Source organism: Nipponia nippon, unplaced genomic scaffold, assembly GCF_047370975.1.
Source record: "Nipponia nippon isolate SJK-2023a ecotype South Korea unplaced genomic scaffold, ASM4737097v1 scaffold_1, whole genome shotgun sequence".
Lineage (NCBI taxonomy): Eukaryota > Metazoa > Chordata > Aves > Pelecaniformes > Threskiornithidae > Nipponia > Nipponia nippon.
In genome coordinates this window covers 4192101-4329748 of record NW_028262290.1, presented here as the reverse complement: position 1 = coordinate 4329748, position 137648 = coordinate 4192101, and the positions used below count along the sequence as shown (strand labels likewise).

Below are 137648 nucleotides of genomic sequence, written 5' to 3'. Positions count from 1 at the left end.
TTCGGCTTCCTAAATATGAGTTTGAGCCATGCTGTCACACATTAAGTCTCTCCTGCAGACAGTCCAAAGGTCTGTGCTGACCTTATCTCACTTTTCCTTTGCCGGTAGACAGCCGACCACTGGGGCAGAGGAGCTGATTTATCCTGATGTAAATCAAAGCACAAACATATCCTGAACCTATTTTTATTTGGCCAGGAGAGATTATTGAGTACAGCTGCGATTACGTGAATGCAGTGGGTGACCCTTGTGAAATCTGGGCTGCTAAGAGGCACAGATAATCCGTGTGATGCTGTTATGACTATCACGATCACAGCATGACCTGTGTGGCGGGCACAAAGCCTGTGCAGGCACTGAGGAGGGGTAGGTGTGCAAATACACTTGAGCATTCAGAGCTCTGGTATTCCCTGATAGCTTTCTGTGCTAAATCCAGAAAAGGTCTGGGTGTGGAAATGCAGTTGCTGCCCACGTTACCGTGTTTCTGCCTTTGCCTTGTGGACTTGCATCCCTGTGGCTTGCAGTCTCCCCAGGTTCATGCGGCTGAGTCCTGCCCTCCAGCAAGCCGCATTGCGTTTCTCAACGTCCTCCTCACCGTCTGGGGAGCCAGGGCGCATCCTGACTAAAAGCTAAGAGCATCACACTGTGCCAGACAACTGCAACTTCTGCCTCAAGTAGGTGGATGCAATCCAGATTTGCCCCATGTTAAAGCCTGACCTTTTGTCATACATTCAGCACCCTCGGCTAAGCCTTTGATTTTATTTTTTTTTAAATTTTATTTATTGCTGTTTTGAAAACCTGAGAATACCCATGGATCTGCTGTTGTTTTCTCCAACAGCACCTGCCACAGAGGGAGCTGGCTGCCAAGACAAATAAAAATACTAATCCCTCAAAGCCTCTGGCTCTGCTGGCTTTCAGTCTTTGGCCTGCTATAGATGCCTTGCATCTACCCCATCGTGGTGCAGGAGACGTACTTAAGAGGGAGAAGTCCCCCATTCCCAGCTTTTGAATAACTCTTGTGGAGCACTCTGAAAGCTTACTCTGCACCCACTCTTATCTAAACATGCCTAAGCCCCAGCATGCTGCTTCAGCTGTGCTGGCTTTATACTTCAAGCTGTTTTGAAAGTGAATTTGTAAAGCCATTAACGTTATTTAAACAGTTTAGCCACAGAATTACCCGGTGGTGCAATCCAGCTGCCAGAAACGAGACACGAGGCTCCTTTGCGCTGCGGATCAAACGAAAGTCGGCCAAAGCACGTGGGCTCCGGAGGGTGCCAAAACCAGGGGTGATGGGGGGAGTCCGCTTTCCGCTTAGTGGGAAATGTTATCAAGTGTGGGTTGTAATTTTTTTTTTATGAGCTGGTTTGGTTCCAAATCGGACCAAACCCAGACTTTTTTTCCCCTGAAGTTTCTGGAGGACTGGAAGGCATCAGGCCCCTGGATCTCCTGATGCCGTTGGCTTTCCAGGAAGCCCATTTCAGCTGGTGGCTCCAGGGCTCAGGTTAGGGATATGTGGGGAGCTCAGGGCTTGCAGACAGAGCTTTCCATGTCCTGAATCTCATGGCAGACCTCACCAACATCACCTCCCATAGGGCAACATCCCCCCAGCTCCTGGTTTCCTCCACGCTGAGGCAAAGTCCTTTTACAGTGCAGAAAACGTTCAGGGGAAAGATGCCCAAGAATTTTGGGAAAGACTCTGGAAACAGCTTTTTCAGGCAGTTGCAGATGATTAATTCCTCCAAGCTGAACCTGTGACAAGGTTAATGTATAGTGGTAAAGTCTGGGCCAGTCTGGGTCACATTAGCTGGGGCTTTCTCTAACCACCACAAAAAGCATAGAGAAATGGAGAAACTGAGGCACAGAGAGCTCAGATGATGTCTCCAAGGCTTAAACGGGCTTTCTAGCAAAAGTCAAGCTATGATCCTGCAGACCCCAATGGTATGTGGTATTCAAGGCAGGATCTTTCATGCTCTGATAAACAGGTGAGAGCAACATGCCAAGGTCAAGGCATCATTCTGAATCAGGATTTTTTTGCCTTGCTTGTCTTGTTCTCTTGGCTGGTGTCTTAGGACAAGGCATGAAATCTGCCTTTGTTCAGAATAAAATATTATCTTAAGTACCAGTATTCTTCCTTTTGAGTGCATTGCCTTAATTGGCTATTTGATTGTATTCCTCTGAAACTTTCAGACATGCAGCTGGGAGAAACAATGGGTATTGTTTTATATTTAGACTGAGCGTTAAAAGCTGAAACACGCAAAGAGACATAAGCTGCTGGAAGGGCTCAGACCATCAGCTCCCTCTGCTGACCTGCTCGGGAGAGAAGCAGTGCTGCCAAATTTTAGGACTCCTTGGGCTGGAAAAGTGAGGACTGAAGGGGCATATGACAATATTACTCCTGAGCAGCACAGAGGTGGAGACTGGGGGATGACTCTTCACAATCTCTGCCAATGCAAGATCTAGAGGACACCAAAATAAGCTACTGAGAGACAAGTTCAAGCCAAAAGAGGTGGTTGTTCCCATAGTGTGTCATAAAACTGTGAAGCACCTTGCTGCAGGAGGTTGTGGATCTGGAAGGTTTGCGTATGCTCAGAAAGAGACTGGAAAAGTCTGGGAGAAAAAGTCACTGAAGACTACCAAATGCAGAGATCCCTTTTCTTACCTGGGAAATTCCCGACCCACAGGCTGCTGAATGCTGGGAAGTGTTTTAAGGAAATATTGTTATATATTTGTTCTAAGCCTATGTTCTTTCTTGGGCGTCCACTGTTGGAGGCAGGATGCTGACTCACCCAGCTTGTTCTCCCATTCGTCCCAGGGGATGGTTGAAGTGTCCAGAAGAGGTGGTGTACGCACAGTTTGGTGCACTGGAGCCGGAGAACGAAAGCATTTTGGATGAGGTCAAAGAAATTCTTATTTTAGTGGGAAAATGGATGTTGTTAGATTTTGTTATTGTCTCAGCCTCATGCTGAAGGAACAGTGTGGAGACATCTACATCAAATAAGCTGTTGCAGTAGCACTGAGGATATACTGACCTTGGGTTCAGACATAGCTAGGCAGCCTGGTGACTCAGTTTTTTTTTCTTGACTCCTTCTTTTTGAGCTAGCGTGGACAAGGCTGACATGGCTGACATTCAAATGTAGCCTTCTAGGACCAAGAAACCTGTATCAAACATGATGATCGTGATTTGAATGGAGGTTCCACCAACACTAGTGAAGCCACTGCAAGAATTAGGTGGGAAATGGTGCCTAAATAGCAGGAAGATCAAGATACAATGAATGTTTCTGAAGTCTGGAAATGAAGGGGTTGCATTAATATAGCATGGCACTGAGCTGGAGAATGGTGATTCTTTTGAGGTGCCTCCTCAGAGAGTTAACAGACTAGCCGGGCTGCTTCAAACAGAAAATCATAGGAATGGAAGACTATACAGGGACCCTTTTCTGGCTAAATGATGAATCTTTTCTAATCTGCAATGTTAAACGAGTTTTGTGGAGGTCTTCTCACCATGGTTTGATATGTTCTGGAAGTCTCTGGATTATTGCTTTTCTGCTAGGCGGGTGCCTTGCTTGCTGGACAGCACAGAGATCAGAGCAGAAGGCATTATTAGGGGAGGGGATATCCAGAGTCTGAACAGCCAGTGGCACTCAATTTGTCCAGACAAGGTGACATTTTAATTGTTAACACTTTTCTTTAGCATCAACAAGAATTTTAGATCATTTTTGAAGACCAGTTGCTGAGGGCAGCATTCAGGAGACATGCTGGTCTGGCACCCTTGTGAGCCAAAGGCACAGGTTTCTGTCAGACCCTGCAGAAAAGACTGCACAATTGCCTATCATTATTTCCAAAGTTTGTGGAATGATTTAAGTAAACAGAGCATTCAGGTTTCCTGAGGACATATCTGGGTACCTGATTTGTCAATGTCATTGACCCCCATGGGGTAGCTGCGGGTAGGATTCAGTTGTTGAAACACTCCTCATTTGAAATAGATCCTGTGTCTTATCTACCAGCCTCACGCGGATGTCTTAGATACCCTTGTGCACCTCAGATGTTTCTAAGAAGTGTCTCCTTTTAGGCAGATGAATCCAGCCCAAGCTGGGTATCTACTGTAGGATGGGCTGGATCAAGCTCTAAACTCCACTGACTTGATTTCCAGTGACTGTGGTGGAAACCTAAAGCTGGGTGTCCTAATCTGGAGAGAGTCTCAATCTGCACTGCCTCCTAGGTAGGTGAATCAGGAGGATGGCGGTGAGAGCATGACGTGAATGCAAACTATTTCATCCTATTTTCATTCCTCTCAGACAAATTCAGGAGGAGAGAACACATTTGTTTGTTATTCAGAATAATGCCCCTATCCTCCACTTGTGACCCCACGGCCACACCACATCATAGATTTCTTTTGTACCCTGCACTTTGTAAAGTGAGGGATGATAAGGGAGAGCTGGCCTCGTACAATTGTCTTGAGGCTTTTCTGTGCCATTGAGGAACATGGTAGTACTCATGACAATGTGGGTCAGCAATTAGGTCTCTGTGGCTTTTTCAGGGTCTATTCCACTTTCCAAAGAGCCCTCTGGCCTCTGGCAGGAGCTTGCTTTGCTCTCACATCAGGCAAGGTAGCTCTCGGTGTAACTGCTTAAGGAAGAATTTGCAATTTTCCACGTGGTTGGCCCCAGAATTGCTTTGTTTATCCGTGGTGACATCAGCCATGAGGACGGCTTAAAGCAAGTTGTCCAGCTCTGGGGCTACATTCTTTTCCTTTGAAGAGCACTCAAGAAAAATGTTAAATTCCCTGGGAGATAAAGCCTTTCCTTGATGGTTTAGACTTCTGTTTATACAAGAGCTGGAGATGAATGCCTGAGAATCCAATGCCCTAATACTTCTGCTGACGGCCACAGTTCAGTAAGATCAGAGCTCATGTTGCACCTGCCTCCCTCTTTCATCTTAAAAAATATTTCTTTCTCTTTCCCCCAAAAGGTTGTCAAGATTTCCCCTGAAAAAAAAAAAAAAAAGAAAGAAAAAAAAATTGTCATATCTCCAAGAAAATAGTTGTATCTCTATCGTGCTAATTTACTCTGTAGGATTTTCAAGAGAGAGGTTTTGTGAATAGACAAAGTGAGAAGCCATTTCTGCCCCACCAGGCTAACTGCCTATGTAAGGAGCCAGGCAAATGAAGAATAATTACCCTTATGGTGGGAGTATAGTCCAGACTCTCCCGTACCTTGGTGTATTCCATGGTACTGGCATGCCAGCAGACCCAATTGGGTTGATAAAGCTTCTAGCAAAATAGACTGTAGTGCATGTCCACCTGGTTCCTGCCATGTTTCTCTACTGCTTAGTGTGGAGGCTGCTGAGCAGACCAGGCTTTCTGTGGACCTTCAGAATGCCTCATCAGGTGAACTGCCCAGAGCTGGAGATTTCAGGATCCTTGCCTGGCAAGCTTCCTTGGCGCCTGGGCTCTGTTCCTTTTCCTGGGCAATAAGGAATCCAGAGCAAAGCTGTATTTTGAAACAATACCCAGATGCCACACTCCTGGTACTATCGCTTTCCTCTGCACAGTGTCAGCAGCATGGCATAATGATGACATACATGGGCTCTGAAATCAATAGAGAAAGAGCAAACATTGAAAGACGATGCTGTATGGCAATGCTGGGAAGCTCCCAGCCCCACGCCTGACTTCCCTCATCTGTCTCCTTGGTCTGGCATGATGGATTGGCACAATCCACATGTCTCCTGAGCATTACCTAACATGGGCAATCTCAGCACGTGGGACCTCCCCTCTGAGCAGAGCAGAGTTCTGGTACTCAGCAGCTCATTGATATACGTCTGCCCTGCCGTGAATGCTGCTCTGACCACCCACACGCAGGCTGATGGCTTGTGGTGATGGGGATGAGGTTAGCTCACACAAAGCCTTTGCAGATAGAAAGGTGACGTGCAAGCACATTTATGGCAACGGTGAATTTGCTGCCCTTCTTCTTTACCCTTTTTTTCACAAGGCTTTTTTCTGCTGCCACTGAAATTGCTGGGCATTTTGTCATTGACTGAGATAGGAGCATGTTCTTCCTTTGAAGAGGAGTAGTCTCCATTCATGGCTAGAGGTTCAGAAGCATGAATCTAGCAGGCACAGAGTAGCCCTAATTCCTTCTACCCTTGCTGCCTATTCACTGTCCTCTGCTCCTCTCAGGGGTCAGAGAAATGGATATCAGTTTCTCCCCCTTGGAACCAGGCATTGCATGGACTGGAGTGAAGACATGACTAACATCACTGCCATTGTGGACAGCAGGTATATGTCTTGGCTTGGGAGGGCTGGGTAGCACTGTATGCTTCCTGTGATAGCTTTCCCAGAACTGTGTTGAGAAGTCTATGCTGGTGGGAGCTTTCTATAGCCAGCTCCATTGGAGAGGTGCAGAGACCACAGCACTGTCATCTCCATCCCTGGCAATAGGTCCAGTCATCCCTCAGCTCAGTGCCTGCCTGGTGGCATGGTGGTCTGCCTGCCTTTCACCTCAGTGGGGGAAAAATCCCATGAGAAGGAGCATGCAGTCATCTCTTCCTTACACGGAATCATTCCCCAGTGTGGCCCTAGCCTTTCCCACAAATGCATTTCTCATTATCACTGATTATTGATCTGATTATTACAGATTATCTCTGTAACAGAAGGGCTGCCAACTCCCAAAGCCCACTCAGGCTGGGTGGAAGCCCAGGACATGGTCCAGCTGTGAAGTGCTGAGACCATCTGCACATGGAAAGAAAATGCCTTGCTCTTCCACCAGGAAGAACTCAGCACCTTCCAGACACAGGCCTTGGGTGGAGGGGTAGGGATGATGAATATAAGCACACCAGGGCATGGAGGACATTCTCTTTTTTGCCTTGTCTTCAGATGCATGGTGTGGTTCTGTCCAAGATGGACACAACTCAGTCCATATCGAAAAGGGTACAGAAAGCCAGGAATGTCCCCAGGTCTTTTCCATCTGTCAGGACACTAGGTCTACATTTTATTCATTCAACTTGGACATCTTCAGTTCTGATCCTCTTTTTGCTCAGTGGCCTTTCCAGGCAGCCACACACTGGGTCCATCCATCACCTCCACCATGGACGGTGGCCCTGTGGAAAGTGGACAGGACTCGGTAAATGGAAACCAGTGGATGGACCAGAAAGAGAAAATCACCCATCTGTACACCAAAAGCCTCCTTTATATCTCATGCTGAGGTGACAAGGAGTGTTTTTCTGGACTGAAATTGGGCTGCATTGAGGTGTTCATTATTGGCTCGTGGAGGACTGTAAAAAGTGACATGAGGCAACACTCCTGTACCCATTTTTATGGAACAGATGTAGGGAGTCCTGGCTTCAAACCTCTGTGTGGGTGGGAAAAGTCCTGGAAAAATCCTCTAGCCACTCTTGCTGCAGAAATTATAATATGCATTCATGCTGGTGAACATAACTTGGAAGCTCTTGTCTTTGTCAGATGCCATCTTTTTTGTTCAGCATGATTTTTCCACAGTTGATACCTTGATAGCACCTGACCCAGTAGGGCATGAAGGAGAAGGAATCCAGGGCATTGAGGGGTAACCCTGATGATGGCATATTCTTGTAGCTGCTTGTCACAGGACACAGCAGGTTGGCATCAACACTGCTGCTGATCCTGTTAGCAGTGCCAGCATATAGGAAAGATATTTTGATGTGCTAGAAGGCCACCTTCTGCCCCTAGACGTGCATGTGAAAAAAAGGACATTTTCTTTAAACATCATGCATGTTTAAAATTCTATTTAAAATATTTAAAATGCATATTTAAAATTCTATTTTTTCCATGTTTGAAAGCTGAGTGCAAAGAATTTTCAAATTCTCAGCAACTCTCTCTGGACTTAATTGCTAACTTCCATTAGATTGACTAAAATGTCTGTCCCAGGGCATTTTTGCTGGCTAAAATGATTACATGAAAAATGGAAACTTCTTGTGCAAACTCCCAGTTTGACAGAAAATGGTGGATTTCATACAAATAAGTAGTTTCCCACCAAAAATTTCGAACAGCTCTAAAATGTTGTCAAATGCTTTCCCCAGATTAGAAGGCACATATGAAAAAACTGAAATGAAGGCTGAGAATGTAATTCAGTTAAATAACACATGCCAGGAATTTAGCCTCCTTTTCTGTTTTTAATTTATCCCCTGGGGGAATGAAGGTTTTCTTGATTGTGCACATTATTGGATACTATTTTTCATCTAGTTGTAGTAAATATTTCTCAGCTAGTGACATTTTCATGTCTGGTTAACTTTTTTTAGGGTACACAGATTAAACAGTAATGTTTTTGATCTTTGATGAGATTAATGACATTTAGGATGAGGGCTGTGCAATGAAAATTAACCCTCCTGAAATATTTTCGAGCGTTCACTTAATGTGTGCTCTTTACGCCAGTTTTCCTGCCAGAAAAGTCATCTGTTGGCATACTCATTATAAACTCAGCAAGAGGGTAGACACATGAGAGGCAGATTCATTTTTTCCTTTGCGCAAATATTTGCAAAATTAGGGTGTGGGATTTTTTTTTTTCTTTTTAACATCTTTGCCCATCTCTCTAGTATTGGCACCCTAGATTTAACCAAGTCAGCCCACATTTCTGAGCCAGACAGCTGGGAAAAACATGGAAGTGAGAGCAATCCATATATTGCTGGAAAAATCACATCATTAAATGCCAAGAGGGTCTGACTTAAAGGACTGAGAAAGAGGCAAATGCCAGTAATTGGCCCCGACACAAACTTATTTATAGTAAGCCTAAGTAGGGTGAAGTCTAGTCCGCTGGGTTCACCTCTCAGGATCAGGCCCTGTGTCTCCTGGGATTTAATTTCTCAGAGAACCACAGGGATGGCAGATGGGAAAGACTTGTTAGGTCATCCTGTCCACATGCCCCGGCAGGAGCAGAACGAGATTGTCTCTTTGCTTCGTTCTCAAGTGCCTCATCTAGATTTAAACAACTCCAGCAATAAGACTGTTATTGCAAGAAAATTCCACTGCCTACATGTACTTTTGCAAAACTGCTTTTTAAAAGCTCTTGACGTCCGTTCGTTAATTTTGCCTGAATTGCATAACGAAAGAGAAAAGTGGAAGTATCAACCGTGACCTTGGGCAGCTCAATCTGTCTGATGACTTAAAAACAGAATTAGAGCACTTACCATAATGAAATGGGTTTTGTGTGGACTTGCTACAGGGCAGAGTTAATATTTTTGGCTATCCTAACTTCCCACTTCTTTGTATTAACGTGCTTGGACTTCTTTAATTTTAAACATAAAGTGAATTTCCAGTGTTTGTAATGCTTTATTTTGTCACCTATGCTCTGTAACTTGCTTACCTGAAAATTGCTGATACACTTTCAATCTTGACTTCATCTGGGTATAAATTATTTTTAATCTTAGTTTTATCTCCTGTTTCCAGGCTGCCTCTAACATGAACTACTTTTATTAGCTATGTGGTTATATTATGCATGCTTGGCCCTTGCTTGGGTAGGAGAGGTGCACAGATGTCCGTGTAAAATCAAGGATAGGCATAGGAAAGAGCTACTGTAGCAACCAGAATTATTCATTTTTTTTTTGCTAAAGTAAAAGGGTCATGGGAAAATACTAATTCAGCAAACACAAAATTCTTCATTTGAAAAAACTTGGGTTTAAAGTGATTTTACTGCGTCCGAGGTTAGGCTTCAGTGGAACCTGGCCAGGATTATGGGCCAGGAACTCTTGAACCTGTTGGTTTTCGAGCCCTGGGTGAGTTCACATAGTGATTAACCCCAGGAGCAGGGCAATGTGGGTGCTGCCTGCGGCAATGCAGTGCAATTGGTATCAGTTTCTATTTTGCTGCTACTGGCTGTGGAACTAATAAAATGCCAGTTCTGTTGGGTGTTGTGCACCATCTTTGGAAAGCTTCCAGTTTCTAGGAAACTAAAAATTATACATATACTGGTTTGAATCCAATTTGGACAGGAAATTTTTTTCCTGTCAACTTGGAAGCTCTGCTTTCCTGCCAATTATAGTCACAATTGTGTCATTTTGTCTGTGATACTCTCTGTCTAATTAATGCAAATGAAAAAACCTGTGCAACTTTAGTAACTTTGTTTAGTTTGTAATATAAATGCAATTCATATCCCTGGAGATGAGCTGCTGCATTATCCAGGCGTTTATGAGCTGCTGTACCACATTCCCTTCCATGCTTGTGAAAAAGCACTGAGAAATTCTTTCTCAGTGTCATTTTCAAAAGAAAATTTTCAGCCTCTAAAGCAAGTCTTTCTTTCCCTGCAATGAATTGATTTCTATGACAAATTCAGCCCTCGCTTGCTGTAACCCATATTATCTGGCACATATTCGTAGATTTAAAGGAGAATCTTCCGTCTTCATAAGAAGATATTTTTATCAGGAATAGTTAACATCTGAAAAGACTCAGCTACAATACGCATAGGATGGTCCATTCGGATACTAACCAGAGAAAGAGCTTAAATGATGGACTCAGATTTAATGCCTAACTATTGGGTGCCTGCAGTAAAGTGAAATGAATTTTGCTTGCTCTCTTCTTGGAGCAGCAGCATTCGGGTTGCTCTTTAGAGTTGGCTTCTGTTCTATCAGAAAATGGCAGTCTACTGAAAGAGAAACTTTTTGTAGAAATCTATGCCTCCATGACCAAGGTGGGCACTGAGATCTCAGCATGGCTAATGGGACGCTGCTATCTCCTTTGCCACTCTGGGGAGGCCAGACTGGATTTGAGACTGGTGCCCCATGCGTGGTGGTGGTCTGGCAGGTCTTGCCTCCTGAGCTGCTCTCCTCCAGAGCAGTGTGCTGGACATGCATGGTGCAACGCGGCTGAAACCTTGGGAAGCATTGCTCAGGTGAATCCCCACTAACCCTTGTGAGTTGCCATGTGAAGGGCAGTCAATCCTGCCTTGGAAAGAGAAAGAGCTAAAACAGTAGCCCACATCTGTGGTTTGTGGAGAAGAAAAGTGCCCAATTATGCCCACTCTTTGCTGGCTGAGAACCAACCAAAGAAGGTCTGTTGTGGAAAGGTTAAAAGGAAGGTCTTTTGGGGAGTATGAACAGCAAGAGAGGCAGAAGGTAGAAGCACAGAAAGGCGCAGGTGGGAGGTGGTGTCTTGGAGCTGCTAACACCAGGGCCAGGGTGTTGGCCTGGGTTGTGGGTAGAAAGCCAGGAGAACAGCTTTGAGCAAGGAGGACAAACAGGGGGATGGAGCTTTCTTGGACACAGACGCCAGCAGAGAGCAGATCTGCTGGTTCACAGCAGGTGGGAACTGCTGTGAAGGATGAGTTACGGTAGATTTTTTTGTAAGTAAACATGAACACTAGCAAAGTCCCTGGCTGTAACAGTGACTTCTGGTCCCATAAGGAATAGTCCTACAAAGCTCTACGGTTTGAGTAATGCTCAGGCCAGAAGGGCAGCAGCTGCAATGCCAGCTCAGCTGCACTTGCCACCTATGTCTACAATAGTAAATTTGCCAGCGTCAGGGAATTTTCTGCTACCTTGAGCTCAATGGGAATGATCTAGGCACATACATACTGCTAAACACTCCTTCCATTCAAAGCGAATTGGCTGTATGCAAGTTGCCTGGTGGGAAAAGCCCAGCGCTAACTCCTGATTTTTGTGCTGGAGGATCATTTAGGAGGGTGCTAGCTGTCCCCAGCCAAAGTCATGCCAAGTGCTGCGCCAACAGAAGCAGGATCAACTCTATTTGGCTGAATTCTCGTGGGTTTTATGAACATCTGCAAAAGGGAGTCCCTTTCTAGTTATTCAGTGGTGGTAGAGAACCAGCATTAGTTGCTCTGAGTGTGTAATTAGGGATTATTCTGATTTCTTTTCTGCAAATCTCACAAGGTGCAGCAAACACTGACTGAGCCAAAGAGAACCAGCTGCCTTTCCTGGCTCTGGAGGTTTTTCTGTTCCTAATGAAACCCTGCTGGTACTGGTATGGGGCTGTGAGGGAAGACCGTCCTGCCCTGGGTCTGTGAAATTCTCCAGGGAATGGATAAGCTTCCCTCTGGATTTAACTTCTTTACATCAGTTGCTGGGGATTGCCTGGGAGAGAGGCTGGTGAGTCCCATGGTTGTGGGGGAGAAGGACAGAGCAGAGCTCTGATGGGAACAGGGTCTCACTGGGGAATTACAGCAGTATCTGTTTGCTCTCAGCTCAGGCTGGGGTGGGCTATGAGAGGCTCTCTAACGAACACCCAGTCACTCTCTGGCCAGAAGAAGAGGACCTCAATGAAGAATAGAACAGCATTTCAATTAAATAGTAAGTTACAATGCACCATGCTCTTCACCCAGCATATTATTATTAGCAACTGCTTCTCCTGACGGGTAGCCTTGTTATTCAATGTAATTTTCCCCTTGTTCCCTTCAGGTTTTCCTAAGCACAGAGACCAGCTTATGAAACCCAGCCTTTCTTGTTATTTTTATCCAGGAGCAGCTGACAGTAAAAGTGACAAAAGAATTGATGGGGGAAGTGGTCCAGAGCGTGAAAAATCCGGTCGTAAAAGCCAGAGTGTTTGCAATAAAATATCTATACATAAAGGGAGAGGAGGGAGGGAGAAGCAGGGCTGGACACAAAGCAGAGCAATGAGCTGTGAAAAGTGGCGTCTGGACCAGATGAAGGAAGTGTAAATCCAGCTGTCAGTGCAATAATATCCCTTGGCATCTTGGTCTTGTTTCCCTCGGGGGAGCTCACGCCCGCACTGGTGGCTATCATGGGACAGTGGTTGGACCCACAGAGATGATAAGGTGCCATAGCGTGAAGAAATGTGTTTGGAGCCTCCCAGGGTCATGGGCAGAGCTGACAAAACCTTCTGCTGCTGGCTATGACCACTACAAAGGCCTTTTCCTCTGTGGTGATGAAGAACAGGGGTTGCTGCAGGGATCTGGGTTTGGGAAGACGGTCTGGGCTGCAGCGTGACCCATGGGCTGCCAGGGCAGGGTAGCAAACTGCATCGTAGGGTCAGCAAAAGCAGGTCAGGAAGAAAAGGCTAAGTTAGTTAAATGCATGAAACAAGTGTATTGTTGAACTGCCCCCAGCTTTTTGGGGCTGCTCTGAACCCTTTGCTGGGCATAAGGCTCGGGAGAAACAACGTTTTTCTCCAGTTCTGTTTGAGGATAGGGAAGAGACCAACAGCTGGGAGCAGAAGTAGACAGAGAAGATACCAGCCCAGAGGGAGGTGAAGCACTTTTTTATATACATCCAAGAACAAACCGAATGGCATTAGAGAGCAGTGGGCAACCTCCTGGTGAGGTTTCTTTGGGTGCAAGGAAGCATATTGATGCTGAAAACAAAACTGAGTGCCAGGACACCTGAGATCTCTCCCTAGGCTTGACCCAGTGCCTTCCTCTTCTGTCTCAGAGATGGATGAGAGCTCCAAAGCATGCCTAGGAAAGGAGGTGCTCTCACAGGGCATCGTGGTGCTGTCCTGAGGTACCAAAATGGGAGTGAAATCTTCCATAATCGCACAGCAATGGACATCAGAGCTGGCACTGGGGACAAAGGATGATGATTCCTGGTGTCAGGCACTGCTGAAGGCTTGTACCCCTGGCCTGTACTAGATCACAGATGCATCCATCCAGTGGGGACAAGGGAGAGAAGACTAATGAACAACAGCAAGATCCTGGGATGTCTCCAGCTGTAAAAAGCCTGAAAAATATGAAGCAAGGAGGGAAACTATTTCTTTCCTTTGTCAGCCTCTTCTGAACTGCAGGATGTTTAACTCTGAAATATGTCTCTGTTACACTCGAGCTCATGGAGTAGCCTTGGCCGGCTGCTGGGTGATGAGAGTGTGTGAGGGACAGGAGGAGTGTTTATGGTGTCTATGGTATTGATGTCTGCATTTGGGCTCTGCAGGCTGGTGCATGTGGCCAGGTGGGGTGGGATTCACTACTCTGGAGGCAGAAGGAAAGCTGAAATACAGGACAGTGTAGACCATGCTCTTGAGGTTGCTACTATGTTTGCTGCTATGCCTCATGTAATTGTGGTGCTTTGGGGCATTCTCCTGCAGGTATTACCCTGCAGTGCAGATGGGCCGTCTCTGGCTCAGCCCTCCTCATGTACCTGGAGTGATGCCCAGCATCACCTCCAGGCAGACAAGACACCCAGAAGACCTTACTGCATGTCAGCCTCCAGGCTAAAATGAGTGTGATGAGTGCTGGGCATGCACCAGGCTTGATCCGCCTCTGGACCTGGCCACCCCTGTGCAGCAGAGACATAGCTCTGCACCCTGCATCTGCTTTAGGGTGAGGTGGTCCGTGCCCCGAACCCCACTGACTCGCTCTGGGAAAGCCACTGGCTCAGGGGTGGACATTGCCATTGTAGGACCCACATTTAGTCAATCATAAACAAGTGGGAATGTGATACTTTAATTCACTGTTTCCCATCTTCCAGGGCACTGCTCATCACTGGTATCTTAATGTGCTCTCTCCTCAGCTTTGCCGGAGCATCCTCAGTCTTACCCAGGTCACAGCATCCACAACAGATGCTGGCAAAAAATTGTGGAAACCCAGAGGACATCAGATAGGGAGAGAAGATATTCTCCAGAACCAGAGATTGTAATCTGCTGTTCAAGGACCTTTCTGGGGCTCCATACAATGAGAGACGGAGCATGGATGTGTCACTCTCTGCATAAATGCATGTGCATGTGTAAACATGGGATTTGCTTGGTGGCTTTTGGCAGCACAGAAAATGCATAAAACTAACACCATTTCCAAATCAAGGGCTGGGAGACCTCTGCTTCTGGAACCAGTAGGAACTGCTTCATATTTAAACTGGTCCTGGTTGCAGCTGCTTTCTCACCAAGTGTGTAGCTCAGTGTGGATCTCCTGATCACAAAGTCTTGTGAATGTAGAAAAGGATTCCTATGCCTGACAAATTCATGGAAGAAAAATACAATGAGGTTTATTAGGGAGAAATACAATTCTTCTGACTGAAGTGGGGATATTTTGGGGAAGTTTTACTGCAGTCCAGCCTTGTTTGCATGCTCTTTCCTAGGCAAGTGCTTGCTCTGGTGTGAGACAGAAGACTGATGAAGCCAGATCTTTGGCTGTCCTGTGCAGGACAGACCCCTGAGAAGGCTCCTATGAGACCAATTGATAGGCTGCAGCTAATAAACGGAAGAAGGAAGTCTCACATGAAGCTTGCTGGGATGTAACGAGGACCAGGTGATCAGTTTTACCTTGTCACACAGGTACATTTTATTATTGTAGGCAAAAATACAGCCCTGACAGCTACAGCTGCACATAATATCTTCTTCATAACGTCTTCATACCACCCTGCCAATGCACAGCCTTTAGCAGCAACATGGTATTTTGGTCTCAGAGGACAATTAATCCCAAGCCTCTCATCCCAAATAGCTTGGTAGCTGATGTCAGTTCTGCAGGGCGCCTATGGTAATCAAACCAGCAGAGAAAGGGCTGAGGTCACCTGTTCTCCATGGGCTGCCACCACCCCAGGCTGAGTCTGTGTCAACCAGCAGGAACCCCAAAACTTGCCAGACACATTACTACCATTTGGAGGCAACGTTTCTTCCCAGCTGCCTACAGAAACTCAGTCAGCTGGCATAAATCCTTCAGAGCAGGAGCAGATCTCCTCTCTGCGTATCATTTCCAGCCTCTGAGCTGTTGGCTGAGGATTGCTAATTATTATTCTTGTGAAATATGGTATCATAAGGGGTGAGAAGCAGGGAAGGCAAAGCTCTTGAGTGTTATGTCAGTATCTGATACTGATCTGCGATATAGACATCCGTCTTTGGAGCAGCTGGGATCAGTTCACATTATGGGTATGAGAAAAGTTATTTAGGGACTTACAGGGAAAGAAACCTTACAATGGTTTGAGATGGTGGCAAATCCTGTAGGACCAGATAGAGTGGTCCCATGGGAATGGGTGGGGGCTGCCAAGCAGCTGCCCACTCTGTGCTAAGTATGCACGTTATTTTTCTGCAGGCAAGAGAGTGTTTCTGCCTTTGTTTTTGAGAAGGACAGGCTTTCCTTATCATGGTTAGTTTAGCAGACATGTTGTATACCTTTCCCCAGCCACTCAAAGTTCAAGTGTCTGGTAGATCCCAGGATGTGTGCATTGCTCATTGCTAAGTAAAGTCCATCCTGCACTGAAAACCTCCCAAAGTAGCTGGTCTTGGGGCACTTCTAAGAAATCCTCCCCTCCTTGCTGAAGGCAGTTCTGAAAGGAGAGAAAAAGGCTCAAAGAACAGGGGAGGAGAGGAAGAGGCATGGCTTAGCGCTGGAGAAAGGCCCCTTGGTTTGCTCCCTGATTGCCCCCTGCATTTGGCTGGTGCTGAAGTGTCTGAATATCTCCATCATACATCTGCATGGCCTGTATGGACACAGTACTGCAGTGAGGGTCTTGTGAAGGTCCAAAGGGTGAAGGGACATGAGGAAACTGTGCACTGCCAGCAAGTCTCAAGGGCTTTGCTAGGACCCTTTGTAATGCAAGGGGAGCTCTTGAGGGTATGCTGGAAACTAATGTCCTGTTGGTCTGGAAAAAACAAAGAGGGACAGATCCTTGGGAAGGGTAAACCTCCAGAGCCTCATGGAAAACTAGGAACCTAAACTGATTTAGAGCAGCTGAAAATCTGCCCTCCACATCCTATTAAATAAAGAATTATGTCCTTAATCCCCAGTCTTTCCTTGCCACCCTGGCCAATAAATACCTGCTAAACTCTGTCAGTGCATCTCAATACGCTGCTTCTGACAGTGGAACAGATGTTTGAAAAATGACTGCAAGAAACACAGATACCTAGAGCAATGCACTTGGCAGACTCTCTGCCTTTGTTAATCAGCATTTTAGGGACTTCCTGCAGCAGAAGTTGCAGCCAGATCACTGTGCTAAGTTGTTCCAATGAAATCCTCCACAATTTTGAATAAATCCTTTGTGATCTCATGCATAATGTTGGCCTCCATGACCTCTTGTGGCAACAAGTCCCACAAGTTAATTACATGTACCATGTAGAAGGAAAGCCCTTTCCTTCTGTTGGTATCAAACCCTTTGCCTGACTGTCTCTTTGGATAGTGATTGGGTTCTAGCATGGTCAGCAGTCAGAAACCATTCCTTTTTTACCATGTATGGCATGCTTTGCCCTAGCTGGTCCCTAATTTAAGGAGCTCCACCTCAGAAAGTGCAAAGCATGCAGTGCCTTGGGATCTGAATGTGGATGCGCCAGAGGAAATGCATAGTCTTTTCTCATTTATTCTCTTTCAAAAGTGGAATGATGTTCACATGCTTTTTTGTGTTTTTATCAGGTGATCTGTTTTTCCAAAGACTAAGCACATAAGCAGCTTCAACAGGAGGTGTTTTTGCCAGTAACTGCTCAAGTGGCCACAAGTTGAACTCTTCCCTTTTAGTTTTCCTACCACTTTGGACTGAACAGCAGGTGCCTCTGCCATAAAACAAACTAATCAAAGTTTTGCCATAAACCCATGTGCAGAAGTGCTTCATGCCTGTTTAAAGAATTGAGCTCCATGCTCTGTCCTCCTCAGGGAAGGACTGGGACAACCCTGAAGGCAACATGGGCTGTCAGCTTTGTTCCACTCATAATCATCAAGCTTTCCCCAAAGAGGGACATTTCTTCTGCATGGGAGTTGTTGTGAGAACCTTTCAATGGGGCACAGAGAAGAGAAAAATGTTTGAAATAGGAACAGGGCTGGACAATGTATGCAACTATTGCAATATGACAAGAGGTCAGGCAGACGAAACCTTATCTGACCAAGACTCTGATGAACTGCAGATCTACAAGTTGGGGAGATCAGAGGGACCATCCATGCATTTCAGGATATTTTATTTCCAAAAATCTGAAACCTTCATTCGTAGAATCATAGAATCATAGAATTGTTTAGGTTGGAAAAGACCCATATAATCATTGAGTCCAACCGTTAATCCAGCACTGCCAAGTCCAGCACTAAACCATGTCCCTAAGCACGAGGTCTACACACCTTTTAAATACCGCCAGGGATGGGGACTCCACCACTTCCCTGGGCAGCCTCTTCCAATGCTTGATTACCCTTTCAGTGAAGACATTTTTCCTAATATCCAAACTAAACCTCCCCTGCTGCAACTTGAGGCCATTTCCTCTCATCCTATCGCTTGTTACTTGGGAGAAGAGACCGACCCCCACCTCGCTACAGCCGCCTTTCAGGTAGTGGTAGAGAGCAATAAGGTCTCCCCTCAGCCTCCTTTTCTCCATGCTAAACAACCCCAGATCCCTCAGCTGCTCCTCACCAGACCTGTGATCCAGACTCTTCATCAGCTCCATTACTCTTCTTTGGACATTCTCCAGCACCTCGATGTCCTTCTTAGAGTGAGGGGCCCAACAATGAACACAGTACTCAAGGTGCGGCCTCACCAGTGCCCGGTACAGGGGCACTATCACCTCCCTGGTCCTGCTGGCCACACTATTCCTGATACAAGCCAGGATGCCATTGGCCCTCTTGGCCACCTGAGCACACTGCTGGCTCATGTTCAGGTGGCTGTCAACCAACACCCCCAGGTCCTTTTCTGCCAGGCAGCTCTCCAGCCACTCCTCCCCCAGCCTGTAGTGTTGCATGGGGTTGTTGTGACCCAAGTGCAGGACCCGGCACTGAGCCTTGTTGAACTTCATACAATTGGCCTTGGCCCATTGATCCAGCCTGTCCAGGTCCCTCTGTAGAGCCTTATTCATGATAAAGACTGGTTTTGTCTGCCATCTGAGGTCATTTAGGCTGAATTTGAGAAAATCAGAAAGAGTATCCTAAGAATCAAGGAATTTCTGTGGCGCATTGACAGGAGAATGATGCTTTAATCACTGAAGTTTTTAAGTCTTTACCAGTAATTTATGTTTATTTTTGTCTATCTTTATCCAACGAATAAATAACCCTGGGAGGAAGGAAGTCTTTATTAAGGATTCAACCTCCTTTCCCCGTTCAGCTGAAGAATTTAGAGATGGCAATAAATATGCTTTGAATCCAGAAAAGGTTTTTCAACAGAACTAAGGCAGGCCAACACTAACACTCCTAATCAAGTAAAGACAGACATATTAATATCATCAAGCCAAAACCTTCCATGCCATGTTTCTAAATGAGAAAGAAGATTGCTGGGTGTAACCTGAAAGCCCAGAGCCTTACCCAAACATCTTGCTACTGAAACATCTACCAGTCTACCATGAGGGTCTCTTTTGGGGTAGGTATTAGTAAATTCATCTGGAACTGACCAGAATGCTTTCTGATTATTTTTTTCCATCAAAAAATGCTGATTTAATTGAAACTGAAACTTTCCATGGGAACATAACAATTTCAATGAAACCGTAGTTGAGAAAAGTTTCTCAGGTCCCAGACTGAATTTGTGATCAAAACCAGACAGGAAGGGAGTTTGTGTGAAGTTTTATCTGAGCCTGGTGGCTATGGAAATCCCATAGCACAGGGATGACAGAGGTTCAAATCCCTGCTGCAGTGAATACTGGATTTTACAAAGAAAAGCAACTCAACACAGATGTGACAGCAATGTCCCCTTGCAGTGATGAAGACTAACCATGTACTGGGCTATATTAGTTTGACTGGGCAAGGCTCTGAGCAACCTGCTGTGGCTCAGCTCACCTTTGGGCATGGTTGGTAGCCTTCCAGCCTGCATGAGTCTGCAATAACAGGAGTAAATACAGGCTTGCTTGTGGCAGTGGTTGGAAGTTGTATAGCTGAGTTGGATGAGGGTGAAACAGAGATGTGAACTATGGTAGGCCATTTAAGTGCTGCATCAGCCCCATTCTCTCTGATTTTCTGTGAAAAACTTGATGACTTAATTTTTTTTTCTCAGTCAGAAGTTCTTCAGAACTTCTGAGAATAAGGAAACCATTTTATTACCCACCCCATTGAATAGAGGGGGAGAGATGACCCTGGACAGGTACATAACTCCATGCTGCCTGCAACCCACTCTGTGGTCCTTCCCTGAACTCTTCCCTGGTCAGACGGTGCTCATCCTGTCATGCAGGGGATTGGCACCACCTGCAAACACATCTGCCTGACTGGCTGAAGAGATCAGCAGGGTCATTAGGCATGTCATGCCTAAATTCCTTGAGGGTTTCCAGAAGAGAAAGGTGGATGAATTCCCAGCATACTCTGTCACCGATTTATGTAGCTTGGATCCATAACTGCTAAACAATGACTGATCAGGATTTGTTTGACAGCCTGGTCTAAACCTTTGCACATGTTAATGTTAGAACATATTTTCATTCTGATGCAGAATTCCCCTGGGATCAGGCTGTGCTTGCAGGGGTAAATGAGGGATAGAAATTTCTGCCAGCTGCAACCAGGGCTTTCAAACCACCATGGCATAGAGCAGGTGCTTATTATTGCAGCAGGCAACGGCAAATGCCATGTCCCAGTGAGGCCAGACTGGTTTTTCTTAACCCACCCATCTTCTCCTTGCCTCCTCCCAGAGCCATCCTTCAACTCTAGGTAGGGGGAAGGCCAGTCTCCTATCTGACCACGTAAATCACGTTCCCGGTCTTTTTCAGGTAGAAATAATAAGCCTAAAATGCTGGACAGAGAAGGGTGAGGCTGGGAAGTTGCGTATTTCAACCAACACGGTTCAATCTGTGTGTCCCCAGTGTGATAATGGGGCCAGCCCCACCTCACTGGCTGCTGCTTTTCAGGCCAGCATGTCAGAGGCTTGTACAGAGAAAGTTTAGTTTTCTCAGCTAATGTCTTGACAGGCCTGTTTTGTGTCCAGCTCTGCTCATCACACCGCCTGTGTCCACCCAGGAGGTGTTTCCACACACAGCCCACAGCCCTGCTCATGCTGCATCGCAATCCAAGCCAATGCATGGGCAGGACGTGAGTTAGGGCGCAGGACGTGAGTTAGGGCTCATGACGTGAGCTCTACCTCCCACCCACTGCAACAGGACAAGCCCTTTGGGTTGCATGGTTGTGATTCCATGCGGTCAGATGTAACCTGGTATCTGCAGGATCTGGCCTATCAACCCGCCGGCACTTCCAGTCCAGGAACGAGCTCTGTAAATCCAATTGCTGTTTATTGAGAAGCTCCCTGACGGGTTCTGGGAGCACTGGGAACATACATCAGGGTGATGAAAATGACTGTGGTGGCTGCAGCCTGTCTCCCAGAGCCGGGCCCCTGGGAGCTGCTGGAGGGGAACATGAAAAGACTCAGAGACAACAAAACTTGTTTAGCATCACCGCAAGGTCGGTGCCACAGCATGTGGGGGCAGAGATCAGGGACCAGAGACACGTGCATTTATCAGGGCTCTGTACAAGCTGCTTTTAGCCCACTGAGGTGGGGAATATCTACAAGGCCAATGGACAGGACAGTTTCTTGATGGCTTGTGCTGTTCATCCCTGATCTTGCTCTTGGCACCTTCCATGCCCACTCTGTTCTGACCCCTTATATTCAGCCATGCTTTCACCTCTATAAATGATTCCTTGTCCTGAACGTAATGATGGCTGTTTTCTCTCCTATCTATCTGTTCCTCTCAGGATATTAGCAAGATACAGCAGAGGGTGCCTAAGGAGGCACACCTTAGCATGGACCATTGCACTGGGACACCATCATGGCTCAGGCGCTCCAGCAGGTATCAGCCATTAACAGAAAAAAAACCCCAAACCCCAATTCAGGGATGCTTCAGAGCTTGCATTTTCAGTTATTTTAGAGATGAAGCTGGAGATGGGCTGGCACTGCCATCTGGTGCAAGTTTCCAGGAATTAACTGTCCGTGAGCAGCTCCAGCATGAAAATACTTGCCTGGGATTTTATAGCTGGCCAGAGCAATGCTGGTATTGCTGGTCCCAGCCCAGCACTGCTGGACTGAACGGCTCAAGGAGAGACTGCCTTGATCCTTGGCATTTTCCAGCCTGATTCTCCCCTCAGAAATATTTGGGTCATCAAACAGCAAGTTGCTGAGTGCAGGGATGAAGGAAAGAAAAAAAAGCAATCAGCAGTGGAGGCCAGACCCCTGATTTTCATAGGGAGCATCTGAGTCTATGGAGTTGCTAAAATTTGGCTAACTCTTGTCTTTAAGGCAGATGATCTTTTAACTCGTATTTAAGACAGAGAGCTGAGTGTCACCCTGGAAAAAGCAGTTTCATTTCCTATTTATGGGGCCAAAAGACTATAGAAGTCCCTATATAAGACTCAATAGCCAAATTTTTATTTATCTGCTTTTTGTCTGCCTAAGAAGGGGAGCTATTTTCACAAGCATCACCAGCACAGCTGAGCTGAAACAAGAAGTTTGCTGGGGCTCTGTGTGTCATGGCACAAATTTAAAAGCAAATGTCTGGCACTGAACTGATCCAAATGAAGATATTTGATTTGAGTTTTCCGGGAAGAAAAACAAACAAACAAAAAAAATGGAATTACTTGAGTAAAACCACAGCTTTTTCTTACAGTGAAGCTTGATTTTGCAAAACTTGCCTTTCCTGCTGAGCAATTGTTCCTGCAGACAATTCCCACAGCCTTTTCAGAGAGGCAGGGGGTCACCAGCTGGCATCTTCTGGGCTGTATGTAGTCAATTAGTTCAAACCAATTAGGCAATTATTGGGTGTTACTAAACCAGAGTTAATTTCAATAAATTGAAACCAGCTGAGGCATTTGGCATCAAAAAGCAAATCCAAAGGATTCCCCAAATCAGGTACTTCCCGCTCTGCACTACATTTCAGAAACCTTACCTATGATGTAGGCCTTGGCCTTGTAATGATGAAGGAATGTTACCACCTTCCCAGGCAGTGGCACACAGAGACGTCTGACCTCATCATAGAACAAAGATGAAAACCCTGTCCTGAATCCTCTCTGGAAGAGCGAATCCAGCTGTCCAGATTGCTCCAGCAGGGATGCACAAACAGCCAAGTTATTTGGTAGGTGAACTGGGATCCCAAGGATGAGCACCCACCTGAACATTGCTCTAAGAACATTTTTCCTCTACCCCAAAAGTCCCCTCCCCTGACGTAGCATCCTTTCCAAACAAGAGCTGGAGCAATTAAAGCCAGAAATGAGACTTAGAAATGGGACTATCCCTAGCTTTACAGTACAAGACACTATATGGGACAAGTTTCTCCCAAGTTGTCCCCAAGTTTCTGGGACGTACAGAATAATGCAGTTGCTTAAACATCTGGTAGTGTTTGCGATGCATCAGGATACCTGAGAGATATATAGGGAAGGCCAGATAGACCCACAGGACACCCATATCCTGCTGTTGGGGCAGTTGGAGGTCAGTGGAAATACCACATATAGTATGAAACACCTGTGTTAGGACACTAGATTGCACCCCTAGCATGCAGCAAACACTTACATGTAGACACTTCTACAGCCAGTCTCCAACTGAAATCCTCTTCCACTCTGTGCAGTCCTGGACATGCCATGTTGTACTAGACTTGGGCTGGACCCTGGCTCTGGGAAAGTACAGAGTTGTGCTGATGGGACTGGAGAAGAAAGCACTCAAGAAGAAGTTCTGCTGTGCCCATCCTACTGTAAGGAGTGATCTGAAATGCAAGAGAAGTTGAGCTGGCAGCAGCAGGCCAACATGTGGCTATTTCCCAGCACTAGCTTTGCCCAGGGTCTGAACATGAAGAACTGGTTGCCAGAAAATGGGGTATATCTGTGTCTTAGGTGGACCAGACCCTTAATTTTTTTCCAGCTGCTCTACAAGCTTTGGGCCCAGTTGTCAAAGTGAAGGAGCCAGCTTTTAGACTGAGCCTTCCTCTTGCTTCCATTGCTCCTGTAACTTGCCTTGGTTCCCAGAGTCCTGCATCCCAGAGACCAGCAGCAGCAGAGCCAACTCCTACTGTCCCTTTTGCAAATCACTAACTTTTTATTTAGTTGGATTGCAGGGTCTTCAACCAGCCATGTGAACAAGCCCCACAAGATCCCAAACATCCTCATCTTCCTTCCGACCAGCTGAGAAGTAGTCCCTCAGATTTATTTGAACTGAAGTTCACCTTGATAGAAGTTGGTGACCCTCTGCACTGAATAGCCTGTCTCAGGAAAAAAACCCAAAGCCAACCTGTTGGCTCGAGCAAACCTGGTCTTGAACAGGGTCCTTCGCCATTCCGCAACACGCTGAGCAGCAAAATATCTGTTGAATGCAATAGCAAGGATTTGAATGCTCCTGAAGGGTTTGAGCTGGTCAATATGTGACTGAAGACAGGAACTTGTGTCTGGTCTCAATGTATTCATTTTCAAAGGGGAGTCCCTAGGGAAAAAGCAGGGAGGGTTTGGAAGATAACAGAAGGCTAAATATATTTCAGCACAAAGATGACAACAGCTATAGCCACATGTGATATGCCTCTGGAATCCTAGCAGAGTTGATTTATCTTGGTGTTAGGCCTAATATACTTAAAAGCCCTTTATAAATAACCCAGGACCTTTTGCACTTGCTGTTCTACAGACTTGCTTTGTTTGTTTGACTGGTTGAGCTGGGCCTGTCATTTTTAATGAAAATAAACTCTTTGTGAGAGACCTTTTCCTTTTGGGACCTTCTAAAGGACACACAGAGCAATTCTCTGCTTCTCCCCTGCTTCCCAAGCAGCCCCATTAGTTCTCATCTTTCTGGCTTATGAAAGGCAAAGCGGTTTGGGGAAAGCTTAACTGGGTCCCTGTAGGTTATGTTTCTTCTGGCCTACAGAGCTTGCCTCCAAAGCTGAACAATGAGGCTTCTTATTTTGCGTTTGTTTTTTTGAGGGGTAGGCATCCAACATGCTGGTAGTGCCAAAGTTCACCCCAAAGGACTAAGAGGCATCCACAGAAGGGGGTGGGTGACAGACAGACAGACACATGGCCTTGGAGAGGGTGTAGGAAGGTGAATCCTACCTGCCCCCTTGCTACCTCATCTCCTCCCAGTCATTTTGGGCTGCAGAGAGCCACCATGATCTGAGTGGTCACCACAAGACTGGGGAAGGAAAGGGGAACAGGGGACAGCAGTTTTGGTCTGTGAAGAGAGAGATGGAGGAGCTGAGAGCTGCCTTCTGCCCTTCCAACCCTGGTCACCACATCTCATCCTATCTGGCCACTGGGAACAACCCCACCTCTGTCTGGGATCGCTGCAGCAGGGGAGTCAGGGGGATGATGCCATGTAAAGGACCCCCAAATGCTGAAGCCTCTCAAGGTGCAAGTTGAATGGGAAAGCTGCTGGCACTGGTATAAGCCCTTGCCTCCTTTCTCGACTGATGGTGCATCTCTCAGTGGTGGGAAATGGGTCCTGTGGGCCGGACCTGCTAAGGTGAGACTGTACCAGCCATGGCCAAAGGGTCTCTTGTCTTTGACTGCTGGAGGTCTGGTTTTCCAGCTCTGGAGACTACTGGTTTGGTGTGTGAGTGCAACAATGAAAGGAGATTGGCAGCTTTACTTTCTAAACCCAGGCACTTGCTTGTTTCCAAAGGTTCAGCTGAGCTTCTCTTCTGTACCCAGAAGGACTTAGTTTTAGTGATGACAAAGGCAGATATGCAGGAGTGTCCTGCTTTGGCTGTGCCAGCTCAAGACCTTGGTGCTGTCTTAGAGAGGGCCTGAAGTAGATCTAGCTGAATTGTGAAGATGTCAAACACTGGGACAGGTTTTGTGGTCTTCATCCTTGGAGGTTTTCAGGACCAAACTGAAGAAAGCCCTGACCAACCTGATTGCTGAAGCTGACTCTGCTTTGAGGAGGAGGTTGGACTAGAAACCTTCTAAGGTCCCTCCCAGCCTGAATTATCCCATGAATCCTATGACCTCTGCTATGGCCACTGCTGGGGAGAAGAGGGAGCTCAGCTCTACCTCAGACAACTCTGTAGATGGGCTCTTGGCCCACTGTAGAAGCTGCCACCACTTTTGAGCTTGTCCAGAGACGGGGGCTTCAACAGGGAGGAATCTGGGGTTTTGAAGAAGTTCATGCTCAGGCTGGGACTGCTGGGAGCCCTCTGCTTTGGGACTGTATTTGCCACATCTCCATTTCTCACTATGTTTTTTTTCCCTTCTGCCTCCTGAACTTCAGGTAATCTCCATCTGGGATGAGCTGGTTTATTTTTTGCTGTACAGCTGTTTTCAGCCTGCACTTTGCTTAGCTCTGACACCAGCATTTCTCTGTTCTAATAGATCATTTGGATCAGCAGAGGGAGTGCAAGAGCAAGGAAAAAAGAAACGCACACACTGAATCTAAGGGGGGTTTGATCTCCTGAGGTGCTCTGTGAGCCTCACTCAGAGATGAACTCACCCAGCCACCTGCTGAGTGAGTCCTTCTGCTTTTTCACTCCCAAAAGGGACATCAGACTTTCTCAGCAATCTTTCTTCACCTGGTGGATGTGAGAAAATCTCCTGATTGCCTTGCAGCAGTACCAGCACCACAAAAAAAGCAAATCAAACAAGTGTGAACCCTCCAAACCCAGAATCCAGGTTAAAAGATTTTCATACAGGTCATTTAGAAATCAACAACATCGCCACAAAAAAAGTAAAAACATGTGAAAATCATGTGAAAATCACCTAGTCAGCTACTATTTCACCATTTAAGAGAGAACAAAAGGGATGAAGAGCTTTGTGCTAGCCAGCAATGTGACTCGGTGACCCTTAGTTTGGCAATGACACATGTTGTCTTTGTTATCCAAAAAATCCAAGGTCCTCAAATTTAGCAAATTGCCCAAGGTTGCATTGAAGTGCCACTGAGGCCAAGGAGATTTAAGCACACAGCTGAGTGCTTTGCTGAATCAGAGCCTCAGCCTGTAAATATTTGTTGACTTAGTCTAAGAACATAGAGAACACAAATCTTATGAATCCAATGAGTGGTTGGTGCACCAGTCAAGGCACTCGACCCTTTCCGTTGTTTAACCAAAAAAATGGACTTCAAACAACTATTCAGATGTCTGCTCTTTGTTAATCTTTTCCCAGTAATTATTAGCCCAATAAGCAAGCTCATCATATGGCTACCTATAAACACAAGGCATTATTACCCATTCAATTTGCAATGGAAAAAGCAGAGAAAAACCCCCAAGAGCATTCAAATTGTGTAATTAAGATAAAAGCCAAAAAATCAAAGGTCTTCATTCACATCTATCTCCCTCACCACGTGGTGGAACCATTTTTTCAATGTCAGCTCCCCAAATGATGACACCATAGTAATGAGTCCAAATGACTTACAGGAGAGAAAGACCTGAGTCAAAACTCACGAGGTAGCTCATGGGTTTCAGCTCCCATTACCCAGTTTGATCTAAGCACCCATGAACATCCAGGCCCACCTGCAAGCTGAAAGGGTAGTTAGCCATTTTGCTCAACTGCTGTTCATTTGGGGTGCACCCTGCCTATGCTGTGTTTGATCCAAGGCTGGGAAAGCCACCTTCTGTACATTATTTCTGTACATTACTACTAATACATGCCCATCAGGAGACAGCTCCTAACTCCCCAGCCTTTGCCCTCCCCGAGGAATACTTTATCTGAGATGCACTGAAGATCCAAGGTGAGATGTATGGCTTCAGTAAAAGTAACGTATTCTCGAGGTGATGTGGGGCTCTTCTTGGAAAATCTCTGGAAGAGCAGTTTCTCTTGTGCACCCTCCTAGGACCACTGATCTGGAGACTGGTCTTCTGAAAAACTTCTGAAAAACCAGCACCCAGGTGTAATTGCTTGGACTGGTCCCGACAGACTTCATTCAAGAAGGGTTTGGTCCAGCTGCTCCAAAGGCAGCAGCAGTGAAGTTATTTCAAGAACAAGCTCCTGTAACTACTTGCTCCTGGCACTCAGCACAGGGCTGAGGGACAGAGATATAGTGAGCCTTTGTCAGCCGTGGGCAACATTTCCTCTGGTCCTGGGCGACTCTCAGATGAGATGGGAGGTCTCCCAGCTTGCTGCACATGTTGCTTTGTCTTCTTTACCTCCTGGGTGGCAAAGCAATGCCTCCAATCCTACCTGGTGAGACCTTTTGGAGATCTGTCATGTGCAGCCTTGGTTCCCTCATAGCCGAGACCTGGCAACAGCAATATCACCTGGCCATGCATAGGGCGCTTCCACCATCCCTAGCGAATCTGCTCTCCTCCAGATTGCAAGACACCCTTCTGCAGACCAGAGAACAAACATGAAGGACTGTTACCCTGAACTGGGAGGGATCTGGACAGGCTGGATCTATGGGCCGAGGCCAATTGTATGAAGTTCAACAAGGCTAAATGCCGTGTCCTGCACTTGGGTCACAACAACCCCATGCAACACTACAGGCTGGGGGAGGAGTGGCTGGAGAGCTGCCTGGCAGAAAAGGACCTGGGGGTGTTGGTTGACAGCCACCTGAACATGAGCCAGCAGTGTGCTCAGGTGGCCAAGAGGGCCAATAGCATCCTGGCTTGTATCAGGAATAGTGTGGCCAGCAGGACCAGGGAGGTGATAGTGCCCCTGGACTCGGCACTGGTGAGGCCGCACCTTGAGTACTGTGTTCATTGTTGGGCCCCTCACCCCAAGAAGGACATCGAGGTGCTGGAGAATGTCCAGAGAAGGGCAACAAAGCTGGGAAGGGTCTGGAGCACAAGTCTTATGAGGAGCAGCTGAGGGAGCTGGGGTTGTTTAGTCTGGAGAAGAGGAGGCTGAGGGGAGACCTTATTGCTCTCTACAACTGCCTGAAAGGCGGCTGTAGCGAGGTGGGGGTCGGTCTCTTCTCCCAAGTAACAAGCGATAGGACGAGAGGAAATGGCCTCAAGTTGCAGCAGGGGAGGTTTAGTTTGGATATTAGGAAAAATGTCTTCACTGAAAGGGTAATCAAGCATTGGAAGAGGCTGCCCAGGGAAGTGGTGGAGTCCCCATCCCTGGCAGTATTTAAAAGACGGGGACATGTGGTGCTTAGGGACATGGTTTAGTGGTGGACTTGGCAGTGCTAGGTTAACAGTTGGACTTGATGATCTTAAAGCTCTTTTCCAACCTAAATGATTCTATGATTCTATGATTCTATGATGCATTGTGCATGGCTGGGCCAGCGGAGGGCTGAGCTTGCAGTTTTCCCACCCCAGCCCTATGTCCCAGCCATCCCCACTATGCCAGGTGCTGCCCCAACAAAGCCAAGTTAAAATTGTGCCTGAAAAAAAGGAGCCAGGCTGCTCCAAAAGAGGAGAATCAATTTGCCAACAGATCAGCGGCTGAGTTGAGACTGCGCTCCAAACCTCCAGACTTCCTGGCTGTGCATCCATAGCCTCACCTGCTGACTTCTCCAACTAACAGTGACTTTTGCCTCCCGAGGTTGCTGACAGGATCTAAAATGCCTCCACAAGCCTCCAGCCCTGAATGAGGTGTCCCCGCATGTAACTGGGCATTATTGTGAAACCATGTCCCGTGGCTCCTCCTTTCCTCCCCTCTCCAGCACGCATCTCACCCCAGCCTGAGCCCAAGCCCAAGACTTGCATCTTCCTATATCCACTCTCACTTTTTATTTCCCCCAGAAGGAAGTCTGATGTAATGGGAAATGCACCATAAACCAAAGCATGACTGTACAACACTGTGAAGAAACTCCCCAGTGAGGTGCACACTTTCCTTACGGTGGGCAGAGCTGAGAAACGGTCGTGAGTCTATGTTTTTTCCTTGGAGGGGGATGAATTCACAGCTTGTCTGCCCCAGCCAGCAACAAGGCTGGGATCAGAGCAGTTCATGTAGGTCTGCAGAGCAGACACTGGTCTCCATCACCCCCAGGGCTGGCAGTCCCCAGAACCATGCCAGTCCCAGTGATGGTTTATGGTCTTCCAAAAGCGCCTATCACAGAGCAGGGTTGCAAGCCACCAGAGAAGGCTTTCCAAACACAGCAGGGATGCTCTTGGCACAGTAAGCTGCTTTTATACCACACCCCGGCTTTTTTCCCTTGTTTTCCTAAAGAAACAAGATTTATGTGAATCATCCTGGGCAGTTTTAACCCAAATAATGTCGAGCTGAAGAGCCCTCAAGGAAACTATGTTCCTTCCAGATTTGCAGGGGAAAACCAGCCACTGGCCCTGGGGAGCATGGCACTGATGAGGCCCTCCCTGTGCTTGGCAGAACCTCACTGAAACCACAGGCTAAAAAATGGGGTCAGCTTGTGCCCCTCCATCTGCAGGAGCCCCTCCACCTTGGCACCCACCTCTGCCTGGCCACCCCAGCAGCCTTGAAAGGTGTTGTCTGAAGCCTGTCCCACGCCAGCTGCTCTCCCAGCTGGAAATATGCAGAGGCAGTTTTGGATCGGTAGGGCCCTGCTCTGGCTGGGGAGAAGTGGGGTGGGTGGAGGGGTGTGGATGTATGGTGAGCAGGAGACATTGGGGTGGGTTGGGAGCAGGGACAGGTGGTAATGCTGGACTGTGTCTTTGGGATTGAGGTGCCACCCAGCTGATGCCATCAATCTGCTGGCATGGACCATCCCCTCCTGCCGTGGAGGAGAAAGCTGGCAGAAACCCTATACAACCCCGTACTGCTGTTGTCCTGCTCCCAACCTTTGTTCCCCACCTCTCGGAGGTGTTCAGTGTAGCGTCCCAGGCCAGCTTGGCACTGCATGTTTATGCTGGACAACGTGGCTGAGCCCCTCCATGGTCTCACTGAGGAGATCTCATGGCATCTCCTTCCACCACCAGCAGGACAGGGAGGCTGGTATGGCCTCCGCTTCTCAATGGGGAGGCACAAAGCAAATGCCCCATTTGGTTAGTCCATCAGATGGGGCTGCACACACAGCCACAGAGTTCATTCCCCATCTAGGGGGGGATGGCTTATTGCCACAGGAGATGATAGGACCGGGCAAGCCCAGCCGTGTGTGATGGGAGGAAGAGAACTGAAAGGGCAGGATGCTTGGATTCATCCCGCTGGGTTGTCATCTCCCCCCTGGATTTATCACCCGCTGCTAATTAGAGGCAGCCGGCTCTGTCTAATGTGGACAAGCCCTGGCTGCGTGCTTGCAGGCAGGGAGGGCACGGCTTGCCACATCCAGGCGAAGGGCTCTCAGACGCTTGAGCTCAGCTCGTGTCCTCAGGAGCTCATGAGCTGAGCTGTGGTGGCGTGGTGGGGGAATGTGAAGGGCAGCAAAAGCAAGGCAGGCTCTGCTGGGGCAAGCACAGCCCAGAGCTAAGCTTTTCTTCTGGCAGCTGGCATCAGACATTCACAAGGGGATTATTTTTTCTTTTTTTTTTCTTTTTTATCCTCCTGAAGTGGCCTGAATGGGCCCTGGAGGGGAGAAGATTATTTAAACCTTATGTGTTCCCTCTGGTCCTTCCAACATGGTCAACCCCGAAAGGCTGCAGATGCTCTTCCACCTTCGCTCACTGTCCCATCTGCCAGGAACTGCACATCCCACCCTCCACCAAGCCTTCCCCCCTAGGACCCGCTCCCTGGATGGAGGCAGAGGAAGCCACCCACACCACCCAGAGGATCCCCCCATTGTCTTCCTCGCTCCCAGGGAGACCTGATGACACAGCTGGGGCTGTGACCACGTGAGCCGTGGCAGGGCAGGGAGGAATCTCAGACGAGATGCAAAGAGTGGGAAGGACCCGCGGCGCAGTTTGGTTTGGCAGCCCCTTATGGACAATAAAAGGTCAGGCTGTGGAGAGGCTTATTTTGTTTTTTTATTTCCCTGGCTTTTTTTCAAGGCTGCGTCCTTAAGGATGGAGCTTCTCTACTCTGGTGGCAGGCTGAGAGCATGGGTGGGCGGCTGGCTGTGCTGGTGGGTTTTTTAGCGCGCAAAGGATTTCACTCAAGCACAGGCTGCAAAAGGAGAAGGGTGGGGTGGGTGTCAGCTCAGGGTGAGATGGCAGTGGAACCGAGCAGCAGGATCTAGCTTGACCCCAGGTCCTAAATGTGAGGCATCTTCTCTTTTTCACTGAGGTTTTGGGGACTACCAGGGGACCTGGTGGATCAGGAATTTGTGGAGGAAGACACATATTGTGGAGGAAGCTGCACATGTGGAATAGAATGAGGGCAGTCTCTTGCCAAACAGCCCCAAGCAGAGCCCAAGATGAGGCAATAGAAGGGTCCTTATGGAAATGGTGAAGTGGGGTTCTGCAGTGTGGTCCAGTGGTCTCAGTTAGTCAGCTGCTTCACCCCTTGATTTTGGGTAGGATTTGAGGTTTTAGAAATGGTGCTGTTGCTTCCTAAACTTCTGAGGACAGGGACAGCTTCGTACAGCTGTGCGTCACACCCAGCCTGATCCCTACTGTCCCACAGCCCGAGGGTCAGAGACCACAACACACCGCTGTCACACAGAAAGAGCTTTGCAGATCACCCTGCATGCACTTCTCCAACAGCTTGGAGGGGTGAGTTAAGCTCTCACCAGGGGTATCCCACCAGGCTCCACACAACCACCTCCTCTTGGCTGCTGTGCAAGGCCACAGGGGGATGCTGTGAGCTTAGATGCTGCCATTATACTTATCTTCTAACTGAGCTTTCCTAAAAACTTCAGGATGCAATAAGGATACCAGTTCTTGGATGAAGAGCAGCTGTTTCAGGGTCAACCCAAGCCAGACTAGATCTTGGCTCCTTGGAAGATGCAAAGGCTTTGATGCTTGGGCCAATAGCTTCTCCTGGTCTCCAGTACCCGTACTAACGTGGTGCTAAGCCCCAGGAGCCTGCTGAGCAGCTCAGCTGCCTTTATGGGCCAGACATGGATGTGATGTCAGGCTAATAACAACAGGCTGATTGTTAATAATAACAGTCTGATCTAGAATCCGATTCATGAAAACAAAAAGAACAGAAATACAATAAATGCCAGTCAATGTGTTTTTATGGAAAAGGGGTCTTGTACCAATTTGATTTCATTCTTTTAGATTGTAAGGTTGTTTCATAAACATAACTGTACATATGCAAGATGCTTGTAAAATACTGGATTTGTACAGCGTGGCATTCCAGTGGGGGAAAAAAGCACCACACATCAGTAGAGCACGTGTTAAATGAGCTAAGAGTTGGCTAACTGACAGATCTCAAAAAGCGGTGATCAATGGGGAATCGCTAACAACTGGATCTGTTTCTTTGGAGGAAAATGCTAGGCCCAAAGCTGTGCAGCTTTCTCCACCAGTGAGCTCAAAATAAAGGCAAAATTGCTCCTGAAGAAGCTGGGAGGGGAGAAAAATCGGTGGAATGAAGTGGACGAGGACAGACAGCCACAGGGACAGCCCTGGTCAGCCCCTCTTGGTAAGAAGCTGCTTCCATGCAGAGTTTAGCCCAGCTGGCTGGAAAAGTTATATCCCCAGGGAAAAGGACCCAGTGGTGGGCTGAGGGATCAAAGTGCAATGATGGGCTGCTCTTCATGGCTTGATGGTGACAGCTGATGGAGCCAGAGACATCTCTTTGCAGGGCTTTGCATTTGGTAAATCTGCATCCTGTGATAGAAACACTCTCAATAGAAAACAGATGACCGGTCGAGTAAGGGGCGCATGTAGGGAAGTGATTTAACTGCTTTAGATGGAGTCTGCAATTGAGCACCACATATAGTTCTGCTGTCCAGCTTTTAGAGAGGATACTGAATTGTCTATGTGGGGAGCATGCAATCTGGACATAATTCCCTCTACAGCTATGGACACCTTAACCCTAAGAGCTGGAGGAGACAGTTGCAGTGTCAGGAGGAGGTGCATGCCCCAAGGGGACTATCTCTCTGGAGTGTCTTTCAGTGACCTAATTTTGCTCCCTATGAGCTATAAGATATTCTTTTCTTCTCTGGGATCATCATAGGACTACAGGATAATTCAGGCTGGAAGGGACCTCAGGAGGTCTCCTGCTCAAAGCAGGGTCAGCTATGGCGGTCAGACCAGTTGCTCATATCTTTATCCTGAAACCCTCCCAGGATGGAGACTGCAGATACAACAGGTTGAGGAACTGCAAGCAGAAGGACTCAACTTCGGTTCCCAGGTATGTCACTTGGCTACAGCTGGGGTAGTTACGGACATGTGTCTCTCTGCACTACTGAGCTGTGTTGTCTCCCTCAACCTAGCAGATTTGCAATGCCGAAAGAGCCCCAAGATGTTTGGCTTTGGTATTTGGCAGCACCAGGTGAATTTTCAGGATTTGTCACAGCCCTTGTTTTGAGTTCTGAGCATCCACCCACCAAAAACGAGTGCCTTGAACCGGGCACCCCAAAACCCGTCTGGCCGTCCTTCTCTGTCACCCACGGCTGCCTGAGCGCTGCAAAACAAGACAGTGTTGTTTGCCTTAAAGATCAAAGCTCATTTAAATGCATTGCTTCTCCATGTCTCCACCTGATATCCAGACAAGATGCCCTGGTGTAGATGAGTCAGTCCCTGGCTGAAGTCAGCAGCGCTGCCAGCCTCACAGTTATCTCCGTGAGGCAAAAGCAGCTCTTGCGTCGTGCTTCTCCCAGCACTGAGCCGTCAGGTCTCTAATCATCTCCCACCCCCGCTCCTTGGACCGAACCCCAGCTTGGCCGTGACAGGTCCCTGGAGGCTGCCTGGTTGCTGTGGGAGAGCCGTGCAGCCTCCTCTGCTCTGCGAGCCCCAAGGGAGATGTTGCAACAGAAACCAGCACCTGCAGCCAGGGAAGGGCATTTTCCACAGCCCCTGCTTTTGCCTGGAACTCCCTGGCTGCGTGCAGCACACATAGCTCTCCGGAGGGATGTGGGTGAGGCGATCAGTTGATTTTTTTTTTCCTTTTTTTTTTTAAGGATGCACTGACAAAGCTCCAGGTGGCTGTTTGGCAGCCGCGCTTCTGCCTCGGCTGCTGACGCTGACAGCGAGTGACTCAGCCCTTTCCAGGCTCCATGCAAGCCTCTTCTCCTCCTGCCAGTCAAATGTTTGCTCTCTCCGACAGTTAAAACAAATTCTGCCCTGAGGTCCTGCCCAGTGAGTGGCTCAGGCAGGGCAGCACAGCTCCTTGCTGCGGTCATGGCATGGAGCAGTGATTTGCAGAACCCCCTTTCTGAACCGTGGCGGTGGTCATGTAAGTCTGGGCAGAGTGTCTCCTTCCCCTCCTTGCTCTGTTTGCAGGGAAAGCTCCCAGGGCAAAACTCACCCCTGGTGATCCGTGTTACTGTACCTTTGCCAAGCAGTGCCTAATTCCTCACTTGACTTTTCAGCTACATTTGTTGCGAACATTTTAATTTTCTTCCCAACCCAAGCTCTGCCCTACATTTTCATACCTATGAGCACGGGAGTTTCCAGATACCACAGTGCAAGCAGGGCAGCACCTCCCACTCTCCTCTTCCTCGTGCCCAGACCCACAGGGTCCCCCAGGTCCTGGGGGGAGGAGAGACCATCGCTGCACAGCCTCTCCCTGATGGTGTGTGTCTCCCTGGGCACAGAGAGAAGCTGGAAGACCCCTTTCAGACAGTACGATGTCCTCAGATGGAGATGTTGCAAAAGGGCCGATCCCAAGCGGGTTGACAGGAGCAGTGATGAGAGCCACGCTATGCCCAAGAAGAGCCAGTGTTGGCTGTGACAGCCAGCAGCGGTCCAAAACAAACAAGGAAGGTTTCATCATGGCTCAGCACATAGCAAACAGGGAGCAAGGTGGCCCTCACAGAGCATTTTTTATACAATCTTGTGAGCCTGGACCATGTCTAGACTTTACTGAAGACCCTGCAACCTTTGCCTCTGTGGTTCTGCAGACAGCTGACTTTCTGAGGTGGGTTAGCAACATTGACAGGGTGAGCTCTGAGCCATGGGTCATACCCCAAGGCTTTGGGTGTCTCCAGCATGGGTGCCTCTATGTGAGCTGGGTGTCTGGAGACCCTCTGCAGTGGTGGAGCCCTGAAAGAAGTGTCTGTGCCAGTATGAGATTGATCCCTCCTGAATCTCCAGTATTGACTCTTGATTTGATCTCTGTTGACTGGAAAGGGAGCCAGGAATGAGACCACACTGTGGACACCCACCTTGATCTGGGTGGATCTCACTAATTTTGGTGTTGGCACGACTGAAGGCACTGAAATACGTGGCTGTGATGGGGCTTGTAGGTACCCACCTCCTCTGCTGAGAAGGGGCTAAGGCACTGCAGACCATGGCACAAGTTGGGAAGAGATGCCAGGACCTGTGAGTGGCCAATTCAGACCTTTCCAGATGACTCCAATTTGTTGGGCTTTCATAGTGGTCCTCTTGGGGAGGGACAGGAACCTGTGCATGGAGTGGCAACCACCTAACACAGAGAGATGGGGTCTGGCCTGCAAAGGGGAGCACGTTTTTAGGTGATGGAGGGTGAGGAGGAATGCAGGCAGGTAGGAGACGGCGTGTACGGGCAGGAGCATGGGCGGGTGTTTCTCCAGCACACATGCCCAGGAGGCAGTGCCCCTTGCAGCTTCACGGTTCAAAGCATGTGAGGAGATAAGGATCTGCCTTGCAGAGCACTTGGGGAGCCCTGGGACAATCCAAGGACAGCTCTGACCATGCCACACCACTGTGCTCTGACCTGCAGCCCTCCTCTCTTCCAAGCCAGCATCTCGCCAAAAAGCCTTCCTGAGCCTACAGCAGCACAAGAGGAGTTTCGTCCCCCCTTCCCCACTTACCCCACCCAACCCCTTGTAATTACTTGGGAGCTCACACAATTAGTGTCAGCTTTCCTTGCTTACCAGCCTGTTCATGCAAGCTCCTGCTCCTCAGCCTCCATGGAGCCTCTGGTCTTTGTCTTCCTGCCTTGGTCACAGGGGCAGAGTTAAAAACCCAACTGGTTTTGTGAGTGAAGCCTGTTTTTGTGTCTGATGGGTGGTCTCTGCCAGTGGTGAAGCACTGAGCAGATCTCCAATGGATGGGGTGTGCATAATGTCTCCTCTGGGTGGACTCTTGGGTATCTAACCAAGGTTAGGCCATGCTCTACTGGACATACCACTTAGGTCTTTCCTTTATCTGCTGTTTCCATTGGTCTTGTAGGAACATGGTGTTGGGAGCTTTCATGCTCTATGGGGTTAAATCAGTCATTGGATTCAAATTTTTGGGGTAGAGACATGGATAAATGGGCCTTACAAGTCCTGTTGCAAATAATTTAATCATCAAGACTGATACTGAACCATCAGTCTGGCAGTGGAAGTGTAAGGAAACCTGATCCCACTCCTGAACTGGAAGCTGTAATGTCAGTGCCCACCTTGCAGCAGCCTTGCAGTAGCTTCCCATGCAGCAGCCTGCTGGCCCATCCCCCCTGCCCTAACCCGGGGCTGAGCTGGTTGAATGTTTTCCCCTGGAAGAGCTTTGCTATGGACAACACTCACTGGAGAGGGTCAAAAGCTCCCCCAGATCTGCTGGCTCTGGTGAGCTGTGGTGGTTCCCAAGAGCCCACCCCTTCAGCAGCCTGGCTGGTACATTATAGTGCCTGGTTCCTCCAGGAGTCCCAGTTACAGGGCAGGACTGAGGAGTTTGGAGTTGGAACTGGATGGTGAGAGTGGTAAGTAAAACTCATCTTCCAAATCAGACCTCTTTTCCTAGCAGGCCCTTCTTGCAGAAATCCTTGAGTCCAGGTCATTTCAGCCTTCCCCCTCTCCCAGGCAAGGGAAGATACTTTCCCATAGATAACATATGCCAGTTACTGCAGAAACGCTGAGATATCTGCCATGTCTCCGAGTGTCCCATGTCCTGCCGAGCTCAGCTGCCTCTGCAGTTTTAACTTGCTGAGTTGGTTCTGAGCCTGAAAAAGAGCTAGGCTGGACCACAGCTGACCACAACACATTAGTGGGGTTAGGGATAGAAATCACATTACAGAGGTCATCCTCCCATCCTGACCTTGGATGGGACAAAACGCCTGTCCTTAGAAGTCCTCCAAGGGCTTGAATACCACGTCCTCCCTCCAGAAGTCCAATTCGGCAGCAGAAGGTCTACCTTAATATTCAACCTGGCTCCTCCTTACTGATGTACTGACCAGTCCACCCAGTCTACCTTCCTGGGTGGACTGAGGTCAACATGTCTTGTGTTGCTCAACTGGGAGATGCTGTCCCAAAACCTCAGTCACTGAACAGCTGCTCTTCACCCAGTAGATTTAGCTGTTAAGCTGGTCTATAATAGGAAAAGTAGCAAGGGAGGGAGAACCAGCCACCAGATCTCCAGCTACAAGATCTTCCTAACCCAGGTGCCCCTGGCAGGTGTGTTTGTGCTGGCAGATGATGCATATTTAGGAGCTGGTCCCTCCCATTGCTGCTTCATGCCAGAGCCCAGAGAGGCTGGTCACAGTTGATCCAGGTATTGATGTGTTTCTGGTACAAGGGCTGCCCACTGCGTAGGTGGCCTTGAGTGGTCAGGCTCTTGCATGCTACCATTTATTAGCCATGGCCCCTTGGGGGCCCAACCGGGGCCCTCAGTTGGGCAGCTTGTCCAACAGCACCCTACAGCCTTGCTATGGGGTCAGCTCTTTCAACGTGGGATAAAAGGCATCTCTGAGCCTTACAACATCTTTTATCCAACTGCATCAGTTGAGACATGCTGGTCACAGGATCAGGGTGTGTGTGGGCTCTGCTTATGCCAATTATTTGATGATGAGGTGGGTACTTAAAAAGCATGACATACTTTGGTAAGCAATGCAATTATCTCGCTCAGCCAAGGCAAGTCTGCTGCAGACCAGTTCTGGGATCTCCCCGCTGCTAGACCCTCCTCTGGAGAAGACCTCACTTGGACTGGCAGTAAATGATGTGGTGATGGTTGGACTCTCTCTGGCAAGGCGCTGACTGCTGACCGTGCTGTGATCACGGTGGCTATGCTGGGGGAATGCTGGAAGTGGGGGGTGCCTGGCCTGGCAATCACTGCTGAAGACCTGCAATGATGTTTTGCTAAGGAAGGGCTGGATGAGACCGAGAGCAGCCTATGGGGAAAAGGGCTTCATGTGAATGCCCGGAGCCCTGGGTGCACCCCTTGCACCTGCCTTGGCACTGGGCAAATCAATTCTCTCTGCCCTGGACTCTACTTGACATAATTTGGCTGCAGCGCATCATCTAATTGCAGTAGGTCCAACCCTTTCCCAGCCAGGTCCATTGTCTGTCCTGGGAGCTCCCAGGAAAGGGGAATGGGATGAGAGGAGGAAAATAACCCAGGAAATGGGTGGGGAAGGTAGCTGGGACACATTTGGGATGGGATGGGAGTGGGCTGAGGTCTCCAGCCAAGGGGAGGCAGCAGGACCCCGACAGCTCCCAATGCATTCCTCCACCGTCCCTTGGCCAGACTTCGGCTCTGCTTTTGCCTCCCCCATCTTGGTATCTCCCCCATTAGCAGCACCGCAGCACACAGGGATGTACAAAACAGTGAACGCTTTTTATTTCGCTGCTGGAGTGAAACCACTGTAATTTCATAAAACTCAAAAAAAAAAAAAAGTGATTACTAAAAGGCATACATTTTTTTTCCTTTTTACACAAAACATAAGTAAACAGACAATTTTCTTTTTAAAAAGGTTATAAAGTGTCAAGATCCTATACCTCATCTGCATATTCAAAGTGATGCCGTCTGATACAAAAAGCGTTGGGTATAATAATTTAGCTATGGCTCAGACAAAAAAAAAAAAAAAAAAGTCATCTGGGCTTAATCTACATACTACTACGATTGCTCACGGAGTTAAAAAGGAAAATATGCTGTTCTTTGTTGCACAGAAAGAACCAGCAGGGAAGTCGAGAGTTCATTGGGAGATCATCATCTACAGGGAAGCCGAGCGCGGTGAAACGCCCCCCTCCCCGGGAATGTCTGCCAGAGCCTGCGAGCGGGACTGCAGCCGGCCCGTGACCCCCTGCTATGCAAAGAAACCAGCCACATTTTTCTCCCACCAGACAGTATCCCATCCAAACCCACCCGCCAAACTGCACCTACCCAGCTCGCTGGAAGCAAATAAGATGTAAGACCTTGGAAACTGCATGGAAGTCACGAATCTCCCTTTGCGCTTTCCCACTGGGACTAATAAAAGCCAAACAAACCCCATGAAAAAAAAAAAAAAGAAAATGACTTGTTCTATTGTAGATAGAGCAAGACTCTCTGCTTCCTCGGGAAATCTGTTACTCATAAACTTTCTCATCTGAAGCTCTCAGCGCAAGCACCACAGTGTCAGCCTTATTGCAAGGCTCATAATATGAATTTATAAATGCAAAGTCTTTAAATACGTGGCACCAGACCTTTCTTAAATAAAGAGCTATTTGCGACAGCCGCGTTGCTTTCCTTCCCACCGCTGCCCCCACCATGCACTCCATCCGACTGGCAAACATGGAGAACAGAAGGGACACGTGAGCCTCTTAACTGAAACGCAGGTAAGGGCACACGTGTGCCACCGGTGAGAGGACACAACTACGAATTCCTGCTCAGATTTATTCCCCTACACAAGGTTCAGCCACGATTGATTCCTGGGCAAAGCCTAAAAGCTTTTGTTTTGATGGTTAGGGCATATCTGCTTGGCATCACTTGGGTCTCCAAAGCTCTTGCTACCAGTGTGGAGCCCTGTCCCTGCAAACTGTGGAAAGATGGTGGGTTTCCACAGAGGGGGTGAGGGAGGTGGATAGGGGCGAGGAGGTATAAAACCCAGTTTGTGCCTTTGCTTCTGCAGAAAAGGGCAGGACAAGGTGGTTGGTTTGTAGCCAAAGCCATGGGAGTGTCTGTTCCCTATGATGTCTGCCAAGACCCGATGGAGACAACTGGAGCAACAACAGAACCAGCAAATACATCAGATTTTTAAGGCTCTCCTTTCAACATCTTGGCATCTGAGGTGAGACAGGGATTAACATACAAGGAGAGACCCCAAAACCAGCCCAAACCATGAGCCCGTGGCCACTTAGGCCTCGCTCTGGTGCTATGTGTCTACTGAGCTCCAACCTTCCCTCTTCCCCAACTGTCCCAAGATTTTTGTGAGGGAACTAGGCTCTTTGAGATTTCTAACCCGAAACCCAGTTGGAAGACCCCTCAATTTCCCCAGCCAGTTATGTTTCTGCAACCCTCTCTAGGCTGAAACATCGAGGAGCTGGTACCTCAGAGGCAGAAGCCCAAGTCCGTATCAAAAAAAATCCCAAATATTTGGCAGTCCAACCCAGAGAAACCTTGGAGCAGGATCAAGTTCTCCATGCAAGGACAGCAGCTCCTGGGCTGCTGAGGTGTCCTGTCCATGGAGCAGCACATGGGAGGTCACAGCAAGTTCCAGGACAGGGGGGAGACATCCATTAAAAAAAGAAAAAAAGAAAGAAATTAGGACAATTAAAGCAGCATGGTTTTCTGGGGTTTGTTTTTTTTTTTTTGTAGTGACTCACAAAACTGAAGAGTATCAAGATGCCGCTCTGCCAGCCAGAGGTGCTGAGGATTTGGCCACATGGATTGTACCAGGTTAAGGACTGCTCTTACACTAGAAGCTCTCTGTTTTTAAGGTGGATGGGTTGATGCTACATAATGCGAAGGAGCGCTGCAAAGCCTGTCCTCTGCCCCGTGTTCCCCCAAACAAGCCCACCAAGCTGAGATTTGAGTGTACTCTCATCAGAGCTCAGCACTGAGCACGTCCACCATCAAACCCTGCATGGAGGAGGTGAAGAGTTCCTGTGGCCAAAGGAAGGTGAATTCAAGCCCTTCTGTCCTGATCCCGACCCCAACTCAAAAGCATCGTGGCTGAAGTCCTGGACCACTTGCCCTGGGCAACCTCCCATGCGATGCTCCCACGAGCTTGGGCGAGGAAAACATTTCTCTTCCTCCTGCCAGGGCAGAAACATCTCCAAGCCTGCAAAGCAACAGTTCCCACTGCTTTATCCTAAACTCTTCGCAAGTCATGGCACAGCCTGTTGTGATCAGGGAGCACATGAGACCATGAGGTCTCCAGGCTAAGAGGGATTGGGGCTGTCCCCATCACAATGCCGAGCCACCTCCTACTGCCCCTGGGGACGAAGCAGCACCTATTTTAGCAGCAGGAGGACACATCGCGGTAGGAAGAGGATGGTGACCCACCCAGCGGGACTGCTGCAATACAGGATCAGGCCTTTTTATCAGCCCAATTTCTCACCCTTCCCAACCAACGCAGACCATTCAACCACCGCCACCTTCCCCAGGAGACACAGGAACCAACAGCCTGGAGTGGGGCAGGAGAAACTCAGGGGACCACAATGTGGGGGTCAGGACAGGCCCGAGGTGTGTAGTATGACAGCTCTGGGGCCATGCATGGAGGGTCTCCGCCTTGCTCAGCACCATGGCCCGTTACATGGGATGGCCATCCCTGCTGTGCAGCGGGGCTGGCTCCCATTGGGAGAAGAGGAGGAGCGGTGCTGGGAACAGCTCTGAGCTCCTCCTCTGCCCACGTGTGGTGGCACGAAGCCGTCCCCTACCCTTCTGCAGGTACCGAAGTGCCTAACCAGCCTTCCTCACCACTTATCCCAAGAGATGAACCCTCTGAAGCAAATGTCTCTGAATACTATGTTTTGGAAGGCACACAAACCTTTGGAGATACCCAACACAGGGCACTGAAGGCATCTCAAGTTGGGCAGCCTAAAACCACAAGCTGCTGGATGACTAGCCCTCCTTGCCCCAACATCTGCAAAACTCTGCAGCTGAGGGGGGGAGCAGCAGTGAGCCCAAAGGATACCCAGAGCATCCCTTGGGCCACACGTACGCCCTGGTGACAGCAGCTGGCAGCTGGCTGTGACCTGGTGCTGGGGATCGATCTGGGGGGCCATGGGTCACCTCCTGGGCTCCACCAGGCAGCGATGGGAGAAACAAAGGCCAGAGGACGTGCGGAAGACAAACAGGTTTTTTTTTTTAAGTTTTTTTTTTTCCTTTAATTAGCAAATTTCTTCTTATCCTTGTCAAAAGCAAAAACACCCCCATGCCCCCTACATGCCCACCACTCCAGCTGCTGCAAGCGTTCAAAGGCAGAAAGTTGAGAGATGTTTAATGACCCAGCTCAGGGGCAGCTCTGAGTCCACTCCACCAGGGAACGCGCCAGGGGGTTTTGGGGTGCCAGGCGTCGCGTTACAGATGCCACTGGGTGTGGGAAAGGCAGGTGCAAAATTTGGTGATGTGCTCCTGCCTGGAGCACCCAAAATCCCCCAGGAAAGCTGCAGCCCAGCCTCTCGGACAGCAAACGCAGCGATGGAGGACATGGATGTGCCCCAAGATACGCGTTGCATCCCCAGCCAGAATTGGGGTTTGTGCGACGGCTTGGTGATGGGGACACAACAGGAGAGAACCCACCACCCTGTGCACTGAATTTGGAAGCTATAAATAAGAGCACCCCACACTTTGGGGGACCCAGTGCTGACACAGTGCTGACCCAGTGCAAAGCTGGGTGCCTCAAAGCCCCGCCACAGTCCCCGAGTTTCCCAGCGCCTCTGCCTTTGCTGCAGCAAGGCCCATCTGCAGCATCCCTGCTGGCATCAAGGCAACAGGGAGATGGTGAAGTGGCAGAGGGGCCAGGAGAAAGGGAATGGTGCTGGGGGGACTTAGCTCAGCTCTTCCCACGGCCACAAGGCCAGCACCAAGCTATGAGCCCCCTTCACCTCTCCCTGCTATCACCATCTTCCCCCCTCAGGCCACTGCACCATCCCCACCTCTGTCCCCACTGCTGCAGCCCTTATTTATAGGGAAGAGGTGGGAAAGGGTTTTTCTGGGGGTGCTCCAGCCCTCCTGCTCCCCATCCCTTCTCAGCTGGCACAGCCCTGCCTGCATCACCCCAAACCAAGCACCCTCTGCCCATCCCTCTCAGTGCAACGGGAGGGGAAAGGGAGGAGGAGGAAGGTGATGAAGAACGGTCATGTGAGCTCATTGCCTGCTAACACCAAGAATCAAAGGGCAGCCTTCCCTCCTTGGGGCTGTAGCTGGAGAAAGCAGCCTTTTTCAGGGGTCCGGCAAGATGACCGTGCTGTGGGTGCTGGAACACGTTGGTGGTGCTCCATGTCCCCCCACCCCAGCCCTGTCAGTGGGGCGGTGCGTGGGGTGCACGGGGCTGGGCGAGGAAGTGAGAGGGTGGGATGCGTGCGAGTGCCCGGGTGTCTGTGTGCACGGATTTTGGCAAGAGGTCATTGAGGTTACATGATGCAGCATTTGTTCTTGTGGTTATGAGGGTCCTTAAATCGGAGTCTTTGCTTTGGTCGGTATTTTTCTAAGTACGTCAGCTGCTTGCTGTTGATGGCTCCTCTGCGCTTCCTGTGGGGACAAGAAGGGCCGGCACAGTCAGCAGCGTGGCAGGAGAAGACCCCCCCACCCCAAACCCACCCCTGTCAGGGTGCTGAACCCCCCTGCCTGGAGCAGGGATTTTGGAGGCTGCAGCCTTGTGTGTCCTCTGGGGATGGAGACAGGCACTGACCCCAGCAGCTTTTCTTGCTCATCAGCCCTGAGAGTCTTAGGACACGGAGAGCCAGGGAAGAAACACGTGGGGAGGCTGCCCAAAGCGGGGTGCCTGCCAAAGCCCCCCAGGGATGCTCCCGGATACCTCCTCAGTCTCCCGCAGCCCTACACAAAGGCACAGGGTTCTTGGTGCTGGCCTCCTCCCTTTTCTTCCATGCCAAAAGGAGAGAAAAGCTACCCCGGCACCCCCAAAAATCCCTGAGGCACACCAGATCTCTCCGTTCCCTTGGAGAGGGACTGCTTTCTCCCCTGACACCGAAACACCGCTCGACTTACTGTCGGATGAACTGGATGGCGTCTTCGTACTTCATCCCGCTCTCAATCAAGGCCAGCGCGACGAGGACGGGAGCGCTGAAAGGCAATGGCAGTGGCGGTCACTCCCCAGCCACGTGGCCCAGAAGCTGACACCCCATCCTGGGGCGAGGGGACAAGCCACGGGGCTGTAATGGTGGCATTGCCGGCAATTGCCAGCGCTGGCTTTTAGTTTGTAATTTCTTTCCATTTGGCTGCAAGCGCTGCCCCAAGGAACAGCTGATTTTAGGGGCAAAACCCCAGGATGGGGCTGGCAGCTGTTTGCTGCTCTTCTAATGAGGACGAGGACTTTGGAGGCAAATCTATCGGAAAAGTGCATGTAAATACACATGCAAAACCTGACCTGCAGTGGGGGGAGCAGCAAAACACAGCAGCTCTTGAAAAGCAGTGGCTCCCAGTTGTAATGGGAAGCATTCTGCAGTATTTCCATGACAAGCTCTGAGCAAAAGCAAAATTGCCATGGGGGGCTGGCAGGACAGCACCGAGCAACCCGGGTCCCCCCAGGAGTCCAGGATTTGGCCGTAAGAAGTGCAAGGAGGAGCTCAGGCAGCAGCCCCCCGTCTATGCCTATTCCCACTAAGGTCTCTTCTGCATGCCAAACCCCTGCTCTAAGGTGGAAGGAGGAGAGCAGGCAAGGTTTTCCCTCTTCTCCCTTCATGGGTGGGGTGGCAGCTGGGGTGCTGGGCTCTGACTTACCGCCCCAGGCCGGCCACGCAGTGCACGGCCACGCAGCAGCCGGGGTCTTCGCAGAACTTGGTCTTCAGCAAGTTGAGCCAATCTTCCACTATCTTGCTGGGAGGAGGCGCTCCATCATCGAACGGCCAATCCTGCAAGGCAGGGGCAAGGTCAGGGGAAGAGAGAAACACTGTCAGATCCTGGGGAAAAACTCAGGGGATTGCTTTTACTCAGGGTGATGGTGTTTTGGACCTCGGCAGCGGGGAGGCGGGTGTGTGTGCCAGCAACCGGGCTCGTAGCGCAGCTCCATGGGGATGTAGCAGCGATATGCGTCTAGATCTGGGGTCCTCCCACCTCCTATGGACATGTTCAGCCTTCAGGAGCACCTAGAGGACCTGCAACATGGTCCCCATGTCCTCCTGCCTCTGTGCACCACAGCGGCCATCGCCTGCCTCCTCCCCGTTCGGATGACTGCACTGAGCTCTGAGGAGCTGCAATCCCCATCCATCCCCCTGCCAGCTCCCGTCTAAATCCAGCACTTGGGAGCGCAGAGCCACTTTGTAGGAAATTTGAGCAAAGGTGGCTTGGAGATGGCTGAAATCTCAGGGCCTGATGTGGTGGACTCAACATCAGAGCTCAGTGATGAAGTGGATAAAATGGGTGCTGCGTTAAGCACGCCGCGGCCCTTGGCTCTGTGACGGGGGAAAAGTGTCACCCCCTTGCCTGCGACTGCTGCAGCAGTTTGGGGAAGGGATGGTCTCTCCTCATGGGCACCGGTAGTCAGTTGAGGCTGTATGTCTCTCCCAAAATGGGGAATTCTCTCCCAGAATGGATTTGGCAGGAGGAATGCGGCCACTGGCTACGCAGCAGTGGGACAGGGGAATGGCAGGGGAGCATCGCTTGGAGGGGCTTGGAGGGGATGTGATCCCCAGTGAGTGAGAAGCATGGGGCTGTAATCCTCATGTTTGAGGAGTGAGTCACTAAGCTGCTGTGCTGGAGTCATCCTTGGTGTAAGATGGCAAAAGAAGCTGCTGAGCTTCACTTCAGTCTTTAAACCCGTAATGTGATTTCAGTGTGGCTTTGCTAGGAAAGGAGCGTGCTGGGCTTCAGGGTCCCCTAATGCTTGAGCCAGCCCACCCTGCACAGCCCGTGCCTGTCCTACAAGATCATGTCCTCCCCGTGGTGCCTGGAAAGCACTGCTTCAGCCATGAGCGCGGGTCACCGGGCTCGCAGCGGGGATGACACACCGTATCACAAAATCATCGAATTACAGAATGGTTTGGGTTGGAAGGGACCTTCAAAGATCACCTAGTTCCAACCTCCCTGCCATGGGCAGGGACATCTTTCATTAGATCAGGTTGCTCAAAGCCCTGACCAGCCTGACCTTGAACACTTCCAATGATGGGGCAGCCACAACTCTCTGGACAATCTAGTCCAATGTCTCATCACCCTTATTGTAAAAAAATTCTTTATGTCCAATCTAAACCTACCCTCTTTCAGTTTAAAACTGTTGCCTCTTGTCCTGTTACTGCAGACCTGGATATAAAGTCTTTCTCCATCTTTCTTATAAGCCCCCTTTATATATATCGAAAGGCCGCAATAAGGTCTCCCTGGAGCCTTCTCTTCTCCAGGCTTCTCCAACCCCAACTCTCTCAGCCTTTCTTCACAGCAGAGGTGTTCCAGCCCTCTGAACCACTTTCATGGCTTCCTCTGGACCCGCTCCAACAGGTCCATGTCTTTCTCGTGCTCGGGTCCCCTGAGCTGGATGCAATACTCCAGATAGGATCTCACCAGAGTGGAGTAGAGAGGGAGAATCACCTCCCTTGACCTGCTGGCCACGCTTCTTTGCATGCAGACCAGGATACAACTGGTTTTCTCGGTTATGAGTGCACATTGCTGGCTCATGTCCCATTTTTCATCCACCACTAGCCCCAAGCCCTTCTCCGCAGGGCTGCTCTCCATCCATTCATTACCCAGTCTGTACTGCCCTGACCCAGGTGCAGGACCTTGCACTTGGCCTTGTTGAACTACATGAGGTTCTTATGGTCTCACTCCTCAAGCCTGTCAAGGTCCCTCTGGATGACATCCCTTCCTTCAAGTGTATCAACTGCACCACTCAGCTTGGTGTCATCCACAAACGTGTTCAGGCTGCATGCAATCCCACCATCTACGCCATCAATGAAGACATTAAGCAGCATTGGTATACCCAATACAGCATATCCATCCTGCACCATAAACCTTCCTACAGTGAAACATGCACAGCGCTGATTTCCCAGCAGGATTTCTGCCCCATCTTCGACCTGCTGGCAGAGCTGCCGAAGCACCGAGTGCTGCCCAGGCAATGTGGCAGGGACGCCACATATATATAGATATAGATATAGATATAGATATTCAAACTAGATGTAACGAAGACATTTTTCATGATGAGGGTGGTGAAACACTGGCACAGGTTGCCCAGAGAGGTGGTAGATGCCCCATCCCTGGAAATATTCAAGGTCAGGCTGGACGGGGCTCTGAGCAACCTGATCTGGCTGAAGATGTCCCTGCTCATTGCAGGGGGGTTGGACTAGATGTCCTTTAAAGGTCCCTTCCAACCCAAACCATTCTGTGATTGTATTCTATATATTTGATATAGGTATATAGAGATATGTATAGAGAGATATGTCTGTATCTGCATAGATATATCTATCCATAGATACACAGGATATAGATATTGCTCTACATATCTTGTGTAGTTTCTATATCATTATAGAAACCTGTATCTTATATACAGAAACTATATAGTTTCTATATAGTATCTTGCATAGTTTCTATGTCTAAGATATAGATATCCCCCTATATAGAATCATAGAATCGTTAAGGTTGGAAAAAATCCTTAAGATCATCAAGTCCAATATAAAATATATTCTAGATATAGCTATCTCTCTGTATAAGATATGTAGAGAGGGATGTGTATCTGAGATATAGAAACTCAGACTGAAGGACTCCAGCCAGAAACAGGGTAAAAGGCAGAATTTGGTCTGTAAGAGAGCAGAGATGACCTCCTACATACACATCCTATATGTAGGATACAGTTATCTTTCTCTATAAGATATATCCTATAGAGACATAGCATCTGTATCTAAAGAAATCTGCATCTGGAGGATCTGTATTTAGAGAGACATAGGTTCTATTATCTACCTATATCTCAGAGGATCTAGGATATAGCTATCTCTACAAGATATACATTATACAGAGAGAACCATATAGAGAGGACCTACACACAGAGGACCACCCCAGGAGACATGAGGCACTTCCAAACCCTTTCCTAAATAACGAGCAGAGCCTCACGCTCCAGCTGGAGCTGAACTCCCTGGCAGGGTAATCACGCCTGACATCATCTCCAATTACTGATCAGCCAAGATGCAGCCCAGGCAGCTGCCTGCTCTGCCTCCTTGCCTTTTCCTGCTTGCTGCCTGCTCCCTTGCATCCCCCCAGGCTGCACCAGCCGGCTGCTAGAAGAGCAAAAATCCTGCACCCCCCCCCTTCCCCGGATAAGATAACGCCGGGGTAACGGGAACCACGTGCATCTTCCACGAGGGATCAGGCGATCTCATCCCCTGGATGCTTTAAAGCCCGAGCGACAGGCAGGGAAGGCAGCTGCTGACTCAGCCACGAGTCACAGTTTCGGGTGCGTGGGCTGCGCTTTCTTTTTTTAAAGCACCAGCCCCATCTCAGCCTGGGGAGCAGGGAGCTCGCCTGCCTCACCCCGAGGATGAAGTTGGGCTTCAAACCCTGCTCCTGGGCAAGCACAATGCCGATTCAGTCTATCCGAAACGGTGGGTGTTTAGCAGACCCCAGGGATGGGGATATTTAAGCAGGGGAGGCGGGCACACCCCCTCCCCCCCCCCCCCGGCGCCCACTGCCCACCTACCATGACGGTGATGCCATCCTTCTCCAGGGGGGTCTTGTCGTAGGTCACTTCGCACACTCGCACCACCGTGGTGGCACCGTACTTCTTCAGGTCCTGGGGAGGGAAGGAGAAGGAAGGGTCTGAAAAAACCCTGCCAGTCACACCGCAGTTAACCCCAACATATCCAAGCTCTGCTATGACCACACGGACCCCTATGGACCCTAAAACAGTGCCGTGCCCCATCTCTGGACCCTTGAGCACCACCCCTCTGTGGTCCATCCAGCCTGGGAAACACAAGGAAACACTAAATCCCAGGGCACCAAACCTGCGTGGCCATGGTAGGATTTCTACCCAGCACCTTCACGACTCCGTGGAGTCACGAGCGCCAGTGGGGATGTTTATTTTCAAGCCCCAATGGCCGCACCAGCAGGGACTTTACACCCCAGGCAAAGAAACATCCCTGACACGGGTGCAAAACCCCCAAAGGAGTAATTATTTGTGCCCAGTGAGATCGTAACTCCTGCTGCAGAAAGGAACAGAGGCGGCTGGGGGGGTTGTAGCGCACCCCGCCAACCGCACTCAGCATCTTGCAGATTGTTCAGGGGCTGCTTCTTGTCCTCCTTGCTGTATCCCATCATCACTCCAATGTGCCACAGGCTTGGGCGTGAAACTTGGGCTGTTTCCAGCGTGGCTTATCGCCCGCCGCACGGATTGCCCCCAGATTATGTGCCAGTGTACTGGCCCCACCAAGCACCGCATGAGACCGTCCCCTTCAATGATCCATCCCCTTCGTTCCCCATGTGCGCTTGCCAGACCACAGCAAACCCCTGCACATGTGGCAGCTCAGCCAAAAATCTAAGAAGCTGGAGGAAAGGGGAATTTCTCCCCTTCCCACTGTGCCATCCCCATCACCTTGTGTGCCGCATGCAGGGTATCGGGTGGCCATCCCCAAATCCCAACCACCTTCCTGTGGCTCTCTGAGCCGGTGGCACTCATACTTGTTTTTTCGGGTGTGTATTGGGAAGGTTTCCTTGAGCTCAGAGGATGCCTCTGGTGCCAGTATATCAGACCTCAAGGTGGTTTAGATCTAAGGCAAAAAAACCCTTTGCCAGGCTCACACACAGCCCCAGGTGCCCCCATGAATGCAACAACATCCCAGAATGCCTCCTTGTAGGCAGAAGCTGCTTGTGCCTGCTCGACCGAGCCTGCAGGATGTTGCCTTTCCCCCAGGCATTGATAAAAAGAGTAAGTTAAAGCCTTTTGCCCTGGTCTGCAGACATGCATCCATTAATCCCCCCTAACTGCTGGCTGCTGCCAGTGCCGGAGGCAGCGCTCCCAGGCAGGGCACTGTCGCTGGCTCATGCAACACTGAGCCCTCCAGCTCCTTGTGCACCACCCAACACACTCCAGACATTGGAAAGATGCTGGGATATTTGGGATGACAAGTCCTTATTGAGGTGCTGGGGGATGCAAGGGAGGTTGTGTACATCCATGTGCATCACTGCAAAGGCCCTTGATGTGATCTGCTGGTGGAGGGGGCAGGGGATGCAACAGGAACAGGGAAACTCTGCTCCATCTCCGCTGCGCCCAAACACCGTGCTTGGGGTCCCCCTGAATGTCCTGCCCTAAAAAGCCAGTGGTGATCTGATCCACCATGCCAGGATGCCACCGGGATCAAGGTACAAAAGTGGACTTGCCACCACCTCATCCTACAGAGGACTGATCCCTGTTGCATCTCAACATTGGCTTTTAGCCCCAAAATGTGCAGCTGGGTCCCAGTCCCTCTCTTCCAGCCTCCCCTCCTTACCTCTAAGAAGGTGCTGAGTGTGGCGTTGGTGGGGTTGTGGGTGATCAGGAACCTCATGTTTTTGTAGCAGACCTCCACCGGCGCAGGGCGGTTCATCCGGGCCATGGCGGGACGGGAGGAGGGTGAGGTGGTGCTGATGGTGGTGGGGGAAAAATCCACGAAAAGCGTGGCACGGAGGGGAAAAAAAAAAAACCACAACAGCCCCTCTGCGCTTAAAAAATAAAAATAAAACAGGATCGAGAACTCAACATACAGACGTTGTGCAAATAATCTCAGCTCCTGGGAGCGCGCCGGCTTCCTTGACACACTGCAAGCCCCCGGGGGAAAAAGCCAGATGGGAAAAAATAATATTAATGATAATAATAATAATAATTAAAGAAAAAAATCCCTTTGCTGTAGTGTCGGCGTCCTCGGCGTGTGTGCGACGGCGAGCGGCTTCCACCTCCGGTGCCGCGCGCTCCCTGGCGCTCTAGAAAGGCCTCTGCATATGGGGGGTGGCGGTGGCGGGAGGGTGACCCCCGTCACGTTACCCCATCGGGGTATGTGGAGTACTTGGGGGTGGCAGGGGGGGCCGGGAGCCTACGGGGCGGCGTCGGCGGCGTCCGGCAGCGGTCCCTCGCTGGGGCGATCCATGCACAGGAGCCTTGAATGGTTGAGTCGGAGGGTTGGGATGCCGGGCGAGACGAGGCGAGGCGGCCGGTCGCTGCTTCACGGGGCGGGCTGCCGGGGGCTACGGGGCTCAGAGCTGGTCCTCAGCACCTCCATAAATCCCAGCGGAGAGCAAGGCTGCAGGGGAGGGAAAGGGAAACATGGTGGTGAGTGTGTCCTCCTCTCCAGGCTGGCTCCAAGGAAGGCCCTGGCCGGTGCGCGGGGACGATGACACGGTGCCCCGGAATGCACCAGCACCCACCGCATCCCGCATGAGCATCCCTGACCATGCTCATCTTTGCAGGAGACAGCAGATTAGAAAGCGAGGCAGTATTTAAAGAAAAAACTGAAATATTGTCTGAAAAGCTGAAATGGCACTGGAAAGTGGGAGGGGGCAACACATACTCCCCCCCAGTGAAAGGGAAAAGCACATGGGCTTGCTCTCACGCCACCCAACACCAGCACCCGGCTGGTATATTTAAGCACCCGAGCCATGAGAGCTGACCCCCCAGCACCCATCCCGTCCCCCCACACCTCACCTTTGGGTCCCCAAAATGCACGGGGCAGCACGGCGAGTATTTCCACCCTGAATGCAGCGCTCTGCCCGACACCAGCCACTGCTGCCCCTAATCGGCCACATGCTCCCGGTGCTGCTTGAGCAGCTAATGTCCACCAAATGCACCTCTAATGCTCTTAGGCCAACTAAGCTGCCTGCAAATGAGCTTTCTTGGGGAGGAGACCAGAGGAGGAGGTTGTAGGCAAGCGGTTTCGCCAACGCTGGTGACGGCTGCTCGCTCATCCACATCCCCATCACCGCCAGCGCATCTCTCCCTCTAAAGTACCCTGGGCTCGCAACCTGCCCCAGGATACCTTCAAGGATGGCAGTGGGAAGAATTAAACAAGAAATCAATTCCCACTGTAGAAATGCCAAAACCCAAGAGACAACGGGCTCAGGGGGGAAGCAAGGGTGCTGCCAGCCCCGCTCAGAGTCGAAAGAAACCCAGTCCTTTGCTTCCCCAGGTCCTTACCCTCTGGACTCTTGTTTTGAAGCTGGTCCCTTCCCTGGGTCAGCGGCTGCTTAGCGCCACGTGGCCAGAGCCTCAAAATAGACCATAAGCACATAAGTAACCCGAGTCGGGCTGGCATGCACCCCCTCGCTTCTCCTCCCGATGCCCCAGTGCCCAGAAACTTTCCCCTCCGGGTTGTTTTATCCCCATGCATCAAGACAAGGTGGGAGCAGGGAGGTGTGCTGAGGACCGACTAAGCTCATCACACCGCCCAGGTGCTGTTGCCAGGCTCCTCTGTGCCTGAGCATCATTTACAACCTGTTCGCCGGCTCCTGCTTCACCAGTGGTCCCCGGGAATGAAAAAAAATCAAATAGTAAAAAAATCAAATAGCAAAGGAAAAAAAAAAAGCCAGGCGAGGTGGCAAGGGGAAGCGGGGCTGCTCTCCTAAACGTGCCCAGCTTGGCTGCTAAAATCGTGGACTTTCCCGCTGGCAGGGCACTAATTATTTACTATTGGCAGCATGTGCGAGCCCTGGCGCTGCCCCAGTGCACAGGGCATCTCTGTGCCCATGGTTTTACAGCCAGGATTTTGGAAAGGAGCTTAGAGGGGCCTAGGAGCTGGGAAAGAGCCAAAGCTCAAGGGGGTTTCAGCACTGAGCCCTCCCCAGCTCCTCTGCAGACCCTCCTTCATCCCTGTCCCCCTGAGTTGCCCCGAACCCCCTTGTCAAGCACATCCCATCACTCCTGACTCATTTTTTTTCCCATAAAAAAATCAGGTAACGCTACCCCAGAGACAGGAGAAGATGGGACAGCACCAGCTCTGTGGTTTGCGATGGTGACTCGTGGTCGAGCAGCATCAAGCCGTGGGCTCCTTTGGTTAGGGTGCATTGGTTTGGGTTTTTTTTTTTTAAGGATGCTGAAGGAGAATAATAATGCGCCCTGCTAGGATGCTCTGCGAAGTTCAAACCCTGCCTGGGCTGCAGGGGATGAGCGGGACATCCCAGGGGGGATTTTCCAGTACCAACTGAGAAAATCATATTTTAGCAGCTGATGGAGGCTGGAAGCTCAGCTGAGGGATGGGAACAAGGCAGGAGCTGCCTCCCAGCAGCATTTTAGTTCTGATTCAGAGCAGCTCACCCCCCAGGTGATGCTGACCCCCCCCCCCCAGGGCAGCTCACCCTCCCCAGCTGGACCATGGCAGCTGGGATCTTTGCTCAAAGCTTGCAATGCTCCTGCAAGATGGGATGGGAAACCAGCTCTCACCCCGGGGCTCGCCATGCTTTTCCAGTGATATTCCCACCCATCGCTTCGCTTGCGGGGTCTGCTCCCCCCCGAGATGAGCTCACCATGGCCAGGTAAGAAATGGTATTTCTGGAGGGTAATTTTGGGCTGGTTTTGGCTTTGTGGCTCCTACAGGTCCAGCCACTGATCTGTGGGCCACTGTGGCCACAAAAAGAGCCAGCAACCCAGCGAGTGAATGTTTCCCAAGAAAAACCTGCTGGCAACCCTCTCAGCAAGCTTTTTCCTTCCTTCTCCATTTGCTTCAAGGAAAAAAGAGGTTAAAACCCTCCAAAGGGATGGGCAGCCACAGATGCCTGCTCAAAGGGAAGAGCTGCTGGAAAGCAAGTATTTCTCCAGATCATCCCCTTGCAAACCCAGTTTCTCTGAAACAAAGGACCTGAGGATATTCTGCTTTTCCTTTTAACACCTTTGGATCTTGGCTCTTTCAACATCCACCGCGTTTAACGACACCTTACCTTCTGCCCCTTCGGGCTCAATGCACTAGCATGAGAGGTGCTGGCAGTGCACAAGGAAAAGCAGCAAAAAATAACTTTTCCCACTCCAAACAACCTCATACCCTGTTTCAACCGGCTGCAGGGTCGTGTTAATACAAACCATGCCCACGTTTAATCGTGTCCCGGATTAAACCCACCCGCTGAACAACCCTGTGGGACTGGGAGCTGCTGCGAGCACCGCCAGTACTGCACGCCGGGAGCAGTAGCTTGCTCCTCATCATCATCCAACACACAGCTCATGCTCCATCGGCGCTCTGGATACCATGTAATTTTTTATTGGCTTGGGTGTGCTCGCTGCCAGTAACAGAGGTTCACTGGGAACCGCCTGCATACGAGAACAGCGAGTGCTCCTTTCCCACAAGGACTCTTCTCCCGTGGAAGCGTTTCAAGTATTTTGGCAATTGCACATCCCAGCAATTGAGCCCCGAAGCCCATAAATCCCTAATGGGTATTTAATTGCAAATCATCCCCAGCTCTACAGGCTGCAATGCTGATCACCGTATTAAGCATGGCAGAACAATGTAGAAAAGGGTATTTCAGCTAATTTTAATAACCTGCCAAATGAATAAATCCTTCTGACTTGAGTGCTACAGGGGATCTGGATGAAGCACGTGAGGATGCAGTAAGCAAGTAAGTAACCCAACCCTGGATGAGGATGCTCAGCGGTGCAGCACTGGTCTGTCAGGCTCAAACCCACTGGGGTAAAGCCCAACGAAGGAAATCCAGCATGGGTGACTGGAGGAGCTGGGTACCCTGCTGCCACCGCCCCCCTCCCATGCCCAAGGCTGGGGAGGGATGGGGGCCACCTCCCCGCAATGTGACCATCGCTGCCACCCCATCATCTCAAAGCTTCACTGGCGACGTTTGCCTTTGAATTTCTACAAGCATTAGTTTTCCAGCTGGAGTGGTGTGACGCGGCGGGCTTCTTCCTTGCAAAGCCAGCAAAAGACAAATGTACCATGCAAGCTGCGACAACGTTTTTTGCCATGATTGTGGAAGTTTCTGGTTCTTCCCCAAGAAGTTTTGCAGTCAAGAGCCTGGCGAAGATCCAGGGCAAATGCACTCCAGTGTGGAAATGGAGGATGCTGCTCCAGGGGATGGGGACCACTGAGCCATCACCCCAAAGCAGAGGGGATCATGGGGCTCTCCTAATTATTCCTTTGCAGCACGGTGGCTCTATTACACACACCTTGGCCTCATCCCAGACATCCAGAGACGGACCCTTCAATGGCAGGGATGGGGCTGCTCTTCCTTCCAGCATCTCAGTGCAAAATAAAGGCCAGGTCTTCTTCGCTGCAGTTAACGGAAGGGCTTGGCTGGACCAGTGAGCAGATGCCAGACTTGACAGCTATGCTGCTGGTACTCAGGCTAGTGGGATGCAGCTGGTGAAGTCAGTTTTTCCTAAGCACAGCAACTCCCCAAGCAAAGGAAAAGGAAGCTTTGCAGAGCCAAATTGTCACTCCACGTGGGCTTTAGCAGCGGGACTTGGAACAAAGGCTCTTACTCACCCAAACAATATGTATCTTACCCGTATATAAATATAGCTATCTCCTGAGTGAGCACATCTCCCGTTCAAAGTTCACCTTCAGAAAAATCTAACAAAACACCCATCTGTGTTACATTTGCTCGACCTCTCTCCTGGTTTCAGCCCACGTAGCAAGACACCGCCTGGCTCTTTCCCCTTACGGCTGATCAAGTCCGACTCTCTCTGCTTGCAATCTCACCTCCGCAACGAGGAGCCGGTCTAAGAGGCTTGGTTGCATGCACAAGGAGACCCACCAGCACCACCACCAGCACCAGCAGCACCACCACTGTCACCACCATCACTACTGCCACCAGCACGAGCAGCACCACCACTGTCACCACCATCACCACTGCCACCAGCATGAGCAGCACCACCACTGCCACCATTGCCACCATTGCCACCAGCACCAGCACCACTGCCAGGGAGGATAGGTCCCAAGACACAGAGAGCCACAGCGCTGTCCCCAGCCCACGATTGCAGCTGGGACCCGGCCAGAGGAAAGCCAACGCGCTGAGATTTCCTCCGGCTGCATCTGCACGGAAGGAAACAGGAAAGGTCCGGGAGGAGAGCGACGGAAACAAAACACCCCGCAGGAGCCAGTGTCTGGGGGCAGAGGTGTAAGCAGCCACCGGCACGTCCTGCTCCAGGTGCAGAGCTGGGAAGAGCAGACGGGGATGTCCTGGAAAAGCCATGCCGGGTACTGCAGGGAGGCAGCAGCAGCTGCGGGGTTATCTGCTGCTGGGAGCAGAGCAGCGCCTGGCACCGTCTGCCGGGGAAGCGTCGTGGGGTTTTTACTCTGAGAGGTCATTTTTTTGTTTCTTTTGCTGCACAGGATGTTTTCTGAGCAAAACAGCAAGCAGGATTAAAATTGCACGGGTGCAGAGGGAGAGCGACGGGGAGCTCTCAGCAGCCCACTAAAATGCACCTGCAAGATAAACCAGGTCATGCATCTTCCTCCACATCCTTTTTGGTGCGTGGTAAATGCCGACTTACACATATATTTGCAGAAAAGAGCCGTACGGCCCCTGATTTTATAGCTCCAGTCAGATTTAAGAAGTTTGGTGGTATTTAGGCAGTGGGGAAAGATGCTGGCAAATCAGTGTGGAGATTCACAAGCAGGAGGCACTCAGGAGACCAGGAAAGAGGGAGGAATGGGGGAGACGAGACAGCGAGCCAGACAGACAGATAAGAAGAGCACAGTCTTCCCAGCATTGTGCAAGCTGTGAATGCACCAGAGGCTCTGGTATCATGATTGACCCCTTTTTATCTTTTATTTGCACCTTTTTTCTTTGAAGAGAGGGCCTGAAACGGCCCTTTGGGAGTTGTTTTTCCCTCTTGCCCACTTTGGTGCCGGTCCACAACCCCGATGGGGCATGGACCCCGTGCTCACACAAGGATGCCTCTGATGGCCACCGGTGCTGGGGTTGCCTCTCCTGTCCAGTGCTCATGGGGCAATGCCCTGAAGGAAACGCGAGATGCTCCAGGCACCCCTTGAACAGCCCTTTAGCTGCAATTTCAGGTTTCACCCCACATATAACCCCCAAGCAGCTTGAATTTCAGGTGTGCATGGATGGCATTTTTTTTTAACCTAACTCCTTCTTGCAGCATAAGAGATTCAGCCACCAGAAGATGCTCATAAAAAACACAAAAACGCACCACGTGTTCAGCACGGGGGGGAAAAGGAACCCCCCCAGCTGAATGCAGTCCCCCACCCATTCCTCCCACCCCATCCCTGGCAGCGGACGACTCACGGGTGGCTGGCGGCGGCCCCGCTCGCAGCGAGATCCTGGTTTTATGATCCGGGATATCCCCTCCGCTGCCTTCCCCCAGCAGCCGCGAGGAGCTCGCAGCCGCGGTGCTGACGTCAGAGGCTTTTCCTGGCTTGGATTTGAAGGGAAAGGAGGAAAAAAAGGGGGGAGTGCGGCGGGGGGAAAGAGAGGCCAACTCCACGGGGAACTGTAATAGCAGGGTTTGGGCTGGCTGCCTCCCAAATCTGCAGAGTGTGCACCCTGGAGGGTTTTTTTTGGGAGGGAGGAAGGCTCGGTCATTTGGGGACGCCTGGTCCCCACGCTCCGGCACCCGATACACAGGGAAGTCAGGCACCCCAAATACTGGGGGCCAGCTCCCTGCCGTCCTTCAGGGATTTCTTTTGGCCAGAGGAATCAGGAAAAAAAGCAATTCTGCATCTGATGGGGCATTTCCAGGCTTCCTGCCTTGCCCAAGAGCATCCTTGGAAAGAAAAAAATCCCAAAGCAGCATCCTTGCCCAAAAACACACATAGGGGGGCAAGCCGACCCCAGTGGTCCCCCCCTCAATAACTGCCACCACCGCACGCTGCTCCCACCCTGAACCTCCAGCATGGCTAAACATCTGCTCGTCTTTTCTTGTGGTTTCTTGAAGCATTTTGAGCAAATTTAATACTTGTGGCAGGTGCCTGAATGGCAAAACGTGGCGGGGGAGCGATGCCTCTTACGGGGTAAGCACCAGGAGTGTGGGCAGTGGCAGCCCCCCACGAAGGGCATGGGGGGTTGTCATGACCTCCCCTTCATAGTACAGCTTCAGCCTGTGCCAGGGAGGCTATTTCTGGGAGAGGTGCAGCCTGCATTTATTTCTTCCACCGCCTACCCCACCACTGGTGTTTTGGCCCCTGATCTTCAACCTCCTCATTTTCCACTGGATCTGAACTTTGCTATTTTGCATGTCCCTGCTCGGTGGTGGCAACCCGATGTGAGGATGTCCCTATGCCACCTGGTCCTACCTCCTCATCAAGCCAACGGCAGCCCTGACCAAAGGGCACTGGCAGACTTCTCTGCGTCATCGGCGCATCTTGCACAACCCCCAATGCCAACCGGCTGCGGTGGCTTTGATGGACATTTGTTGACGAAGAAGGGGGCTCCAGGGGACTGAATCTACCCAACGGCTGGATTTCGACCTGCAGATAGTGTTGAAAGTACACCCTGCTCCATGACAGGCTGGGGAATGGCAACATGGGAGAGAAGAGAACATGCTCTGCCTGTGCTGAGCCCCATGGAAAGGTCTTCTCTGGTGGCATCAAGCCACTGACCCCAGAAGCCAAGCACTGGAGAAAGGCAGTTCTTCCAAATTAATGCCACCAGGCTGAGATGGGTTTGTGGGTCCTTGAGCTTCCTCCACCATCCAGACCCTGTGCTTTCAGTGGTTGTCCTCCCAAACCAACCTCACCCTTGCTTGGGTCTACATGTTTCACCCCATGGAGACAGGGTCACATGTATTGTGACAGGCTGCTGGGGGGTGGCAACAGCACTGGCCCTCTCCCTTGTGGCGGGCACCAAAGCATTTTTGAAAGTAGTCACCAGCCCATGAGGACAGTGCTGCATGGAAAACCCTGGGATGGCTCCTCGTCCTCACCAGCCCTGACCACTACCACACCCCAGCAGAAACCAACCCTTGAAACAGCCCTTCCAGGGCTGTCCCCTTTCCAGCAGGATGGGACAGAGATGCTTCATGAAGGTATTAAGTGCCCCTCCAGGGCTACTAATAACACGGAGAGATGTGATGGGTGTCAGCCAGGATAATTAAAAGCCGCGGAGCAAGCGGAGGGAGATGGGAAAATGCCCTACTCCTGCGTGGGATGCTGCAAGGTCCGATGGTGCCCAGGCACGCTGCAGACCTCCAGCATGCCAAGCTCCTGGCTCACCCCGCTGAGCTCAGGTCCTGCAGAGAAGGTTTTCCCTGGAAACCCCTTCCAGAAACCTCCTTAGCTCCAGCAAAAAGCACAGTCCTGGTTGCCACAGGACCACTGCTCTGCAAAGGCAACGTGTCAGCAAAGATCTAGGGATAAAAGCGGGTATCTCCGAGCCGCCAGTTTTGCATGCACGGCTATAGACACAGCCTGATCCTGTACCCTCTCGTACCCCCCTGCACCCGGCCACCACCTGCAACAAGAACAAAATTTTTTGGTCTGAGCCACCGCTGCTCTTGCGCAAAAACCCAGCGCCAAGGGACGCTGTGCTGGCAGGCACCAAGATGTGTCCCCTGCCCACGAGAGCTTGCAGAGCAAATAAAGGTGGTATTCTTTCAAATAAAAGATAAAAGGGAATGAAATGCCAAATCGCAGCTGTTCTGGCTGGTGGGACGTTGGTGTCTCCACTTGCTGTGCAGAGTGTAAAGCACTGTCCCTTGTCCTCAGCCCGATATACACCTTGTCAACATGGGAGATGGGGGACCGAACTGGCAGAGGAGAAGGGAGGATTGAGCATCGCTTTGGAGGAAGGAGATTAAGCCAGTGCAGAGCTCAGGCTGCTCAGGGCGTCCAAACTGGGGAGCTCTTGAAACCCAAAGCCGCGTGGAAATGCATCTTGCAGCTGGGCTCCCAGGGGCATAAAAAGGCAAGGATGTGGCTGCAGCTCTTCCTCTAGCTGAGGAATCAGCGGCAATCAGGGAATTGGAGAGAGATGGGTTTGATGGATGGACTATTTGATGGATAAGGAATTGGCTGAATGGCAATACTCGAAGAGCTGCAGTCAACAGCTCAATGTCCAAATGGAGCTCAGTAACAAGTAGTGTTGGTCAGTGGTCCGTACTGGGACTGGTACTGTTCAGTATCTTTATTGATGACATAGACAGTGGGATTAAGTGCACCCTCAGCAAGTTTGCAGATGACAACAAACTAACTGGTGCAGTTGATAAGCTTGAAGGAAGGGATGCCATCCAGAGGGACCTTGAGAGGCTTGAGGAGTGGGCCCATGTGAACCTCATGAAGTTCAACAAGGCGAAGTGCAAGGCCCTGCACCTGGGTTGGGGCAACCCTGGTACCATGAATAGACTGAGAGCTGCCCTGCAAAGAAGAACTTGGGGATAGTGGTGGATGAACAATGGGACATGAGCCAGCAATGTGCGCTAGCAGCCCAGAAAGCCAAGCGTATCCTGGGCTGCATCAAAAGAAGCGTGGCCAGCAGGTCAAGGGAGGTGATTCTCCCTCTCTATTCCACTCTCATGAGACCCCACCTGGAGCACTGCGTCCAGCTCTGGGATCCCCAATACAAGACCCATGGACCTGCTGGAGCAGATCCAGAGGAGGGCCACAAAAATGATCAGAGGGCTGGAACACTCCTATGAAGAAAGGCTGAGAGAGTTGGGGTTGTTCAGCCTGAAGAAAAGGCTCTGGGGAGACCTTACTGTACCCTTTCAATATATAAAGGGAGCTTATAAGAAAGACAGAGAGAGACTTCTTAGTAGGGCTTGTAGTGATAGGACAAGAGGCAACGGTTTTAAATTGAGAGGGGGTAGCTTTAGATTGAACACAAGGAAGAAATTTGTTGTGATGAGTGGTGAGACGCTGGACCAGACTGCCCAGAGAGGCTGTGGATGCCCTATCCCTCGAAGCGTTCCAGGTCAGGTTGGATGGGGCTTTAAGCAATCTGATCTAGCGAGAGATGTCCCTGCCCATGGCAGAGGGTTTGGACTAGATGACCTTTAAAGGTCCTTTCCATCCCAAACCATTCTCTGATTCTGTGAGTGCCTGATGGCACCGTGGCCCTTCCCCAGGGTTCTCCACATTGCCTTCCACCCAGCTCCCAGCTTGCCTATTCATCGAGTGGGGTCCAAAATGGATTAAAGATTAACCAAGGGATTAAAAAAACTCACTGGAACAGGACTCTCTGAGCATTAGGAAAACAGGCTGAAAACTCCTTAGGACCGGAGTTCTACAATGCTGCAGCTTGGGACATGGTCTCAGACTGCAAAAATAGGCTCCCCCATTACCATCAAGCCGGTCCCCTTCTGGGCTGCAAACCAGAAGCAGAAAGCAGGCTACTGGCGCTCCAGAGGAGCACGTTTTAAATCACATCCTCAGTTGCAACGCAGTGATGCTCTGGCATGCCAAGGCTGCTCCCGGCTGCTGTTTGAGGCAAAACCAGCTAAAAAAGGAATTGATGGCAAACTATAGAGATCCTGGTGATTCTTGTCACTTAAATGAACTGTCTTTTGATACATAAGATGAACAGAGTCATCTAATCATATTCCTGTCATTCACAGGAAGGATTTCCAGCAGTGGCTTTATAAAAGACAGAAAACGCACTTGCATCTCAGAAAGAGAAATTGCAACGATTTGCATGAGCAAAAAGCCTGCTCCAAATACCAGATGCCAGAGCCACCGTGGGATGCTGCTACTTGCTCTTCTCCTCATCCCAGCAGGGAAAGCAAGGAGGAGGTCATGCAGCAAAGCCCAGCTGGCTGCGATGGACCGTGCCCAGGTGATTTTGGAGACCCTTGAAGGAGAAGGACCATGTCCTCAGGAGAACGGCAGGAAGCTGAGGAAAACCATCCTGCCTACACTGCCACTGCTGAGCATCACGTGAACACCGCAACAAGTGGGGATGCCACGTCCCACGGGGAACGGTGCACGCAGGCAAAGCAAATCCAACAGCAGGATGCTGCAACCCCAAAGCACCTTTCCAGACAGATACCTCTTTTGGGACAACACGGAGGTAAAGTGGTAATCGCACAGCGCTTTTCAGGCCAGAGGAGCCTGCAGTCAGCAACATCACGGTGGTTCTCCCCAAAATGCCGAAAGGTTTGCAAGAGAGCACCTGACTGCTCGAGAAATGCCCAGGAACACTTACTCACGAGCGTGCTTTGGCTTTGAATTTCTTTCATCGGGATATTTGCATAAAACCAGCGCTGCCTTTAGGGGAATGCAAATTCCCTGCAGAAAGGGAAGTGTTTGAATGTGCTGGCTGCTCAGACGCGCAGGGCAGGGAAGCAACGCTTTTATCACCTGAAAATTAAATAAAGGCTGAGATGTGAAGCCTCCCCACCCTGCTCAGCAGGAAAACTTCCTCAGCTCCTACGGCCGGATTTAGCAGGGATGGGACAGGCAGGACATGGTGTTTCATCCCAGCTCTGCACATCCTCCCCAGCCCCAGGGGTAAGCTTTAACGGCCTGGAGAGTCGCAAGCTGCTCCCGGGGCTCTGCTTGGCTCCCAGATGGTTTCAGAGGCATTTTGACACCCCGGCGTGGGTGGCATTTCCCAGCCACCCTTGCTGCGCTGGAGCAGGCTCTAACCAAGCTGAAAGCAAATGAGTTTCCCTGGATAAATTAAGCCACAACCCCAAATTCATCATTTATGATGAAGCCAGCAGCCAGCTACTGAGGATAATAAATGTTTTTGGGGATGAACATGCACGTGCTCTGCCTCTGTGTGGAGGAAAGGCAAAAGAAGTGAATGAAAAAGCAACCCCAGTAACAAGCAAAAGGCCAAAGCTGCTGTGCAGGGGAAAGGCTCTTCATACAAGACACAAGGGAGAGGCAAACCCACAAAGCCTCGTCCCAACCAACCCAGCGAAGCTCCAACCATCCCACTGGTGGCTTCTGGAGACTGAGTCGCTGTGCCAGGCTCTGAAAAGCTGGCGGGACCAGCCCTGCCTCGCCGCGGGGCATCGCATCCCCCCAGCGTCCCTGGCTGCATGTGCCATGAGAAAAATGGGACCATGCCTAAAACCCAGGCTGCCCCATCATCGTCCTTTCTCATCTCCGGCCCCGCTGTGCTTGGCACCACCGATCCCTGCCCTGGACTCCTTGCTCAGTGGCACCAGGTGCTCCCACGCATATAGGCTCCATAGGGGAGCCACAGGACCTATTCTGGGTGTTCCCAGTTTGCCAGAAACAGAGGTAATCAGGAGCAGCTTGACCCACTGGGTTAAATACTTGCTTTGAGATCCGGCCAGAGCGGTTCCTGCCTCTCCACTCCCAGGGGCACGCAAGATGGTTTCAGCCTGGGGAGGGAGGCAGACAACCATTCCCAATCCTGCCTGTTGCATGTACACCCCAGGGAAGGTTTTTCTCCATCTCTTCTTCATGCTGCTTCCTAAAGAGCCAGGCTGCAGTGAACAGAAAACACAACATTGAGGAAAATCTATGGAGACCTTGCAGAAGTGCAGAAACACCCAGCGCTGACTTAGGGCTCGATCAGTTCCCCCATTATAAGCTCCTGCAGTATGGAGAAGCAGCTAAATGAGGGCATTTCTATTAATATACCTGGCTCCACACTGAAATTCATGCTATTTTAGCTATCTTAGCAGAAAAAACATACTACAGCACCCTACAGGAGCTGTGCACAGAGTACTCGCAACAGCCAGCACAAAGGATGTTTTGCTGTTTGACAAGTAATTTAAATTTGGAATCGCACATGACAACTAACAGCAAAACCAGCCCAGGGACAGGCTGTCCCACTGCGCTCCAGCCCAAGGGAGCCGAGACAAGGGGCACCAGAGATGTCCCCTCCAGCCACAGGGCATGGGGCTCATCCGCTCCAGCGCAAAGTCAGCTGCCCCCCAGCTTGACTCAGCCTCACCGGCATCGAAACGTCGATGGTTGCTTTGGCGAGGGCACCCGGGAGCTGATTTCACCTTGGGGGAATTATTAAAAAAAAACAGAAAAAGTTTATTTCCAGCTTGATCTGTTCCCACCCTGTCTCCCTGCAAACAGGCAGCACGGCTCCGTGGGCAGCACAGGGACAGGGATGGGCAACCAAGAGCTGCTAAATGAGCACTGTAATTCAACGCCAAGACACAGAGAACAGGCAGGAATTTCCCTGGTATTTTCTTTTATCAGCTGGTCGATAAAACACCCCCCGCCCTGTTTCCAGATCTACTGTGTCCTTAGTCAAACAGATGGAGCACATCCTCCCCGCCGTCATTAGCAAGCCCTGGGCAGGCATTTACTAGAAACGCAGCAGAAGGACTTCCCTCGAGCTCTGCTCATGTGCTGCATTTGCTCCACCTGATGGTGGCACCTGAAGGACTTTGGGGACTTCGCAAGAGGCTTCCCTGCAGGGTCTGGAAATGCCCTTGACCTCTCCTTTGAAGCTGGACCCACAGCCTCCTCAGCTGAGCCTCCGTGAGCCCGCAGGACCGCAGCAAGCTGCATTTGAATGGATGCACCCATGAAGCCTTCACAACTCAACTGCAGAGGGGCACCTGCCGCAAAGCTGCTCCCAGGAGACCAGTGCAGCGCATGAGTCTTGCACTGGGGTAAGTACAGGAGATTTTGGTTAATGCCGAGGATTAACTCTGAGCTCACCCACTTTGCGGGCACAACCGCAGGCAGGAGCTGGGCAGAAGCATCATTGCAGGCACCAGCATCACCAACTCCTCACCAGCAGCACGCCCTGGCCATCCTCCCGGCTTGTGGCCGCATACCCAAGGATGAGGACGATTCCCAGCAGCTGGGACCACGAGATCCCTTTGATGCCAGGGCGCTGATAAAACCCCGGTCCTTGACCCGTCCACTTCAATAAAACAAGCAAGAGGCTCAATGAAATCTCCGCTAACTTTAGCAGATGCCAATTTTAGCAGCTCGCGGGAGGAACTGCTGCCCAGCTGCGTGCATGATGCCTCTTCTGTGTTTTTATCCCTAGCAGAGCTTCAGGCATATATTCTGATTTTCTTAATGCCTGAAGACGGTTTTGGGGAACATATAGCTGTTTTTAAAGTAATAGAGAAAAGAAATCAGTATTTTAAAGGGAAACACAGGAGGAAAAGCCGTATTTTGGAACAGCATCCGCAAAAAGCCCTGCAGTACTAAGATTTGCTGACAAAAACTGCACCCACATGTGGGACATCCCTGTTCTAACCCCCACCCCAAAGCTGTGCCATGAAATAGCAAAGCCGGGCCACAGGCTGCCCCGTTGCCCCCACTTGTCCATAGTTCACTGCCAGCCTGAGCTTGTTATCTCGAGGGGGAAAGGAGTAAGCTTACGTGGCTGTCCTGTGCAAAAGCTTTTTGCACATTTACCATCGTTCAGATGGGCTTAAAACTTGGTATTTTTTTCAACTTTCATTTTTGGCAGTGATTTGTCATGCCCCTACATTTTAGCAAAGAGCAGTAAAGGGATGGAGGATGCTCAAGAGCAGCCCTGGGATCGACAGCAAGATATCTTCATGTCAAATTAACCCAGCTTTTTAAAATACGAGATTTTGAGTCAAACTTTTAGTCTCCAAATCACGCCTTTTTCAATGAGTTCATTATCAGGAAGCTGTCCCATACACTCGCCTCAAAAAATGTTTGTCTCTGGCCCGCGTCCATTAAACCAGATAATTGGGAGTTTATAAGTTCATAACTTGAACTGAAGTCAGAAAGTTTCGTCTTTCTTTTTCCAGAGCTGATTTGCGGCCAGCCTGGCCTGAAACGCGGGCTTGCTTCAAGTTTGCTGTCATTTCAGAGTTCATTTGCAGTTTAAAGCGGTGCTCTGCTCCTGCGTGACGTCTCCTGCGCTCTCGTCCCAGATCAGTGCCGGCGCGTGCTGGCTCGGCTTGTATCTGGACTCCCCAAAGTCTGGTTTGATCGAGAGAAATGCCTCTGGATTTGCTTTTTTGCTAGAAATCCAGAGGGATGTCAAGAAGGATTTCGGTCCTGGGGCTAGATATTGTGGGTTGCCCCAGGCCTGAGCGATCATCCTTGATGCTGAGCGCAGGCAGAGAGCAGGCAGCAGAGCCGGGGCACACCACCTTGGACTTTTATTTTTATCTCTAAAGCGGACATTTGAGCTTTTCCAAATTGAGCTTTTTCCCTCCCTGTTACATCAATACAAGAATTTGAGCTTCCTTATTTCACTGAACTCGGCTGTATTTCTGGTCTGCAAAGTCAAAGAGCAGCCAGCTTTTTGGCTCCCTTGGAAACTTTGCAGTCCAAAAAAATCAGACGAAACATTTGAATACGCTCAAGCTTGTTCGTCAACAGTCTGATTTCTTAGGGACCTAACCCTGCGTTCAGGCCGACCGACGCTGCACCGACAGCAGTATTTTTGGGTCCTGTGTGAAATACTCCTGCAATGGCCCTGCTGCCAAGTCTTGCAAAAGTTCCCAGGCTGAGGGGCTGCCGCTGGATGTGAGGAAGAAGCATCCATCGCAGGGTTCATGTGAGTTGCTGAAACATCTCAGGTCATCAGGGAATGGTCAGAAGCGGGGAGGGACATGCACCATGTTAAATACAACTCAGTAAAAGCACCAAAAATACATACAGGTGAGTGCCTGACATTTCACATCGACTGTCACAGAAGGGTTGAGGTTGGAAGGGACCACCTCCAACCTCCCTAACCGATGAAGCATCACCTTGGGCATCTCAGCATCAATGCCTTGGCACCTTCATGGACATCCTGCAGATGAGATGGTCACTGCCCTCACACTTCCCCAACATGCCTTGATGGACGGACAGGATTTCTGGTCCTGGTTACTTTGATGGTGCTCCTCTCTGGAAATTTAGCATCTAATGTACATGTCTAGCGTTAAAGCGTATAATTTTCTCTCTCTTTGCCCTGCCCAAGATCACCGAAGGACACAGACTCACATGTAGGGCATCCCAGCTCATCCTGGAGACACAGACCTCCCTACCGAGATGCCCCCTCTCAGCTCTAAGCAGCACCAAACTCTTCCCCTGTGGTCCTTCATGCGATAGGAAAAGCACCCCTCAACCCCAAAACGCGGTCATCACCCCTATTCCTCCACGAAGGCTTCTCCACAAAGCCTGTCCGAGGCATGGCGCCCGGTCGTGGCCCGGGACGATGCATCCAGCCGAGCCTGCAAGGTGGAAAGTTCAAGTGGCTGCTGTTTATTTGGCTTTGCAGAGAGCAGTCGCCCAGCCTGAACGTAGGCCAAGCACCTTCCCATCGCAGCAAGTACCGCGAGAGTCTTTAAATAACCACCAGTGGTCAGGGGTTTGGTTTACAGCTCTGCTGGATGGAAAACCATCCCTCACACCATGTCTGCTTCAGCTCTTTCCTGGGTATAAATGGCGTCTGCTCACCTCCCTGCCTCCTAGGTCTTCATCTTCATACCCATCACGCCCACGGGCTTCCTGGAAGCTTGCTAGAAGCAGAAAAATATCTCCGAGCATAGGCATAAAAACACGTATGGGCTTTCTGTCCCTTGTGCAAGATGAATTGTAGGTCCTACAGTCAAAGCTTCACTTTGCTTTTGTGTAAATCAGCAGCTCCTTTGGGCTCTCCTCGCCCTCCCTGTCCTGCTGTTAAGGTCCATATTTAACAACTCGCCATACTTCAACATCCACCTGCAGCCTTTCTGCACCACCATAAGGTGCTCCTCACCTTCCCGCCACTGGGCTGGTGCCTTGCCAGTTCATATGGTTAAAACCAAGAATAAAGAATAAAATCCTTCCCCCAGGGGAAGCAGAAAATGCCAAGATCCCCCAAAAAAGGCTTTCTCATGTATTACCCTGGGGGATTTGAAGCCAGAAACCTTGCCAAGACCTGGGCTGAAAGGGTCACCCAGCAAATCCTGCTTTATCCATGGAAAGTTCCCAAATGCCGTTCGCTGGGAAGCCTGGCTAGTTTGGGATTTTGGCAATGCAGGCTTGCCGGGACTCTGGGGGACAGAAATGAGTTTTTTTTTTACCTACAGCTGTCATTAACAGATTAACCTACAATGACGGCTGGCAAGAGGAAGCTCCGTAAACAAGCAAAATAGCTTTTTACAGTCGGAAAACAAGACCTTGCCCTGACCTCCTCTTGGGCAGATTCACTGGTGTGCAGCAAACCAGTATTTTATTTTAAACTGCGCTTGTAAAAAGTAAAAAAAGCTGCTTCCTTGACACTTAAGTCAGGCAAGGACACAGCGGGCTATTCTGCCTTATAAATAAGCCTACTCTTGTATACACATGCATTTTAAAATAAGCTTATGAAATGTAAACACACAGGGATTTTACAAAAAATAATTCAGCCTCACTGAAACCATTTAATTGGGGCTGAGACAGGCCTCCTTCGCCGCTTCAGAGATCCGTGCAAGGGATGCTAACTTAGACTCAAAAAACCCCTTAGAGACAGATGTAACACTCTCACAAACATGCAATTCCCTTTTCAGGTTTTGCAGCCCTCCCGTCCCTTGAAGCGGTGTCTAAAAAAATGCAAAAAGGATTAAAAGATGGTATTTTTCCTAAGGACCATCCCTGGAGCAGCATTTTTGCCTTGGTTTTGAAGCATGAGGTTACAGGAAGGAAGGAGAGATTAGGGTGGGAAGGGTTCCTTCCAACCCATGCGTACATGAGCGCTGCCTACCTTCTTTGCACTGTTGAGACAGGTAATTTTTCTATTTGTCCCTGTCCTCTGTGCCCCAGGAGAGGAGCCAACCACCAGGAAATCTGGGCTGTAAAAATAAAACATAGTCTTGGCTTTGGAGGGGCAGGTGCAAGGGGAGAAACTATTTTTAACCCTTATTCTGCACGAAGGGAATGCTGGGACCCCTCTGAGCAGGGCTTGCCTGAGTTTAGGAGATTTATTTGGAGGCGGTGGAGGGGTCTGACTGGTGGTTAATCCTGGTGCTGGGTGCTCAGGGCTGGGGGAGCAGACATCAAAGCATTCCTGCATCTGCTGGGGAAATGGGAGAGGCGGCAGACAGCGGCTCTGCCTCCTCCCTCCGTGGCTGCTGGGGCGACAGGCAGCACAGACCTGATGCTTGCGGCTCTGCATGACCCAGGAAAGCTGTCGAGATGTCTGAGCAAACTCCTGGGGCTGGATCTTCCCTCTTGATTTGTTGGGCTTCCATCCTGCCACAAGCACAAGTCAAGTAAACCATGAGGAGAGGAGCTGGGGATGCCCAACGGGAAATAATATGACCCAAATGGAGACCCATCGCTACCACCAGGCACAGAAGGTGTGTGTGACTTTCTTCCATGCCAGCTAGACCCAGACAAGCACCCTTCAGGCTTTGCACTTTGCTCCCTCTCTAATTAATGGAAAGAGAAAGGGCAGTAGCCATGTCTGTGGAGCAAACCAACTTCTGGAGGTATCTCCCCACCCCTTATACTAACTATGGTGGAAGCATGGGGCAGTTGCCTCCCTAATTTAAGAAGTATGGTAGGATAACTCCCAGCCTTGGTGTGCATACATCAGTTGCACTGGAAATAGGTCATTTTGATCTGCTTCTGCTGAGACCATTGTTATGCCTTAGAATCATAGAATCGTTAAGGTTGGAAAGGATGTCTGAGATCATCGAGTCCAACCTTAGGACCTTTCCAACCACGCCTTGGCACCATGGTGTTAACCAAAGTCCGAGCCATGAGGATGGAGGACAACAACCTTGAAGAACCAGAGCTTTGGTAGGATCCTACCAGCTGAAGGAGACAGGCACAAGGAGCACACCCCAATAATGGAGATGGTGGAGTTTCACCTCAAGCTTGACTGAGTATTGGTTTGGGGGGGACACTGAAAGGCGAATACTCTAATTTGAATAAAAGCTAGAAAATCAGTTTGCACTGAGGGCTGCTTAAAGTCTTCTGCCATTTGTTGGGGACTCTGTTCCCCTGTGGCAGGAACACACTGGTAAAGGCAGTGGTCTGGCCATCAGAGACCAACCATCCAGGAGTGAAATAGCTGGTCTATCAGTCCCAGGGGAGATTCAGTAAGGACCAGATTTCCTTGATGGAGGAGGCAAAAAGAAAATTTTAGGAATTTGACCACCATGAGTGGAATACCAAGTGCTGACGAGCCAGGGAAGCTGCAAGATGAGCTCCCAGCAAGCTCACGAGACCAGTGGCTGGTGTGCCTGTGTCCGTCCTGGGATCCACAGTACAAGCTTTTCCTATTGCAGATAGAGAATGGTTCAAACCCGTCATGAGCAGGTTCTGCAGCAATCCAAGAGTTAACATCTGGCCTTGTTGATGAAGAGCACGTGAAGGATTTAGCAGGACCTGACATCTCATAAAGGGTGGCTAAGGTAACTTTGTCAAAGGCTGGCATTCAAGACTTCTCCATCCAAGGAACCAAACGGCCCCAGGCAGGCTGCCCTGGGGGACTTCTGGGTATACCACATAAATCTCCAACCTTATTAAAGCTCTGAAGACCACAGAATCCAGCTCCTGACCTTCTCCAGAGCAGAAAACGACAAAACATTTCCTGTTATTTATAGCAGCTGGAGAGCCTGATGGGAAAACCCCACTTGTGAAATGTGGGCTGCTTGCCACGGTTGCTCTGTGGAGAACAGTCAAGCCGCTCCGAACTCCTGCCCGATGGACTGCTCCACCCCTGCGGCCACTTCACCCTGGGCAAGACCATGCCGAAAGAATGTGCAAGAGGAACAAGCGTATGGATCTTGCTCCTGTTGGCTCTCCCAGGTCACGTTCGCATGGCACAACTTGAATTAGGCAAGGCTGAGCATCCCAGGAGAGGGGGCTTCAGCTGTGGGGCTACCTGACAGCCCTTGAGGAGCACCTTTCACCTGTACGACACTCCACCTAAATGTGGCTGATCTTACCTTGGAGGTGTTTGTGAGCCTTTTAGGGAAACTGAGGAGAGGGCACAGCCCCTTTGCCCGCCTCCACTAGGTGCTGCCCACCTCCTCAAAGCACGGCGGAACGCGCACTGGCACGTTTGTTTGCTGGCAGCCCAATTTCCACCACCCTGGCATGCACCAAAGGTGCTTTCCAACACGCTTAGTCATGCAGATGCAGGAAACCTCGCAGCCCAAGGCAAGCCCTTCCTGCAATGGGACGGGTTTTGCCGTGGGCTTGCTGGGTGAGAGCCTCCCGGCACCGGCCCCGCTGAAGATGAGCGTTTGCTGTCACGCTGTCGAGGCGGACTCCCATAGCTTCTGTCTTGGGCTGCTGCCAGCGTGAGTTTTCTGCTTGCTTCCAGGCCGAGGGAAGCAAGCTGTTCGTCACGCGCTGCCGTGAGATGCTGTGAACGAACTTGCCAGCCGCGATAGGAGCAGCCGGCTCTGGAGCTTGCAGGGCTCGGCTGCCACGATGGCAGCTCTCCTCCGGTTGAAATGCTGCGATGGCACCCAGAGCCGTGTACCAACCATTGCCCTGCCACAGTAAAATAAGCCGCTGGGCTGGGGGAACGGCAGGGCGACAGTGAGCGTCTCCCATGCCAACGCAGCGGTCAGCAGCTGCTGGGATTTAGGACCACGCCGGGAGCAGCACAGGTCACACTCCTGAACTTCACGTTCACCATGAAGCTGTTGCTCCTCTCCAGGCAATGATGCTATGGGTAGGATTCAGCTTGAGAGCTGAAACCTGAATTTAGGGACCCAGGAGTCGTCTTATAGTCATCACAGAATCATAGAATGGTTTGGATTGGAAGGGACCTTTAAAAGTCATCTAGTCCAACCCCCCTGCAATGAGCGGGGACATCTTCAAGTAGATCAACAGAGATTGTTTCAGTTTGCTCTAAAGGAGCCACCTGGTGCCTGGCTTCTTGGTGGGCTCCTCCTGTCCTTCTCTGCCGCAGCTCCATTGCTGGTGAATCCCCACGCTCCTGTGGCCACTGTGGGAGACTGAGACCCCTACACACCTCATCCTCAGCAACAAAACCCCAAACCAGAACCATGGCCAAGGCCCTAGGTGAAGAGCCCAGCCAGATCTTCTCCCAGGGAGATCTCGGCCCTTGTGATGGACAAGCTCCTTCTAAATATCCCCAGGTGGTTTGCCTGCAACTCCAATTAATAACACCGTATTTTGTCAACAAAGTTGGGTCAGCAGCAATTCATAGACTTCACGCTGGTTAAACTTTTTCCACCAAACAAGCCCAGGGATATTTTGACTCCCTGCCCTTGAGAAGTTTATTTGCATAGGACCTGTCCACTTACCAGCTTCTGGCAATGAAAAGACATGCAAGGAGTGTAACCGCTTTCTAATAGCAGGGGAAAGATTTTATGGTTGTGGCCGGGGCTCCCCGGCACTGGAGCTAGAAAAGCAGAGCACCTGCCAAAGCCGCCTGAGAGAGTCCAAGAGGCTTGTAATTAGCCTGGGAGAGAAACCAGGGCGAGTGCAACGGCCCAGCCATCATCCCCAGATGCAATAAGATCTTGTGCTGAGAACTGGTAGGTGTTCTTCTTGCTGGAGGCAAAACACGTGGACTGGGGTGATGGAGCTCCGAAAGAAGACCCAACAGAGAAGGCACATCAAAAAGACAGCCATCCCCACTTGCAGCCTTTTCCATGTCCTATCAACCAGGAGGAGATGACCCAACACCAAACCAGTTCAAGCTTCCCCGGTGTCCTCCACTGCCCAGGACCACATCTCATCATCTGATGCTCCCAGCATTCTGAAGCAACAGCAGATGCACAGAGTGGGATCAAGAAAATGGACTACCTTAGCCTTTGCCTTTCAGAAGCAGAAGAACCAAGGTGGAAGATTTCTCCACCCTCCTTCTGAGACGTGTGGGATGCATCTCTCGGCCCAGGACTGCGGGCTGCCGCAGCTCACAGATGTTTCCACTCTGAGTAGCCCAGAAACCTTCACCATGATTCGAAAGGGTTGGCCAAAAGGGATTCGACTGAGACTCCCGCACAGCCTGGGCTCTCCTGGCAAATGATTTACAGATGCTGCAACTGGCTGGCGTGCTCTTCACCCAGACAGAACAAGCATCTGGCAGGCCCATTATTTAAGAGGCATTACTGCCTTGCGTGGAGGGTGTGTCCTGGAGAGCCTGGAGATTTATTGCCCAGATATAAAGTGACTGAGCTCCGTCCCAGAAGCACTGCGAGGGAAAAGCAAAGAGTTTCTTCATGAAAGAGCCTGCTTATCACGGTTGCAATTATTTGCACATGAAGGGGAGGCCAGGAGGGCAAAGGCACCCCAGGGTGACACGGGGAGGTGACACGGGGCTGGCTCCAGTGGGTGCTGCCAGCCAGACCTCTGCTGTGGTGGAAGAACGGCTGTCCCAGAAAGGGGCAGAGAAAGCTGTGCCTTTTAACAGCAGTTGGGATATTTTCTCCGGCACATTCCTCTCCCTCCAGTGATCTTGTGGGAGCCTGGAAAGATGGGTTGTGAAACCCAATTCCTCCCTGCTGGCAGCTCTGTGGGGATGCCAGCAGCCAGAGCAGTCTTGCATGGGGGCAGGACCAGTGTCCATCACATTGCAAATGCTGACATACTGATAATTAAACTGGGTGGCAAGGAAAAAGCCTTTCCCACCATATACCTCCTCCCTGGCCTGGCTTGTCCCTGTAGCAGGGTGGACGCGGGCAGAGCTTCTCAGACTGGGGTAAAGGATACAGCACGGTCAGCGTGATGCAATATTTACCTCTTCTTGAGCTTTGGGTGAGGTCATGCATTTGCATCACTTCGGGCTGTATTTGCTCAGGGATAGAAAGTTAAATCCTCCAGGTTTCGGAGTAAATCCCAGTTCAGAGCAGTAGTTGGAAGAAAAGCCCAGTAGGATGCACTAGCTCCTGGGTGGCTCCTCCAGGCCAAGCGGGACCTTGCGTGGTGCCTGACATCTCTCTCCGTTCCACCGATAGGCAGGACATTGGGTTGCATCTGGCAGCGGTCTGCGAGGACGCTGATCACAGCCATGCACCGGGCTGAGCCATGCACGCCTGCCAGTGGTGCGCATCCGTGTGACGTGCCTTTGCCCACCTCTGTTTTCAATTAAAGCCGCTAATAATTTTAGCAAGAAAACTCTGAACCAAGCACTTCCCGCAGCGGGCTCGCTAACGCCAGCCAGATGTGCTGCTCCTGGCAGGTGCCGCAGTGGCCACAAGCATGCAGGTGGCTTTGCAGGGGGAAACTAAGACAAAAAAATAAAGTTATGGGTCATTGCTCTCCAATCATGTCTTCTGGGCTCAGGAAAACTGAACCAAGCTGGTCCTGGATGCTTTGCAGACTGGGCTTGGGTGAGGCCTCGGGGCTGTAATGGTTTTATTTAGGGCATGCAATAACCTTTGGCTCCTATTGTATTTGCGTTTGCCAGAAAGACAGTTGGTCTGGCTGGATTAAAGCTGGCGGTAATTACATGCCAATGCCTTGTCTGTAGCGAGGAGGGGCAAAACAGAAAAGGAAAACCGCGTGCATGTCCCCCCACTTGCTGCTTCGTACGGAGATGGTCCCTTGCCCTCCTGCGAGCAGAAATCTGGCTCGTGCCCAGCATTAGGGCCTTGGAAAGTTATTGACAACGCAGTCCGAAAAGGAGGAGAGATGTGGAAATCGCTCCTGGTGTCAAAACGCATTTCGTAAGCAACCAGCCGTATCCCCTGAAGGACATCCTCCGCCTTGCCCAGACATCAACCCGGCGAGCAGCCTTCCCCGCTTCCCCAAACACATGTGTGAAACTCAAACCAGATGCTCCAAAATGCCTGGTTGAAGATGTTCTCTTTCATCTTGTAATTGCTGCTTCCGAAGGAGAAGATCTTAAGCAATCCTCAACCCTCTTTAAGGATCTGGAGACCTATTTTTGTCCTTTTTGGGCTTCAGAGCATCTTCAGCTTTGGCATCTGAGCCATCCTGCTGCTCCTCATCCCCTCTCCCCAGCAGCTACTGGCCAGCCTCAGCCTCCTGGCCAGCGTTTGCATCCCTAGGGATGGTTTACAGCCACCCACTTGCCACCAGCTACGTGCGATCCCACTGCAAGTGGTGCCAAGATGCCACCAAGATGAGCAGCACTGCTCCGCCAGTGCCAGCCGGGCATGGTGCAAGAAAAGTCAGCCTGAGGGGTGCAAAAATGAGGTGCAAAAAGCAAAACTAAGATGTTATTTGCAGTAATGGGAGCGGTAACACTTCCATCTAAAACTGTAGCAGGAGGAAATCCCTGCCTCCAGCTGCTATGGCTATGCCCCCCGCCCCAGTTTTGACTTACGCAAGCCTGAATTTAATTGAGGTACATTTGCACTGAGGATTTCCTCTTGTCCTCTTCAGCCACTGCATTTCTAGCTTTGACAAATAAACAGGCAGTCCTCAAACCTCAGGCTCTTTATTGTTTGTGGTTCCTTCCCCTTCGTTTCTAAGAAATGAATAACAGGAGCAGAAGGTTGCAAAACACACACTGACCACCCCTGGCTTTAAATACAGCGAGAAATTAAATAAACGGGGAGAGAGGAATGTGGAAGATGATTGACTGCAGGGAGAAAATGCTCAGCTGCACCCACCATGGGTGCTGGAAGCCACGGATGCTGATTTAGACAGCAAGAAAACGCGATGCAAAAAGTAAAACCAGCGATACCATCGACGAGCGCAGGATGCGATGCATTCCCGTGCTGGAGCTGCAGCCACAAAGGAGCCCACGGGCTGCTCAGAAAAGAGTCAGGGTGGAAAGTTAATGCCCGATGTGATGTCCTAAACAACCACAGCTTGGAGACAAGGAGCTCAGGGTCAGAAATCACTTAATGTGGAAAGATGCGATGGGGTCTGCTGGTTTCCTCCCAGTATCTGCTGCTGATCCTCAGTGCTGGATTAGCATCGCTCTCCCCGACGGTGTAGAGGAGTGTTAAAGGGAATTGCGCTATACCAGCCGAGCAGCTTTGCTGGAAACTGTGGGAGATGAGAATAATCCTGCTAATAACCACAGAGCCCAGCTCCTCCTTGATGATGCCAATTTACACATCGTTTAATGAGGGCGCGGCATGAAGGACACTGCAGGGGAATATAAAATCCTGCCTCAAATGGACACACGCTGATGCAGTTTAGATTAGGCAGGATGAAAAAAAAATAAACAAAAATAGGTTCTTAACTAAAGGAAGACTTGGAAGAAGTAAGAAGCTGGTGAATGATGGCACCTGGAGCATCTTCCTCTCCATCAAAGGCACCAGCCGAGCTCTGCCTGCCAAGGAGAAGGCAGGGGTCCAAATGGGGATGGGCAAACCAGCGTCTCAGCATCACCAGGAATAAGCACAGAGCTTCCAAAGAAAGCGCAAAAAGGCATCCACATGCAAAGAAAACCCGCAGCAAAGATGTCGAATGTGACAGGGGAAGGAATGGGTGGGGGGAATGAGACCCCAAGAGGAGAAACTACCACTCCTGGGGGGAAAGCAAACAGCTCACAGCTCTTCCTATACCTGAGCAGGCTCCCAGCCATCACCCTGAGCGCGGAGTTTTGCAAGGTCTCATACACGAAGCCTCAAACCCCCTCGGTAGGGTTCTGTGGTGGGTTGACCCTGGCTGGACACCAGGTGCCCACCAAAGCCGCTCTCACTCCCCTCCTCAGCTGGACAGGGGAGGGAAAATATAACGAAAGGCTCGTGGGTCGAGATAAGGGCAGGGAGAGATCATTCATCAATCACCGTCATGGGAAAACAGACTTGACTTGGGGAAATTAGTTTAACTTACTTATTACCAATCCAATCAGAGCAGGATAATGAGAAATAAAAACTAAATCTTAAAACACCTTCCCCCCACCCCTCCCTTCTTCCCGGGCTTAACTTTACTCCTGATTTCTCTACCTCCTCCCCCCAGTGGCGCAGGGGGACGGGGAACGGGGGTTGAGGTCAGCTCATCACACGTTGTCTCTGCCGCTCCTTCCTCCTCAGGGGAGGACTCCTCACACTCTGCCCCTGCTCCAGCCTGGGGTCCCTCCCAGGGCAGACAGTCCTCCATGAACTTCTCCATCGTGAGTCCTTCCCATGGGCTGCAGTTCTTCATGAACTGCTCCAGCGCGGGTCCCTCCCACGGGGTGCAGTCCTTCAGGAACAGGCTGCTCCAGCATGGGTCCCCCGTGGGGTCACCAGTCCTGCCAGCAAACCTGCTCCAGCATGGGCTCCTCTCTCCACAGCTCCACAGGTCCTGCCAGGAGCCTGCTCCAGCGTGGGCTTCCCATGGGGTCACAGCCTCCTTCGGGCATCCCCCTGCTCCGGCGTGGAGTCCTCCACGGGCTGCAGGTGGATCTCTGCTCCACAGTGGACCTCCGTGGGCTGCAGGGGGACAGCCTGCCTCACCATGGTCTTTCCCACGGGCTGCAGGGGAATCTCTGCTCTGGCACCTGGAGCACCTCCTCCCCCTCCTTCTTCACCGACCTTGGTGTCTGCAGAGTTGTTCCTCTCACATATTCTCACTCCTCTCTCTGGCTGCAGTTGCTCAGGTTTGTTTTTTTTTTCCCCTTCTTAAATATGTTATCCCAGAGGGAGGATAACCCACCATCACTGATTGGCTTGGCCTTGGCCAGCACTGGGTCCATCCTGGAGCCATCTGGCATCGGCTCTATCAGACATGGGGGAAGCTTCTAGCAGCTCCTCACAGAAGCCACCCCTGTACCCCCCCTGCTACCAAAACCTTGCCACGCAAACCCAGTACAGGTTTTAATCAAAATGTATTGCATCCCGGATGGTCCAATGCACCCGGAGGGGGACCAGTGGCAAGGAGTCGCGTGCATATTTCGCTGTGATGAACTTAAGTGTTGTAAAATCACTTCAGCCTTTGAGCAAAGCGCCTGGCACAGCCGTGCACAGGAAACTTCTGTTTCAGAAGACCAGGGCTGAGATTAGCACAAGATTAGCACAGCTGGGAGCATGAGCGGTCGTGCTGTTACCCAAGGATGCCAACCGAAAGGAGAGGGAAGGGTGTTACTGAAGGCTGCATTAGGGAAAAAAAAAAAAACCCTCATCCTCCGCCAAAATGGCTTTTGCATTGCAAAAGAGGAGCATGCTAATGATATCAGATGATGGCTTCGAATTGGAGAGCCTTAGTCAGCAGGGTGGATGGTCGGGGTGTCCTTCTGCAAGCTGGGACCATCCCTGGTGAGGATGTCGAGAGGCATTTCCTCCGTCAATGGGAGGATGAGCTGCAGATGCAAGTTGCTGGGGCGGTCTCCACCACAGGGATGGGGAAACCTCGATGCCCTTACACCCCCTCCACCCCTTCTCAACCAGAAGCACTGGGCTTATTTAGGTTGGCAGACCCATGGCACTTGGTACAGCCTGCCAGAGGATAAATACCAGAGCAGGGAAAAGAGCCATCCGAGCTAAAGGCCAATGTGGGTACAAGAAGAACAAGGCCAAATGGGTACGAGTCATCCACAAATAAATTTAAGCTGGAAATGAGAGCAGTTTGTATCTGTGCGAGCAGCAAGGCTCTGGCAGAGGCTTTCCCAGAGGACTTGCCAGGGTCAAATGGCTCATTAGTTTTAAGAAGGAAACCGGCAGGGGGTTTGCATCGTGGCTGCCTGTAACGGCGGGGGGGACGACCGGTCTCCAGACCAGCCAAAAATTGGTGGTGGCCCTGGGGCTGGCTTCAGCACGATGTGGGTCTTCTGCCGCAGCCCGCATCCTGCCTGGCAGCCTTACCTGTGCTGGTGGGGCATGGAGGGATGCAAACCGCAGCCGCTTGCTCTCAGAGAGAGGGAAGCTGCACGGGGAGAAAAATAAAAAGGCACGGCTCCGTTTTTCCAGCTGACAGGAACTTCAACACCGGCTGGGATTTGGGCTCAGGGCCCTCCGTGAAATTAAACTTGGCTTGTCTTAAGACAGCGGCTCTACTCCCCAAGCACCCTACGAGCATTTCAGTAATAGCAGGGGGAATCAGACCTACTTGTCAGGCGTGTTGCTATTTGTGCAAATGCTGTGTACCAGAGGGAAGCTTGAAGAACAAGTCCCCTTTTTATAACGCGTTGTATGCTGGCAGCAAGCCTGCAAATTAGAAGGAATTCAGAGAGGAGCAACAACAACAACAACAACAACAACAAAAAAGCCTAAGGGGCTGGAGGGATTCGTTTTGGAGGAAAAAAACCCAAGAGAACTAAGTGTGTGGTCTGGTGGATGTGACTTTGGGCTGGGACTGCACCCATTGCTGTCCCGTCCATGGCAAACCTCCCTGTAAAATTTGCAGGTTTCTCTACCTGTCCTTAAGAAGCAAGATGTGTTTTCTCCCACCTCAGGAGACAGCTCCGCCATGTCCATGCAGAAAAAAAATATTTAAAAAATTACATACATGACAGAAAGTTAATTAAGAAGCTGCCAGAGCAAAGGACAGCCCACGAACAAAATCGGTTTGAGCTGGGAGCAGCTGATCCACGGCAATGAAGGGTGTGCGGGGAGGAAACCCCCACTGCAATGGGGTTTCTAGGGTGGTTTTACCCCAAATTGGCTCAGCTCATCCCCAGCCCCTTTAACGTGCACACAGAGGTGCAAGCTCCCTGCCTGGATGCGGCCCTGCTATCAGCATCCCTATCGTCCGGGGCACTGAGAGGGACAGGAGGTGACCTGGATCATGGGTTTAATCACCAGCCTTCAGCCTGGCTGCACTTGCACTGGTGGCAGGGCCCCAGAGAGGGGACTTTGGCAGGAGCCCAGCACTGTCCTCGCAAGGAAAGGCCTGGCTGTCCCCAGCTCGGGGTACCCAGCCTCATGGGGACATCCCCGTGACCAGCTGGTTGCATCCCTCAGGACGCATCACCCCATCTCCCTGGGGAGCACCAGCGCAGGGACATCCAGAGCCTTTCAGTGTGGGGATGAGACAAATTTTCCCGTTTTGTTGACCAAAATCCCTTTTTTTTTCTGCATGTCGCATAAGCAAGCACGAAGCTGTAATTTGGCACTGACAGGGTGCAGATGAGGAGGGGACACAGAGGCTGGGAAGCCAGGCTGGACAAGCCTCCCCTTAAATGCCCCCTAACGCCACCATAAAAAATAATGAACTGGGGGCAGCGGAGGTTACTGGTTTGGTATGAGAATTTTCATGAGCATGAGAAAAAAAAAAGAAAAAACAAGACCACATTGCTCTAAAGTTTTTTGGTTTTTTTTAAGCAAGCTTCAGGGGCTCTGGGAGAGCAAGGCTCACTGCAAAGTTTGTTTTCTGTTGTGCCCACGTTACCAAGCAGAGCCGACCGAGGAATGCGCGGCGAGGGGCGCCTGTCCGGGCTGCACCCTCGGGTAAGCACTGGCGGCCAGGTACGAGGGCATGGTGAGGGTTGCCGAGCCTGGGCATTGCCTGCAGCCCAGGACACTGCTGAGCAACCCGTCTTCCCAGTTTAATACAAGTTTTGCTTCCAGCAGCGCTCCATTTCTCACCACCGTGTTGCACACGCAACAGCTAGTAAATAAACATACTATATACATTTAAAAAGTGTTTTCTAGAGGTTGGGATAATCAAGGCAATTCCCCTGGCACCTTTCACCACTGTGCCAGGGTGCAGCGTGGTAGCCAGCAGCTCCCAAACCCTTCTCCGGAAAAGTTCAAACCCTCAAATACTTGGAATTGCTCTTTGAGGGAATTTATTTTAAAGCCGCTTTAACAGCAGCTGGGAATTACCAGGGAGGCACTTTACTCTGCAATTTCCCAGCTGCTGACCCCGTTCACATGAAGTGGGCCCCGGGCGGCCGCCCAGCTTGGGAACATGTGCCGAGCCAACACCGCCTGCAGTTGCACCCAAATTTCCCCTCACCCCAGGCTGCAGAAGCAGCACGGAGAGGGCTGTTGTGCATGGCAGAAGCAAGAAAAATTAACTCCCGGATCCAGCAATGAGGGCATGAGCTTGCTGGGTTTGGATGTGGCGGGGTTATTGAAGACCCTGTTCCCACGAGGGCTGAAAACTGCACCCAGCCACGTTGCTTCTCCCCTGGAGCAAGAGCACAGCTGGGAAGCTGTGACCCTCCAAAAAGCCAAGCCAACGTCCCAACGTTGGTGGCATGTTGCTTTTTAAGAAGCATTTTGTTCTTAAGGAAAAATCCAAGGGTTATTGAGCAAAATCACCGACAGAAGTCTGCAGCTGAGGAGGGGACACAGAGGCTGGGAAGCCAGGCTGGACAAGCTGAGTGCCAGCAGGACTGCGAGCGACAGGTCCTGCTTGAAGACTGGAAGATGCCACCAACGGAGCTGTCGTTGTTCCTCTTGCAAAACCTCCATGTCCCCCTGCCCACCCCATTGCCCTGAGAGCGTTACAGAGCTCTTCTCCACTCCACACCTACATGGGGACATCTTGGTCACCTTGGCCGGGCTATCTGACTCAAACCCTAGAGATGAGGTGGTAGCCCTGGTACAGGTGCAGGCAGGATGGGTCTGGTGGCGGGTAGAAGCACCCCCAGGCCCAACCGTTGCCGGATGCGAACCCACCTGTGCCGCACGGCCAGTTGGCAGCCGCCAAGTCACCTGGAGTGAAGGGGGCCCCCAAAGCCACAGGCAAGGGTTGGGCTGATAAGCATCAGCCCCTCGCACCATGGTGCCCGTGGCCCCGCTCCGGCTTTTTTCTCCCTGCTGTCATGCTCGAAAGACACTTGTGGAAAAACACAGCAGAAAGGAGAGGGTTTGAGTGGCAGGTTGGAGAAGGAGTGGGGGAAGAAAACAACTTGGCAAGGAGGGAAGGGCTGAAGGACACAGGCGTTTCCATTTCAGTGCAAAACTCCCAAGGGTGCCGCTCGGCGTGTTTATTGACCAACTCGCCCACTCTGGACAAGCTGGCCTTACAAACCACGGCAGGGAGGAACGCTGTTTCTGGTCAAGGCGCATACGACAGCGACGCTTTATTAACTCTATTAACTCTATAATCAACTGGTGACATGCATGGGACTCAAAACACAGAGTCAACGACCCTCCTGGAGAGGGCTCTGGCTCTGCAGTCACCGCACCTGCGTTGGCACCCCAACATCATCACAAAAAAGCCACCAAGTGGTCCTGTGCAAGGCTTCAGGGGATCAAAAAAAAAGGGGGGGGGAATCAAAGTCCAGGCAGGCAGGTACAGTCTGCTTCAAAAAATCAAGGGGTGCACCCTTGACTCCAGCAATGCAGCTGATATAGAGCATTGAGTTGCTTCTCTCAGTATTAGAAGGGAAAATAATCATTCTCATAATAAAATTAAAAAAATGGATGCAGCCAGGTCAGGTTCATTAAGGGTGAAAGGCAGCAGTTTGACTCCAAACCCAGCTGCTCTCCTCAGCCTGAAAGGTTGCATCGATATGATCTTCCCCAGCACAAGTCTGTGCGGGAACTCATCATCCCCCCCTTCCTTGCAACACAATAACATGCCACATCACCCCCAGCTCCCAAGTTAAACATCTTATTAACTACAGTGACGCAAAAGAGGAAATCGCTGAGAACTATCACAAAGATGAGAGGGAACACATTTACCATCGATCGGCTACGATACCACTGCAGAGAGATCTGCACGTAAAAAAGCATTCAGCCCCTCCTTTCCCCCCCTCCTCTAATCGCTCGATGTCATGGGAAACTAAACCTGACATCCAAACAGCCCAGATACGAGAGACTCGCAGTAAAAATATTTTTAAGATTAAAAAAAAGGAAAAAAAAAAAAAAGAAAACTTGCCTTCCAGGAAACCATTTGGATACAGACCCTGTGCAGCTGCAGCCACCCTCTGTGTTGTATTCATCCCTCCTGCTTCGGCTTGGAAATCAGGCAGGGTGGGGAAGAAATGGGGAAAGGAAAAAAAAAAAAAAAAAAAAGGAAAAAAGAAGCGATATTGCAGCTGATGAGTCGTGAGAGGCTGTTGGCAAAGTGGTCCAGCAATCATCTGAAATTCAGACGGTCACGTGAGGAGCCTGTCTGCAGCTCCCGCGCAGCCCAGGCTCAGCACTTCGCTGAACTGCACACGCAGCAATTCGCCGCGTCGAGATCTCCCACCCGACTCTCACCCGTTTTCCAGCCCGTACCCCGTCTGAAAACCCCCAGCAGGTTTTTGCACTGCAAGGTGACAGAGGGCTTCATGCCGAAGCCGCTCCGGCCACGAAGGTGGATTTCTGCCACGCAAGCGCAGGGCACGCAGAGAAGCATCGCTGAACTGCAAAACCACCCCTCCTTTTAGGTTTTCCCACCTAAATCCCAGCCCTGCAGGGAGCGGTGTCTTCTCCACCAGGATGAGTGTGGTGGCCATCACCCCACTGCATCATGGGGGGCTGGTGGGGGGTCCCATGGGTGTGGAGGAGCACCCAGGAGAACACACCGTACCCGCTCCCGGGGCCAGCCTGTCCCTGGGCAACCCTGGGCATGCCCAAAACCAGCCCCCAAGCTCCCCGGGCAGCTGCGGTTGCATCAGAGAGCAGCCGGGTGAGCCCAAACACCTCCGGGGCGAGGTGGCAGCCAGTTTTTTTCTTTACTTATTTAAATTTTTTTTGCTTTAATTTTCACCCGGGACATCGCTGTGCAGCCAAGGGATGCTTCAGGCTCCTTTCTCCTCCGTCCTGCATCGCCCCGTGGTGCAGCAGCTCCCGGGGACCCACCAGAACCAAGCGATCAGCAAAGGTCCCTCTGCAAAAGCCGTGTAGCTGTACAGAGCCAGCCTCATCATCCCACCCCCTAAAACCTTCGAGACAATCAAAATGAGGGGTTTTTTTCTGCTTGCACCCATTCTTCACATAAATTAGCAAGACGAATTAAGAGACTTAATGCTCCATGCTGCCTCGCCTTCACTACCCAGCCAGAGATGCATTGCATTGCACTAAAGTCAGGCAGATACAGTGGGACTAAAAAAAGAGCATGGCTTGGTTTTTCTTTTTTTTTAAAGCCGGATTGCCTTTCACGGCGACTATATTTATAGGTAGAGCTGTTGAAATTTTAAGGGCTCCTTGCCACAGGAATCTAGTCCCGTCTCGTGTTCACAAAGTGGCGTAACTTGGCAAAAATGAACATTTAATGGAGCGAGGGGTGCTGCTTCCCTCCCTTAATTTTGGATAAAATCAGAGGGGAAAAAGAAAAGATGCAAAATGCACGGGGGAGCCGTGTGTGTCCCTGCCACAGGCTGTATTTTCTAGGTTCGGAGCGTAGAGAACGTGGCACTTTACACCCACCCCTGGATCGGCACTTTCCTTTTCTGTCAATGACCAAATAAAAAAAGGTTTCACGGGTGTTTATTTTTGCTTTCAGTTTGGCTATCGGTGGCACACAGAAAGCCTCCTCTGCACTTTGTTTTATGGTTGAAAAACCCCAGCGGGGTTCAGCGCCGGAGCGGTAAAACTCGCTCTCCCTGTCCGAAGCCGCCCGGGAACGCCGTCCACCAACACGCCCCAGTACACGGTGCCCAGAAACCACGCGGTCTCAGCCCAAAAGTTTGCAATTTTCTTACACAACAGAACGCTATGCTGCTAAAACCCTATTTTATTTTAATTTATGCTATAAAAGCACATTACGCCACGTCCAAAGATGCTACCGCCCTGCTGAGCACGTCTGGATGCTAAACTTTTATTTCCCTATGGCAACACGCGCCTATTTAAGACAAAACCCAAACCATAATTAAAGTTATTGATAGGAGCCAGTGTTTACTGTTTGCTATTTTAATATCAAGTGCTGTTGGATTTCAAGCCGCTGATTTCCATTGCTTGCAGGGGATGATTAAGCTGGAAACATGCCTAAATGCCGGGTTTTTTTGACATATCTACAGGCACTTCTGCCATCAAATCAAAGAAATGCACTTAAGAGGCCCATCCCACTGGATGCTTCTCATTGGGGACCGCCTTGACTGGAAGCCGGAGAGTGATTTTTCAGCTATCAAGACACACATAAAAATAAAACTAAAATAGCTGTAATGAAAGCTTTTTGCTTCTGCAAGCAGTGCTCTCCATAAGCGGAGCCAACGGGGCGAAGGCTCATGGGGCTCCGGTAACACGACTATTTTCAGCCTCGTGAAAGTTAACAGAAGTATCGCTTTTCCAAAGGAACGAATTTCAGGTTGGAGCATTTACCAAAGGTTAAAAGTCTCTTCCTCCACTTGCCCACGTGTCAAATTTGGTGGCCTCTACTAGCATCTGACGTCTCCAAAAAGTGTCTGTCAGGGACTGTGCTGCAACAGACCTTGCTAGCCGGCACCTGGATGGTTAACTCTGAAGCCTAGTGACAACACGCTATTAAGTTCCTGAATGTATATACATATTGGTGCAGAATACTGGTGGGTGTACAAAGCCCCCAGCTTTAAATCCATCTGCAGCATTTTCAACATACGCTATTAGCAACAACATGACCAAAAAATTATCAATCGTTATAACAGTGGAATTTAAATCCAGCTCACAACAGGGTAGGGAGATTCATGATATTTTGTATACAAACAAGTCACCAGCCCCATTTATCCATGCTACTCTTTTTCCACTGCTATTGATAAATACACGACTTCGTTAAAGTTCTGTTTTCTTTCTGATCCTCCTTTAGTGAGAAGGATGCACGTAAAACCAACCCAGCAGCCCCAGACGCTCAGTTGCCCCTTTACGTTTCAGCTCCTTTGAGCAGAAAGATGAAGTCGTAACCGAATTAACTGGAAATTGGCAGCAGCGCAAACTTGCCAGATTCCAGCTAATTGCCTGGATTAGTAACTCCAGTCGCATGCAAAATCCACCTTACCTACGGCAGAGAAAGGCATTGCATGGGGTGTCCTGCTATGCGACCCGCCTGCTCGTGCCGTGGGGCCCACCAGCTTCCCAAATCCCCCAAGCCACGGCCAGGCCAGTGAAAGTTTCATTAGCGTAACTGAAAAATGCTCAAATATGGCCCAGGAGAGGCCGTCACTGCTGCAACTGCTGATACAGCGAGCGCAGCCCCATACGCTTGACGCTGTTTTCTTGCAAAGAGGTGGGAAACATCCATTGGGATGGCAAGACCGGACTGAACGGAATATGAACTTCCCCCCTGGGCCCCTTGCAACACTGAGCCCTGCGTCCGGCCTCGTGAGGGTGGTGAGGCCCCTTGGAGCCTGAAAGCGCTCATGCCTGCTGATTTGCACACTGCATCATCGCACCCAGGGCGCAGCGCAGTGGGCTGCGTGCCTGTCAGGCAGCTCCGCTGCTCGGAGCTGTCCTGGTGATGTGCAGCGCCGTGCACAGAGCCCTGATGCGGTGGGGGACTGCAGAGCGCAGCACCGCACACGGCCTCCCCACCGGGGCTATTGCATGGTTCAGCACCGTGCATGACCCCCGCTCTGCGCTGCTACCGGCGTGGCCGCACTCTGCAACGCCTCGGTCGAGCTCCAATGCAGCGTGCGAGGCTGTGCGTGACCTCTCCCTGCAGCTACCGGGGTTATTGCACCGTGCACCCCACGCAAGGGTTCCCCCATGCTCTACCGGGGTTATTGCACCGTGCACCCCACGCACGGGTTCCCCCCATGCTCCACCGGGGTTACTGCACCCTACACGGCCCCCCCGTGAAACCACCGGGGTTACTGCACCCTGCGGCACCGCGCCCGGCTCCCACCCCCGCCGGGCCGGCAGCGTGCAGCGCCGTGCGCGGCCTCCCCCGCACGCCGCGATCGCCCCGCGCCCGGCCTCCCCCCGCTCCCCGCCGCCATCGCAGCCCTCCCCCGCCTCCATCGCCCCACGCCCGGCCTCCCCCGGCTCCGCGGACGGAACCACACGGGCCCCCGCCGCCCGCATTGTTGCGCGGGCGGCCCCACGTGCCGCCGCCGCCGCCTACCCCGCCACGCCACGCCGCGCCACGCCGCGCCGCGCCGCGCCCGTCCCGCACACTGACCTGCTCGCCGGCTCCGGCCGTGCCGCCCCGCTCCGCGCCGCCCGCCCAGCCCCGTTCACCGCCCCGGACCCGCACATGCAGCCACCGCCGCCGCCGCCGCCGGACCGCGCGCGCGCGCGCTCCCCCTGCCCGCCCCGGCCCCGCCCCCGCCGGGCCCCGCCCCCGCGGCTCTGGCAGTGCGCGGCCGCGGCGTCACGTGGCAGCGGGGAGCCAATGGGAAAGGGAAGAAGAGACGGCGGGGCTGGTGAAGGGGCGGGGCTAGGGAAGGGGTGGGGGGGTACGGGGAGGGGCTGTGCGGTGGGCGTGGTGAGGGAGTGGGCGTGTCCACGCGGTGTGGGCGGGGCCAAGGGAGGGGGCGCGGTGAGGCGCGGGGCGTGAGGTGAGTGCGGAGGGGGACGAGGTGAGGGGGGGCAGGAGGAGGAGGAGGGGGAGAAGAGGAGAGAGGAGGAAGAAGAAGAGGAGGAGAGACCTTACTGCTCTCTACAACTGCCTGAAAGGAGGCTGTAGCGAGGTGGGGGTCGGTCTCTTCTCCCCAGTAACAAGCGATAGGACGAGAGGAAACGGCCTCAAGCTGCGCCAGGGGAGGTTTAGGTTGGATATTAGGAAAAACTTCTTCACTGCAAGGGCTGTCAGGCCCTGGCACAGGCTGCCCAGGGAAGTGGTTGAGTCCCCATCCCTGGAGGTATTTAAAAGGCATGTAGATGTGGTGCTTAGGGACATGGTTTAGTGGTGGTCTTGATGATCTTAAGGGTCTTTTCCAAGCTTAATGATTCTATGATTCTGTGCTTCTAAGAAGAGGAAGAAGAAGACGGCGACAAGGAGGAAGATGAGGAAGACAGAGAGGAAGGCGAGGAGGGAGGCCTGGTGGCAGGGGCAGGCAGCACAGGCCTGGCGTGGGGGTGCACCCCCTTCCCCCCAGGCAGCACAGGCCGGGCACAGGCCCGTGGGGGCCCCCGCCGGCCAGGCCGGCTGCGGGAAGGAGGCCGCTCATTCCCGAAGCGCTATAAAGGATATATCTAACATCTTGCCGTTAGCAGTGCTGGATATGTGCGAGGCGCAGCGGTGTCGCCCAGCGGGTCGCCGCCCCAGGGATTGGCGCGATTCAGGAGCTGCCATCGCTCAGCCTTTCGGCCAAGGGCCTTGCCTCAGGTTGTCAACCCTTGTGGCTATAACTCCCTGTCTGCACCTGTGGTGTCGTGTAAAGACATACCACAAATTCAAAGGAATGGGAACAGAACACCTGACTTCAGCGCAAGTTGCCTCTTTTAATTTATTTCTGATTTATTGAGGACTCTTTTAGCAGAAGTCACCACGGAGGCAACCAAGGACTTCTCAAACATTAAACGAATAGTAGGATAGGGCTTTTAGAGGTGACAAACAGGCATGGAGGGATGAGGGGATTCCTCAGGAGTCATACACAAGTACATGAAGATGAAGGGACAGCAGCTGAATAGCGGGAAATCCTCAGATATGCTTTCATTTCAGGGATGTTTTTTCCTCTTCCCTGAAAGGCACTAAAATGGTGACCTCTAAACCAGAACCGCCTGACAGTGCTTTATGTTTCTGAGAACATGCTTTGTTAAAAGGGCCAGGAGGCCTCCTCTTTGGTTAAGGGCTGACCTGTCAAGATCTACAAGTCCTCCACCACAACTTGAGAGAGGCTGATTTGGCATACTGAGTGTTTCCAACAGAAAAAAAGAATAGAAAAAAAGGAAAGAAAAAGTTCAGAATTTCTTAATTCATCATACAGAAAGAATTAGTAAAGGAAACCAGTCAGTTTTACCAAGGTTTCTTAATGCAGTGAATCTTATGAAACTGCAGTGTATGTCTATAAATATATAAAATGGATCCTTTGCTAAAATTTTTGACTCTGTTGACCAATTTCAAAGGATATTAGACACATTCAGTTTCTGCAAGTTTGAAAACAGGCAGCTGGATAAAAGGGATATCCATTGGCAGGCCTAGCTCTCCCCTTCCCCTTCTTCTTTCGAGGGGGAGGCATAGCATAAGCTTAACCTTGATTAGGCATCATCGAATTCACACTTTGCAAGACATCTGCTGAAAACAGAAAGAAAACTGCTACTTTCCTTGCTATTGACCTTTAACATTTTGCTGTTTGACTCCCTGCTACTTTTTCTAGGTGAGAAAATTATCTGTTATTCACATCAACATTTTTAATGAAATACTCAGAGCGTGACTTTTGGTGGTGCTAGAATCAGTCTGGCAAAGCTTAGCGAAAGCTCTGGAGGACAGAAGTCCTCCTGCTATTGCTGGTGATGGTAGGACTGACTGAGAAACCCGCCTGTGAATGCTTTCTTTAAAAGCAAAAAATTGAAAACTGAAACAAACAAACAAAAAATCCAGCACAAAGAAAAACAACTTTGCAGCTGCTCTAGTTGGTTGGGTATTTTTGGTCAAATCCTTTCTTGTTAAAACAGCATGACCCTTTTTCCTTCCATGGGGATTCCCAGACATGATGAGGAACTGTATTTGGCTCTGAGGGAATACGTTTGTTTTTCTGTATCCTTTACTGTTTGTGAATATGATAGACCCGCCTTTCTTTCAGATGCAGCAAATGCCAGTAATCTGTTTTTATTTAGTTGAGAACCTGAGAGTGGTGGTTGGCAAGCTGTTCTTTGCTTACCATTTGAAATGTCACATGGCAAATTCTAGCGCTTGAGCACAATCTCAGCTTGACAGCTCTGGCAAAAGAAAAAGGGGCAACAGCGTGAGCCTCCACCACATTGCCTCAGAAGTGCCGTCAAACCCAGCTTGACCCCTCTTGCATGGGTGAGGCTGAAGGCTTGCTGTGCCTGAGAGCGTAGCTTCTTGGCCGAGGGTGTAAATTCATACCAGTTTTCCTGCTGCTCTTTGGTAGGGCAACTTTTGTCCATTGTAAGCTGGTGGGAAAATGGAGGCATTAAAAACTGATATGCAACACAACTGAGTAACATCTTCAGGTCTCCTGGCAAGCTTGAATTCATCTTCAGTCAAGCCCTACCTCACTTCTCTGTATTTTACAGAAACGGGCAGAGAGAAATGTTTCCACAATCAGGTCACTGCTTTAAGAGGATCAAATAGGCTTCACGTTAGCTGTAATTTCCTGAATTTGAATGGATTTTCAGCACAAATATCGACAATCTCCTGTGCATGTTGGCATCCTTAAGCATGTTGTTCAGCATAATGCAACGATAAGCAGTGTGGAAGGATTGTAACCTCTGTGCAGGTACTAACCCAGAGCGCTGTATTTGCCTTAGTGTTAGTGGAAAGCCTGGCCATGTTTTAATGCGTGCTTGTCAAAGGGCTTGTATTACAGCTAGGACACTTTGCTGGATCAAGCCCACGCAGCCTCCATGTTTGCAGAGAGGATGGAAGTGCGATCCATACACCTGCTTTGTCTGAGTTTCTGTAATCTTTTTTTCCATGGTCCTTCCCTACCCCTTGGGTCATTTCCATTTCAGCCAAATGCAGCTTTCTTCAAGCCAGGAAACGATTTACACTGAACTGATGGAAAAAATTACTCTCCTTTTTGCCACCTGCAGACAACACTTCTCATGGCTGCTGTGTTAGAGAGGGAAGCAGCAGAAAAGTGATAATTCTGGGTTGGAAAAGTTGCAGGAGGAACCGGTCCTCCAAGGTAGGAAGTGAAACATGAATTCTTGATATGTCAGTTAATGTTCCAGCACTGATGCTTCCTTCCCATCCACTAACAGTTTAAATTGAACAAGTCCTCCACTGAGTTTCTCAGCCACCGGAGCTTGTGTCTTGAATCTCTACACCAGATACTTCTGCTCCTTTGGTGAAGCAGTTATCACATCATGTTCCTCTGGGATTTCAACATCTGGATGAGGTTTCCAGTCACCACTCCTGACACAGACATCACGTTCACCTGCGCTACAAGCAACCTGGGTTTCTCCAGCTTGCAGAGGCCCCAGAAGCTGCTGTGCAGTGACTAGTGGATGCTTTTTCTTTCTGGGAGAGATAAGAAAGTAAAGCAAAAGTTCTGATTCAGGTTTTATTATTTTTTTAAGTTAGCTTTTCCTCCAAGAGAGGCTCCTCAAAACGGAGCACTTACCTTTTCAGGAAGAGTCATTTAATAGCTGGACCAGCACTTGGAATTCACTTGAAGGCACTGACTAATTCAGCACATGAACGAAACTGAAGTTCACTCATACGTGGTAACGCCTTTCTTTTTCCCACACTCATCAAAACCTTGTTTGCCTACTTCACAGATTCCCCAGGTATTAATAACCAATGAAGATTTCAGAACAGAAAGAGCTGGGCCCAGAGACTAAGAGGCTGCATTTGCATGTAAGAGAGATGGGGGAGGCTATAAAGGAATCACTAGTGAGTGCTGCAGATAGCCTGGCTTCTTGCAGCTGCCCTCCTACACAGCTGAAACTCAGTCCTGCTTTCTCAGGCACATGGCATAGTCCAGGGCTTTCGTTTGGGCTGAGAACGTGGTTAAATCCTTGCAGGCACCACAACATGGAATGGCATTTTAACCACATCAGGGAAGGCAGGATGGGTCTTCTAGGGCAGGGCTTCTTTACGTGCGGTCCCTGCACTACTGGTGGTCCCCAGCATGCCTGAAGGTGGTCTGCAAAATGATTAAAAAACTGAAAACCATACACATTGCATTCCCACGCCTGCAAGCCAGCAATCAGAAAGATGAAGTAACAGTAACAGATAAACATTTTGACTTTTAGGTCCTGGTGACAGTTCTTTCAGTGATGCTATGGTCCTCAGGTTTTGTCCTTTTTTATGAAAGAAAGTGAATTGTTCATTCAGTTTAAAGAGGTTGGTGCGGGGCAGCTGGTTGCCCCACTTCATCTGGCACTGGAAGCCTGGGCTGGTACATGCTGCGAGAACCCTGCTCGCTGCCAGAAGTTACCTGCAGCCAACCCCACATACCTATTCAAAGAGCCTATGTTTTCCTCATTAAAGGACATACTTGCATAATCTTCCTTGTATGATAAGGAGCAGTGCCTACTTTCTATCTCACACCCAGGCCTCCAGACTTAGCCAGCCCTAAGGAAAGGACTATTCTGCGTAACCAGCTCTACCTGGGAGCGTAGACACATCCTAAGGACATGATACTATCGGTGTGGGGGGGACAGGGTGTGCCCCAGACATCCAGTGAAGACGAGCACTGCGACTGACAGGCTGGTGTGGAGACAGCAATTGGAAAACGGTGAGAAACACGGAACTCAGAAATGTCTGTGTGCCTCAGAGGAGTTTCCTCCTTGGTCCCGTGAGAAAAAAAAAAAAACAAAAAAGAGTGCTTCATTTCTTTTCTTTGGGATGACTTTGCTGTTTGCCCTGGAAAGGATTTTCGAAAGGTGCTGCTGAAGGTCAGTTGCGGAAAGGGAGCTTGCCCACCTTCATCTTAACCTTGATAACGGAGCGTCTGGATTACCAGATGAACCTCAAATAACTTGACCTGGCACCATTCAAAGCCAGCAGAGCCCTGAAGGTGTACATGGGGTAGATCTCTGGCCCCAGCTGTGACTGGTTCTCCTACGAGATCCATAGGATCTCACTTGGCTAGGCATACATTCATCCCTGTGTGGATGTTCTTGGTATAGATGAAAGCATCTTGCTGGGGTTTAGCTTAGACCACTTTGGTGAAACCTAGAACTCTGGTAAAAAACCAAGCACCTGGAGCAGGATCTGGTCTTTCCAAGGAGGTTTGGTTGTGAAAGAAACTCGTGGTTCCTGGGATGGCGGAGGGAAGGGATGAATGAATCAGTTTGCAGTTGGGAGTGCGGGAGGTAACAGGGCTGTTTTACCCTTGCAGAAGTGCTTCTGGCGATCCACCACAGGTCTGCACTGTTCCAGGAGACAACAGTGACTGGTCTTTAAGCTTAAACTGGAGAGGTTCCTACTTTCAGTCCTCATGGGCCCTGGTTTAATACCGGTGGTGGCAGCAGGGTGAGCAAGCCTTCTGCTAGTTTTCTTTCCATTTCACGGAAAGTGGAGGCAGGCAAAGGTTAAGTGACTTTCCCAAGGTCATGTAGGAAATCGGTAGGGCAGGATGCTGGTCATTAGGACATCCTTTCTCCAATATATAACAAGAGGTGGACCAGAGGTGCAGAGAAAGAACGGGACTTGCCCAAGGTTGCGGGATCATCCCACCTCCTGAGGCACTTGCCCTGGCAGCAAGATTATCACATACTTCCCCTGTCTCCACTGCAAGAGGTGAATGGGAAGGGGTGTGTGGGGGAAACAAGCCGGTTGCTATTAATTCAGTTGAGCTTGACTGGACATGCACAAGCAATCTGGAGAAGGAAATAGTTCTAGTTCTGTCTGGTTCAGCAGAAACTCCGCCCACTAAAGCTTTCCGGCAGGAAATCAAGTTACAAACATTACATGATCTGAGCAAATTCTCATACACTGATCCTACCCTGGGGACAGGACACTTTTGTGAGCTGCTTATTGAGGCTGTAGTTTTAGATACCTTAACCCTTTCTGGAGTGTCACTCTGAGGGCATCACAGCTTCTTGTGCTGGCCAGGCTGTAGAGATCACAAGCGAGAAGAAAATGGATTTACAACTGTTGGGATCATTCTTCATCAATAAAGAAGTCCTGAAAGCTGTCTTTATGTAGAAGAAAGAAGGGGAGGGCTGGGGAGTTTTTCTTCTACTTGTTTTTCCTACTGAAAAATTGAGGTCTGTCGACAATATGTTTCCTGGAACGCCCTAAAGATGACCAAAAAACGTGTGGTTTCTGGCACCAGCCTGACCGTGCAAGTGAAACCTCTCAATGGAGAAAGGAACCAAATTGTACTTGGACTGTTTCAGACCCATTGTTTTTTATTAGCAGAAATGCCTGAAAAACAATAGGAGAAAAGCTGCCATTGTAAAAATTCAGACACCTACTGCCTCAGCTAAGGGTTAAGATAAATTGTAATCTGCATGTTTAAATGATATAATGAACCTTAAGAAAATAAACCTTGACGCTTGCTAATAGCCCTGAGATTTAAAACGAAAAAGCATAGAGAGGAAGGGAGCTTTTCTTTTCACAGAATAGGAAGCAAAAAGGACCACAGCTCATATTTTTCTCTTTATCCAATTACCAGTAATATAGACGAATGTCTGGCACTGAGAAAAGAGGAAACGTGGAAGCTGCCTGCAGTGATAGCAAGGCTGTTTTTCACATGATGGCTGTTTCTGGTGACTTGCAGCCCCTCAGCTTGCTGCTGGAGAGTGGGAAGGTGGGGATGGCCCCTGCTAGCAGTGCTTCCCGCCAGAGCACGCAGTGTGCCGTGTCTCAGGTTTCCTTTTTGTTCGTCTAAGAAGCAGAGCATCTCCTGATGAAGGTCACAGCTTTGATCCTCACGGCTTGCTCTTGTGTTTATGGATGGCCATTATTAGTAACACAGGCTAGTGCATGCGCTACTCCGTGACTGCCCTTGTCTGACTGCAAGGGAGCAAGAGAAGGGTAACAAAAGAAAGTATAAATAGAGTCTTTTTAAAAGCCTGTTAAATAGAAATAGACTTTTAGGGAGGAGAGAGAAAGAATCAGGCATGTTACCATAGTAACTGCCGATGGTTTATTTAAGAAGGGCAAAGAAACAAACACCACAAAAAGGCGAAGTCAAGAGGAGTTGAAGATTGCTGAAGGAATCTGTCGGGATACAGACACCAAGGGGCCAGGTAAGAGCAGTGAGCTTCTACCAAAGCTGTGCTGAAAAAATTCATCCCACTTTACCTCTTGGAAAGTGGTCTGGAAAATGTTACTATGAAATGTGCATTTCCAGTTAGGGAAACTGCATTTCCATTTTTTTTTTGGGGGGGGGTGGGGGGGGGTGGAGGGTGGGGAAATGAATGAGAACAAATACCAGATTGGTGAAATCATCAGGAGCGAAGGGCCACATTACCTCTACCCAACCTGAACCCAGTAGTGCAAAGCCCAACTCATGCTTTTGGTTGTCTTGATGTTAGAGGAATAGTGGAGGACATTCTCTTGTGTTGATGTTGGAGGCATGTTTTTTTATTATTATTTCTGCAGATCCAGAACCAAATTCAGTCATGACATAGGTACATCTGAGAAGTAGGCACTATTGTGATTTTGATTCCGCTCCTCCATCTGTATGAAAGATTTTGAAGACTTTGCTTCTCTGAGTAGCTCTTGCATTTCTGTCTCGAAAGTCAGGTCGTTGCAGCAGGCAGAAGCGTTCAGGCTTCCTCACTTGTTCCTCCAAGCTCCCACTCCTTAAAGGAAAAGCAAAGTAAGCTTTAAGCATAGGATCAAGGACATTTTGGGCTGAAAGAGATCATCTGCAGCAGAAGTAAGTGGCAAAGCCATGCAGTTTGCAAGGCAATTTTGCAGGATTCCTGGAAATGTCCAGAGATCAATTGGTCAAAGAGCTCAGGGCTCGTGTCCTCTTTGTGTGTGTTGTAAGTACAGGGCAAGAAGCAGGGCTGCAAACTCCAGCTCAGAGCGACCTGACCTTGCAGAGGGCCAAGAGCAGAGATGTCTGAGGGCTGGCTGGAGCAGGTCTGACTGGCTTTAGTGGTTGGACATGGTGCTGCGCAAGCATGGCTGCACTGCTGTGGCCCCAGGAGTAAAAGCTGCTCCCGATCTGGGCAGAGCTTGCCTGTGTCTGAGTCAGCCACACAGCTAGGAAGCTCTGGCTCCGTTTCTGACCTTTCCACAGTATAATGCTGTGGGATCTTGGGTCGCTCCACTCCTCTGGATCTGCTTTTCCCACCTGTAGAGGCAAGGGCTGCGTTTCCCCTTTTGTGCCCTACCTTGGAGGTGTGTAGTCTGTAAACTCTCTGGGGGTGGGAATATCCTCCTGCTTGCTAGTACAACTCTAATCAAAGTGGGAACGTGATCAAGAGAGGGCTTTCAGGAGCTCCCACAATGTCAGCTATTAAAAATTGGACCTGAATGTCCTTTTCGGTGTGCATCAGCAACATGGGAATCATCTTTATTGTTCCTTTTCCCCCCACAGGAAAGCTCTCACCGGGTCAGGAGCAAATACCAAAGACTGAAAATGCTGGCAGCTGTGGTGGACAACCGTGCTGTCTGCCTTCCCTTATCCCATCTGCTATCTGGCTTTCTCCTCAAATGTTTTTGCTCAGATTATGTATTAAGTAGGTAAAACGGCTGATGGTAATGATTTGCATTCATTCTCCCGGTGCCCAGGAGGCTGCATCCTGCCTGAAGACTGCCTAGTGCTAAATGCTGCACATTCACAGGACAGAAAGATGCTTTCTGCCCCAAAGAGCTCTTAATGTGAGAAAAGAAACAGCAGATGCAAAAGCAGGTGTGATGGTACCCGGAAACACTGCAACGGGACTGTTCCACTCTCGGCCTTAAAAGCTCAAAGACCAGAAGCAACTCGAAAGTCCCCGCGGTTGGGGTGTCTTTTGCTGTTTTGTTTTTAATCGTTTAGTTTCTAAATCAGTGTAAGGATTTCCCAGTTCCTGACTCATAATTTTGAAAACCTCAGGGCTGGTACTACTGGAAGAGTTCAAACAGCAGAGAAGCCACAAAGAGAGAACAAGTTTCCCTGTGAGGAGAGCTAAGAATTGCAAAAAATGTTAGTTTCTTCTAAAAACTGCACCAGCAACTTTATCAGGGAAAGGGAAACAGTTGCAAAAGCCTCCTGCCTCTCTGCAGCAGAGGGACGACACCATGGACTTTCCCATCCTATTTGGCTTCATGATACAATGTAAGGCAATACTGTGTATTCACACAACAGGGCAGGAGACTTTCCATTGGATTTCTGTCATGAGACTCCTTCCTTGCACCGAGAGGGAGGCAGATCTTTTTAAAACTCTGGAGTATGGGCCGAAAGCCCCTGTTTCTCCTTAGAGTAATCCAAAAGATAGTCCTCTATTTCCTTCTCCAACACCTCGCTGCTCAATGAGGGCATTGCAGCAGCAGTGCCATGGCTCCTCCACATTACTGATCCCCTGGATGAAATTTGATGCACAGCTTGAAAGGCAGATGCCTCTGGGAGCCCATTAACACAGACATGTTTGCGGGGAGATGGAAATGATTTCATCCAAAAAGGGCCCTAAGTTACCTAACTCAGGCCAATTTTTGTGCAAAACCAAACCTACGGGTGGCATATTTATTTTTAGCTTTTGAGCTAAATTCTCTTCATTCTCTCCCCCAGAGCAAGAGGCGAATCAGGACCCGACTTCTCCACTTTCTACATTTCCCTGACCCTATGGAGAGTTATCCCATATGCCCACCCATGCATGAGAAATTCAGGGTGAGCATTTTCGGAAGGTTTCACACAGCCTTTGATGTCTCCTAGCCTGGGAAATTGGTCCCCCTCCTGCTTCCCAGCTTGGAAGGTCTCACTGTGGTATCTGCAAGAGATAACGCTCCTTTTCGCTGTCTGCACTCTGGGCCAGTCTGCCTGTTTGCCTCTCTGCTGCGGGACTGCGAAAGGGATATTTCCCTCCAGATATTGCAGAAGGGTCCTTTCTGAGAGACTGGCCCGCCTGCAGAGCTGGGCAGCCCGCGCCGCTCCTCTCCTCTCTTCTCACAGAGATTGAGTTATGCCAGGCTTTGACCTAAGTGAAACTGCTGACGGTCACAGGGATTTGACTAATCTCCTTAGGTCGCTGTGAAATTTGTGATTCCTTTTAGGGAATAGAATTTTTTTATGATTTTTTTTTTTCCCTTTGGGCTAACTTGCAATGTAAAAATAAACTGAAGCCCACGGTGGGAGATTAATTTCCTCCCGAACTCAGGAAGGGCAGTCAGTCAACACAAGATCCTCCTGGCCCATCCCAGGAGGACGCTGCTCCTGGATTCATTCCGGGAGACAGCTGCTGTCCGACCTTGCCATAAGACTTCCTTCCCCAGTGGTCTCCTCCTGGCCCTGCTGCAGCCCCATGGGGTCTGAGTGCAGCCCGTGGGCACTGCCCAAGACGTTTCCTTCCCTCCTGGCTCTGCTCTGCCTCAGAGCCCTCTGCTAGCAATACTTCTGAGGGTGGGGAGCTGAAATGATAAAGTCCTAATTTCTAGTCATATTTGACCCATCTCCTAATGAAGGGAGAAACCCCATCTCCCCAGGTATCCAACCTCCAGGGGCTGATGAGTAATTTTGCCTTCATCTTCATGGCTCAGAGAGCCTCTCTGCAGCCTGGCCCTGTAGCCTCCTCCCAGGATAATTGTGTCCTTTCCGTGCAGAAAGCCGCACTCCTATGGTTCTCCCCATTGCTCCTGCTGCCAGCATGCTCCTGTCTTCTCCAGAACATGGGAGGATTTGCACCATGCCTGTGATACATCTCCTAGTTAACCAGCATTAGCCCAGCTTTCCTGGCTCTCCGATCCTTCCTGACCCAAATTATGCTTAAGACATATTCATTATACTTTATAAACTCCTCAAACATCCTGAAAATAGTTGCAGTTTGGCATTGTGCTCTTGCACCTGAAACACTGCAGAAACACTAGACCCACCTTCCATGTGGAGGTTTGTACGTGGGTCTTGGTGGCAATGAAACCTCTTCAGACCCCTTCGTGCATATGGTTGCTGCACAATGCTAGTATTAGTCAAATAAAGAACTGGTTGCTCACACAAATGCCAGAGCCTGGCTCATTTTTGCTGTGCTCCAGGGGTTCTTGTTTCTAGACATTCCCATGAATTAAGCTGAGCAAGCTGGCAGGGGAGAAACGGTCTCTGAATGTTGGCATGAAAAGCGCCACCACAAATTTAGCTGTCATTGTCCTCCGGCTTTAAAAGTTTTAAGCCCTTCAATTAGGGAGAAATGACAATACGCAGAGTGGGATTCCTTTGCCCTTATTTTGGCAAGTAAAATTGAGATGTCTGACTTCAGATGAACTAGTCACCGTCGGCTCCCTTTATTGACGATGCAGAGAAATAGGAAGAACCAGAGTGTGATTCAATCTACAATAGTACCTGAGAGAGGTCAAATGAATCACAGACTGTAAAAGAAGCTGAAGCTGTGTGGCCAGACAAAAGATTCTACGTTTTAGATGTCTAAATTTAAGTAAGATTAATTCCACTCCTGCGACTCAGGTGGTCGATCGCAAAATGCGATGACAAGCTGACCACGCTGAGTAATGCAGCTCTGATTTCATGACTTATCTTCACCCTGCCTCTTTTTCCTGCCTGTGTAAAGGTGCAGCACTGTCCTGTTGATTCAGTTCTTATCCCTCAGTGGCAGGACTATGCAAGGTAGCATCTAGCTGGCCACTAAGCACGTGCTTGTCTTCTGGGGGAGCAATCATGTGGTCTTACCTTGTGCTTCCAGGTTGCTGTATTTTCTCTCCTCCAGGATAAGGCATCTTTGAATTAATAAAAGTGCTAATCGATCAAGAAGCAGGCAAAGTCTAAAGAGCTCAAGACTGCGATGCCAAGAGGTCAAGAACAGGCTGAGGGCTCATGCTGGCTGGGGAAGCTGGGGAAGAGGGTCTGAGAGAAGGGCAAGGAGAGGAACGCAGTGGTGATGAGCCTGTGAACATGAGTCATTTCAAAGATGGAAAGCACCTAGCACAAGGTATCATGAAAAAACCCTAGAATCATGGAAAATGGGGCTGAAAGGTGGACTTGGAGACATCAAGTAATCTACCCCAGCACAGGAGGTCATGTCCAGGTTTCTAATGCCAGTCAATGAAAGAGAGAGGTGATTTTGCTAGAAGGGTGTAGAGACGCTCCTGCTTGTTTCCTGATGCCTTGGGTCTGTGTCCAGCGGTTCACATGGTTTATTGTGCAATGAGCAGCGTTGCCTCGCTGTGAGCTGCAATGCTGGGGATTTTGTTCTCACAGTGCATTACTAGAAGTTCTTTCAAAGTTTTCCCTAGAATTCCCTGGCTAGGTTATCCCTAGAAGTCACCAGCTGGGAAGCAGGATTAACAAGCAGTCGAGTCCTCCTCCTCTGAACCTCAAGGGCATGTCATTGACGCCACACTGCTTTAGGACCCTGCTTCCTCAGTGGGAATCTGTTTCTTATTCCCTGTGATATGTGGCAATCCTCTGCATTTGAGATCTGAAATAGATGTGCCAGGCTGTGACAGGGAAAACTGCCTTGGGCAGGGCAGATTGGAGAGAGCTGGCAGGGACCAGAGTCACAGGATGGCTCATGGGTGCATCTCTACCTCTCTTGCTTCTTCTGACAGGGGGAGGAGGACGCAGCTCAGGGCTGTGCTTCTCTCTCTGAGCTAAGGACATGGAGAAGCTATGCACATGCCTCTGGGGATGCAGTTCCAGCTGTGCAGTTAACATTAGTTAACATCAAGCTGGCACATGATGGTGCTTGCTGTAGAGAAGAGGACAACAGAACCTGGCTAGGTGATGGTAGTAGTAGGTAGCACTGTCCAGGAAGGGAAGATGGCTTTGCGACAGGTACTAACTCTGACTGACGGGCTCAAATTCAGATATAACCTGCTCAGTGAGTAGCCTCTGGTAAGATGGAGATCCCTTGGTGCTGAGCAGTATGCAGATGCAGCCAGGTTTTCAGATGGGATTGGAAGTGGCCTCTTGAATCACCGAGTCCTCTCCTGGCTAGTGCTGGCAATGTCTGCAGGTCCTTGAGGTGCACCTGAACTTCTTTGCCCATGGTCTGGGCCAGCTCCTGCCTAGAAGTCATATAGCCAAGTAAGTGTGGTTGTTTGCCTTAAGTGCTCAGTGCTGAGAGAGAGGGCCTGCTGGGCTAGGAGGCTGCTACCCCCATCTCCTATTTTGAGGTCCTTAAAAAACACAAAAGGCTTGCTTCTTTCACAAAACCTAAGAGACCTTGAGTACGTTAAATCATAGTAGCTATTAGTACAGCAATAATTAAATAACAGTGAATGCTCCAGAGGGATGTGCTCAGTAGCTCCATGACCTTGCTGCTAGAAATTGTCTCCTCCTTTCTGGTCATAACCCTGGTGTTGCTCCAATTAACCTTCGAACTACTGAATAGATCCTCATAATCCCAAAGAGATTTCCATGCCAATCTGGTGGAGACTTATGGGAAGGATCAGTGCCTTAAATTGCAAGCTGGTTGGGATGGGAAAAACTGCTTTGCATTTCCTCATTCTTTGTAGCTTTGAGATATTGAATGGTTGGTCTAAACATATGTTAGGTGGTCTGTTAGCCTGTGGTGATGCCTGAACTTCATCCTGAAATACACATGGGGTGAGAGGAGTATTATGCATCCCTACATGCCATACCTGCTCACGTGGGCACACCTTGTTTTGTCAGTGGGTGCTGAAAACAAGTAGCAGTGAAGAAATTTGGATCTTGGAGGAATGGGTCAACCTCCCCTGAAGTACTGATGGTTTGTGGTACTCCACAAACTATTAGTTTAACTTCAGTCACCTGACATGCGCTCTGTTCTCGGGGTGCTGCGATGCTGAGTGCATCAAGAAGTCAAGCCCTTTTGCCACGTCTTGTGGTAGGCAGCAAAAGCACCAAGGCTCTCTGGATGTTTGGGCTCTGTGTCCGAGTGCTCTCCTGCGGGCTAGGTGATGTGTCTTTAAAAGGCATCAAGATCATGGTCCAAATGTTCTTGTCTCACACTGGTAAAATTTGAGTGGCCACTGCTGGGATTGCTTTGCTGTCTAAGGGAGAGCAGGATCTGGCCCACAGGGGAGGCTGAGATAACCATCTCCACCTGAAGGTGTCAGCCCAGGCAGAGGAGTTAAGCTGGCAGGAGAATTGCCTTGACGGAGGCAGTCAGTCGCACGTAGAGATCTGGAGCAGTTCAGACCGTGCTCTCGTGTGTTTGTGTCTCCCCTCAGTTCCCACGCCTCTGCACTTCCTTGTTTAGCCCAGGCCCGGAAGCAAAACTGCTGAAAAGCAAGGAGGAAAGTTATTCTCATGGCGTTTCCAGCCCAAACAGAACCAGGAGGGAGAGAGGAAATCTCATGAGAAAGCTTGACAGATTTCCAGCCCAGTCCCACTCAGGGCCATGGAGCTTCTGGTGTTTCATCTGAGCTTCTGGGTTCGGGGCTCTCACCACATTTCCGTGTGCCTGGAAGTCCCAACAGCAGTACTGGTGTCCAGGACCTTCCTGCAGGCCCATGGAGCTCAGTTTTACTCTGCTCCAGCCCAGATTCAGTGAGGAGCAGTGTATTTGCTTCTTGTTCCTATCATGGACGAGGATGGTGAGGCTGTGGGGGACTTCTACAAGCCATGTTTCTGATGGAGATGAAGGTCTGTCTTCCTTCACACTCAGGCAGGATATTCAGAAGATAACCAGAGACTCTGAGCTGAAAAGCAAGCTCAAAGTCCAGTGCTCTGCACTGGAACTGGCAATGGCACCAGACTTCTAGGAATCTTCTCTCCTCAGATATCTCCACATTTCCCCACGTGAGACATGTGGTCCATCAGAGAAAGAGGTTGGATGGGGACACTGTTCTGGAGCAGCTCTTTTGAATGCAAAGTCCTAGAAGTTGGCACCACTGCAGCCTCTCCTGTCTTGCTGATGCTCCATCAGCTCTGCATTGCAGATAAGGCCTCCTGACTATGTGAGAGTGGAGGGTGTCAGAGAATAAGAAGGATGCTGCGCCCCTGGCAATGTCAAACATCATGCTAGGACGTGGTAAGAACAATAAGCACATTCTGGTCCTTGGATGGTGCCTGCTGATGCCAGGATGGTCAGCTCTGGGCATTGCTATCTCAGCCACTGCAACTCTAATCTCCTTTCTTGCTCAGGCCGTCTGGATGCCTGGCCCCATTTGTCTTGATTCCCTTCCCAGCAGCAGTCTGTGCTGGTTAATTGCAGACTACATTAAAACAAAAACTGTTTCCTCATGTATTTGGCTTTAAATTTATCACCCCTTGCTGCCACTGAATGATGGTGGTAATTAGGAGTTTGCTGCATCCCCAGCTTTTATTCTGCAGCGCAGCCAATGCAGCAGCAATTAATCCCCAGGCAAACACAGAGGAGGTGAATACAGCAGCGCTGGGGACAGAGATAATCTTGGGATAATTTATATTTGCAAAGCCGTGCTCGGAGTGGGAGAGACCTCCGGGAGTTGCTTTGATTTTGGCTTCAGAGGGAAGGCTGACTGGGAGAGGGCTGGTGTTGGCTGGCTTATTTGTCCTGTTGCTTGCATTGGACCCCTTCCATTTTCTGTCACTGAGAGACTGGCTTTGGGATGAATTTTGTCTCACTTTAGGAGAGCTGAGCAGCCTGAAGCAGGTCTCAGCTGAGCAGTGGGAGAAATGCAAGCTCTGATTCCTCCCTGTCGTAACTGTGAGCAACTTGCTGCAAAGCGGTAGAGGGAAAAACCCAAACATCAGGGGCGCTGAGATTCATGCTTGCTATCTTACAGATCCCTAAAGAAGCTCCAGGAGTGACGATCTCCTTTCCTTTGGTTGTGTAAGGACCCTAGGGGGAGCTGGCTTTTAATGTAGGTGCTTCAGTCAAGTGTGTTTGAAATTCCCCCGAGGCCACCTTAGCGCAGGTCTCAGTCACATCAGCAGGTACAAAGCAGCTTGCACACATAAACTCTGTGGGTTGCTGCTGGAGGGAGATGGTGGCACCCCCAGCTCATTCGTCATTGCAGTCACATTTTCTCCCCGCTCCTCAGCCCAGCCTTTGTGAGAATGGTTGCCCTCTCAGGAGGAGAGGGGTATAGGCTTGGCTGGGAAGCACTGAAGAAATCCTGGGTTCCCATTTCTCCAATGAGATGAACACAAGTTGTTTCAAATGTGGTTAGAGCACCATAACCTATTCTGACTACTTTTTTCCTCCTGGGGGCTGACCTTGCAAGGAATGATGGAAGCTTCTTTGGGTTAGAAAGGAGACTTCTGACAGTCCTCATCCAATTTTCATTAACCACTATGAGAACTGCTTTTTGTACGTCACATCTCTGGCTTGGTCAAGTGCTAACCTCCGGGACTGGGCGATCCTGGGAGAGCAGACAGTGTCCACTGTAATCCACTTAGGTTTAGCCTTGTTCCTTACTCTTCTTTAATTTTTGAATTGTTGGGAGGGGGGGGTTTCCAAGAGAATCTTAGCGAGGAACAAACCAGGAGGATGCTTCGCTCTCAGCCGTCATGACCCATCACAGCTGAGAGCCCTAAGCCTGCCCGGGCAGCAGCACCCGCAGTCGCTGTGGGCTGACCGACAGTCCTGAGTGTGAGAGCAGGATTCGGCTCACATGTTTTTCCCTTTGAGACTTGGAAGACCTTACTCGTATGTGAATCCATTTCGCAGGTGCTCCCTGGAATAGATAAGCATCACCAGCTATTTTTTAACCCGCAGATGAGGACATTTAGGCTCAACAATGTTATGAGCCAGAGCCAAAGCTATGCAGACCTGTAGTGAAGTTGGTGATGTGTTACTTGTGTACTTGAAGTGTTGTCTTAGGATCTGATGGACTAGGGTTAGGAATGGGATCCCAATGCTCACTGAAGGCAGTAGGAATATTTAGCAGATTCATACAGGATTTTGGAGAGGTTTGTTTTTTTTTTTTTTTCTAGGCACCAAGGAGATGGATAGCAGTCATTAGGGACTGGTCAAGGAGAAACTTTCAGATCAATCAAATTCTCTTTGTGGGAGTCTTTCTGGAAAGGGGAGATGCAGTAGCTGCCCTGTGCCTTGGCTCCAGCAAGGCTTTCATCACTTCTCCTAAAACAGCTAAAGCATATGACTTAGATGCTTCTTAACATGGCCTCCAAGAAGGGAAGGTGACTGAGCATGGGTCTGTGGGATAGATGAATGAATACGGAGGGAGCTTATTCAATCTGCAGGACATGCAGAGTCAGGAAGGACTGGGAATGGCGCTGGAGGATTAAACTGGGATGGAGGGTGGCCTCAAAACAGTGGAGGAACAGCCTAGAGAAAGTAGGATGAGCTTCAGTTGGGAGACGCGTGGGGTGGAATAAGGCAGGAACATCCAGCTGCACAAATACGGAATGGGGAACAACCGGTTTGGGCAATGGGTTACCAGGGGAATGTGTGTCAGGAAATCCACCCTTTTTTGGAGACAACAGAGAGCATATTGGGAGGCGTAAACAAGCATATAGCCTAGCCTGAAACTCAAAGTTTAGTACTCGGAAGCGGGGCAGTGTATTTCTGGCTCTAAGTCTAGAAAAGTGTAATAGAAAGACTTGGGAAATCTGACCTAGGAGGAAAGGTTTAAAGAACAGGGGTTTCTAGCTTAAAGAGAAGAAGCCCAATCTCCCTGGGTCATCATAATGGTCTTCATGATGTGAAAGGCTGCTGTAAACCAAAAAGAAATGTCGATATTGCCTGTTGAATTTCTATTAAAAATGTATGCTGAATTCTCCTGAGTTTAAATATAGCTCGGTTAATAGAAGAGGACATTCTTCTGGGAGCTGGAGTCATATACACTTAATTAATGATAATGAACACTGCAGGATATAAGAGCCTGCACAAAGATTTTGACTGTGAGGTGTTCCAGCAACACTTAACTGAGTAGGGACATCTGTGATTTGATAAAGCAGTTGCCAAACAGGGGTGGAGAGAAGTACTAATTATATAGACTACCATAACTTCTATTCCTGCCTATGTTCAATATGATACTCATTGTCAGCTGAAACCTCTTGGGAACTTTGCTCTATTCTTTTATTGAATCTGGCTGTTTAATGGCTATTAAACCAGAGCTATATTATTCATTCTGAAATAGCATGTCCAGTAAATGAACTTACATTTTTCTTTAGGTCTTAAATTCAGTCTGTTATGAATTAATTTGCAGTTCCAAATGGCTTGAGCAATACGAGGCAATGTTTCGGTAGGTGGGTTGTTTTCCTGCCTGTCTGTGCCCTACAGATGTGAATAGATAAATCAGGGTGTGGAGCGTCTGTCCTCATTGAACAAGTGAAATGGTGAGGACAGGGAGCAGCCGTCCTGAGTAATTCTCCGGTGAATGGTGAGTCGTGCTTCTCTTTAGACGCTTATGAGTGCATGGTCTTCGCCATGGGTGCAACCAAGGCCACCCAGGGCTGCAAGCATGAGGCCTTGCACTCTGACATAAAGAAATATTTTTGCCTGCTGTAAGGCTGTTGTTTCTAATGAAATGAAGAGGAATATGAAGTGCTTACTGCACTGTGGACCTGCTGCCCAAATCCTGCTCAGGTGGTGTCAGCAGAGGAGAGCCCCACGGTGCCCAGTCTCAAGAGCTCTTTGCCATTCTAGGATATGTTGTAGGGGTGCCCAGCACCTTCTGATCAAGGAGGAGCATCTTCAAGCTGTTGCCCAAGCCTTTGATAGCCTTACTGGACAAGTGGCATCTCAGGACTGGGAGTGGTGGTGATGGCAGCAGATTCCTCCGATGCCTGGGCTGCTCTGCTGCCAGCCCTTCAGACACCCAGGAGAACTGCACAAGATGACAGCCTTCAGATGTGTAAATAGGAACACAACAAATGAATGGCGTTTAGAAATCAGTGCAAATCAGTTTTAAGGGAACTGTCAGCTTTCTGCACTGTGAGCTGTTGGGTCATAGAATCATAGACTAGTTTAGGTTGGAAAAGACCCTTAAGATCATCAAGTCCAACTGTTAACCTAGCACTGCCAAGTCCACCACTAAACCATGTCCCATGTCATATCTGTGAGAGTCTGTCCTCAGTTGCCAGAGCCAGAAGCTCTGATGTCCACCATGGTGTACTTTAACACTAAACGTGTGCAGAAGAGCAACGTATTACCCAGGTGCTTTTCTCTGCTTTTGCTGGTGGACTTCACCTGCTGAGCTACTCTGAGATAAAACAGCAAGGGGAGAAGGCTCCAGCCTCTCCTGCATCTCACATGGCCCAGCATAACAGCGGTGCTGTGCTCTGGCTTTTGTTTGCTGGTGGTGGTGGAGAGGAGTTGACAGAGCCTTGCCCTCATCTGCCTCCTCCTCCTCCTCCCATTCTTCATCCCCAAGAGCTGGGACTTCCTGTGGTTTGGCAGGAGCTCTGTAAACACGTTCCCCAAAGTGCCTCTCCCTGCCTGCCACCGCTGCGCGCCCTTGCAAGGCAGGAAACACCGCAGCCGGGAATGTGGAAGGGGATTTCCACGGGCTTTAATAAGGTCGGCCTCCTTCACCCATCCACGGGGCTGGGGGTTGCCGGGATTCCTCCTGCCAGTACCAGTCAGCCCTGGGAGACATCCTGCCCCACTTGGTGTAGGGCTGGGAGAGCACCCAAACAGCACCAGGGGTGGTTCCCAGCACGAGGCTGCTCAGCTGGCTCCATCCCAGCCTTGCAGCCTGGTGGTCACTCTCCAAGGGCTTTGCCTCCCTTTTGCAAGGGACTGGGAAGGCAAAAGCAGTCCTTGGAGGGGAGGTTGTGTGAAGGAGTCGTTCAACCAGGGGAATGTGGGGATGGGGGGTGCAGAGCACCCTGGTCACCTTACAAAATGGGGGTGGTCCAGGCACCTCTATGTCATCTCTGGCTCTGACCCATTCCCTGGCCATGCACATGTGGCACAGGCCATCTAAAATCCATACGACTGTATGCTCTTCTTGCTGAATTAGGGGTGGATCCCAGTGGGGACCCATCTCCAAACTCTTCAGCCCCTGCAAAGCGTGCCCAGGCATGAGCAGTGCTATCTGGCACAGGTCATGAACCGTGCACAGAGTTAAACATCTGGGTCTTAGATCATCTCGTGAGTCCTAGCTCTGCTGGATTATAGCCAAATACCTACCTCTGTCCCGCAAGGCCATGGGGCTACCCTTCTTCTGTCCCACCTCTTCCAGGTTGAGGTATCAGATCCTGGACTGTGGGCATTTCTCCTGGTGCTGGGAGCATCTCCAGGTGCCTGGATGATGTGACCTCCTGAGATCCCCCCAACTTGAATCCTCGCTGTGGGAGGGAATGGGCTGTACATGTCTTTCCCATGGGGGGACCAGGAGAGGGGGACAGGCAGTAAATGTAGTGCATGGGTGACATCTAATGTCATATTAGGGTAACACAGGCTGGTTTTTCCAAGCTTAATCCTGCTAATTGTAGAGGCTTTGGAGTGAGCAGGAGGATCAGGCCCATCTGGCTCTAAAGGGGCACCTTTTTCCTGGGGGAAAGAAGGACCTTTTGCCTCCAGGCAGCAAGAGACAGCTCACAACATTTCACTCCCAGCTTCATTGCACGGACCTGCAACCCCATCATCCTGCTCTACACACAGCCGGTCTGCCCTGCACCTCTACCGTTCCAGTGGGACCTGCCCCAGATTCTCCTCCTGGGGGACTGTCACCCTTCCTTGGTGGCATTTGAACACCTCGGTTATGCTGAGGCTGCCTCCTCCTTCCCACCTCTTCCACATCCCCATGCCCACCAGCCCTGCCCCACATCTGTAGCAGTAATTAGCTCATCAGGGCTAATTTTTCACTGGCAGAAGACAAGAGACCTCACCAACTTGTTTTTTAGGGAGGGTGAGTTTGAACGACTCTCCCATCTCCAAAACATTTTGGGAGGGTGAGAAGGGACTTCAAAGGTTTTACTTAAAATTTTGGGTTTTGATCTATGAATTACTTTGCACTTGGAAAGCTCAGTTTGTGTTTTTAAAGAAGGAGTTTTTAGAATATTGTAAGGGAAATTTCAGGATGGAAGAAGATGTTTTGCTTGATTAGATCCACTTTTCAAACACATTAATGTTTGACTTTTTCCCTTGCTTTATGAGAGGGTATGTGTGTGAATGCATATGTACATATATAAGTATTTAATTTTAAAAACACTTGCAAGACAGGAAAGAGCTGTGAAAGAGGACTCCTTGTCGCTGTCTCTTCCCAGGACTGCGGGAACAGCTCCTCATCTTTACTGCTACCACCTTGGAAGATGTCCAGGCCAAGGGCTATTCACATCTCCCTGCTTCGTTAGGTCTTCACAAATAGACACTAATCAGCAAGACTATTTCTCTCTAATTGTCTAATTGAGGAATGCAATTAAATTTGAGCTGTGCTTTCCAGCCTGCACTTAGGCTGAACTTGGCTATTTCTCTTTCAAACCTGAAGAAAGCCTTTTATCGGTCTGCGGGCTCTGGCGGTGTCATGCTGCTGAAGGATGCTGTCTCTGCCTGCCTCTGGCACATGTTCCAGGAAAGGCCCTGCAGAGGGTGCATCTCTGCAGATCGCAAATGACTGCATGTTCATGGACCCCACTGTAATTTCTGGTTGATCTATTGACCTGGCAGCCTTTCCTGATATAAAAATGAGGATGACAGAGAAGCTATTAATTTCCCAGGTAGATAAATGTTCATTTGGTCCCGTTGTAGCTTGGATTTCATAACACCTCGCTGCTCAGCGAAAGGCGTGTCTGCCACCAGAAGTCCCTTCTCCATGGATGAATTTGGTGATGTGCATACCTCTGGTCCTTCCCCAAACCATTCCTGTTTTTTAGCCAGGGCCTGATTTTTGGCCAGAAGGTACATGGCACATCTCGGCTCTTGTTCCTTAGGCTAAGCCCTTTCTTCTCCTTCCCTCCCTCCAAAACCAGATGATTTCCCCCATCCTGCCTGCACCAGCCTGGACCAGTGATGAACCTGTCCCCAGCTCCCAGGGCAAGGCTCCAGTTGCTGCACCAGAGCCACCATGATAGCCCTGCTCCTGCTGGGCAAATCAAAGGGTGGATGGAGATGTACAGCTCAGCCCAGGCACTTTATCAGCCCAGAATAACGGGAATAACATTTTTTTTTCTTTTCCCCAGAGTGCCATGCTGATTGGAGGCTGGAGCCTTCACTTTCCCGGAGGCTGTTGGGGAGCTAAATTAATTTGTTAGTGTTTATATTTTCAGAAACTGCTGCAGCGCCTTGGGGAGCCACTTACAGCCCCATCAGTGGCTCATTGATGCTGTGGCTCGTTGAGCTCGGTAAAACAAGCACCATCAGGACCAAAGCAAACCCCGACTGTTCCTCTCCTGCGTAATGATAGTAATTAGTGCTTGCTGGCACTTTGCAAGCATTAGTTTATTATTCCTCAGAACTTCCTCTGGGAAGAGAGTTACTATCTTTAGTGTGTTTTACACACAGGGAAACTGAGGCAGCAGATTTAAGGCTGTTGCAGAAGGGACAGAGGTGTGGACAGAGGCCAGCAGTGCAGCTGCAGTCGTGAATGTGCCCACTGCTTCTCCATTTGCCCTAAGTCCAGTGAAACATGTTCAACTTGCATGATAAAATCACGTATTTCCTAGTGCCAGAAGGCTTGTTTGGATTGGAAACAGCTTTTTTTTTTTTTTTTTTCCCTTCAAAATGGGGCATTTGCCTTAACCCACCAAACAAAACATCTCTTTTTCTCCTCCAAACAGGCCATTTTTGGAAAATGAAAATCAAGGGTATTTTTGGCTTTCCTGTTGCTGCTCTCTTATTCCGCCTTTTCAAGACAAAACTGAAGAAATTGAGAAAAGGATACGACTAAAAATGTCCAAATGCACATGAACAAAAAAAGGGGGCTAAAAATGATTCACGTGCAGAAGGTCATTGGGATGCAAACCCCTGTTCCCTCAAAGCTTGCAGACTGAAATCAGCTATGAAGCTGCTTAATTCTTCCCTGATTTTTTTTTAAGCAGCTCTGATATTTTGCATGGCAAGTTTGTTTGTTTTTTTTTTCCAAGCTAATCATTTATTGCTCCTATTCTGGGTTTATTCACTGGGGTTTTACTGTCCCATAAAGTCCCTTAATTGCTGGAGAGGACAGATGTTTGGTAGATTCGTCTAGGTAAATGAAAGAAATACATACATGCCTGCTTTGTAAAGATGCCAGGCATGACACTGTTGTTGTGTAATTTTACTGTTAGTTTTGCAATATATGAGGTTTTTCTGATACATCCAGCTCCTGGGACCCTCTAACACATGATATTCTCAGGTTTCATGATCAAAAAGTAAATTCTAGCTGAGGAATGCAAGCTGGAAATACAGCAGAAAACCCAGGGTAAGACACCGAGGTGGTTGCTGCTGCTGTTGCTGTTGTTATTATTTATAAATGACAAATTCTCTTGTGGGCTTTCAAGCAGGGCATGTGAATTTTAAGGCCTGACTCAGGATTTTTCATTGTCTGGAGCTGGTTGGAGTGCCTCTGGGTGCCAGTCACTATGGTGGGAGCAGTCAGCACAGCCTAGCACAAGTTCTAGTTTCTATCAGCTCATTTCTTGCTTGGCCCACAGGCTGATAAATATGACATTGCTGATCATTAATAAAACATATAAATCCTAGGGTTCATATAGTCAGCTGCAAAACTTCCACTGACCTGGGCTTGTTTACCAAACAAGCAGCTTTAAATAGAGCTGCTACTTATTTCCAAAAGTGTAACAGATTTGCTGTAAAATTAGTTTTTCAGTTAATTAACAGGCTATGGCATTTTGCTGAAATTATTATACATGCAACACCCCCCTCAGACAAATATACTTAAGATGCAGTGTGGATATCTGTCTGTCTGCCCTCTCCTGTCTGTGGTCTTCATATCTCTGGTGCATAAGTATCCGCCAAAATCCTTGAATCAAACGTCTGCCTCCTCTAGAAGAATCAAGGCCAAGCAGGGAGCCAGTTGTTTTATTTTCTTTGCAAATGACCTGTCTCTTTTCAATGTGCTGCAAAAATCCCTCAGACCTGAACGTCTTCACGGTATATCCCCAAATCATGATCTCAGTCCTGAATCCTCTGCTTTGGCCTTATGGGGGGTTGTGAGGGTCTTGTTAGAACTGATAAGACCCTGGGGGAAGACAAGGAAGATGCAGAGCCCTCCCACTGGAGGCACATCTCTGGCTTTTCAAGACATGGTGCTTCTCCTGCCTTGAAAACGTCCTATCTCCTCTGCTCCTCTCCCTTCCCTCCCCACAGAAGTTTCTGGTTGGAGTTGGGATTATTTTCCCAGTCCATCCCAGGTGCTTTGGTATCTGCCCATCCAGATCTCGGCTGGGAAGAGGTCACGGCTCATGGCTGTGATGTGAGAGCTCCCATCTGCCTCTTTCCTCAGCCTTCAGTCAACACCACCACCTGCAGTCCTTCCTGGACATTCCTCCCTCTGAGTCCTCCCATGTGTTCAAGACTGGCTGCAGAGCAGATGTAAGATATCTTTGCTCTCTTTTTTCCCTTGTTATCCACCCGTTAGCTGAAGCACTTGTCTCAGCTCTGCTTGTCACACGTTGCGAACGCTGCAGCGTTCTTCTACCACCTGCCCTGCACTCACCTCCCTGATGCCTGCCCCTTGCTCATTGCTGATGCCAGCTGTTAGGAACATGGACCTGGTGGGGATGGTCAACATTTGTCTGCTGAGCAGGGTGAATTCAGACTGTGTGGGCCTGGCCAGGAGGGCCTGGAAAGAGCTCCTGCTGCAATGCTCTGCAATGGATTGAACACCTGGGAAGACCTGTTGTCTGAATCTCTTCCTTCTCCCAGGGCTGAGCCACAGGGCTGATGTGGGGAAAATATCACTTTTCTACCCTAAATGGTTCCTGTTTTGTGGGTGAACAGAGGTTATAAGTCACTATTTATGTAGACAAGTATAACTTTCAATAAGAAATTTAGACATTTGAGGGCTTGCGTAGAAGCTAAGTGGTGTTCAGACCTTTTGCACTGTGACGGTCTTTACCTCTGCCCACTAACACTAGAAAGCCCCCAGACCAGACTGGTGTTCCCAAGGACAAAGTTGTGGTCCAAGAAACTACATTTCTCCCAGAAAATCTTCCCTAGAAACTGTTTTAATATCGCAGAAGCTACTTGCAGCTCCATAAGGGAGGAGAAGAGTACCCTCTTTCTGGATGATTTCTGGCTTCTTACCATTTTCTGCTTTCCCTAGGTCTGTAACGAGACTGGTGCTGGTTGCACAACTTTGTGGCATGCCACAGGGGGCCAGCAAAGGTTCCCACCAGGGACATCACTTGTTCAGGCATATGTGAACAGAAAATGCTAAACCCAGGCCCCTGCACCCCTGAATGTTTGCAAATAAATTTCATAGGAAACAGAATCAAAGAGTGAAGGCTGGCGCCTGTCTCAAGGGATGGAAATGCTTTCACAAGGAGTGTGCCTCACATCCCTTTACATTATAAACCAGCTTAGACCTTTCCTCAGAGCCCAAGCAATTCCTGCAAGGTGCAGTTGAGAGGGTGAAGAGGTGGGGTAAGAAAGGACAGGAGGAGCTGCTGAGGTGGGACAGCGGCTCTGAGCAGACCTCTTGCAAAGGGACCACGCTTCTGGATTTGAAGCAAGATCTGGGCAAGAGCTGCTGGTCAATGTTGGCAGGAGCTGCTTCTGCTCTTATGCCTGGCTTGCAGCAGGAGATGTCTTAGAGCATCTGAATCTACCCATGGCAGGGACCAAAAGGGTCATTGTTTCTCACAGAGATGTTCAATCACATCCCAGCTGGTGGCCACCAGGGCTGGTGGAGTTGGGGCACAACACTGCTCAGAAGCTAGTCTGGCTTGTTTCTTGGCCTGTGGTCCTTTGAACAGATCTGGGATTATACTTCTCATTGAGAAGAGGATTTGAACTGTTATCTGAGGGGTGGCAGCCGGTTCTGCACCCCTCTCCAGTGCACAAAGATCCCATTAAAGGAGCTGTGTTGGAGGGAGGAATGAATCAGTATAATGCAGTTATCTGCTTATCTCAGGTTTCTTTAAGCCCATTTCCTTCCAGACTATAAGTAGAGAAAGGCTAAATTGCTATTCGAAATGTTATTTTGCAATGTTATGCTGCAATTCAGTATTTGTTTTTTTTTTTTTTTCTCCTTCACTGTCCCAATTACATTCCTGTTTTGACTGCTTAATGTTTATAGATTATTTTAATTATGCTGACTTGCTAGTTTATGGGTTTGAACTCTTCTTTGTTCTTCTTTTTGGAGAATAAGAACTACAATGACCGCTTTCTTACTGCAAAAGGAGCCTGTCTATATCTCTGTTTAGATGGAATGGCCTTTATTGCTTTTATTTATTTTTCACACCTATTTGGGTGTAGACATAATCCTCAGACACAATCTGTCCAATTATTCCTCCAATATTTCCTAATTTTTATCAATAGGTTTCTCACCAGCCACTGAAGGTAAATCAGAATTCTCTGAGGCATTTTTTTTATTATCTCTGAGAAATATGAGCCAGCCCCTTGATACAGAAATCTGGGTATTCTCTTAAAGATAAGGACACCTCTCAAAGGAATCATTTCCTTATTTATTTTAGGTGGAAAATGAGACTAATATAAGAAAAAAAAAAAAGAAAAAAACCCAACAGCTCCTTTTCCCAGTCTTTCTATTGTAACTTGCACAGCTGAGGTCTGGCCTTTTCTGTGTGTGTGAAGGAGGAAGTGGAAGGATGGAGAAACCAACGCGGTGGTATGCACAGGGCAGCAAGCCAAGTAGTGTGTGTAGGACAGACAGGGGTTTGGCTACAAACTGAGGATGCCAGTGTTTGATTTCCAGGCTCATTTACGGAGTGAGTCTACAAGCTGCTTTTTGTCTCTGTGCCCCTGTTTTGGAGGTGTAGAAGTGGGTGTTTTCAGGTTGTTGCTGGAGACCTGTGCAGCAGGCAGACCGAGGCTGTGTTTGCACATAGGTGAATCACAGTCCAGGGTTATTCTCGGAGCAGGTTCAGGGATTCAGCATTTCCAGCTGAGATGTTTTGGAAGGGGGACAAACTTTCACAGGCAGACCCTGGATCTGTGCCCAGAAATGGGGTGGGTGGACGTCAGCAGTTTTGGTTCAGGGAGGAAGGTCGTGTGAAACTGTATTTCGGATCTGCCCGCCCTTGTGCTTGCTGTCGTTTGCGGCCGAGCCCAAAGACCTGGAGCGAAGGGCAGAGTTTCGCCCGCGTGGTGCCCAGGATTTACATCCTCTGCTCGGAGCCTGCTCCTGCGGGAAGATGTGCTGATTGATGGGGTATATGGCCTCAAGTTGTGCCAGGGGAGATTTAGATCAGATATTAGGAATAATTTCTTCACTGAGAGAGTGGTTAGGCATTGGAACAGACTGCCCAGGGAAGTGCTACAATCACGGTCCGCGGAAGTACTCAAAAAACATGTGGATGTGGTGCTTAGGGACATGATATAGAGGTGGACCTGGGAGTTAGGTTAACGGTTGGACTTGATGATCTCAGAGGTCTTTTCCAGCCTCAATGGTTCTATGATTCTATATGATCGCTTACCCTGACAGGATGCAGGTTGACCTATTCTTAGGAGACACCCCTTGATGTGTAATTCTCTGGTGTGTAGGGGCTCTCAGACTGGTCCTGCACAGCCGTCTCCTTCCCTGAGAAGATCTCTGCCCTTCCAGTTTCATAAGGCTGTATGTGTGGATGAGTGCCTGCTGGGTTGATTCATGTTTTCACCTGTTTTCCTGAGCCTGTTTTCTTAACCAGTAAGTTTCACTGCTAACCCAGCAGCCACAGGCTCCTTTTGCTCCTTTACCAGGTGTTGTTGGTCATGGCTCAGAGTGCTGAAGGGTGGAGAAAGGCACAGCAGCTTCAAGATGGATTTGATGAGTAGCAAACAGGGGATGCTTGCTGACGGTGCTCTATGGTTGCAAAGCTTGTTGGATATGTTCAAGAGGAGAGGCATGGGAAGTGCGCAGACATCCACCATCCCTGCGTGAGTTTTGGATACCCAGTGATGCAGAGCCCTGTCTTTCTCCGAGATGAAAGTGGGAAGCTGAAAAAAAAGCATCTCTTTCCACCATGATAGCTTTTTTTCTGTCTTATTAACTCACTACCCCCGATTTATTGCCCAGTAAGAGGGAGTGTGCTCTCTTTTTCCTGCTTTAATTAGCCAAATTATCTTTATTTGCCAAATAAACCTTTGCAATGAAAACATAAACTATCTTTGATATAGATTTCCACCCCCAATAATTATCTATGATCCAATTAAAAATATACAAACTCTTAATCAACATGAAAGGCATATGATTTTTCTTTAAATAACTCATGGAGGAATTTTTCCCCTATGCATCTGCCAATGTACTAGTCGTGTCTGTTCAGAAAATGTATAACAAAGAGAGTATGAAGAAGGCATCCAGTATTGTTATTTTTGCTGTGTAAGGGGAGAAGTTTGGCACGTTGTTTTGCAGGTGAAGAGGGAGAGACATCCAGATCAACCCCACAAAGCATGAGGTTGATCTGACTCTATAATGCAGGCATCTCCATCTCTCATGGGTTGTTTTGCTTGCTGTTGCAGTCAATGAAGCTTGGGAAAGTCTCAGCATTGGGATGGAAGGATGGAGATATCCAGCTGTGCGAGCTGGACCCCAGACCCTGGCGATACAGGCTGTCCTCCCAGTGTGGAGCAGTGGGGAGTCAGCCCCAGGGGGGCTGAAGGGTGACCCCCACCCCATTGCTTGACACCAGGCAGCCACAGCCCCAGGGACTGCAGACACTAATGGGTTGCTCTTCTTGGAGCAGGGAATTTGAGTGGGTGAGGGCTATTGTGCCTTTTTTAGCTTCCCAGCTCGCTCCTCGGTCTGAACTTCTTTTAAATGGGCCACCGATCTGCTCGTAAGAGATGGTAGAGAGGACATTACTTGTATCCATGTTTTGTGAACCCTATAGTTTCTAGTGTGGTACCACATTTCCACTGAGACTGTATAGTGCATTAATATTGCAGAGGATGGACTGTAGTAATAGTATGGTGATAAGACGCTTTATCTAGACTGCCCCAGTGCACCCTAGTAAAGTGTCAATTTTAGGGGTTCCTCTGCCATACCATAGCTATGTTCTCCTGATCCTGGGGGGCATGCCTCAAAGTTGTCTTTGAAACAGAAGAACAGAGCTACCTTTAGAGGTACTGAACCTGTGTGATGGCACACAAGAAAAGTAAACTCAGCTGTGCTATAATGGGACAGACGAGGACTAAAACCATGCAGGATGACACTGCTCAGAGACCTTGTGCTGGCCATCTGTCCAGTCCAGTCATGGCTGGGAGGGGGTAAGTAGAAAAAAGGGAGACCTTAGTAGGTAGCATGGCACGCGTTGCTCAGGGTTAGTAGAGAAACTGCTCCTTCAGAAAGTTCAGAAAGGGATTAAAATAACAGCAAGCAAAATAAGGCATTTCCCAGCAGTGATGGAGATGAGGGAACTGGAAATAACAACATAAGTTGCTGTCGTGCAGTCAAGCACTAATCTTTCATCAGAGAAAGACAAAGCTAGAGACTTAGAGGCAGAAGTCCAAGGTTCATCTCTGACTTCCCCCAACCCACTCCTACATCTGTGGAAACAGCTGTGAGACAGCCACCGCAGCATGGCAGAAACAGAGAGACATGGTGAATGAGAACCCAAAAGCTGCTGTATGGGTCCCATCCAATGGCCATCTAACCTCAGCGCCCGAGCCCACAGATAGAAAAATTTGTCTGCAAAGTCTTATCGCCTGGATATATCCACTCAGCTTTCAGAAAACCCCAGCTTGGAAGGGAGGATGTGGAGGGGAGAGGGACACGCTGGCTGTGTATGTCCGTCTCCCCTTCTTCTCCTATGTCACGTCTTTTGGATGACTGACTGATGCAGAGTGCAGCAGATTGCATGGCTGTGACTCTACGGCATTAAGCGGGGAGAGATGAAGCCTGAAAGGATAGGCAGGGGGACTGGAATCTTTCTTTACTTGTTAAGCCCCTGCTGTGCCACCCTGGAGCGTAAAGGGACACTTCGGCCTCCAGGAGCATCCTGGTGGCCAGGGACAATGAGCAACCACACAGCTGCAGCAGAAAAGAGCTTTTGGGTCCAGCAAGCCTAGCTCTGCAGGGAAGAAAATACTATCTTAATGTGGAGTAAGTCCGTACTGCTTCATGGAAATAAGAGTTTGATGTTCATCCAGGGATCAAAACATGTTGCAGAGCCTCATAACTCCATTGCACCCACCAGGAGTCAGAGGGGATAGCTGGTAGCTGTTGTCCTTTCCAGATCCTCTCTGAGACATGCTGGAGGAGCCTATCGAATAGGTATTCACTAACCTGCACCCAGAGGTTTTGCTGCTGTTGTATTAACTCTTCCCAGCTCTCACTCATGAGTAACTTCATGATTTCTTTGTATATTTAATTTCAAGTTTTCTCTCCATAATTTGCTGGACCTCCTGTAGCATCGTCCACGGCTGTGGCTTGTATGACTCTCAGTGCAGAGGATGACTTAGATGGGGAGGAAGGCTTTAGTATCAAATTACCCTGAATGTGGTTGTGGTTGGACAGAAGTAGCTCCTGCCTCTCCTCACACCTTAGTGTGCACCCAAAGCTCTCTAGATATAAGGAGTCCTATTGCATGTGTTGTGGTAGGTGAGATTTAAATAACAGACTTTGCTCGCAGGCCTTTGCATACTGGCAAAAGTGCTCCAGCGTTGAAGCAATGAATTGCTATTTATAAGAGCGCAATCTTCAGAGGTGACCTCCACACCCCTGGCACTGGCCCATATTAATCTGTTTAAACACAGCATTTTCTCTTGGCTTTATGGGTCCTGGTAAGTTGTTCACTGGAGGAGGTGGGGACCAGAGAGGGGAAAGAGAAGAAAGGAGGATTTAGATTTGCTGAAGAGATGCTTTTTTTTTTGCAAATTTGAAAGCTCAGATTTCTAGGCTCTGTGCCCTCTTTGAGCCGTTTTGATGAGAGACTCTTAACTGCTTTTGTTCTTTTGGCTGGAAATTTAGTATATACTATGAGCTTCTGGGCCGCAAAAGATGCACAGGCACTCAGAGAAACTGCCAGCCATGAACCCCTGGAGCTCCACCTCCTGCCCCTCTGAGCTCCCAGCCGCCCCCTTCCTTGCCACAATTTCCTTCTGTATATGATGGAGATAATAATTCTTTTCTGATCATTTTTCACCTGCCATTAAAGTGGATTTTGGCATCACCCCAGCCATGGTATTGATAATTTTTTCCCTGTGTTATAAGACAAAATGATTTCCAGAGGAAGGGGTTAATTCATGTGCTAGCATGCTAAAAAGATTTTTTGCCGCCAAGAACTGTCTTGTCCTGGGACAGAGAAATTCAGCAATACCAGGCCTTTGATTTCAAGCTGGTTTTTTTCATGCCCATCAGCCATCACTCCCTCAAATTCACCTTAACCTCCAGCATGACACACAGATGGGTCTGGAAATGGCCTGGTTTTTAGGTCACTGATGCCCATTTGATGCTGGCTCTGCAAACCACGTGTTCTTGTTTTCTGAGATAAAAAGGAACACAGTTTTTATGCTCTGACTTCTCCCCTGCTGTGTTTTGAGGCCATGCTCGGTATCCTGAGCTGCTCTGTGAAGCAAGGCAGTAAGAGCAATTACTTCAGCCATATGCCGGAGACCTGCTCACCCTTCTGAATCCCAGAGGTAGGCTGCAAACCCTTCACCACGAGGGTCCTGACTCTTCATCACTGTCTTGCTTTGCAGTTATTTCTGCCATGTCAGAGCTCTGAACGCTGCCACAGGATCAGAAGGGTAGTGTCCTAAGCATATTTTTTGCTGGTGAAAATATAGTAGAGGATTTGTTTTAGTTTTTAAATCAAGGTACACTTGTTCTTTGGGTAATAATTTTGCGTAAATTCTAGAGGCAGGGTTGAAAGAGGAAATGGTATATTGACTGACAGCCCAGCTTGTTGCCATTTCTTTCTCTGCTTTGTGAAATAACTCATTAATATCTACTTTTTTCTCTACAAGAATCAGATCAGCCTCATTTTCTGTGTGATCAGTTCCTCAAAACCTTCACAAAAGTCCCTTTTCATCGTTCTTGAACAGTGAGTAGTGTTTAATGTAGGCTTTTAAATATTTTTCAGCCTACTTGACCCAAAACTGTACATGGGATTGCAGTACAGAGGTTAAAATCCTTCCTTAGTCCTGCTTACTTCTTCATGCACCTAAGGATTTATTTAGTTGTGGAAGCTTGCTCTGATCTCAAAATCTTTTACAGAGACTCTGCTTTCCCAAACACAGCTCCCCTGCTATAGGGATGGCACAAATCCCTGTGTCCTTGTCCTCCCTGTATGAGTAAGCAGAGTTATTTTGGAAAAAAATCAAATGTACCAAAAATATGTACTTGGCTTTTCTGAAACTAAATAAATGAATTGACTGAGAGGGGAGGCAGGAAGGGAGAGGAGCACCCACCGCTCCCTACCACTGCCTACCCTGGCATGGACCCAGTTTGTGACCCCCGAGTGTAGCTGACTGCTGCACCTGAGGACCCGTTGGTGGCCATGCAAGAGGACGGAGGTGTGATGGCACCATAGTGTGTGTGACCAAGACGTGGATGCAGGGCTGTGTGCAGCATTGGGGGGCATCTCATGTCGAACACGTCCAGTTTGGGAGGGACCTGCTCTTTGGGAAAGTGATGCTGGTCTCCAGAAGAGCTCATCACAGTGGATTTTGCAGACTGAGATCTGCTTTCATGTTAATGCCACCTCCGCTGGCAGAAAATTCATTGAGTCATGCAGAGTTGCCACAGTGTCTGACGTGCAGAAACCAGCGCAAACAGCAGCACAGCATCACTGTTTTATACTCGAGGGACAATTAATAAGACAACCATTGTAGAAAGAGTTCCCAGTCATTGTGCATGAGGTGTGGAGTATGACACAGTTTAATCACCCTGCTCCTGATGGGTACTACGTGGTAATATTGTCACAGAGAGAAGATAATTATGATTTTAGCAAGAAATTATGTTTAATAGTTCTTATAACATTCAGAAGTTTTACGAATGTGTTTTTAGGCAGCTGTAGCAGACACAAGGAGCTTGAGGCCAGACATGTGCTAAGTCAGGTACAAATGCAGCACTGATGATAGGAAATAGGAAAGAAATGACCATGAGGAGGAGGTGAGCAAGGCTGGGCAATGCTAATTTTAAATGATCTAGAAGCCTTCATACCACACCTCTTTCTTTCTCACCGAAGGACAGGGGCTAGGAAGGATGTAAAAGACACTTTCAAAACTTATATTTGACATTCAAATTGCTTTAGACAGTGTAAGCAACAGAGAATCCATGGATGGAGATTCCATCTCACTTAGGAAAGGAGAAGAGACAGAAGCTATCTGAGATACTGCTACAGCTAAGGAAGAGCTTTCTTCTGCAAAACTGTAATTAAATCTGACGTCGTAATTTCCTGTAACTCTAGTCCAGTGATGCAAGTCTATCTTCAAATAAATGTATTATTTCTGGCTTTAACCTTATCAAGTGATCAAGCTAGTTCATATTTTATGCCATATCTAAGGGTGTGGAAGTCCTTTGAACAGGGCTGTTGGTGCCTTTCTGATTCTCTGATAAGTGAGAGAGAGAGACCACATTGCTTTGTGGTGTCTAAAGGGTACCAAGATGTGTGTCCACGGGAGCTCTGTAGCAGGGTTTGATAAGTAATGTCTGAGAAAGAAATGTCTTTTTACAACTTGCAACAGTGTCCTGGTTTCAGCTGGGATAGAGTTAATTTTCTTCTTGGTAGCCGGTATGGGGCTGTGTTTTGGTTTTAGGATGAGAACAGTGTTGATAACACACTGATGCTTTGGTTCTTGCTAAGTAGCGCTAAGTTGTTGCTAAGCAGTGCTTACACTGGTCAGGGACTTTTCAGCTTCTTGTGCTCTGCCAGGTGCACAAGAAGCTGGGAGGGGGCACAGCCAGGACAGCTGGCCCAGACTGGCCAAGCGGTTATTCCATACCATATGATGTCATGCTCAGGTCCCACATTATCCAACACACCCTCTTTAACCACTCCCCCCCTTCCCATCCTTTGATACAATACACAGGTATCATTCCCTTAGTCTATGGACCACCCCTGTGAAATGTCTGTAAAATGTCCATAAACATCCACAAATGTCCTCAAAATGTCCATTGAGTTCATTTAGTCCATGACTTTGGGCTCCATCTGTGATGGTGGTCACTGAGGACAGGAGAAGTGGTGCGTTGCATGGAGTTACTGGGCACTAAAGCCAGCTCAGGTCAGGTCACGGCTGCACTTGCGCTGCTTCTTGTAAGGCTTCTCCTCCATTGGTTCAGGTGGTTCCTGCTATGGTAATTCCTATAACATACAACTCAGATCATGGGTTACAACAATTTAAAGGTTATTCCATACCATATGATGTCATGCTCAGTATATAAGCTGGGGGAAGAAGAAGGAAGGGGGGGACGTTTGGCGTGATGGCGTTTGTCTTCCCAAGTAACCGTTATGTGTGATGGAGCTCTGCTTTCCTGGGGATGGCCGAACACCTGCCTGCCGATGGGAAGTAGCAAATTAATTCCTTACTTTGCTTTGTTTGCATGCGCAGCTTTCATTTTACCTATTCAACTGTTCTATTTTATTTTACTTCAGTTATTAAACTGTTCTTACCTCAACCCACGAGTTTTCTCCCTTTTACCCTTCTGATTCTCTCCCCCATCCCACCAAGGGGGGAGTGAGCGAGCGGCTGCGTTGTGCTTAGTTGCTGGCTGGGGTTAAACCATGACAAACAGTTAAGCAAACTCCATTTATTCATTGAAGTAGTGAGGCTCGTGTCTAACTGTCAATGCTACCAGTTTGGCAAAAGTTTCTAGGTTTATGGATGTCACTCTTTCAGATGTTCAGGCATTCAGGATGAGGCATGATCTACACTACAGCATGTCCCACCAAACGTCAGTGTCATTGGCATCCCTTCAATCCTTTGTAGGTCAGCAGCTTGCTGCCATGATGACCTCTTGGGATACCTCAGGGAAAACTCCCCATGCTTTTGCTGCAGAAGCACAGATCCTCTGTCCACTCTGCGTTAGCATGCAGCTATGTGAAGTCTAGGAGGCATGGTCAAGGGGTCCGACTTCTGTCCTGTGAAGGGCAGTGGTGCTTCTCTCCATCATTCAATTATGCACCTGCAACATTATTCAGAACATGCAGTGCTCTTCAAAATGCAATGTTAGAGCCCTGTTTAATCATTTCAGGAAGATTCATTTTTGGAGGGTGATACAAACTATTTAAATTAGAAATCACATCCACTTTTCATGCCTGAGGATTCATAATAACAACAACGAAAGCTCCCAGGCACAAATAAGGGCGCAAGTGAATTTCTCATCGTGAAATTACCACGGAGGTTATTATTGACTAGCTTTTCTTTTTCCTGATCATTAATGTTGTTCTGCTTCTCTGGATGCCTTATTGGCAAGGAGCGCAGTTAGCATCCTATGCAGCAAACACATGCAAGAGGCAATATAAATGTAAAATGAGTGAAGCAAGATGCTATTATTTAATACAGACTTGCAAGCTTAAAATGCCAGGTAGGAATTTTGCTCAGAGAAAAGAAACAATAACTGACCCAAAAGGATGGATTTGTTTACCAACTGCATTATACCTCATGAGATCATTTACATCGACACTGGATATGATTCCTTTTTGGAAGCATTTGATGTTATTTTTTCACTAGTGCAAATGACAGTGCACAGGTAGGATTCATTTGCCAAACACAGATCCTCAGTGCTATCTGAGATGCCTGGTGGCATCCAGAAATCTCTATGGGCCAGGCAGAAATAACACAGGACTTATGAGTGACTGACCCCTTCCCGGATTGATAGCTCAAAGGCAGCTGCGTTAGAGTGAATCATTCTCTGGGCTCAGCTGGCACTGTTCATCAGTGGAGGGACTTGGTTTTTATGGGCTTCCAGTTCCATTTGACATAGCCCATGGCACTGAAACTGTTTGTATGGGATTGGTAGAAAGAACAGAGGCCATACAGGAGAGCTGTGCCTGGCTAAAGCTGTAGCTGGAGCCAGATAGGATTGCTTAGGGTGTCTAAAATAGCACTAGAGACCTCTGTTTAAGCAACTGAGTGCTGCTGGTAGTCTCCGTTGATTTTAATGGGAGCTCAGACACTACCACACAGCTACATGCCAACACCTACATGTGGATATCCTAAATCTGAGTGCCACTTGTGATATCAGGTGACTGGGAAGGCTCTAGGTTTTCTTTTATTCCAGGCTGGTTTTGATACAGCCTGATGCAAAACCATATGAAATCATCAAAATGATGATGCTCAGGTGGCTGGTTCAACATGCACACGGGTCCAACTTCAACCACTGTTTACACTGCTTACGTGAATGCTGAAATACAAATGGTCTGACATGGACTGAGGAGTATGTGAGGTCCAAGTGCCTGTTTGTGCAGCATGGGCAGATGAAGCACAGGCAAAGTGCAGTCTGTGGGAAGGTATCTGAGCTTGGCTTTCTGTAATCATGATCTGTCTGCTTTGAGTCTGGGTTACAGTCAGTCTAACCACCTCCAGTGTAGACTTGGCCAGATCACGTTCATGATCAGACCTGCTCTTCATCTTGCAGTTTGCATAGACTCCTCTGGATCTTGGTATTAGGGCTGTAAATAGGCTTAAACCTCTCCCAGTTCCATTTTTTGGTAAATCTGCATCAGAACCGGAGTTTGTACATGGGACTGGATGGGAGGCTGGAGGGAGAAAGCTTTGTTCGTGAAACAAACAGGTGAAACTTCCAGGCTTTAGCTACCATTAGTTTAAGTATTAGGTGATAACTGTAGCTAAAATGCATTGCATTAAGGAAGGTCTCATTAATCATTTGTTCTACCAGTGCTAAGCACATATGCTATCTATCCATACCCAGGACAAACTGGTGTTGCACAGTTTGGCCACCATTCATGGTACTTTGATGAGAAAGAGAAAAGCATATTTGTCTCAGTTAGCGACAAGGAGATGTAAATTACAGGAGTTCTCCTCTTTCACCTCACTCACAGACACTTGAGTGTTTTCCCCCAATTACTTGCAAATAGCAGCTTATTCAATTAAGAAGCAGAGCTGAAAATAAACCCCTTCTCCTCTCCTTAAGCTCTCTCTTGGTTCGTTCTCTGTGGTACCAGAGATAAGTGAACACCTTTCTCCTTACAACAGCTTTCTGGGTCAGCAGCATTAACCTTGTTTTATAGAGGCAGACCTGAAGGACACAGAGAGATCAAGCAACTTTCTCAGAGCCATAGAGGGAACACGAGGTCGCACAAAGACCTGAACCTGCTCCTCAGAGGGCTGGAATTGCGTGTCAAATCAGCAGAAGGATTTTTGCCTTCTTTATGATTTGCAAAGCGATGATAACAAGCTTCTCCACATGAACGACTGGAAATTCCTGGAGGTGGCAGTGGCAGAAATCTCTATTTCCCCTGTTTCTTCTTGAGTGAAAGGAAAATCAATGTCAGTGGTATAGGCTATATAGTGACGTTGTGCTAAGCTGTTCCAGTGCTGTCCTACCCACTTAGTACATATACCAGGGTCAGAGTTTCACTGTTCATTCAGCATGCAATAGCCAGGAATGCAATGCAAACGATAGCAGCATGCTAGTATAGCCCTGTCCAACCCTGTCTGACTATACCTGAAAAAATCTACATGGTTGTTTCTTTGATGTACCAGTGCTTTGTAAACCCCTGAGCTGCTTGCTGTGCCCTGTGGTTGAAAGAAGTTCACAGAGCACTCTGTCCTTTACTGTTGCATGGTGGGTCTCTAAGCCCCTGGGTATGCCTCACCTCCTCCTGAAAGAGTCACAGCTGGAAGGAGACTCCAGACTTTGGGTGCACACCGTCATTCAAGGGTAGAAACCTTCCTGCTCCTACCTGCAGCATACCAGACACTCTGTATGGCTGTGAGTTGAAAAATGTGGATATTTCACACACATCTGGAGAGCTGGAACTGCTCCAAGGATAGTCCATGGGCAGGAGAGGACACAACAGAGTGACAGCAGGGTAGTGTTGGCTGGGCTACACAACAAAGTCCCAGCAGGCACCTGGAGAAGTTGGGTTGTCCATCCCCTCTGCATATCTCCTACAGTGACCAAGGGGTCAGATACCCTAGGAGGTCCTGGCAGTTTGGCACCGCTGCAGGGCCAGGGACGTAACACAAGAGCCGTTTCTGGACTGCGTGAGGAGCAAATGAAGTCTGGCAGCCATGGGCTGGCTGTGCCCATTCTAACAATGCCTGTGCACAGCTATTGTCTGCGAGGGCATACACCATCAAATCCCTTTTTCTATTTGTGGCTCCCTGGGTTCATGCCATGTGTTTGAAAGTCACTTTCCCAGAGTAGGTTAACAAATATGAAAAGCCAAATGCCCTTCTGCTTGCACAACGGGAGGAAAAGCGTAACAGCTTCTCCTTCCCTCTTCCTCAATATTCAGTGCAAGAACAGATGTGGATATAGTGTATAATTCCACGGGAACGCAGCTATAATTTCGTGTGTATTAATACTCACTTGTTATACTGGCTACTAGAGGGTAGAAAGGATCCATCTAGTTGGTTTTAGCAGACACCTGGCCTCTCTGTTTTCGTTTGTTTTCCTGGTAGCAAGATCCCTTACCACTTTTTGTGTGTGTAGTTAAAAGATGAAAAGAGCATCTAGCATTTTTTGGCGTGAGCTGGGTGGATGGATGCAGAAGAGCTATGGCAAGGCAGGATGTTCTTGGAGCTGGAGTTTTTCTTGGATGTCAACCCAGGATTTTTTGGAACAGGAGCCAGTTTTACTGAAAGGTTCATGAACTCTCAAGGACTGGGCCCAGATTTCCTCTGTCAAAGCTCCACACAGCTCTACTGGGACAGAGTAGAGCATAGCATAGCTGTAACCATTCCAGGATAAATTTTGGCCCTGCAGAATTCAGCTTTGCTGTATTTGTCCATCATTGCTGCAGGTGAGATGGGACGGCAGCACTCTGGGGAGAAGGGCTGCAGTGCTGGGCTGTAACTGGGAACTGTGTGCCTTACGGTGGGAATCTGTTGAGTGGGAATAATACGCTCAACATAGAGGACTTATAAAGTCTGGGGATTTCATCACACTATCTCCTGTGTTTTTTCTCAACCATTTACTGCCATCCTTTCATTCCTCTCCCTGTTCCCCTCATTGGTTATGTCCACTACTCCTCCATGGTGATCAAGACTTGTCTCCTTTAGAGAAGACCAATTGCTTTCACACTGTGAAGGATGCAAAGCCAGCTGGGATCCTGTTTGAACACACTGGCAGGGAGAGCTGAACATGGTGAAATCTCATCTACATTGCTCACTGAGCATGGGTTTTGGAGTAAAATCTGCCCATGGCAAACTAGGGGTTGTACTGGAGAGGACTGGCTGGTTTATTGCAAAATAGCTTGGGATTGAACTGATGTTTACATGTCTGTGGATGATCAGGGACTAGGGCCCTGGAGGTGACTGGGAAGCTAAGATATATGATGGTAGGGACATATTCAGTGAGACCTGAGTCCAAAGGTCTCTTGAGAGTCATAAGACTGCTCCAGGGCTGACTTGAAAAGACGAAGAGCGATACTGTATATAAACCAAATTTCCTTTCTTCCTTTCTCTTCTGGCTGAAAGCACATCATTGCTTTCATTGAGTATCTCTCTCTGTTATGGTGTCCTCTCCATATGTCCAGTTCTAGTTGCAATTCCCAGTGTACAGCTACGTTGCCTGTCACCCTTCAGGTTTAACCTGAAAGCCAACACCCATTGCACAGAGGCACTCAAGCCTCTGGATGGGTTGCATTTGGCTGGGGAAGAAACAAGGAGCATCACAGGCATTCTACCACGAGCTGATGTTCCATCATCAGTATACTTTGAGGTCCTTGTGGAGATGCCCCTGGTGATCAAGGATGGAGAAATTACCAGGCAAGGTCGGCTAATTGTCTTTGACAGTACTCCATAGCACATACCTTGAGATGCCACAGGTAGTCTGGCCGTCATGGGATAATCTGCCAGCGAGGAGGTGTTTCTCCTGACGTCTATTAGTTGGAGGTTACCACATGCCCTGAAGCATGAACATTTCTCAGCCTTGACAAAGCTCTAGAGACTCTGCTTTAAATCATAAATGACAGAAGTCTGGATTTTCTTGTTTCTCATGTAGAATGGGTTTCTAGAAAGGCCTGAGGCACTCTGGTATATTTGCAGATCTGTAGCATGTTTGATTGCAGGCGAATCAGTAACAGATATAGTTGTACAAGCTTTGTGATGTTTGGACATCATACATAGCCAAAAGTCTTGTACCAATCAGAATCATATTACCGCTTCTCTGGATATATTTATTCTTGAATTTCTAAGGTATTTTTTCCCATGCTCTGTTAATTGCCAAATGGAGGAAATGAAGTTACACCATTCTGGGGAATAATAACCTCACTCTTGGTTTCCATCATATGTAATATACTTTATAATTTAGGCACATGCTGAAGTTCTTTGCCAAATTATAGCTTTTCTGAGCAGAGAAAGTGCAGTTTTCTGCACTTTTGCTATAATATGCCTCCTTGCTGGTAATACTGCTTTGACAAATGCGCCTTTCTGCTTTCACTGATTTGATTGATTTTACGCCCAAGTTCTAACTGTGTTGGAAGAAATTACTCATTCTGGTAATAATTTTGATAAGCTTATCAAGGAATTTTCTTCTAATAGAGTTACATTTTTAGGCAACTCTAAATGATCTATTGTCCTAAGTTCCCTGGACCCCCACCTTACTGGAGGGCAGTGGAATTCAAATAATAATTTATACTGAGTTTGGATGTAGTTGCTGTAGAGCTGGCAGTAAATATTAATCCTGCTGTCCCAGTCTTCTTTTCCTTCTTGGGAATAAAGAGATTTTTCTTAAGTACATTATACCTTTCCTATGTTACCTCTGTGTTAATCATGTAAGCCATTGTATTTTGAACACATGACTCAATGCCTTGATATGCTGGTGTCTAAATGAAAGAGCCATTTATCAAAAAAACGTGCCTTTGGGAGAGACAGCTTTTTCATTTAAATTAGGATTATCTTATTGTTTGACAGATCCCATTAAGACCATCTACTCAACCCAATCAAAGAGCGTCATAACAATGTGAAACGGTAATAATAAGGCAAAGTTCTGTTTTCCTGACTCAGCCAAGGGGATATAATTAAGTGAACATCAAAACTTATTTTAAGAGTGCTGTCTGATAATGTGGCCTACTTTGCTTTCACAGGCTCAGTTGATTCCATTCTCCTGTGGCTCAACATTTCAGTGTAAATGTTAGTATCTGAATTTAAAATAAAACTGTTTTTTGTCAGTAGTTTACCCAGCCATTTATGCACTTGCTGCCTGATGCCAGCTTTTATGTTTTTATTTTTGTTGTTTTTTTTTTTTTTTTCCCCCCAGGGAGTTCCTGAGCACTAGGAACTCCAGATATTGATGTCACCATAAGGGATGGCATTCTTGGGAAAGATTTGGAGTAATTTGGTTGTTCAGAGAAGTCAGTCTTTCCCTGGTTGCAGACTGGTGGCAGGCTCTATAATGTCCTCTCCAGGATACTGACTGCTCCAGCTCATCTGCAGCACGTCCCTGAACACTGAGCATGTGGGTAACTTGTCTACCATCTGTCTCTTGGTTATATCCCTCTTCCTGCTATGTGTTCCTCTACTTATGCTTTGATCAGAGCTTTCAGCCAACTCTTAGCATGTTTTTATTTTCATCCTGTATTGGCTGGTGTCTTGGCTGGTTTCTTTCTTGCTCGATCAACTCTTCTATCAAAAGCCAATAAATATTCCATTAGACAACTTGTCAAGGTCATCTTCTTTCAGCTTTTTTCTCCATGACTTTTTTATCTTCACATTCATGCCCATGTCCATGTTTGTGCAGAATCTAGAGTACCACCCTGGCTTTAGTCTCTCCTCTCTGTGTGGAACAAGCATCACCTGATGACTGTGTTAATCACCTAGGAATTATATCCCATGTAGGATAGCAAAGTTTCCTTGTTTGATCTTCTTAATGGAAGTTGCATATACACCTTCAGTGTTACCAGTTATTAGTTTTGTTGGTCCTTTTTCAGAGTGAGAAGATGTAGACATTTTCATTGACTGTTTAGTCAAGTTAGCCTTTCCAAAAATATAAACTAATATGGTATACTGCTGAAGGAGAATGCTATTTAATAAAATAATTTAATTCCATCTTTTGCTGTCAATGGTATCTTGCTTGGCATTTTTACCATGGCTCCATGGAGAAAAAAGTTATGAATCATACAAGGAAATTGTGAACGTATATCAAATATTGGAATGTATAAATTTTTGCTAATTTGTTTTCAGCTGGGGAAAACAGTTTGGTGTCTAAAACAAGCCATGGGTTCAGTAATGTGTACAACAGCAGTGTCAATCAAGAGCACTGAAGGAAGAGGAGAAGATAACTCGGTTGCATTACCATGTGATGTCCTAACGCCCAATTGCAAGGAATGAGTTAGAGGAAACCATTTGCCTTCCCTTCAGGGACAACACGAACGAATCCACTAAAACCAGCCCCAATCTCCTCTTACCTCTGGTAGTTTTTAATGGGAGGAAATGGGTCCATTCCTGATGCTTTGGCAGCAGTGTAGTAGTTCATGCCCTTGGTGCTGGGTTTCTATTTCAGCCTTAAGAAAGTTGCTCTTCTGCAGTGCAGCAAGGTCATTAATCAACAATTCAGTAAAAGCACAATAAAATAACTCCAATCCCGTCTGAAATGAAGATTAAACCCTACTTCAGTAGGCGATAATGCTTCTGAGACAGGTACATTGGCAGCTAGGTGCTTCCCAGGCACGGGGTCTGTGTGAAGGGGGTGGCAGTGCTGCCTTTTGCCATTTTAGGTGGTTGCAGGCACCTACTTTGCTGCTGCCGTTGCTCAGGGAGCAGAGCATGTCGGGGGGCTAGTGGGGAGCCCCAAAGTGTGAGCTCAGAAGCTGCACCACAGCGGTGGCAGCAATGCTGGTAGCACATCTCCATTCTTCTCCCCACCACCACACCTTAAGCTCCAGTGAATTAAGGGAAAAGAACAAGATGGGCAAAAAGGGGATGGAAATATCATCACTGCTCTGAGGGCACACATGGGCATTGGAAAATGCCCCCATTGGTGCTTCAGCTGGGGTGAAGCTGTAGGAGCATTTCATTACTGCTTCTTCTGCAAAGCATTTACTCCACAGGTTTTTCCCAGAGCAGGTAGTCGGGAAGCGTTAATTCCAATCTCCACTAGTACCCTGTACCTGTTTGCTGTCTCTGCCAATTTGCTCCCATCAGGGTGGCTCTGCTCTGGCAAGACCTGTCATGCATAGGAGGGAGCCTGTAATTTCCAGGGGGGCTTTGCAGTCCCTGCTTTGAAAGGTTTGAGAGGTTTCCTAGCTGAGCAGGAGAGGGCAGCAAAACATAGAGATTGAGAGAGAGAGAAGGAGATCCCCTTGCAGAGCTTGCAGGAGTTCATTTAACAGTTTCAGGAAGGGTACACTGGTGTGGAGTGGGATTTGGGGTTGTCCAGTGCTGTGCATGGGGATGTTACTGCAGAGCGGACAAAGCCGCTGGGGTGGGCGGTTTGCTGTAGCTCCCACTCAGAGCAGTCCTGGGGAGAGAGGTGATCTGCACCAGGCTAAAGAGGGATTCTCCTTTCTCCTTAGAGGATGGTCCGAGATGTGGAAACCTTGATTATCTGCGGAGAATGATTTGTGAGAGTCAACTGCCTCAGAAAACAGCAATATTTCCAATGAGAAATGTGAATACGGGGCCTTGGAGAAGGAGGCACCTCTCTTCTTTCTTGCTTCATGATATGCAGCCAAAAGCTTCCAAACTACTGATAAAGGGGAGAAGATAAGGGTGAAAGTTTTAACAAAAACCCCCAAGATCTTGGCAACAGTGCAAACAAACGCAGTCCATATAACAATTGGTGTAGAACAAATAAGGAGTGTTGAGGAATGCAGTTACTGTGGCAACCTGGTAATAATAGATAACAGCAGTACAGAGGTGGAAATAAAAGTGAGAACAAGGAAACCATCTAGAAATACGAATATGTTAGTCAAAATCTGGAGTAATAAAAACCTTGTCAGAGCATTAAAACTGAAGCGATGCAACAGCATCGTTATGCTGCTGGTGCTTTATTTGGCAGAAGTATGGCCAGAGACAACTGCTCCTGAATAAAACAGCAGTTTTCATGCGTGGTGTGTATGAAGAATATTAAGAGTTAAGTGGGGAGAAATGGTTATAAATCTGAAAGCACAGGAAAGATCAAGACGGATACCAGAGCATCCTGAAATCACACACCAGAGCACTGGAAAGCACCAACTGGGCTATGCAGAATAGGAGGGGGGTTTATTGCACTGTGACAGTGGTAGAAATAAACAGGGGGATTCCCAGGGCTGTGTTCACGTGGGATATGACATGGGCCACAGTGTTGTACACGGACCTGGCTTTGAGCTTAGCGTGTTAGTCTTTAGACTTCCAGGTGGAGACTTAGGCTGCCTCTCCTGACTTGCAGGAATCAGATACCAAAGGCAAACCTTCAGCAAAGATCTGTTCCCAATACATTGACTGTACAGATCTTCTCTAGCTCTGATTACTGGGATTTATTAGGGCTGAAAAGTAACATGAGATAAATGCTCTGGGGGTAAGACTGGTGGAGGTACACTGCCACCATCCCCTAACACTGTGAAGAGGATGTTCAGAACAAGGCTAGTCAACCTTCTGGTGATATTCCTAGATTGGCTTCACATCCTTGCAAGGATTAATGTGAAAATTAACCTGATTGCTGCCATGGTTTTCCATCGCATTGAACTAGGATTCAAAAACTGGTTTCTGTGGATGCTATAGAGAAATAGTACGTGATTTTCCAAGCAAGGTGGCCAGATGACTTATTCTGATGCAAGGAGAAGGTTGTACAATGAGGCCCTGTAGCTCAGCAGGAAAAAAGGCAGCCACGGCCAGGCAGTGGACAAATTAATTGTCCTGGCAGCTGAATGTGATTAGACATTGTTAGGGTAGCACATTAGTTTTGATGGTAAATAAATGTTCCCTTCTGTGGGAAAAGCTACCATTTTGAAAATTGTTTTTGCGGCAAAATGAAACTTTAGTGAAATGAAAAAAAACCCGCCAAAACCGTCAGGGATTGTACAAACATTGTGATGTGAAGTAATCAATACTATTCAGAGAAAATATGAAATATGCTCATTTTCTTTCATCTCAGCATATTTTCAGATGGCCCAAGGAACTGTTCCTATAATAGGGAAATATATAAACACAGCATTGAAAGGATCGTAATATAAAATCAGGGTGAAATAAAACAGAGTAAGAAAGTAAAAACAAAACCTCTCTGCTTTGCTGAAACAAAACATTTCAACATCAGAGTGAAACGAGAAAGTCAAAACAATCCCTGTTTCTCCAATTTTCCCGTCAGAAATTTCACTGAAATCAACATGTTTCAGCACAATGTCTCCGTTTCCACAAAATGTCATTTGCAGGTGGAAAATTGTTGTGTGACAAATATTCCCAACTTGCTTTAAAGATGGCACACCTGAAGAGTGGCATCTTTGTGGCCAACAGAGTCGGACAACTTTGGGAGGGGAGTCATGGCAGCTCTCCCAGCTCAGCTGCCCATGATGCGTATCCTGCTTCTTGGGATCAAGACTCTTTGTGAACAGCCTTTCCCTCACTTAGGAGCTAAGATGATGAGACACCAAAGGTATTCTCTGATTTATCAGGCTTGCTGGAGTCTTGCCTTGCCTGATTTATGTCAGCTCAATTCAGCTGCAACCCTGGTCTGAAGTTTCCAATATGTAAAGTCTTCTTTCTTTTTTTTTTTTTTTTGTTTGTTTAGGAATCTGCACTGCCAGAATTCATTCAAAGAAGGAACATGTTTAGTAAAGCCAGGAGTTTCTTTTGTGGTTGATATTGTTTTCCTGACATACTCATTTGAAATTCAGCTAACATACTCTTCTGCAACATTTGTAAGCAGGGAAGGAAGGACTGCCATTTCAGCAACAGTAACACGTAAGTGCTATCATTATTAATAACAATCTATATTTCAATACTGCTTCGAGGTCTCAAATAAGATTAGTGGCTCATTATGTTAAGCAATATGTAAATACACAGGCACGGAGTGTTTCATAAAGTAGCCCTTATCTAGACCAACAAGATGAAATAAGGGAGAGTAAGAGGAATTTTTATGACTTTCAATTTCCAGAAGGGCAAAAATTTAGATTAGGTATGATTATGAATAAAACTGGCCAAAAGAGACAACTAAATTTTGGCTCTTTCAGGTCAAGGTGATCAGCTGTCTTGTGAGAGTTTGGTGTTTTATAGAGGGTTTCAAGAATATTACCTTAGGATAATGTTAAACCCCCGCCCCCAACCTTACCACTGAAAGCAACTAGAAAACATGCTATTCATTGAGACATTTTATTCATATGAACTTCCTACTGAAATGGTGAGATGTTGTCTCAGGAGACAATTTCTGGGTACCATTCCCTCTGGATATCACTAAGGTGGAATCACAGAAGTCTGCTTACTTTTACAGAATAGCAAAAGAAAAATTGTTACTACAGCAAACAACGAAGGACCAGTGTTCTATGTCTTTTTTTTTTTTTTAACCCTAGCACAGAATTATCCAGAATAGTTTGTGTGCATTCTCCTCCAACCGTAGCCAATATGAGCCCAAAACAGCCTGAACTGTTGGAAATTTCTGTGAGGAATAGTCCCATCAGTTAAATTTCTGCAAGTTCAGCCTGTGACATAGTCAGAGTCTCTGCATGTTTTGTGTGTGCAGCACAAAATACTGCAAAAAACCATCCAGAAAACAAAACCAAACCCACCTCACATTCCTGCTTCTTCAACTCACACTGTGACGCTGCATGCATTGAGAGGTTCAGTTTACACATTGACTTTCTGAAGCACGATTTGTGTCCATGGGTGCCTGGGAACTTCTATATCAAATCCTTTATTGCATTCCTGTCTCTTACCCCTTTCTGTCTTCTGTACTTGAGGCTACCTAGAATAAAGCCCTTTGGAGGTAGGGGAATTTCATGCACCAGCCTGTCTCCTTACCATGCAACTTCTTGGTAGTTGTACTATTTTGGCTCCTTTGCTCTAGGAAAGGTGAGTTCTTTTCTCTAGAAAAGTCAACTCAGCACAAGCTGCTGTGGTTCCAGAGGACATTGCTAGTTTTGCCTGATGGCCTTCTGCTCTTTGTGTCCCAGCAAGTCTGGTTTTTATGTGACCTGAGCACTTAATCTGGAAAGAAGAACTGAGCCTCCTGAAAAGTGAAGGTAGGATAAATCTTTGTAAAAGGCCAGTTCACTCTGTGACAACGATAAATCAGCCCTGTTGCTCCAAAAAGCCAATAGATGAAGAGGTAAAATGTTTAAGGATGGAGAGCAGAAGAGAGTTACTGTCTCTTAGTTAGTGGCATTCATTAGAGCTGTGTTTCCTGCAAAAATTCATATCTCTGCAGTTTTCCCCTCACTTAGGGAAAAATACTGTTCCAGCATCTCTGCAAGGAGGAAGAAATAGGCACCAGTTGCTTTATTATTCTTTTCTACATTCATATTTGGAACATGTTTTACCTTGACCAAAATAGCATCGCCACCAGCCAATTCCTCTCTAGTTCCCTACTCCCCCAACAGCAAAAAGTGCAAACTGAAATGGCCAATTCTTAACTATTTTTCCACACTGTTAAGGTTGCATAGACCTCAAGTTTAAAGCTCAAGGCAAGCAGAGCTCCGAGACATGCAGGAGAGAGACAGAGGTGAATGTGCAGAGACCAGCTGCTGCAAATGGGGTTTGCACGTGTCAAGGCAGTGTTGTGTAGATCCACCCTCCAGCTGACAGACTCCCTTCTGCTATTGAAGGCTGCAGACCTGCCCCCAGCTCAAGGAAAGCCATCTAGCTGCACTTATTTGACTTACTGAGCCCAACCAGGTGCCTTGACAGCCAGATCCCTTCCTTTCCATGTTTGCAAACATGCGGCAGAACTGGTAATTACATCCCCTCTGCAGTCTTCCATAAGGCGTGGGCATGGGAAGTTGTTTATCAGTTTTGACAGTGTCTTCATTTCTATGCCATTTCTGGCACCAAAGACTACTCAAGGCTTCTTAGCAAGAGGCAGAACTGATCAGAGGTTGGAGCTGAGCTGCTCCTACTGTGGGAAAAGAGGAGCAAGAAGAGCATTGCACAACAGGATGGAAATTTGTGATGGAAAGTTCTGGAGAGCTGGACCTGCTGCCCCACCACAGCAGTGAGAGATTGGGATCTATTCTGGGGAACCACCTTAGCTCTGAGCCCTCTCTCAGTGGTAGCAGATACCCTGTTTTCCACAGCAAAAGAGGCAGCAGAGCTGTGGCAATGTCACGGGTGGTGTGCGGGGACACGCACCCTTGTTTGGCTATGGTGAAGGAGAGGAGGTGGAGAAGAAAAGCAGGGGCTTGCAAGGCAGAGGAGGACAAAGCTGCCACAACTCCTATTAATCTTCTTTCCTTTGATAAACTCTCAAAAGCTGTGTGTTTGGTGTGTAGCCAGAAAATGAAACCCAATCGTTCACATCTTCCAAAAACATAGTTTTGAGTTGTCAGGGGGTGATGGATGCTTATAGGAAAAAGGAATCAAACTATGGCAGGTTAGGTTGTTCGTCCCGGACCTGTGATGAAGGCAAATGTTCTTGAACTGTTCATAAGCTGATGTTTCTGCAAAGCAACCAAAAGGCAGGGTGTTGGTAGGTCAGTTGGCTTCCTTTTATTTTTGCAAAAGCAAGAAAATCTCTTGCTAAAAATTGAGCAAAATCCAGCTTCCAGTTCTGATGTTTTTTCTCTAATAAATGAGTGCTGATATTTTGTTTTCTGCTGGGTTTTGGGGATCAGTGCAGAAAGCAAAATTAATTTAACTAACTGGGACAAAATAACAAGTTTATTCCTTAACAAACAAAACAAAATATTTAAGCTTATGGCTAGTAGCAATGGTTCAAGAGGGCTTGAATCCTGGTATAGTCTCTGGAGAAAAAATTTTTCTGAAGAAACAAAAAATAGCAACAGGCAAGAATTTCCTCTCTACAGAGAAACAACACTCAATCAGTTTTAGTGGATAAAATGTTTTCTTAACTCCTATGGCATTTCACAATTGATGAACGTTTCCAAAATAGAGATAGTTAAAATATTATCTCTTTCCCACAAGTCTTTTTGGCTTATATTCTGGCTTTGTTACAGTTGTGACCCAGGCAGTTTAAATTTGTAATCTCACCTCTCCACTATCTATGCTGAGATGACTAATTAACGTGACTGCCATGTGTAATTGCAGTAACAGATATCTCGTACCCTCACATTGTGTTTTGATGTATTTTGTTATCATTTTGAACTAAGGATCCAAAAGAAGACAAATATTGTTGTGTTAGTCAATATTTTCGTTCAGCTGAAGGACAGGCATAAATGATCTCAGGGTATCTTAGCTCTGTCTGTTAATTAAAACCATAGGAATGATGCAGGATGCTTTTCTACCAGGTCATCTTTTCAAAATTATTTGTGGTTATTAAAGACCAGATGATGGTTCTACAAGTAGGAAGAGGGTCAGAAAAGAGATGACCAGAAACTTGCTCTGTTTTTCCCTTAACTTGTCTTCAGTGAAGTGGACACAAAACCAGGGTTTTCTCTCAATATTTCTCTGAAGTAATAATTACAAAGTTATCATATAGAGAAAACTTACAAAATGTATTTTAGTGTTAAAACTCAGACACCGATGCCTGGAGAATGGTTTCTTCCAAGAACCTGTTTTCAGCTACGTCAAACACAGAGCTTTTCCCAAATCCACAGCAACTACAGTCACCAAAAGCAGGACTCTTCACCAGCAATAGATTGTGTGCAAGAACTCTCTGGCACAAGGACTTCATCTTAGATTCCCAGCAAGAGACATTGTGCCTTGCCCACCTTATTTCATATATTATACTTCGGATTATTTCAAATTCTTCTGGAAATGTTGAACTTGTGGGAAAAAAACATCATAGAGGTGACAAAAAGAAAAATGAATTGTCCATATCTAAATGTCAGAGACTTTTTTTCTCAACTAGAAGAGAGGGAAGTTTGACAGGGACCCCAGACATCAGTCTGAGTGTTGAGTTGCTAATGAGAAAAAACATGTAGACCAATGATGTGCACCTACCTAAGAAAATCTGGCAGTCCAGGGGAAATATGGATATTTATTAAAAAAAAGAAAAAGGGGAAAAAATGAAGCATTCAGCCAACTGAATGCTATGAAAGCATTTAATCTGCCAGTCCTGGAGATGGT

At 49.0% G+C, this 137648-nt stretch overlaps 1 protein-coding gene across 1 annotated transcript; it reads right to left on the bottom strand.

The window, feature by feature from the left end:
• Nucleotides 1-39090: 39090 nt before the first annotated feature.
• PTP4A3 (protein tyrosine phosphatase 4A3) lies at nucleotides 39091-87013 on the bottom strand. Its single transcript, XM_087740610.1, has 6 exons — nucleotides 86878-87013; nucleotides 50809-51594; nucleotides 49023-49115; nucleotides 45131-45261; nucleotides 44399-44473; nucleotides 39091-43921 (listed from the first exon to the last, which is right to left on the bottom strand). The coding sequence occupies exons 2-6, from the start codon at nucleotides 50911-50913 to the stop codon at nucleotides 43804-43806; spliced, it is 522 nt and encodes a 173-aa protein (XP_087596736.1). The 5' UTR covers nucleotides 50914-51594; nucleotides 86878-87013; the 3' UTR covers nucleotides 39091-43803.
• Nucleotides 87014-137648: the final 50635 nt, after the last annotated feature.

Bases quoted from the DNA above. Each gene is read 5' to 3' on its own strand.
- PTP4A3 (XM_087740610.1), bottom strand. From the start codon at position 50,913: ATGGCCCGGATGAACCGCCCTGCGCCGGTGGAGGTCTGCTACAAAAAC. The intron at 45,262-49,022 runs GTAGGTGGGCAG...CCTGCCTTGCAG, and splicing joins AGGATGGCATCACCGTCATG to GATTGGCCGTTCGATGATGG. The intron at 44,474-45,130 runs GTAAGTCAGAGC...ATTGCCTTTCAG, and splicing joins TGCGTGGCCGGCCTGGGGCG to CGCTCCCGTCCTCGTCGCGC.